Source organism: Podarcis muralis, chromosome 8 (genome assembly GCF_964188315.1).
Source record: "Podarcis muralis chromosome 8, rPodMur119.hap1.1, whole genome shotgun sequence".
Classification (NCBI taxonomy): domain Eukaryota; kingdom Metazoa; phylum Chordata; class Lepidosauria; order Squamata; family Lacertidae; genus Podarcis; species Podarcis muralis.
Genome location: NC_135662.1, coordinates 62,006,263 through 62,128,158, shown reverse-complemented (window position 1 = coordinate 62,128,158; position 121,896 = coordinate 62,006,263). Strand labels below are relative to the sequence as shown.

Genomic DNA, 121,896 nt, shown 5'->3' with positions numbered 1-121,896 from the left:
CCATTGGCATTCTGAACAAGTACCCCCGAGGCTACATAAGAACCACAGCAATTTAGCAACTATTATCAGTTTGCAAATGCAAGTGAATGACAGACACATAAAACTTGTCCAGTTTTGAGGAACTACAGATTTACCATTAAACAGAGGTATGACACAAGAGAGTCTTGTCTCTGAGGACATGATATTTTTACCACCCACCCATCCTGTATTGCTAATTGCTTGTTTCTTATAAGAGAAACAATTCATACCACTCACAAGACAGCAATTAAGGCTGCTGTCCTGTTGTCCTGTGCATGCTCATTTCAAAGAATGAGATCATTCTTTGAAAGGCCTCCTGAGCATCCTTTTGTCAGGTCAACAAGATGCCTATGAGAAACCAGCAAACAGGGCTTGAGCACAACTGTACTCTCCCCTTCTGTGTTTTGCAGTACAGTGGTACCTCGGGTTACAAACACTTCGGGTTACAGACTCCGCTAACCTGGAAGCAGTACCTCGGGTTAAGAACTTTACCTTAGGATAAGAACAGAGATTGCGCAGCGGCGGCAGCGGGAGGCCCCATGAGCTAAAGTGGTCCCTAAGGTTAAGAACAGTTTCAGGTTAAGAACGGACCTCCAGAACGAATTAAGTTCTTAACCAGAGGTATCTTGTATTTAGAGGCACACTCCCTCTGACAGTGGAGCCACAATGTAGTCAATCATGGATAGTAACCACAGAATGTCTTATCCTCCTTGAATTAGTCTAATAATCTTATTTTAATGCCATTCCAAGTTGTGGCCATCACTACCTCTGGTCGGAGTGAATTTCATAGCTTGGCAAAGAGAAATGAGTTTTGCTTCCAAAGAAATGTGCAGGACTTCAGTGTAAGAGGGCATCGTTTATTTAGTAGCAACCTATGCCAAGACATAATTAGGCTACAATAAAATACAATATACACTATAGCCCCCAAGAGGCAAAAACAATAGTTCATGGATATCCTGAAAAACCCAGGCCACATATACACCATAAAACTGACGAATGCTTTTGTTAAGGTGCTTACTTAATGAACTTTATGGAATGTTGCAACATATACATACATGCAGAGTATCACTTTATATTTATATATGTATACTGTATTTAAAATGATAAAAGAAACAGGCTGAGATTGCCGAAACCCTTTATAATTTCTAATCCATAAAATGAATTTAAAATATTTAGTATAAAACTTCTAGAAAAAAATAAAATTAAATGATCAAGTTTCATTTTTGTACATAATATAGAAAACATTTCCAGTTCTTTTATTTTTTTAGGCATTATTCTGCATTGGATTCTGTCCATTTTGTGTGCCTCAGTAAGATGCCATATGTACCAAAGAGCGTTTGAATGACTGCGCATAATGGGAGAGTTCTGTCACACGGTCCACCATGTCTTGCAAGGATGCTGTGCTGGGATAATTCAGGGCAGCCACCTTGGTGGACATGACGATGCTTTTAAGCAATTCGCAAAGCTGGTTGCTAGAGTTCATTATACTGTTGCGTATTTCCTGAGTGGTCAGCTGCCTAGTGAGGGTGTCCCCAATGAACACCAGCTTGTGAGCACTTAAGATGACGAACTTGCTATGCGCAACAAATATCCTGGGCGGCTGCGCAGCACTAATGCAGCTGAAGAATGCATCGATGGCGTTTAAAAGGGAGATGAAGTGAGTCTCACACTGGTCCGCATAAAACAAAAGCAGCTGCCTTTCCTGAGAGGCCATGGGGCTGTTCACAGGGTGAAGGCCTTGAGGCGGCTTCCATTTCGAGATGTCGTTTTCCACGGGCTTCGTGATTTCTTGTTCCAGCCACTGGAACTGATTCAGCTGAAAAGCAAACAGCAGAGTCAATGCCACGTTATTTCAAAGTGCCATTCCCTCTAATAGCAAGCTCTTTAAGTGCCAACAGGATGAAGGACAAAACAGGGTAACAAGAAAACAAGAGTAGCAGCAAGCTTGGGCGAAACCGGAGGAGTGCACAAACACATTTTTTTAAAAAAACGTTTTGTGCTTTGTCTATTAAGCCCGTGGGAAGAGATGCCATGCTTTTAATGTGCTTTCAGGAGCTTAGTACATTTTGCATGCTCAATAAAATAATAAAGAAATGTGTGTTCTACAAAGAGGACAGCTTCTCCTGCCCCTGCCAGCTGGCCACGTGGTTTAAAGAGAGAGTAAATTCTCCATTCAGTGGCATTTTGTGACTTTTCCTCTTTTGCTGTTTTTGACGCTTCCACAAACTCTTACCTGGTGATGCTCCAGCTGCATCTTGTTCTGCTTGATGATATTTTCCTTCTCGAGAAGCTCTTTCTGTTGCCTTTCAAACTCCTCCTTCCCCTGATTGGATAACATTTAAGAAACAAAACAAAGAAAGCCATGTCACGCATGTGCATCTCTTGAGATGACAACCAAGCCAGGAGCGTAGCTGTTGCACAGCAGGTATTTCATTATGTTCTCGCTCCAGTTCTTATCATTGAAGAGAAGGAAGGGATACAAGAACAGAGAGAGCTCACCATGTGAAATAATCCCAATAAGAGCAACAGCACTCTTCCCCCCCATGCTATTCCTACCAACCGGCATTCAGAGGCAGAACACAGCCACTGTGACTAGTAGCCAAGGGTAGGAGATGGGGCAAACAGCCTGCTACTGAGACAGCATACCCTGGGGTGAGCTGCTGTCCAGAAAATGGGTGCCAGTGTGAGGGATTTCCACCTTCCGCTGCAGCACTTGAAGGCAGAACCAGAAGAGGCCCAAAGAGGGAGGAGCAAAGACTAGCACAGCGATGGAGTCTCAGATTGCTTGGAAAGGACCCGGGGGGGGGGGGGGAGACTTAAGACGACAGTGGGAAGGTGGGGACCTTCAGGCTCCACAACTGCCTTGTAGGGGCAAGATCTACTGCAGGGGTCAGCAACCTAAGGCCCATGGGCCACAAGCGGTCCACAGGGGTTGTTTAACCAGCCTACGAGCTGCCAACTTGACGAGTCCCTGCACGCTGCGCTAAACCAGCACAGCATGGCATGGGGACCCGCTTCCGCGGTGCCTGAAATCACACAAACACACGATCCACCCCATGGAGAGATCTCCGCTGGAGTGAACCGGCCCAGGCGAGGTAAACCTTACTGACCCCTGATCTACCACGACGAGCTGCTTTGCTCATCAGGCCTGGCCTTCTGGGCCAACCGTGTTTCCTTGAATAAAGAGTTAACTTCACTGATGCCATGTGACTCATTGCTCTCCTGACCTATGATGATGGCCACTAAACAGCCTCGGCCCAGTATAACTGAAGGGAGCATCTCCACCCCCTGTTGTTCAGCCCGGACAATGAAGTCCTTCTGGTGGTTCCCTCACTGTGAGAAGTGAGGTTACAGGGAACCAGGCAGAGGGCCTTCTCAGTAGTGGTGCCCGCCCTGTGGAACGCCCTCCCATCAGATGTCAAGGAAATAAACAATTACCTGACTTTTAGAAAACATCTGAAGGCAGCCCTGTTTAGGGAAGTTTTAAACGGTTGATGTTTTATCGTATTTTTAATATTCTGTTGGGAAACCCAGCCAGATGGACGGGGTATAAATAATAAATTATTATTATTGCTGGCTTTAAAGGGAAATTTAAATGGATTCATGGAAAATGGGCCAATAGATATCCATTATTGCTAATATTCACTCTAGTTCAAAGGAACATCCATGTTTCATGACAGTATAGCTCTGAACAGCAGTTCCTGGGAGACAAAGCCCAGAGGTGGGCTGTTGCCTTCCTGCCCTGCTTGTCAGCCACTTCCCAAAAGCATTTGCCCCTACTGAAAGCAGGATGCTGAGCCCAGGAACCTGCTGTCAGACCACTGTATACTGACTGGCAGCAGCCCACCAGGATCTCAGCATCTACTAACCCTACCAGGAGATGCTGGAACCTGGGACCTTTGGCATGCCAAACAGGTTCTCTTCCGCTGAGCTACAGCCTTTCCCCAAACCTGGCTTAATCCAACGAAGCAGTACTAACCTGCAAGTGCACATAGTCATAGTCATCCATCCAGCTCTTCTCCGAGCCATCACTGCTGCTGCTGCACTGGCAATGCTGGTCTTTGGAAAGGAGGGGTGACAAAGAAGCACAATGGCCCTGGCTCTTGTCTCCAGGGTGCAGCGTCTGGGCCTGAGGGCTGTCATATACGTAATCTGCAATCTCCGACGCATTCTTCAAATAAGAGCCACTCGGCCCTTGCTTGAAGAGCACCTCGGCATTGAGGCTGATGCTGGTGGTGAGCTGCTTAGCATCGTCCGGGATCGTCCTCGCCACCATCACAAAGCGGTCCAGATCGTCGCATTTGTTCTGGACCTTGTTGACAGCCAGGACATTCAAGGACCAGCTGCAGCTGCTGAGGTCGTGGCTAGTCTGGGTTAAAATCTGGTGCGAATCTTCCAGCCTCTGCAGCTCCCTCCTCAGCTTGCTGTAGAGGCTGAGCTCAGAGAGGAAGGACGCGTTGGCCGCAGCTCCTTTAGCAAAATGAAGGTAGTCAACCAGGGACTGCTCCACCTTCTCGACGGCTGCGTGGATCTTGTTGATGTGCTTCTCCATGTACTCGTAAGACCGCCAGTCGGAGTTGACAAAGGCCATTAAGCTGGAGACAGTGGTCTCTATTGTGCTCTGATGCCTGTAGAGTCTCTCTATGGCTGCGTCGGGATCCAGCGCTAATCTCTTGTCCTTCTCTGGGGTGGCTGAAAAGGACGATTCTTTTGACGTTGTGGAAGATGTGGACATGTTGCTCCTGGTGCTCCCTGTACTAGAAAAGGACAGCCTGTTCATCCCATCCGTCATGTCCTGCAGCCTTTTAGTGTCCTGTGTCACCTGCGGAGGCACATCGTACACACCCTCTTTGGTTTCACCATCCCCAAATCCCAAGAGCTGTCCGGGGAACGGGACTCCTCTGGGGGTGTCATAGACGTCCATCTGGGGAGCTATCTGCTGCCCAGCAAAGGGGGTTTGGTGGCTCACTGGGACATCGTACAGGCCTTGCTGGTGTGGGGGGAGGTCAGAAGGGGCAGGCGGGCTGCAAACGCATTTCTGCCCGGTTTCCTTTGCAGCTCCTTTGGCCATGGGAGGCGGGACGTCGTACACACCTTCTGGCCTCACCTCATGCTTCACGCAAGTGGCTGAGTCGGGCGAGCGCTCCCTGGGATCTGCGGCATCTCTGCACCCCAAAGGTGGGACTGAGTAGATCTGGAACACAAAAGTGGGAAAAAGCCATGAGCTGCAAAAAGGCATCGCCTCCATACCGTGAGGCCTGCGATTAATTCGTGAAGACATCTAAGACATTGAGGCAGGTCAACATAAATGCTTGCACTAGCTTCCAGAGAATGTGAATGCATGCTCAGCTACGGTGTTGTGATCTCTGGATCAGCATGGTCACAGCTCAGTAACACCAGGTTGGGCCAGACACATGATGCAATTGCTCCTCAGTGCCCAGGGAAGGTTGGTGCCGCCATGGAAAGTAACCCACCTTACCCAGATGGCTTATCTGTAGCTGTGTTAAGCACTATATTGTGTTTTTAGCTGATGTTTGCACTCCCCAAAGTGGCAGCACCAACAGGAAGGAAGTTCAGGAATGGCCAAGAGACCCACCATGTCTCCAAAAAAAGGAACAAGGTAGCTTGGGATGACTCTCCTTCCTTGGAGGTTTTTAGGCAGGGGTTGGATGGCCATCTGTCAAGGATGCTTTAGCTGAGATCCTTGCATTGCCGGGGGTTGGACTAGATAACCCTTGAGGTCCCTTCCAACTCTACAATTCTATGATTCCATGACCCAGCATCAACACCCTCTCCATCCCCTGTTCACACCATACAGACATGGCACCTGCCTTACTTGGGATGGGAAAAGTCTCTCCCTTATAACCCTGGAGAGCCACTGCCAGTCAATGCATTACTGAGGAAAGATGGACTCACAGTCTGACTCATAGAACTGTAGAGTTGGAAGGGACCACAGGGGTCATCTAGCCCTACCCCCTGTCATGCAGGAAACCTTTGACCAGTGTGGGGCTCAAACCCATGACCCTGAGATTAAGAGTCTCACGCTCTACTGACAGAGCTATCTCAGCTTTCACAATGTAAGTCAGATTCCAGGACTCCTATGACTGTGGCAAAGCCTGCTATGCGGCGTCTTGCAGAAGGGAAGACCGCATAAGCAGGTTGTGTGTGAATGTATGCCTTGATGGGAAACTTCCACGGGGACGGGCGCACCAGGCAGTCGGAGCCCCAGAGAAACCAATGAAGCAACACGGATGAACTCCTCTCAGGTGAAGCAGAAAGATCCAAATCAGCCCGCTGCACGAGTGTCGATTTTTCAAAACTCTAATTACAAGAATGCCTTACGTAAAGCTAGTAATTACACCCTGAAGTTTATCTTTATCACAATTTTAAATAAATAAGCGAGCTGCAAGCTTGAGGGGAATGTTGAAAGGGCTAGAGAGTTCAAAGTGCTCCCTGCTTCTTCTGTAAAATGCAAAATGTACTTTTTTTGTTCAAACATGCCTTCGACACGGCATGAAATTACACGTTTGCTTTCAATGGAGGAGGAATAGACTTACGCCTTTTGCAGGAGGCACATCGTAGACCCCTTGAGGTTCCATGTTCCCCATCTGGGCGGTGTGTGCGGGACCTTTAAATGATGCAGGGGGGACGTCGTAAATCTTAGGAGAGAAGAGTCGCGTTAACACAGAGGAAAGCGCCATAGGGACCCACAGCCATTTCAAATCCATCCAACCCCACTCTACCCCTTTGCTTGGGAATTACTTCTGTAACAAACAGGATGAGGTTTGGGGTTTTACTTGCTGTTGCTTCGGGTTTAAAGAACAACAAACAACAACGACATGCCAAGACATCTCCAGACCACTTTCATGCTTTTCTAAAGGACCGGTTTTCCCGTTTTGGAAAAGAACAAACGTATTTTGGAAATATATTTCTGAAGGACTGGGGTCATATTTATTTATTCATTGCATCTGTATCCCAACTTTTCTCCAGGAGCTCATGGTGGCTTATGTGGTCTCTTCACTCTTCACAACAACCTGGTGAGGTAGGATCAAGTTAATAAGTAACAAGTGGTCCAGGGTTACCCATTGAGTGGCTGGATTAACTCCCAAGTCAGACCATTGAGTCCAACTAACTTATCACGATTACTATCAAATGTGGTTTTAGTAGAATTTGGAATTGTTTTGACAGATTCCAGATCAGTAGAAGAGAACATGGACATAAGATGAGCCCCCACTGATCAACCCTCACCGTCTAGGGTAGGATCCTGATTTCAAAAGGATTTGGAAACTTGGGATTAGTTGCCCTTCGGTGAGGCCCCCCAAACAAGACATGATGGCAATTGCCCTGAACTCGCTGCCCAACTACTGCTATTCAGTGGCATACAGCTCCTGAACACCAAGTTCCATTTAGGCTGATATCCTGTGTCAACTTACACTGAACCAATGGGACTTACTTCTGAGTAGACATGTACAGGATTACACTGTTGGGTCTATCAATGGCCATTAAAACTACCCTCCATGAATTTTCCTACGCCCCTTGTAAAGCCAGCAAAGGCTTACATAACGAGTCGTTAATTGTTCAGCTTCCCTTTGGATTCCCCTCCCCCCTTTTTAATTGAGGTTACCTTGGCTACTTTCCAGTCCTTCAGGAAGGAGGCCCACTTTCATGACAAGCTGTGTATTTTGTTAGAAGTCCCGCAATTTAACATTTGAGCTCCAGTGGCTTGTTAAATTTTAATTTGTACATTAGCAGGGCTGGCCTTAACTGTTAGGCGGGTTGCCTTGGGCAGCTGATTTTGGGTGGTGATGAAAGGGCCATAAATGGTTAGCGATTTAATTTATTAGTATATATTTTACTGCCAGGGAGAGACACTTGGGATATATATATATATATATATATATATATATATATATATATATGGCCTTTTTTCTGGCCCCCAAATAACTTGACCCACCTTGGTACTATGCAGCTTGATTTGGGTGGCTAAGAAGATGGAGTAGCCCCATGTAGGGAACATTCCAGCAGTCCAGTTGCAGGTTATTAAGAGCATAAATCACTGCAGCCAGCTTATCTAAGTCCAGAAACAGCTGTAGCTGGTGAATGAGGCATAGGTACCCTGCACTGCTGAGGCCACCTGGGATTCAGCTGACAACCTGGCATTGAGCAGCAGTCTCAGACTATATACCCGTACCCTGTGATATCTACCCCTTCCTGGGAAACACCTTGTGTCCAAATTCCAACATCAACTTCCATCCTCTGTAGCACAGCAGTGAAAATGCCTGACAATAACCTGGAAGACCAAGGTTCCAATCAACCAGTCATCTTTGAAGCTCGCTGGGAGACCTTGGGCCAGTCACTGCTTCTCACCCTGGCCTACCTCACAGGGTTGTAGTAAGGGTCAAATGGGGAGTGGGGAGGAACTACATATGCCACCTTGATCACCTTGGAAGAAAGATGGGATATAAGTGTGATAATAATCATCAGGGCTTTTTTTCAGCCGGAACTTGCCGGAACCCTCTGGTGGGTGCCATTGCCATTCTAAGAGAACATGGGAGGAGTTCATGGTGAGTTCCGGCACCTCTTTTTCTACAAAAATAGCACTAATAATAATAATAAATAATATTCTAACATCGTGCTTGTATACTATTATTACTGTAGTCTGCTTGCTTTTTGCTTTAAGCATATGTGCATTTGTGGAAAATGTGCTGTAGAAATAAATTGACTATGACCGTAGGAAAGAGATCTACAGGAAAAGGCTTCTGACACAGAGCTCGATCCTCCTGCAGCTTTGACACTTGTGATTTATCTCAGAGCGGCCGCCCTGCTCCTTCTCCACTGAAGTATGAACGCAGCTGCTGATGGTAATTGATGCCTAATCCCTAACAATTTTCATGAGGTGTGAATTAACTCTCCCGCCCCACTATCCCTCCCTGCTCTGTTCCACTGAGATCAGCACATATGTGTGCCATTTACAGTCCCCCTGGACCTTAAGATGTGGAGCAGGAAGGGCTGGGTTGGGTATTTCTCCCTCTCTCTTGGGTACTTGCTCTTTGCAAAGATTGCTCCACCAATGTCATGGGGAAGGCCCATGTTGCTGAACTCCTAGCCAGTGAGGAACTTCTGCATGCAGGACAGAAACGAAAAATTCCTCGCCCAGATATTTTGCACTCGCGCGGGTCCCCCTAACACATGACAGCCATGCTTTCATTCTTTGCCAGTCCCAATATAACATGGCACGAAGCAAAGGAGATCAGCAAGACTTTCTGAAATGTCTAAGCAGGACATCAACCAGACATGCAGTAGAAAGGCTGGGCTCCATCATACAACAAGTAGGCTGCTGCCTGCAGCACAAATCAATTTCAAGGGGTACTTGTTACACTGGAAACAATACACAAGTCCCTGTGCAAAATGGGAGGGGATCCTGAGGATCATCTCGTCCAACCCCCTGAAATTTCAGGAATATGCGGCTGTCCCGTGTGGGGATCAAACCTGCGACCTTGGCATCATCAGCACCATGTTCTAACCTACTGAGCTATTCAGAACCCACTGAGATGCCCCAGGGCATGCTGGGAGACACAGTCTTTGTGGCCAGGATAACCTCAGAGTAAAAACAAGCTAACAAACCCTGAACCTACACAGGCAAGTATGCTCTATTTTCTTATAGTATGCAAGTCCAGCTAAGCTATTTGTACTTCTATTCAAGGAACCAATATTTCTTATATGGAGGGGGGGAAACATTTGAACTGAGAAACAGCATTTGGGAAAAAAACACACAACAGACTGCTTTCTGCTTTCAGGTATTCTGTGTGACCACTTGAATAGATTATTCCCTTAGAAAACAGATGCATATTTTCTATTTTTGAGCCACATGCAGTGCATTCATTAAACTCTGTGGCCATCTAGAGAGTGGGAAAGGCAATCTGGTCAGAGATTATTATTTTTTTTAAAAATCTGGAATGAGTAAACCTGATCCACACTTAGGAAATAGATAAAATGCCAAGACCTCAGATGCAGATTAATTTCAACAGCCATTGACAGCTTTATTGGTACTTACCCCTTGGAGAGGACGAATCGGTGGGATGTCATAGGTATCCTTCTGGTATTTGGTAGGGAACTCATAAACATAACCTTGTCCTGACCTGACTGGAGTTACTACCTATGGGTTCAAAGAGAAAGACAGGAAAACATAAATACTGAGGCACTTGGCCAGACACAGGTCAACCATGTTAAGAGTCTCTACACAAACATTCATTTCACTGGTTGATGGCAGTTTTACCAGGGGGAAAACCCAAACCATCGTTATTTTGAGAGTAAAAAAAAAGTATACCTAAGATAGCTCATAACAGGTTTAATCGTGTGTGTGTGTGTGTGTGTGTGTGTGTGTGTGTGTGTGTATGTATGCATGGATGTATCATCTATCATCTATCTATCTATCTATCTATATCTAATCTATCATCTATCTATCTATCATGCAGTGCTTTTTTCTAAAAAAGTTTAGGGGTACTCTCATTTTCCTACTCATATTGAAATACTGCCCCTCAATGAGGCCAAACTTAAATTCACAAAATGTTTAGGGGTATGCATCCCCCCAGAAAAAAAGCACACTGTCTGTCTGTCTGTCTAGCTAGCTAGCTAGCCAGCTAGCAGCCTAATGTGTGAGCTCTCTCTCTCTCTCTCTCTCTCTCTCTCTCTCTCTCTCTCTCTCTGTGTGTGTGTGTGTGTGTGTGTGTGTGTGTGTGTGAGAGAGAGAGAGAGAGAGAGAGAGAGAGAGAGATGCTTTATTTATCTGCTACTAATCAATCTGGGAAGGAAGGAAGCCCATCTGGGAGAATGAAAACTCTTATTCTAAACCTCCACAGCCTTGTGGGATATCTTTGGGAGAATACAGAGCTAAGGAGTAAACCCTGCACAAATCCGAAGTGAAGTCCCTAAGATGGCTGGATGCTGCCTTGTACGCCTCCTTCCGGCACCTCCTGCAGCCAAGCTGGTGCCAAACATATAGCTCAGCTTTCCTTTGGACCACGTCAGTGAGGCCGATAGCAGAGTCTTGTCGCCTGGGAAGCCCAGGACGTCCACACACACTGCCCAGGCTTATGCCCCGGGGAGATCACTTTGGTGCTGCTGACGCCATGATTTGACTTCACACAGCCTTGGAGGAGCACTCCATTGTTTCTTGTGACAGGCGGGTGCCAGCAATACGGTCGATCTGTATGCCCACATGGAGATTAGCTGTGGATCAGATGTACCCAACCAGCATATCTGGCACATAGACCACATTCACCCATGGATTTTACGCTGCAATGATAGCTTGAAGTGACATTGATGAGACTGAGGACTGCATTTAAACTCAGTCAGTGTTTGGAGAGAGGGTGTCCAGTGATTGTATACCTATGATTATGAGATGCTTCATGTATTACCTATTTCAAGTACACACCAAAAAATCAATGCATGAATGAGAAACACGGGCGACGGATTTCAGAGCGTGTCATATAGGTGCACTCAGCAGACAGCCATGGTTGGTTGTAGCTTCCTATGCAAGCTACAGTCTGTGGGAATCTGTGGTGCTTGTGACAGAAGCTTTCCTCAATCCAAGACAATATTTAGAATGTCCTGGGTCTATCACAGGCTAATCCATTCCAGGACTTGGGGAGTCAAGGGGAGCTCAAGAAGGAAGAGTCTTGTGTATGGCTATATGCCAGCAAGGAACATGAACTAAACTCTACACCTGTTAAGCTTATTCTGCATCCAGCTGCTGATCTTTAAGAATTCCAGGTGTTCTTACATAGACTGATCCATCCTGGAGGGGGTAAGTTGGAGTTTTGTTTTTGCATTTCCCCTCTCTTTTTTTGGTAATTGCTGTTGTATATTGGAAATCTATATTTATTTTAAAAATAATAATTCCAGGTGTTCTGATCACATCACTAATTTTTCTTTCACCTGCTATAAAGGAGCTCCTCATCTGAATTTACAAACCTGCTTCAGATTAAACTGGGTTAACAAATAAATGCTTTACATCTGGAATGAACATCTGACTCTCCCCGGCAAATATGCAGTTAAGTACAACTTTTAAAAACTAACACCAAAGCCATCAACAAACTTTATAGAGGAAACTGATACTGCCAAAATAATAAATGTTATTTAGCTGCACATTTTTTTTATTAACGCCCAGACACAGAACCAAAAAAGATGCCTGAGAATGTGTTGTTAGGAAGCAGTGCTGCTTAATTTAAAAGAAGGCAAATCGAGATGAAATTTACTTTTAATTTCCCTGGTAAAATGCCAGCAAACCCCAGTATGTAGCTACAGTTCTGGGCAAGACATTTATTTGCAAACAGCATTGTTTTAATGCATGGTCAAATTATGTGACAACTTTTCCAAATCTCTTCTTGTTGTCATGACTGAAATCTCATGGCTACCCTCACAAGAAATCTAATTCAATTATGCAGAATGGTTTCGCTGTATATTGATGTACTAAAGAAGGGTTTAACAAAGATATATTTGGGACACAAGAAGATGCTAGGCCAGGCTATTTGTCCAGCATCATCTGCACTGACTCTGGCTCTCCAGGATCTCAGGAAAACTTATTTCCTGTTATGTGTTCCTTCTAGGTGGCGATGACAGGGATCATACCTGGAACCTTGTGCATGCAAAACACATTATCCACCAATGAATTGTGTTTCATTTAAATCTGTTAAGCACCATCATTTTCACTCTGGCCTTTTGCTAGGTGCAAAGGATGTCACAAGTAGTGCAGCTAACATGGCTGTAAGATTTATTTATTTAATAAATTCCTACACCGCCCTTCATACCAGATCAGAGCTACCTTCACTTGTCACTTATGCAGGATCATCAGGTATGCCCATGGTCCAACTTCAGAAGTGAAAACAGCAAGGCAGACCTCCCCAAATCGGTATATCATGCATTTGTGTACCGTGTGTGTGTGTGTGTGTGTGTGTGTGTGTGTTCTCTTTTTAATCTGTTGGGAGCTGCCTAGAGTGGTTGGGGAAACCCAGCCTGATGGGTGGGGTATAAATATAGTATCATCACCACCACCACCATCATCATTATCATTACAGTTATACCTTGAGTTCAATGTGCTTCGGGTTGAGCGTGTTCGAGTTGCGCTCTGCGGCAACCCGGAAGTAACGGAGCGCGTTACTTCCGGGTTTCACCGCTCGCACATGTGCACTCAAAATGACGTCGCGCGCATGCGCGGAAGCAGCGAAACACGACACGCACACGCGCAGACACGCCGTCACATCTTGCATTCCGTTTGGGATGCGAACAGGGCTCCGGAACGGATCCCGTTCGCATCCCGAATTACCACTGTATTAGACTTGCCATCGCAATTGCAAATGTTCACACACATACAGCCAAGGAGTGCCAAAAGCAGCTTCAGCCTTCTTTTCTCCCTTAAGCCCCCAAACAGTTTTAAAAGCAATGTTTTCCCTAGGATTGACAAATGTGCAAAATATCTACTCCAGATCTCTCAGTGACAAGTTTATTATTAGACTGCCTACTAATTCTGAATGCTAAGCATACTTGTGGCAGAAATGCTTTGCAACAAAAAGACTTTTTTCAAAGAAAATAAAAGGCGGGGGGAGCTCATTTTATGACTTGTCCTCCAGGGGCTCTTTAAGTTGCAGAGATTCTGTTTAACATAAATAACAAGTCCCCGTGGTGTTGCAAACCTTTCCTTTAGGAGAACAGATACGGCAAATGAGAAACAAAAGTCTCTTCCCCAGGCAGCCTTAAATTTTAATCCTTTCTTTTAATGCAAAAACTTTGGCGTCAGGCTGCTTATACGAGCTATGGAGAAAATGCTCAAACTTAGCAATGCTGAAATGTGCTGCTCTTGGAACCTGGCCAAATGATCACATACATACGCAAGTAATCACATACATACACAGGGCTTCATGTTAAATTCCTGAAAATCTAGTTTTGGATTTTTCCCTCTGCAACTGATGGTTTGTGTACTGCAACATGGGAGGAGGAAGGCAACAATGCAGCCCCTATTTTACATGGGTGCCCCCCCCCCAACTGCCTGTGTGGACCCTTGTATTTGCAGATGACTTCTGCAGCAAGTCTGTAAGGCTTGTCATTCACATGGGCCTGTCCACCTGGGGATAGTTCCATTTGCCCAAAGCTAGCTGCATAAAAATCTGCTGGCGGTGGCAACTTGCCAACTGGTTGACTGCATGCAGAGCTATAGCCCTATGGAAAGTTTTGAGCCAGCGTGGTGTAGCGGTTAGAGTTTTGGACTAGAACCTGGGAGGACCAGGGTTCGAATCCTCACTCAACCATGAAGTTCACTGGGTGACCGTGGGCCAGTCACCGTCTCTCAGCCTCACCTACCCTGCAGGGGTGTTGTGAGGATAAAATGGGGAGGGGAAAACCATGTACACCCCCTTGAGTTCCGTAGAGGAAAAGGTGGGATAGAAATGCAAAAAAATAAATAAAATAAAAATTGAAACTTGTTCATATTGCCCCAACCCAACAAGGGAGCTACCTAAGTGGAAACTTGCTTCCTCATGCAATTTCCTTGCCAGATCAGATAGATGGTGCAGAGATGCTTTTGGACACAAGGAAATCCCCATTCACACTTCAGGGATGCAGTTAAATATATTGCACTTCTGATAGCAATATACGCATTGCTACCCAGGCTCTTGGGCCACTCAAGGACACAATTTTGCATCCCAGCCCAGGACTTTTTCCTTTATTTTTTATTTTGAGAGGTGCAAGGAATTTTCTTGAAATCAACAGGAGTTGCGAGCACAGAGTATAGTTGTAAATCAAGAGTATGAAAGCCAGATTAAATTTGATAGTGGTTGCTTTCCATGCCCACAATGCGGGATGCACAGACGCTAGTACAATTTCCATCCCTCAAGGGCATGCAGTTTGTTTCTAATCCCTATGTTTGGAGAATTGGTTTGTTTTCCCTCCACATTTTCTCATCTCATATTTCTGAAATTACTTCTAATGATGAAGAATCACTCTAATGACTCTTTGTCCTGCAATGTACGGATTAAGAAACAGACTGACTTTTGTCCGGGTGCCTCCAAAGCCACACTCCACATGAGGGAGAAGAATCGTAAACATCTAAAGAAATCTTACTGCACTCACCCTGTTAAAAACATTGGCACTTGTTTCTTAGGAAGAACTAACTTGTCGTCCTCCCTATGGACACACTTCTCCTGAGCTAAAATGGACTACTGGTTTGACCCAGTCTAAGGCAACTTACTATGTCCTAGTCCAAATTGACAGAGAATCTGGGGTGGTTTGAGCCATTAACTTCAGGGTCCTAAGGCTGAGACTTAGCCTGGTCAACTTATCCTGGAAGGTGTGTACTGAGCTCTCTTTAGAGGCAAAAGGGAACCAGGATGTGCACCATTAATACCTGGGATTGGCAGTCAGTGTGAAGTCTCTGGAGTGATGAACTTGGTACAGGTGCTAGGAGCCTGCACTTGTGCCCTTTCCAGGACTACTGTTCGTCATAGAATTGGAAGGGACCCTGAGGTTCAGCAGATTCCAGCCAGTATGTCAGCTTCAGCCCCAACTCCAGATGTTTATTTCAGGGACCTGGAGCTAAAGAACACACCCTCCAGGGACTCAGCTACATTAGTAAAGGAACAGCAATTTGAATGTGCTATGAAGATGCAACACCAGATGGCACCAGAGAGCAGGAAATTTTAAAATGCGGTTTTCCATAGAATTTTTTTCTTTTGTTATAACGATCTAATTTCTGACTTATTAATAGCGGGTTTTTTCCTGTTTCTGGTTCCACCCAGGGCCAAAATTTGGATATAGGCTTGACATTTATATGCGTACAACTCTTACACATCTCCTAAAGCAAGGATGGAAAACCTGGGTTTTTCATATCCATATGTTGTTGGACTACAACTCCCATCATCATCCCTGACCAATGCTGGCAAGGGCTGATGGGTGTTGGAGTCCAACAGCATTTTGAAAGGAGCAGGTTCAGCAGCCCTGCATTAAGATAAAGATAAAGCACCTTAATGGTTCTACCATCCATGCAACTATTTCATACAATAAGGTCACATTCAGGCAGCTTTTTTTGGGGGGGGGGGGTACCTCAGCTAAAAAAGCCTGCTTGCTTTGTGGAGATTAACCATGTCAGATCCATGATTTACAGGGACTGGATCACAGTACTCCAGGAATAATACCGGTATATTTGTTTGTTCCTGTAAAAATCCTTATAACTGATTCCAGGGCAGTGCACAATATATTCTATTGAATAAAGTGCTGCAACAAGAAGAAATCATGCAACGTAAGGCAAATGTAAATGCAGCAGCAGGACAACTTCATCCAAGTGGTTAAGAGAGTTGTTTTAAAAAGCCTTATAGGAAGAAGTTGTGTGGGTTGGGCAAGCGTCCTGGTTCCTTCCCATGCCAGTGTTACTCCTCCCTGGGGGTTGGTGTGGGAAAGAGTCACATTATTCACCCAACCCACACAATTCCTTCCTACCAGACATGGCCAGAACAGTGCGGCTTCCAGCCACGTGGAAGCAGCTCTGGTGAACATATGACATTGACATGGAGTTAAAAGCTGAAGGTTCAGATACACTTCACATTCTCTTTGGATTTGTCTGGTGGCTGGGATAAGCTGAGCTGGATAGCCAATATGGGGTTTTTGTATCTGTTCCGTTTTGGTCTAGTTTCAAGCAATTACCGTATTTTTTTCTCTATAAGACTCACTTTTTCCCTCCTAAAAAGTAAGGGGGAATGTGTGTGCGTCTTATGGAGCGAATGCAGGCTGCGCAGCTATCCCAGAAGCCAGAACAGCAAGAGGGGTCGCTGCTTTCACTGCGCAGCGATCCCTCTTGCTGTTCTGGCTTCTGAGATTCAGAATATTTTTTTTCTTGTTTTCCTCCTCCAAAAACTAGGTGTGTCTTGTGTTCTGGTGCATCTTATAGAGCGAAAAACACGGTGCTTTGCCCTCCCTACACCTTCAGAGCATCTATACATTTAAATAAAACAAACCTCAAAAGCACATTTTCTTGCAGTTGAGTATAATGAGCCTCCAAAGGAAGGGGACCGTAAGAGGGGGGGAGAGATGCTTTCCCCCTTCACAGCCCCTTCTTTGCCCTCACTTCCTTCGAGTTTCTGGTATGCAGGAATGCGCTTCCTGAGAAATGTCAATGAACTGCAGGCTGTCATTTCCACACATACCCCATCCTTTCTCTTACTTAGAAGAATGCCTGTGGTCATCTGGTTCTTGAAAACCCTACATCTCAAATCAGAATTTTTTACTTGTTTACGCATTAACAGAACCAGATGGTGCACCCACAGTCTCTCCCTCCCTCCCTGACACACTCACCGATAACTGCCAAAAACACTGACCATTTCAGCTACGCAGAACAACGAAGCATGGGTAAGCGGTTAAAAAAAGTAAAGAACGTACGTTAAACCTGCACTATGAAAGAGATGCATTTAATAATAATAATAATAACCATTATCAAAAGAACAAAGCAGAAAGTCTGTCAGAGTCCTTAGTCCTGCCATAGTGGTAACTTGGGTCTTTTCTGTGCCAGTTCTGTGTTCTTTTACCAAGAAAAACGCTGAGTGTGCATGTCCCCTGTCAAGCAGCCAGCTCTGCGGTTCATTAAATCCCTTTTCCTTACACAAAAGGGGCAGGGGGAGAGAGAGAAATCCTTCCTATTCATTACCTAACAGAGAAAGGGGAGGAAACAACAACCAGGAGAGCATTTAAGAACATATGAAGAACTGCCTTCCTGGATCAGACCAACAAACCATCTAGACTAACAGTCTTTCAGCAGTAACTGACAAGCCGTTTTCATCGTTACTGTAGCTAGAAATGAAATCTGAAGAAACGTCTGGCCCCACTGTTATGTCAGGTATATTAGGTTGTCCCCCTACACCCACAATGGACTCCCAATGAGGAATCATGGCTGTGGATCTCATACCACCACCACCAGCAGCACACCAGACCAGAATCTGACACATCTGTGCACTGTCGGAAAGTGGCAGAACTGCCAAGGACCTCATAATGTTTAACACAGTGGGGAAGCATTGCTACTTGACATTATGCCGATGTTCAGTGCATACCTGTCATGTAGAGCATGACATAGAAACAGTTGACACAATTAAGAGAGGAGTTTGGAAGAGAGTCCTATGGCACAGTTGCACCGGCTTACACCTGCTCTCCCGGAGCACAGATGTGCTACGCAAAGGACTTTTGGGGAGTGGGGGCAGGACAGAGCTGTGACTACTGACAGGGCCTTGTTCTCTGATCTTAGTCAAACCAACAATGCATGTTTGCTAGATAGGACATGATAGGAGCTGAAGCTCACAGCGTTTTCCTGTTAAGTTTGCTAGAGAGAACTCAATGAGAGTCACTCTCACTCACTGTGCCCTGACAGGGGCAGGAAAGAGCCATATATAATCTTCTCACCTGGCTGAGCACTTCTCTGTTGCTCTTTTGCTTCTCTCTTCACTCTTCAATCTCATCACCAAGCCAGAAATGTGAGAGTAGCGGCGTGTTTGGTACCTTTTCCTACCTTGGTTTGTAGAAAGGGCACACTTACCTGCAGTAATCCTCACTGAACTGATTGGCGCTGAATTATGTGTAAAGATGCAAGAAGGGTTCACTGCATGTTCTATTTCTCATTCTTGTCCTCAGTTTGACACTATTATAAGTCGCTTGGGTTGAGAGATGGTGACATGCCAGTGAGCATCATAGGCAACTAGGGTCATAGACCTGTCTCTCTTCAGTGCCCCAACACAACTTCATTTACCACATTCACAGTGATTTCTGATCCTGGAGAAGTACCGGTATTTTATTTATTTATGGTTACATTACAGCCCTCCGGGGAGTTCAAGGTGGCATACATGTTGTTTCCCCTCCCTATTTTATCGTTACAACAACAACCCAGTAAGGTATGTTAGGCTAAAGAGGCTGTGACCGTCCTAAGGTCACTCATTGAGCTTCATGGCTGAGTAGTGATTTGAACCCTGACCTCTCAGGTCCCTGTCCAAGACTCCAACCACTGCACCACACTGCCTTACCCTTTCCAAAAATGGTTCAACAGCTACTTGGACCCATTTACTCCAGGAGTTTTTGTTAAACAACTTGATAAAGCGATTCTTTTGAAATATTGCGTTTCCCTACATTTCCTTATGGCCATCTAAAGATCAAAGGTGTGTGGGTGTGCGATGACTTAACAAGAGGGGTCAGATCAGAGAACAAACAAGGGTGCCCTCGACCCCTGCCACCGTATCCTTCGAGTCAGATCGGCAGAGGCAGGTGCATCAGATTAAAGACTTTGAGACGAGAGCTTTGCCTCTTATATTTCCAGCCATTACCAAAGTCTGCTCCTGTTGAGTAGCAGTTTCCAAAGAGAATAAACTTGCAAACGGAATCTAATTAAAACTGATTGTCCTTAACAAAAGAACCCACTGTTCTCCCCAGCTTTTCAGGAATGCTCCCACACGGAAACATGTTGCAAGTGAAGCTGCTTACGAAATCTCAGCAAGGAATCTACGGATGCTAAAAGTGCAGAAACCTAGGTTCTGTTTTGGTTTGGGAGCCTTTATTACCTTTCCTTTGCTTTCTTGGTAGTTGGTGCTAGATAGGCCAACTCCTAAAGAACTATACACACTGTTCAGTGAATGTGCAATGCCAGTGCATACAAAAATCAAGCTTTTAGATTTTCATATACAAGCATGTTGGTTAAAACAGAAAAGTTATGAAGCATCCTTAGGTCACATCCACACCGTTAAAGCACACGACTTCCCTCCAAGAGTCCTGGAAACTGTGGTTTAACCCTCACAGCACTACAACCCCCAGCACCCTTAACAAACTACAGTTCCCAGGATTCTCTGTGCTATAAATGGATGGTGTAGATGTGACCTTCTGCTGTACTGAATCAGACAATTGGTCTTGTACTGTCTAATCCAGTACTTGTGTCTCTAGCTTTTGTTGGACTACAACTCCAATCATCCCTAGCTAGCAGGACCAGTGGTCAGGGATGATGGGCTTTGTAGTCCAATAACAGCTGGAGACACAGGTTTGAGAAACACTGCTCTAAACTGACCGGCAGTTGCTCTCTAATGTCTCAGGCATTTTCTAGCACTGCTTCCCAATATCCCTTTTTGCACAGGGGAGGCTAACCTACAGCCCTCCAGATGTTCCTGAACTACAATTCCTGCTTTCCCTGACCATTGGTCATGCTGGCCAGGTCTTATGGGAACTGTAGATCAGCAACAGCGGATTAGCCATTCATGTTTCAGCAGGGCATGTCACAGATTGTGCTTTCCTTGAAGAAGGTCCCGGGTTCAAAGTCCTCCATCGAGATGGGGCCTCAACTCAGCAATTTCATTGCACAGAACACCAAGGACTGTTTCATACATTACACAGAACAAACCAAAGAGGCTTGCTGCTACCTCAACAGGAAGTGGCAGCCAAGCCCACCACCCAAGCATGCCTCTATGTTTTCAAACAGCTGTGTAACTTTCTCACATATGACTTTTTTTTTAGATGTACGCCTAATTTAAAAAACAGACATGGATAGCTAAAAGTGTGATGCAGTCCTACTTTTGATTTGGAGAGCCCTCTATTATTTTATAACTAATCAGCACCACCTGGGCTTGTCTACTATATATTTCAGACAGAAAAATAGGAACACGTTTTAAATAAAGGTGATAACATTGCAGAGAAACAATGCTCTAACTTGCATTAAAAGCCAGAAAAAATGTTGACAAAAGACAGCTGTAAGTCACTAGGCTAGATAAGACACAGTAATTATCTTTTTCAATCCGTGATACTCTGCCTCTCACTTTGGTGTTAAAAAAGCAATTGCCTTAACCAGTCTCAACCAGCCTGTGGTGCTGTATTTCAACATCAGACACAAACAAAGGTTGATTCACTGTGTATCTGTGAACAAACAATACCCCTGTTAGCTTTCCCCGACTCTATGCATTCTTTGAATCAACACATTAGTAACATGCCTGAAGTTATATGCATTTGCTCTGCATTTGCACCGTCGCTAGTATGAAAATATGAAGCCCTTTTATGACCGGCAATATAAAATCAAGTGTTCTAAATGGGAATAAAAATATAAACTGGGCTGACAGTGAATCAAAGTATCCCCTCCCTGTGTTAGCTAGTTAGATACAGATATCAATGCTGTTCTTTGAGCAGAGTAACATGAGCACAGATGGGGAACCAGAATGACCCGCAAGTCGCTTGTTTTAATGAAAGAATCCAAAGTTCAGAGAGAGAGAGAATACTGTATGTTGCTTCGGAGGTAGATGGTGCAATCCCCACCAAATCTTCAGTTAAAAAGATCTTGAAGTGGAGCATAGAAGGATCTCTGCCTTTCGAGACCTTGGGGAGCTGCTGTAGTTGCTGGCCTTTGTCTGTCTCAAGAAACAACGGAGGAGAAGAAGAAGAAGAAGAGGAGTTTGGATTTGATATCCTGCTTTATCACTACCCTAAGGAGTCTCAAAGCGGCTAACAATCTCCTTTCCCTTCCTCCCCCACAACAAACACTCTGTGAGGTGAGTGGGGCTGAGAGACTTCAGAGAAGTGTGACTGGCCCAAGGTCACCCAGCAGCTGCATGTGGAGGAGCGGAGACGCGAACCCGGTTCACCAGATTATGATACTACCGCTCTTAACCACTACACCACACTGGCTCTCTCCCCTGGAGTGCAGCTCCAGGGGTGAAATCAAACCGCTGCGTTAGCAGCAGCACAGTGACTTCCCTGGGGCGCAAGCCTGGGCGGTGTGTATGGCAGTCCTGGGCTGCCCAGATAACAAGCCCCCTCCCCCGGCCTTGCTGATGTGGTCCAAAGGAAGGCAGAGCAATACTTGGACTTCCAGGCAGCGCTGTCCTACCCCACTTAAAACAAAATACAGTGGTACCTCGGGTTACATACACTTCAGGTTACCAGACTCCGCCAACCCAGAAATAGTACCTCGGGTTAAGAACTTTGCTTCAGGATGAGAACAGAAATCGCATGGCAGCAGCGGGAGGCCCCATTACCTAAAGTGGTGCTTCAGGTTAAGAACAGTTTCAGGTTAAGAATGGACCTCCGGAATGAATTAAGTTCTTAACCCGAGGTACCACTGTAACTTAAACACTTAAGTAATGTAAAAGGGTAAACTAAAAATACAAATACAAGTTATAACACTTTAAAACACCTCCAAGTTTAAACCCCATCCCCATTAAATTAATAACTTGGCACAGGGGGGCTGGTCCATGCCCTCACCCCACCCCTGAAATGCCAACCCCCGAAGGGAGGACTCCCTTTGGTGTGGCCCCTCAGGGCGGCCCCTCTCCCAGGGTGAGCTGCCTAGCTGGGGCAGCAGCTCTTCCCAATGCTGCCTGCCTGCCCAGGGCCCTGATCTTTGCAGGGCTCTCTGCAGTCCTCTTGAATGAGGAGAGCTGGATTAGAAACCTGCCTCTAAAGGCCCATGCTCTTTGCAGTGAGTCACTTTCAGGGAAAGAGGTGATGTGGGTAGGGGAAGCCCCTCTTATGTGACTCACTGAATTACCTCTCCTGATAAACGCTTTCTCAGCTCATCCGACATATATTTCATTGTAAGTTGATACACTTTGAAAGCAAAATAAAAACTATTGTTTCCATAAATTATCGCCTATGAGCGTAATGTACCCCCAAGTAAGACTACGCGAGATAGAAACTCACCACAACATGTTTTTCACACATCATGAAACTTGTCAAAAATTGGTCAAAACTATGGGTGGATGCAGATTACCGTGCTGTGGGGTTGTCGGTGAAATCCAGGGAGGGCAGAAGGGGGAAAGAGCTCACAGTGTGTAGCACCCTTCTCTAAGCTGGTGCCTTCCAGATGGACTACAACTCCCATCAGTTCCAGCTTGCATGACCAATGCTCAAGGATGGTGGTCGTAGCAGTCCAGAGCACACGGATGCCACAAGGTTGAAATCCAACCATGTGTCGAAGTACATTTCAGGATGACTTCCCAACCAACTAACCAACCTATTTCAAACTTGTTTTACAGTTGCAATATAGGCATTCCACCAATCAATTGTGTGCTATTTGCCCCTAGGTTAAAAAAAGAAAAAGAAATAGTACTGATTGCTTTTAAGTTAAGTATCTCCTTAATATGTATTTTGGAACTTTTCTTGTGGGGCCAGCACAGTAACCCCCCCCCCATTTTGATTACTGATGTATAGTCATATTAACTCCTGAAATCCAAATATTTTCCTTTGCCACAGAGAGTCTTTGCTGTTGTGGGAGGGAAGTTTTTTTAACAGCGTCACCATTTAATTCTCCTTTAAAATGGATCCCTACTGCCACCGAGATCAAAAACCAATTAATGCTCAGCTGAGAGCTTGGGTGTAAAAATGAAAGCATTCAGTTACTCCTACAGAGACATCTTATAAAAACTCTGGGATTTTCCTTAGAATAATCATCAGTCACACATCAGTGAATCATTTCTTACTACTGCATATTCAAGGTAGAAGGACTCTTCAATTAGTGGTTTTCTGAGAAAGCCTGAAAGCTGATGAATAACCACAGATATAAATGCAAATGGCTGAGATACATGACTGTTCTCAACCATTATGTGTGGTAAGTAACAGATGACGACTTTTCTGCTGCAATAGAACCAGGACTGCAAAAACAAGGGTTCACTCCTCTTACGCTTTCCCTCCAGGAGAAATCCTTTGGCCAGGTAATAAAATGGATAATTTTAACACTCACACATACATTGCAGTTATCAAGTGATGACTTGGATGTGTGAATGAAACACCTCAAACACAACAAATAGAAACAAAACAAAAAAATCCTTCCAGTAGCACCTTAGAGACCACATAAGTTATTGGTTACTAAGCTATTGTTATTGGTATGAGCTTTCGTGTGCATGCAAACTTCTTCAGATACACTGAAACAGTGTGCATGCACACGAAAGCTCATACCAATAACAAACTTAGTTAGTCTCTAAGGTGCAACAGGAAGGAATTTTTCATTATTATTTTGTTTCGACTATGGCAGACCAACACAGCTACCTACCTGTAACTACAACAAATAGAAGTTCAGGTAACTGTAGGGCAGCTGAGGGGGAGGCAGCGGGCAGACACAAGCCCCATGCTGAGGTTTTGGGCAACGCGGAGTGTGCAGGTGCCCAAGCCACTGTCTCACGCCCAGGAGAGATGTGTGGCTCGGGCGCACTGCAAGCCCCACAGTAAGTGCCACCCCCTGGGTGAGTGGTGCCCAGTGCACACACACCCCGCCCCCTAGCTACGTCTCTGCATCCGCTCACCTTCCAGGCCTCACATGGCCATTAAAGTCCAGAGGTTGCTTAGTGCCACTCTCAGTAGCAAAGTGAAACATTTACCTCCTCCATAGTAAAGACTAAGGCTAGCACCAGAGAGCAGTGAGACCACCAGCACTGGCAGCCGGAACCTCTGGGACACTGAGAAAAAGGCCTTACCTCTTGATTTTGTCCTAAATTGAAACATTTGTAATTATTTCTTTTACTTTCTTGTAGCTACTGGCTGCAGTCCTAAATGTAGAAAGCCCTAGCAAGCTCATTAGGACTTACTTCCAAGTAGATGTGGATAGGATTGAGCCAGATATAATTACGCTGAGTTATATCCAGTGTTAAGTCACGCTCAGAATAGGCCCATGGAAATAGACTGGTCTTCTAATTTAAATGGGTCTATTTTGAGTAGAACTTCGTTGATTTGCTAATCTAGAAAATTTTGAAAATGTGGATATATGGACCAGGGTATTCTTTCATGCATCTGCAACCCCTGAACCATTAAAAAAGCAAACACATAAAATAAGGGCATATCCCACAACTGAGGGTGTATTCACCTTCTGTTAAAAGAGGTAAGAGAAATTTCGAATATGAAGACTGAACCAGAGTACCCTCCACACTAGAGACACAGCCAGTTTTGCATCCTCTGTATAGTTAAAATGAAACTGCAAGTTGTTCTTCAGAGGCCTGCTTTTCTAAAATAAACTTTGGTTTGAAAAGCATGCTGCAAGAAACTGGGGCATTATGCGACCGAGGGTGAAATGAGGGCGCTTTAAAAAAAAAAAGTGGTGTTCAAATGGGGGGGGGGGGAATATGGTTCACAACCAAACTTCAAATAGTGCAGATGTTTTTCTCCCTTTGATGTTAACATGCCTTGTGCATATAGAACAAACAAGCCTAAGCTGCTTTCACCATAACCAAAACCTTTGACTTTTCAGCAGCATGTGAACCACAGCATAAAAACAATAATGAGCCAGAGGGAGAATATTTCTGGAATACATCTTGCTTGCTGTTATTGTTTTCCTTCTCAATGGAGACTGGGACTGCAGCTTAATTGGAAGGAAGGACATGTGAACATGAACGACCTGGTGAATAGACTCATTACTGTGAGAGTTATTTGCCAACTCTGGATGAAGAAGGGGAGGGGGGTTGTTTCTGCTTACCAAAGGCTGAAAGGCATGGACTATGATGGAGGTTTCATGTAAACGACAACTGTTAATTGCTTGCCTGAATTTTTCCCATGTTTTCTGTGTTTATGTGATCTGAGCATTTTATGGCACCATGGTTCAGTTTGCTTTTCAGATTGCTGGGCAGCGCTTTGAGTACTTGGTAGGGCAGCATTTTGCAAAAGCACATTTCAAATGATAAAATAAGAAGTGTTGGATTTAGGAGACTGATTTGTACTAGGTTTGACCAGGACTTAACTATGAGCCACGGCTTAATGAGCCCACAAAAGTTACTAAGCTTGAAATATTATAAGTTAAACAAAAGTCCCTCCGTGTGGAATTAAAAACAACACCACTAATGTGCTAGTAAGGGAGGGACAGAGAACACCACATTCCACTGGCACCTACTTGGTTTCTATGCTGGGTACAGAGAAGGGATGGAGTGCCTCATTTCCCTCCCACCAGTCCATTAACTCACTGGCATGGATTTCAGTGCACGGGTCTGAATGCAATTCATTACCATTGGTGACAAGGTGAGTGCTTAAATACAAGGCTGGCTTAGTCTCAGAATCTGTTTTCGATGTCACGTCTTGGCCCTAAAATGTGCATCATCATCTGCATCATCATCATCATCATCATCAAGAAGACAGTGCCTCTGGGGAGAATTTACTTCCTCCACTGAATTATGTCAGCTAAATCCACCCATTGACTTGGCATAGCAGGGATTCTAAGTTAGTACCCTTTTTAAAATGTGTGTGCATGCACGCACATGCCTGTAAACTTGCTATTTCATCCTGCAGAGCCTAGGAACAAAGAACTATCCTAACAGCTGTTTGTCTAGAAACAGCTGTTAGGATAATCTTTTGTTTCTAGCAGTTAGCATCAAAGGTTTATGAAGCAATAGTGGAAGACTACAGGGGCAGCTCATCCAGGGGGATGGAGCCACAGCAACAGCCTCCAGGCAGCAGTGCCACTTACCAGGAAGGGCAGGCTGCAGAGTGGTTAGGGCTGTGCAGAGTGGGTGTGGTGCCACTCACCACAGCAGCACCGCTGCCAGGAGGCTATTGGCGTGGCTCTGTGCCTCCTGCCAAGCCAAGCCACTCCTGGAAGACTATGTCAGAAAGTCAGCAATGTTACTTTACACTTCATTCTAGAGCAACCATTACCAAGTACCAAACAATGCCGTATGAAACAGTGATATATATCTATGCCAAAGAGTCAACAACATTGCATTTCCTGCGTCACGTTCACTAAAGATTAAAGTTGTTGTGGTTCAGGCCAAGACTGATTTGAGAAACACAACATCTCTGGTGCTGATTTGCAGAAGTGCTTTTTCTGCCCCAGGTAATATTATTTATTCTATAATTTATAGATCACGACCGAACATTATTAAACATTCATGGCTTCTCCCAAAGAATCTTGGGTACTGTAGTCTGTTAAGGGTGCTGAGAGACCCCCTATTCCCCTCATAGGACTTCAATCCAGAGAGCGGTTTAACCGTCAATCCTTCTTCCCAAGGAATTGTAGATCTGTGAGGTGAATAAGGTTCTCCCAACGACTCCCAGCACCCTTCAAAAACTACAGTTGCTTTGAATGTCTAGAGCAGATTAGACCTATGAAAAACTGACTGTTTGAATCAGCCCCTTAGGTAATTTTTGCACAGTGAACATCCATGACTGAAAACCTTGCTTCTAATGAGAGATTCAGTCAAAGGATCATTTCCAGCGAGGGATTCAAACAAAGGCTTATTCAAGCCATCCATTATTTTTTGTCAGTCAATTTGAGACCATTTCTTTTCAGAGTGGTGTTTCAGTTCCTGAAGAGAAGTGGATACAGCAATGGCCTTAGCATTCCCCAGTCATGACATCACTCTAATCACCTGCCTTGAGACGTCTCTTTGACCTGCCTTACCATGTCTGCCAGCAGTAACTGCTGCGTTAGCATGGGGTTTATGGTGCTCAGTGCTTATTTAATGGAAACTGCGCGGCAGCAAAACACACCGTATTTGCACAGAGGGAATTAGCTGCTTGCAAACAGCTTGATGAGCGCTCACTTTGTAGGCACCTCTTTCAAAAGGTTCTTGGAACCACAAACCCCCGCATAGATATCGGCTGCTTTGGGGAGAAGGCACAAACTGATTTTGTGAAACAACTCCCATGTTCCTCTCTCTGCAGATTAGCTGACTTCCAACTATGTCGCTTAATCTGGAGAGAAGGTTGTAGAAGTCACTTAGCAAATGAGAACATTTTAGAATCAAGTTCAAAACAGTGAACAAGTAACCAGGTTCCCTCCTGCCTTTGGAAAAATAGGAGATGATTTGTCAACTGGAAATATCCTGGCAGGAACTGGGATGCAAGAGAGGAGGGAAAGAGAGGGAAGTGTGTATGAAAGAGAAGATTTTCAACAGTCCAAGGCCCAAGAGCTGCACTTCTTTTCCCCAACCAAAATGAAACCGAAGTGGACTGTATTATTTCTGACTACTGGAAGGGTCACCAGTCTGAATGCCACCCCACATATAAAAGTATTCCCTTCTAGTTAAAAAAACAAAAAACAAAAACCCACATAGCTGAAAGAACGGTTCTAGTCTGGTTCTGGCACCCTGCAGTGCTAATTGTGTCCTTCCGGCAACTTTTTAAGAATTGTGAACCCCCCACCTGCATCCTGAAGTGGTACAATCCATTCTGCCACTTCAGAATTCTACTGTTTCATTCACACATCAGTACTCACACCTATGCATCCTTTTTTTAACCTTGCCCTCCTCCTCTCGTTGCCTCCCACTGTTTCCTTCCCCATCAAAACTTTGGCTAGTTGCCATTTTGGGGAAAGACAACTCTAAAGTCTTATTTTTCAAACAACGTACTGACTGGGGTTGATTCTCAGTTAAACGTCTGGCTAGTTCAGATGACAACCTTGAGCTAGCTTGAGAACTTTGAGAGGAAAAGTCACTTGAAATTCATTCCGATTGTGCAGATAAAATATAACTGATGGAATTCTACAGGATGTGGTATTAGTGTGTGAAAACAGTCCAGATCCAATGATCCCCAGGCATGCACCTCCAGATGGTGGAGATGTCAGGCGCCCAGGCATCTTCGCTTGGTCAAAAGTGGTGCAAAGCGCACCTGGCGCTTGGCTAATTTCGAACACTGTCCTGGAGGGGCCTGTGACATTTAGGCATCTACATTTCCACATGGCAATGCTACATAGGACAAGGACTGTGCTTTCTTACGTACAAATTATAACACACGCAGTGCTGGGGAAATGAGACAAGCGCCACACTCTTGAAGAAAACGATCTGTAGTGCGTGCAACAGATCAATAAACAAACAAACACTACGAGCTGATTGTATGGAAAAATCCTGCGAGAAGGCTGGACTTGCCCATTTGCAGGGCAGCCACAAGCCTTGTAGATATTTTGACCCTCTGCTATTAATACGGGTCTTTGAGATCATGCTAGATGGAATATTTTTAACTCCCAAGCCTTGCCAAGACACACAGAACACTTGTAAGCATGGGCTGTATTAGGGAGAGAAGGCACAGCGGTTCACTTAATCTGCTGGGGACAGGTGCCGCCAGTTGAAGGAAAGATATTCATCACATTAGACGTCAAGGAAACCTAGAGCTCAACTGTTCACTAGGCCAAGCTCCCTTAAATACTTAAAAGATTGTTTTACTGATCTCCTGAGGATGAGGATCTAAGATGAGAGGCTGCCTTGTTTAGATGAGGAGGGAAGGCACAACAGATTTTTTAAAAATCCTTTTTTAATTAGGTTTTTTTTTTAAGAAAAACATGAAAGCATTGAAGATTACCCTTTTAAAAAACTGCCCAACATAATTGGTTTGAAGATGGTTTCCCTTCCTTTCTTGTTTTCAGAGCTTTTCCTAACTACTCTAGAGTTACAACAAACTTTCCCCTTAAGTGTAATCATATTGGCCTTGCCAATAGCCTGTTAAAAAGAAATTTCAAGGTTTGGCATTGTTCCATGACTGCTGTAGACTCTACCTCTATGAGGCCTGAGCAGCAAAACCACCACAACAAGCAGCCCTTTGGTTTCCTTTGTACCTGGAATCCCCTCCTAACCTATCTGGAAAATGTACATTTAAAGCCATGTCATACCATGTTAAACAATCATGGGTTACCCCAAAGAATCCTAGGAACTGTAGTTGGCTAAAAGTGTTGAGAGTTGCTGGGAGATCCCCTGTTCCCACAGAGCTGCAAGTCCCAGCATTCCCTGTGATTGACTGTTTAAACCACTCAATGTTAGTTTCCCTACAGCACCTCCTATGCTGTTGCAGAGAATTATTCAACCCAGGCTTTCAATGTTTGCTAAAGACCCATATGTTCACTCAGGCATTTGAGGGCTGTTAATACAGAGCTGAGTTAGTCTACTGTGGACTGTGATGTATTTTGATGTGTTTATTTTATCAGTATTGTAACGTATTGTTGCGAACTGCCCAGGTATTACCGCTGAAGGTACATAAATACATTAAAATAAACAAACGTAACAGCAATAACCTTTTGTGATTGCTCATGAAGCAAAGGCAAAGATACACAATGCAAAAGCATGAAGTCGAAGGATGTTGCTAGTGAGCTATCCAAGTTTGTCTCAATGCCAAAAGCCCTAGAGTGGGTATTTCCAGTTCTCCAGGCATGGAAAATGGTGGTATAGGCAACAGAACAACACCCAAGATAACCACTGTGATAAAGATCCTAATTTATCTACACCATTTCTAATCAAGCAATCTGCAACTCACTAAACTGGACACATTTCAGCAGCCACATATAGCAGTGCACAAAGGGCTTTGAACCATTCACAGTGTGTGAGATCAGTGCTTGGACTCATCTTGCCTATGTCCTCCAGGCGTTGTTGGACCACAGCTCCCACCACCAATGACCATTGGCCATGTGGACTGGGACTGGTGGAAGTTGGAGTCCAGCAACATCTGGAAGGTCACAGGCTCTTCATTTCAGCCTACAAGGATCTGTCACGTGGCAGCCATCATTGCATATCAAACAGTATCCCTTCATTCATGGGATCTTGCTCCACAAAGTTTGCAACTGTTGTCTCTTGGTCCATCTCTTGGCCTTCTTTGAGTCCATCTCTGCTTTTGAGTCCCATCAAGGAAGCAAGCAAGCTCCAAGTTCACTGTTAGGTACCTCCTGTGAGATGGAAGAAGAGACATCTGGAGGCACTAGTCTTCTCTGTGAAGACTATCTATTTCTCTCCCTTTGACCTATCTGGGCAATCTTCTGATATGTGCCACTTGCCCTGGCTGGGCAACAGCAACCATGCTCTGCTGCTCCTCTGGCCCCTTCACATGAAGCTTGCTGGATCAAATCCCACTTCAGGTCAGCCCATAACCTGGTCTGACTGTGGCATACAGGTGCTACAGGCAGCAGCTGAGTTAAGAAAGCTGAATGGCAGAGTGGAATTGTTGGCATCTGTCTGCCTTGGGAGATGATGGAACAGTGCACCTTTGGAGGTGAAAAACTGCTGGAAGGTTACAGCGCCTGCTGTGGCTGTAGAGACCAATATGCGAGAGACATGTTTTGTTGCAGTTGGGGCAGATGAAGGCATTTGGTTGTGGAGTGGCGTCCAGAGTGGAGTGAGACATGAATATGGCGTTTGCTTCAGGATCCGATCAAGCACCTGACAGAGAGCTTACACATTGTGCAGGTCTGATGGAACTAATCTCAGTAGCATGTTCAGTGGTATCTCATCTGCTTGCATAATCCCACCCATCCAAAACTACTTTTCTTTCAAGGAGGATTCAAACCAGTAACAAAGCACATCCCTTTAGACTAAGCTTGTAAACAGTCACGTATCTAGCCTCCAACTTAACTGGGCAGGGAAGCTTTCCAAAAGCTAATGCTGTATATAAGACAGTTACAAATCTTGGTGGGCAGCTGGACTAATAGCTTTTGCAATTCTGCTTTTGAGTAATATGTGAATGAATTCATTTAGAACTCCTTCTCTGCCATTAGAAAACCTGATCTTTATGAAGGGATGGGGAACACACCAAAACTAGTAATCGGAATACCAGGGAAATGTTCCTAAAGAGTCCCAATGGAAAATAAGAGTCCACACAAGCTAGTTCGAGGAACCTAAAAGTGGGGATGCTGAACAATTTTGTTTGGCTTTTTAAAAAAGTCAACTGTCCTGTTTCACACTTCCCAAGCTAATGCATGGATCAGAAAGCAGTTAGCTTTCCATTTTTACACTGCTCTGAATTTTGCAGTCTTGGGTTTTTTTAAAAAAGCACCAAAATGCATATATAGAAATGCGTGTTTTAATGCATAAAGCAGGTTAAAATGCATACACAAATGCATATTTTTGGAGAAAACATATATGAAAATAGGTCTTTTGTGGGAAATGCATTCAAAGATAATGCAGATCCCCATGTTTTTTAAAAGAAAATTGTAGATGGATGCAAAAAGTCTTATGAATGAACTCATGCAAAACTGACACAGGCTGGAAATAGTCTTATCTGCCTGTCATTACCTTAAAGTGAATGGGGCGTGAATCGAGGACAAGCTAGAAGGATTGCAGCTTTAGTTTTAAAAGGAAAGAGCCAGAATTCCTGCCAACATCAACTGCAATGAAAGATTAAACCATGGCACCTTCCAGACATGCACTTCCTGCTCAAGTATCCCTGTCTGCTGTACATCACCGAGACACATTTATAAGGGCTCAGCAACGAGCTCTAAATATTACAGAGGATTTACTGATAGCCCTGCCTTCCAGCTGCTCCATATCAGATGAAATCCAAAGGATTTTTTTTATAGAGCTGGCCTTCCACTAACTTTCAAGAAGCAATTGCCTTGACTCATGCAATGGGCACGTAACCCTGCAGAGAGATGTCAAGTGTCACTTTTATTTGCTCTAGGTTTAATATTTGAGTCACCCTTTCAAATCAAAGATTACCTAGATTTCCTGTTTCTCCTTGTCGGGCACTGTTGTCACATCTGGCGCCATTTCTTAAAATACACCCTGTAAACTCATTAAACAAAAAGCTGCCTTTACATAATGTTGGCACTTGCGTGGTTTTAATAATAGGCAAAGCTGCCTAACAGAATAGAGGTCTATTGGTGACCGCATGAGAAATACTGAGTACAGTGGTACCTTAGGTTAAGTACTTAATTCGTTCCGGAGGTCCGTTCTTAACCTGAAACTGTTCTTAACCTGAAGCACCACTTTAGCTAATGGGGCCTCCCACTGCCGCTGCGCCACGGGAGCACGACTTCTGTTCTCATCCTGAAGCAAAGTTCTTAACCTGAGGTAATACTTATGGGTTAGCAGAGTCTGTAACCTGAAATGTATGTAACCTGAAGCGTATGTAACCCGAGGTACCACTGTACCACATTTTGTAGCCCCCGTGCACAAGAATTTAGGCTGCTTAAAGCTTTTACACTTTCACCAGAGACCACCAATTAATGAACTCTAATTTTAGTTGGTTAGCCAAATAAATAAGCCAAATAAAACCTGCAAGTTTACTAGCAACTAATCAGGGATTCTTCATTCACCATTTTCTCAGAATCCATCACTGCTCGATTCTTCTTGTATCACAGTATGGAAAAGAAGGAACTTCTCCTAGTATGCGGTGTCAGGGACTATATGGGACCACTTCAATGAGGGACAAATATCCAGGCTGACCAAAAGTTGGCTCAGCTACTGGTCCTAAGCAAGACAGAAGATTGAGTCCTACAGACTCAACTTGTTCTATTATCCCCTTTAGATAATAGACAATCTATACATAATTTTAAAAGATGTTTAGGTTTACATTTCCAAAAAAGGAGAACTTTATATTAGGTATAACAAAGGGTGACATCCCCAAGAAGGTACTCTGCCTATTTCTATGCGACCACAGCGGCTAGAATAATCTTTGCACAACAACGGAAGGACAAAGAAATCCCAAAATCAGTGGCAAAATCAGATAATAGAGTATGTGGGGTTAGTTACTATGACAGCAAACATAAGAAATCGAGATGAGACACCGATAAGGGAGGAGTGGGAACATTTTGGAGGGTATCTAAAGAGGTACAATAGTCAAATAAACCTCCAAGTAGGGTTTGATTTGTGAACAGCAGTTAATAACAACTAGGAATAGTATAGAATGAAACTGGACGGAATAAAAGGATATGTAGCACAACTAGTAGGATCAAATAAGATGCCATGGAGGGGTGGACTGGGAAGTCTTGAGATATGAGTTGATCAAAGGCAATTGTAAGATGTGTGTGTATGTATGTGTGTGTGTGTGTGTGTGTGTGTGTGTGTGTGTGTATATATATATATATATATATATATATATATATATATATATATAATGTTGGAAAATGTATAAATAATTTTTAAAAAGATGATCTCATTATCACTGGTGGTAGAAAAAAAACCCAGACTAACTGAGGCTTTATCTATTTTTTGAGGGTCAAAGTCTACCACGTTCAGCTACTTTCCCTATCCCAAAACTAAACAGCCAAAGGAAACTGTTTTGAAACAGATGCCTCAAGATAATTTGGACCCACCTTGTTGCTTATAGGGGAGGTATCCATTCCACCAAAACTCCTTTGCCCAGATGGAGGCACTTGGTAGACATCTTGGCCCTGAAAACCATGGCCGGTGGGTACCTGGTAGATCCCCTGGCTGTGGTAAGGAGGAGGCACTTGGTAGACCGGATCCCGAGGAGAAGCATGAGCACTAGGCACTTGGTAGATCTTTGGCTGGTTAAAGGGTTGGTGTACAGATCCCGAATTGGCCATGTCTTGGTTAGAGGGACTCTCCTGCACAGGGCCGATGAGAAGTTTCACACGGTTGCCCGGGACAATGCCTTGCCGCCCGTGTAAGGAGCAAAGCCACCATCCTTCCAGCCCTTCCGTGTTCTGTTCTATCACGGTCAAAATGTCTCCTTTGCGGAAAGCCAGCTCCTCTGCACATTCTGGAACATTATCGTAGAGAGCTCTTGCCATAAGATTCTGCGGAGAAAACAGAGGAGAGAACTTCAGCACAATATATTCCACACTCAGGTTCTTTAAAGAGGTAAGAATGCTCGGTGCGAGTAAGGGGGGATCATTGCACAAATGTGACATTAAAAACACAATGACAGCAGCCACAGACATTGTCACACCTGAAGCCAAAAGTCAAAATGGCAGCCTTCACCCCCCCCATCACTTTCAATTGCCTCATATCCTTAAAAAACAGAGAGAAAGAGGTTGGGGTACAATAAGAGTATAGGCTTCTTTATGGCAGGCTGGGGAACCTTCCAGACCTCATTAGACTACAACTCCTATCATTCCCGATTATGATGGCTGGGGCTGATGGGAATTGGAGTCCAGCAATATCTGGAGAGACATGGATTTAGGGTGTAAGATCCCTGCTTTATGGTAAAAGTCAATTTGTCTAAATATACATACATAATCTTTTATATCCTGTGTGGGGGAGTGATGGGGCCCTGGAAGTTAGGAGTTAGGATTCCGGTCCTGAAATACCAGTTCAAATGCATGCCAAAAAATCTCTGTTCTACATTTATAACCAAGGATCTCATCATGTGTATAGGTAAAGGTAAAGGGATCCCTGTTAGGTCCAGTCGCAGACGACTCTGGGGTTGTGGCGCTCATCTCACTTTACTGGCAGAGAGAGCCGGCGTACAGCTTCCAGGTCATGTGACTAGCATGACTAAGCCACTTCTGGCAAACCAGAGCAGTGCATTGAAACACCGTTTACCTTCCTGCCAGAGCAGTGCCGATTTCATCCTGAAGCAGTTCTTAACCCGAGGTACTATTTCTGGGTTAGCAGAATCTGTAACCTGAAGCGTCTGTAACCCGAGGTACCAGTGTATCTCGAAAGACAATGGAGTGCGCCTCCGGGGATGAAGTCAAACCACTGCATTAGCAGCACCAAAGTGACTTCCCTGGGGCACAAGCCTGCGCAGGGTGCATGGAGGTCCTGGTCTGCCTAGACAACAAGATGCCCTCCTGGCCTTGATGATGTGGTTCGAAGTAAAGCAGAGCAATATGTCTGGCACAGATTGGCTGCAGAGTTGCTGAAAAGGGGCATACAAGATTTGTATTCCTGAGCCTTTTCTTCTTCCAAAGATGTCTCGCAAGGCAGTGGAGGTTTAGGATCAGAGCTTTCCTTCTCCTAGATGGGCTACCTTCCCAGGTTGAAAGGCCCCCAGCGACATTATCTTGATAGCCATGCAGCCCCACTGCTTCCTGAGCCACCATGGGATTAAGAGACACCCCTAGATCCTACAGAAAGGGCCATGTCAGCCTCATGTTTCAGGAGCTTGGGTTAACCCTGCCATGGGGAGGAGCTTTAGACCAGGTTCTCCCTGCATGGTCAGGCTTCTCAGGAAGGAGCTGTGCACCACTCAAGGTTCCCATCCCACCAGAGTAATGCAAGCACTGGGCCTAGCTCTGCATCCACCATTACAGAGCAGCACCCCGGCTCTGCATATGGCTCTGCAACTTCATAACATGAGCCAACCCATACCTCTTTTTAAAAATATGCCGTTTCCATTCACAGACAAAACATGCTTTGCCTGTCTCTCGCTCTCTTTCTTTCTGTATACATGGCTGTCTGGCACATTCGGTACTGAAGCTGTCAGCCAAACTAGGCAGTCAGTGGGAAGCAGACAAGCTGTATAGGCTGTCATTCTTGGATGCCTTCACAAAGGCCCAGAACGCTTTACTTCTTGGCTCACGTGGCCCTAAGCAAAGCACGCTGGCAGCCATTAGACTGCCCAGTCCTCTGTACTCCAGAGGAGCCAGATAGCTGTAGATGAATTGCAAGAGTTCTCTTCTCTCTGAGGAAAATGTATACGTAGTGCAAAAAACACATAGACATAGCAACGAATGGTTACAGCCCATCCTAAACAAGCTGATGGTTGGTGGCTTCTGGAAAGTCATTTTAACAGCAGACAGTTTATACGAAGGAGAAAGCAGTTTTCCTTTTCGGAAAAAGCCAAACTTTGACAGCAGAGGATGAAGCTCCAGTCTCTCCCCGCCTCAAACACAAATCAGTACTAGTTTCTAACAGTACTAGAAGGATTTATTATTTACTCATTCAAACAAGGGCAGGGAGTGGATTTGCGAAGTAATTTTTTTAAAGTTCAATGTATCTTAAAATAAGGTACTACATGGTTGATTACCATGCTGAAAATGAATAAAGTCAAGTCAATCTGGAATGACTGTATGAGCCTCAAACATAGATTTATTTATTTATTTATTTATTTTTAAAAAACCAACAACCTGCATTCCTGTTGCCTTTAATTAATAAGTATTCTTATTTGAAGGTGAAATTATGCTGATTTGATGAGCCAGGGGAGAGAAAGCTTGAGAGAGCACCACAAATAACAGAATACTGTTATGTTCTAAGTAGGGCTGTCAGCTAATTAAGAGATTTTAATCAGACTTTTCACTAATAACATAGCTACATTTAAATAAATTTGCATATTACCAAAATATCAACACAGCTGTCTTCTTGAGAAGGGTAAGAGGCTATGTTCAAGATTAAATGCTTTATTCACTATTGCAAGAACCAGAACCAAAGATAGTATAGAACAACTAAGTTGGTTTATCTTTACACTCATACTACTACGGATTAAAATATGTTCTCTCAACAAATGAAAACTGGACCCCTTGGACTACTCAACAAAAGCTCAACTAATATGGTCAATTGAAGCTTGCCAGCCAAAAAGTCCCAATTCTTTGTTATTAGGTTTATCAGTAGGATACAAGGCAAAATGAATACAGAAGAATGAATCAACACAAATTAACAAGGATCATATCCAGCTTTGAGACAAACACATATGACCAAATAAAGATGCTATCATGTGAGTTAAACAGGACTGTATAAGCAGATAAAAATGTATTTAGCCAAATCTGTCTTTCCAAAAAGACTGGCGGACTGGGAAGAGATGAGCCACGATTAATATGTGATAAAGGAACACCCCGTTGCATAGAAGGTATCAGGTGAGAGCATAGCCTGGCAAGTCTGATTCTCTAGGAGGGCTAGCTATCACAGATGAGGGACCCCTGACAATCTGCCATGCTGGCTAGAACAGATGGGAATTTCAGTCCAACAACATTTGGAAGGCAACTGCTTCCCCACCCCTGTGCTAGGGGGTATCTATTTACACCTGTGTAGCAACCAAATTCACACCCAAAGCATAGATCTGCTCTATGATAATTGTTACTTGAAAACCTACTCAACTGTTGAAATCTTTCTCTTTTTCAAAGTTCTACCCTCGGCCAGATGTATATATAGCACACCACTTTCTCCTGCCTGCATCTTATGAGGAGGTGCTACAGCCAGTTAAAGCACCAAGCCTAACTACCTTTGGCTTATCCAAAACCTAACATGCCAGGTCTCTGATTTACAGCTGGGTGAACAGGAAGCAAACATTTAGTTTGAGTAGTCAAGCAGAACCATTCAGGTTCCCAGCTTTTAATTAGAACAAATGCACCGAAGACAGAAGGGGGGGGGGATAAGACAAAACGTCAGTAATAATTTTGGGTGCCAGGAAAAAAGACCCACAAATGCCAATAAACAGGAATCAATAAGAGTCTTCCCTCTTTTCCTTTGACCAGGACTTGGCCATTGAGCTAAAATGGCCTCAGTTTGCTGGACTGGTTTACCAGGCACCACAATCTGAGAGCCACTGTTCCCATGAAATGTTAAAGATGCTCAAAATGAATGCAAACATATATACTGGAACCTGAGTTTACCTTTTTCCTCCTCCCTCCCCACCGCTTTTTTCTTGCCTGTCATACATTTTAGATTATAAACCTGAGGGCAGGGACTGTCTTACACAGATCCAGGAGCCTTTTATCCTGCTAAAGAATGGGGTAAATAAAGAAAGTTACAAAAGTTTTTTTAAGTAAGCCCACAAGTTACTGGACTGCAGATGTTATTAGCTTGCTAGGAGGCGAGTCGTCTGTGCTGTACAGTTCTGTGTTGGACATGGAGTGTGTAGGGGAGAGCCCCCTCCTCTGCAGCAAGAATGGAAATGCAGAGTGCTAGTCCTTTTAACAGGCTACAAAGTGGACCAATGGAGGTGGGTGGGAAGGGGTCTCCCTCCCTGCCTCGCTGCCACCTTGCTGCAGCTTCTCACTAGCTGTGAATAAAGAAAGACTTCACTGTATCTGCAGCTCGCATAGAAACTAAGAGAACTAGTCAGGGATGGGGGATCCTGCCCGCTCACTCACCTGCATGGAATTCCTGGGTACCTGTGGCAAACAAGTGAGTTAAATACAAGAGGGACCGTTATTGGAAAAAACCACTTTCCCTCCATTTCCTCAGAACTGGTAGCACTGATCACTCACATGGCCAGTTATTTTGCATCATTCTGTGTGGGGCTCCCATCCTTTGAAGACTCTGTTTCTTTTAATGTTTAGGTTGCTACAATATACAATACAGGAAGATGCCTTATACAGTGGTACCTCGGGTTAAGAACTTAATTCATTCCGGAGGTCTGTTCTTAACCTGAAACTGTTCTTAACCTGAAGCACCACTTTAGCTAATGGGGCCTCCCGCTGCCGCCGGGCCGCCAGAGCATGATTTCTGTTCTCATCCTGAAGCAAAGTTCTTAACCTGGAGCACTATTTCTGGGTTAGCGGAGTCTGTAACCTGAAGCGTATGTAACCTGAAGCATCTGTAACCCGAGGTACCACTGTACTGAGTCAGGGCATTGTTCAAGCTAGATCAGTGCTGTTGACACTGGCCGGCAGCAGCTCCTCCCAGCCTTACCTGGCGAGGCCAAGGATTGAATTGGGGACCACAAAGCAGATGCTCTAACCACTGAGCTGCAGCTCTCTTCCAACCTTCATGCTAATCTCAGCATACTCCTCCATGAAACGACACCATGATGTGGGTTGTTAGCCCACAAAAGTAGCTATATAAAAACAGGAGCCTGCTATTTTTTAAAAAATTACTCATTAAAATAAAAATCAGGGCAAGGAGATGAAAGAAACATTCAAGAGGGATATGAAGTGACAGCTTTAAAATGCCAAAGGGAAAGAGGCCAGGCAGAGGCAGGGGTGGGAACACAGGGAGTATTCCATCCGGCCTCATAAAGTAAACAGGGCGAATGACGTCCATTGCAAGACAGTGGTAGGTGGGTGGGTGCGCAGCCATGGAGCAAACAGAGAGATGATAACTAATGCAGCACCATGAGATTGTGTACAATGGCTTCTTTAAAGGCTAACAAAACTGGCCACAAAAAAACCCAAAAAACTAGCACCCTTCATCTGCCTCTCCCCCAGACAACAATTATTCATCAGAAAACAACTTAAGCATCCATTCTTTCACCAGAATCTTTTTGTCATAGCAGGAGGCGGGGGAAAGGATCCCAGGCACGTACACTTGTGTACACTGAGCTATCATATACCAGAATGATTAACTTTTCTTTCTCTGCCCCCGCCTCCCCAACTACTGCCACCTACGTACACAGAGAGTTTATTATTATAGCTACCAAGGAAACGATCACCTCTGAGTAAAGGAGAAATGCCTGCTCGTTTCTATTAGGAGCCGTTTCTAAACTACCCTAAACGGGTCATCCAATTATCTCACTCATGTTTAGACAGTAACAGGAAAAAGGAGGGAGGAGCAGTAAGAGCTCAAACAAAAAAAGGATGATGTAATCCTCTCAAGCAGAAGCTTAAGCAAGTGACTAATTTCCCAAGATTATTATTAATAATAATAATTTAAAGGCAGAAAGAATGGTCTGTGTGTAATACCGTTTGCCTCCCTTTCTCCATATGCATGGCTTTAAGTCCAAAGGAATTGGCAGTCTGAGGGCCGCAGTCCTTTCATGAGTAACCTGCTAGGGGCCAGTGATGATAGCAGCAGATACGACTCTTTGCATTGTAAAATGGTGACATTCCAGCCACACAAAACCCAGTTGTTGTTGTTGTTGTTTTCTAAACACACACACACTGCCCAAGTTCCTCAGAGTGCTGTACAGTGATACCTCAGGTCACATATGCTTCAGGTTACATACACTTCAGATTACAGACTCTGCTAACCCAGAAATAGTACCTTTGCTTCAGGATGAGAACAGAAATTGTGCTCCGGCAGCGCGGCAGCAGCAGGAGGCCCCATTAGCTAAAGTGGTGCTTCAGGTTAAGAACAGTTTCAGGTTAAGAACAGACCTCCAGAACGAATTAAGTTCTTAACCCGAGGTACCACTGTATGTAGTTTTCTCTCCTCATTTCATCCTCACAACCACCCTGTGAGGTAGGCTAGGCATAGAGAGAATGAGTGGCATAGTATCCCCTAATGAACTTGATTGAAGAACTGAGGTCTGATTCTCAACACAGCAAATAAGAACAACCTCATGGTGAGCCAGCAAGGAAGCTTTAATAAGTTACGAGAGTTCCTCCCACCAGTGCACCACCGGCCCATTAAACCTTGTGAGCTAGTAACTTGCGTGGACTTGACACAGACAGGAGGAGGCGAAAACGCCCCAAGTCATAAAGCAGGGACAGGGTATCAGCAGAAAGAAGCACATGCTGTGTTGTGGAGGCTGACAATGGACATCTCTAGTTGGGAATCTGGCAGACAGTTCTGTGTCGGTTCTTTTTTATCTTCCGCTTCCCTCATCCCCCATCCCTGGAATAAAGTGCCTATTGTATTGTACTGTCAAGGAGGAAAACTACTGAAGCATTGTGTGTCACAAATCTGTGGAAAGCAGGAGATTCTGTGAGAACCAGAGCTGGGCAGATCCCGCCACAGATAGAAACATTATGGCTTTAGAATCTTTTGATTTTTGTTTGTTTGCTTAAAGGATGCAGACGATTGTTCTGTTCTGGTGCTCTCTGGCAGCTTTAAAAACTCATGCAAGCATCATGGCAGCAGCTTAAGAGCACTGGACTGGGAGATCAGGGTTCAAATCCCTGCTGAACCACAAAGCTCACTGGGTGACCTTAGGCCAGTCACTGTCTCTTAACCTAACCCACCTCCCCTTCTGTCGACAGACAGGAAGTCCACAGGATCCTGTGACCCCCTTCAGCTGCCATTTGTGGGAGCTGAGGATTGTTCCTTGAGCTGCCTTAGTCACAGAAATATTAAACAGGGTGGTTATTATACAAGAGGGTTATGGGATGGGCTTCCAACCTGATGATTTTTTTTATATATTTAAAGAAAATGAAACAGCTTCTAGAAAGTGGTTTGCCACAACAGTATTGAGATTAAGCTCACTTCCCCATCGAAGCTTACTGTGAATTTAGTGCTACTCAAACATGAAAGTTTTTCACATTGTCCGCACAATATCGCACACATCAAAACGTCCCTCGATTTCCCACCCCCTCCCTTTAAGCCAGATTTCTCAGTTCCACATTTTTAATTTTACTTAAGTGGATTTTCCATGGAAATGGTAAATCCAGATTGAATTTGCAGATTGGGATGGCATTTTGATGAAGACAGTATTTGTGGACAGGACAAAACAAACACCTTGTTTGAGCAGTGCCCTAAATCTCAATGTTGTTGCAGGATGGCATTTTGATCACGTAAATGCTGAGCTAAAATTGACTGCAGGAGCTGCACCAAGATCAAGCTTTGCTGATGTGTCTTTACTTAGAGCTATGAGACACTTGCAAAGTACAAACCTAAGAAGCCAGTGTGTTCGTCATTACTCTTGTAACCCTCAGGCAAAACACAACCATTATCACAGAAGGCCAAACGTTCATATCAAGTACAAACCGTTCTCAAAGAGTTTCGTGAGGGGAGATGGGAGGGATCTCTTTGCAGAACACTTTGACCAACAATAATTCCACCAGTGTGCTTTATTTGGCAGTCAGATATTCCACCCCCCACCAAAAAACTGGATGATGTGTTTTTAATGCAAATAAAGAGTGATGGCTTCCCAGCCTTGGCAGGAGCCATGAGAAGGTGCTGAGTTCTGAATGCCCGGCCACTTCATTCCTGTGCATCTCCAGGGCAGAGGCTGCCAGTCACTGAGCCCACTAGACCTGCCAAGTTGTCTGGAAGCAGCAGAGTGTGGAAAAATGTTGGCCCGGGCAGGAGAAAAGCAAGTCTCTCAATTCACTCTTCCAGCGAGCTGCCTGCCTTTGTTTCACTCTACATTACAAAGCGGGAGGATCTGAATATGCAGTGGTGAAGTTTATCAGCCTCAAACAATAGAAGTTTTTAAAAATGCACTCTTAACCATAATGCTCCCCCCCCCCTTTTAAAAAAAAGATTATTAAGGTCTTTTGCTTTAGGCGGGAAAATCATGCCAGTTGCATTTTCTCTTTTGGCACGACAACTCAGATTCACTTCCAAGATGAACCAGGCAATGCCAGTCTAATTTTAAAGGTGTGGCAGGCATATAGCCAATAGGTTTATAAGGTTCCAGATGTTTCACTCACTCTTCAAGACTGTGAGGCAGTCCAGGGATGACTGAGGCTTCATGAATGATCCTGCGAAAGCACGCCAACCCTTTTCTCTTACTCTAATTTATACTCTCTTTGCAGCAAAAAGATGGGGATCAGTTAGGAAACAGACAGATATTCTGGTTTCAGATATTCTGTATCTTTACTGCAGAAGGAACTGGTGACAAGACCTGCTGCTGCAGATCCTGTAAGACTCCAGACTTAATATTCTTACAGCTGGTCACCTCACAGAATCACAGAATTTTAGAAGGTATCACAGGGGTCATCAACCCCCTGCAATGCAGGAATCTTTTGCCCAATGCAGGGCTCGCATCCATGACCCTGATATTAACAGATTCATTTACATTAGATGGCATTACTTCACTTGCTTCAAAATGTGGCAATCCCTGTAGCAGCACATTTATTCCATCACATGGGATGGAGAAAACATGCAAGTCTGCCTTGGCCTCTTTCAAATATGGAGCTTACCACACTTGGGAATGCAATTTCATGGATGCACCTGTGGCAAGCCATTCCTGTGGAATATCCCTCCTTCTCCACTCCCCCAAAGAGAGGCCACACTGGGAAGGTTGACCTTGCCACAGCAGCACAAGAGAAGCACTGCATAGAAGCAGCTTGTCGCATGGAGCCCACACAAAGAAGTGCCACCACCCTGCAAGAATCAGGATGTTATTTGTGCAAACACTCAGGGCCAGATTTAACTAAGCCAGCATGCTGGTGGATGTCAATACAAGGGGTTCTACTAGAGCAATGGGGCTTCCCCTCCTCTCCTCCCCCTGTTTGCCCCCCATGCCAACTCACTCAGATTGCCTCTGGAGGGTGAGGAGAACTCCCAGAACAGCACATGGCAAGAGGAGAGGGGCTTCATTCCACCTGGCAAGCAGAAATGTTTGCCCTGATGGGAAGAGCGGAAGAGTGCATTGTTGAATTCCTCCCTTGGAATTTTATGGCTGTCCCTTCCAGCAGACCAGATGAATGCTCACCAAGGATCTTCGTTCTGAACAATGTCCATTAATTAACAACACATGCTAAGTGGTGCTAGTCTGGGTGAAGGTTGGGCTCTTGGCTTGTTTGTTTGCCTACAGGATTGTTATTCATTTAAAAGGCCTGTGAACAAGCTTTACAAAACCCAAAACAGATTTCAGGGTGGAGTTGGATTTCATTTTTGCTGCTTGCTTTCTCACACTGCTCTCTCTCTCTCTCTCTCTCTCTCTCACACACACACACACACACACACATACACACCAGCACATTCTACCCTGATCCTCACGCACATCTGAATGTACACATACTCAGAAATCCCAGGTCTCTATCAGAATATGCCCAAAGGTTGTGGCACAAGAGAAACAGTATTGTAATATCTAAAACACTATGCTTTTACCTGGGCTACCAAGTGCTGATAGGAGATGTCTGCTCCGATGCTTTGCTTTTGGCACACTATCCTCTGGCTTAGGTAGGTTAGGGTGCCAAAGGGCCGATGATCCTGCTGCAGACTTGAGGAATTTATGAGATCACCAGCCGACTGATTCTATGCAGCCTTGCTGTGAAGGAGGTGTCAGCTCATAAAGGCACATGACGGACAGCGCCCAGCGAGCAACACACGTTAGTACAACTCCAGATGAAGCAGTTATCGCAAGCAGGAGAGGCGCAACCAAGCTACCATATCACATTTCCAGAACTCCATGGGGCGCTCATTTCTTTTCCAGTGGAACATTAGCAGTGACGTGCCCTTACATATCCTTTGAAAGAGACAGACCCCACCCTCTGCCTCCCAGCTCAGACGAGCCAAGTGTTTGGAAACTCTACAAAGTCAAAGGATTTTGGTCATATATATATATATATATATATATATATATATAACCCCCCTCCCTCACCCTTTTCCTATAGAACTATCTATTTTAAAATAATTCTTAAACTGGAAGGGGTCTTGCTTTTAAAGACCACACCATCATTTCTGTACATGAAGGAAAACTACAAAACCAAAGGGATGGTAGCAGAAGGCAGAGAACCAAGCAAAGCAAGGATTATCTCACTAGGATTTAAATACTACCATGCCAAAAACCCAGAAGTGTGTGGTGGAAAAGCTAACTTCATTCCCTTGGGCAAACCAGGAAATTCCTTGTGAAAGGAGACTGGCTGTTGGGTGCTAGAAGGCAAAAAGCTGAGTGGGGGGGGGGGGATGTGGGCATGAGAGAAACAAAAGAGGTAAGAACCCACTGCTGTGGGTTGAAACTGCCCACACTGTCTTTTTCCCATATAAGCAATCTAGAATAAAATTCCCATAACATATTGGGGGTGGGAGAACCAGCAGCTACTCCATAATAGTACTCAATAGCTTGACTCAAGTTGCCAGGGTCAAGGTTTTTGTATTAATTCCAACTTGGGTCCATGATATCTCAGGGGCTGCTTGATCTCTTATATCCCTGCCTGATCACTGAAATCTTCAGGAGAGCTACTGTTAGTGGTTACCTGGCTCAGATGCATGACTTCTATCTACCAGGAGTCATATCCATTAATTTCAATGGATCTACTCCAAGTATGACTAATGATGGATCCAATACATTGCTTTAAAACAGTGGTGTCCAAACTTTTTTCAAAGAGGGCCAGATTTGATGACGTGAAGGGCCATGAAGGCCGACCAAAGTTATTGACCTTTTTTTAGGGTTGAAGTTGTTGGGGGTTTTGTAGGATTTTACCCCAGGAAATAAACTGCCACAGGGGCCAGATTAAACCAACCGGTGGACTGGATTAGCCCCCCCCCCCCAAACAGACTTTGGACAGTGCAATAGAGATGGGAGGCATAATTTGGACCTTAACTTTTAACATGTAAATATGTTATCCGGCATCGTAGTACTCAATGCTATAAAAAAGACTGATCAGACCAAAGCCGAACAAAACAAAGGGAAGCCCATTCTCATCCCCATTATGCCTGTGAAACGTAATTACTTAAGATCGGACTACTTTAAATGGAAGGAGCTTCCACACAACTTTTAAACTAGAATGGAAAACCTCCAGCTACTAGAGCTGGGTTGAGAGTAGGATCCCTTCAGTATAGTCTTGTTAAGAGTAGCAATATGTGAAAACTCCACAGTCATTTTAACTCTATAAAGAATTAGCTGGTGAAAAGACTGAAGGCACAAACCCAGACTCTACTATTACAAATTACAATGCCAAAGACTTTTTCTACGTACACAGTTTGTTTGAACCTGTAGATTAAACATCAATTCTCCATGGTTCTTAAAAAAATAATAATGAAGTGAGCTAGATGGCATTCAGTGGGAAACAAGACTTTATTCCCACGATTTGTAAGCATTCCTCAAAGGCTATTGTCTCTGTACATGTCACAGGGTTTCCCGCTGAAATTTCAACTTCCTAGTCAATGGGGCACATCTTAAGAAGGGCCTCTTAATATGCCAACTACATTCATGCAGACTAAATCCATTCTTAGTTCTCCCCTTCTTTTGGAGCATACTAATCCAGCCTGGTTGTATGAATGAATGGATGAATGAATGGGTGTAAAAACACAAACTTCAAACAGCAGGAGTTGGCCTTGTCCCCTTTGAGACTAAAAAGTTGGGTCATTTTCACCAACTGTACAGAAACTATGTTTCTCAACGGAAATGTTTCTTCTCATTTTTAATTATTTTCTTTAGGGCAAGGAATAAACACTTAAAAATGGACAAGAATTTCCACTATTATTCAGAATAAAGAAGCAGAAAGAAAATAGTTGTTTTAAAAGAACAGTATGAGCTGTCAGAGACAAACTGGCCCAAGATAAATGGCATCACATTTTGGCTTAGAGGATGCATAAATCTAGATTTTTGTAACTGGCAGAAATTGTTCTGTATGATACACATAATGTTCTCACTGCTGATTGGTAGATTACCTGTGCTGTAACATACCGTAAATCTCTCCTTATTACCAGAACAATTCATTGATGCATTTAAATACTTCACTTTGTAAGTCTGATCTTTATGCTGTGGGGCTTACCAAAACTTTAATATCTATATCCTCCCATCCCTGCTGTCTTGCTCTGATCCAACTAAGGAGATCCACATGAATCTCGCTGAAAGCAATGCAAAACAGATATGTGGCCCCTGAACACAGATGCATATATTAAAGAGCATCTGCGCAACTGAACCAGCAAGTGATGCAAACACATATTTTTGAACAGTGGTCTCCTTACTTGGGTCAGGGAACCTGGCTGCATGGAGTCAGCTCCACCGACAGCCACTGAAGCCTCCCTGCTCGAGCCATGAAATACAGTGGTGCCCCGCAAGACGAATGCCTCGCAAGACGAAAAACTCGCTAGACGAAAGGGTTTTCCGTTTTTTGAGTCATTCCGCAAGACGAATTTCCCTATGGGCTTGCTTCGCAAGACGTTTCGTCTTGCGAGTTCTTGCGAGTTTGTTTCCTTTTTCTTAAAGCCGCTAAGCCGTTAATAGCCGCTAAGCCGCTAAGCTGCTAATAGCCATGCTTCGCAAGACGAAAAAACCGCAAGACGAAGAGACTCGCGGAACAGATTAATTTCGTCTTGCGAGGCACCACTGTATCTTGTTTGAATCCTGTATGAGAATTTGGCTCAGAGGTGCAAATACCTAACCATCCCTCCCTTTATGAGGAAACCCAAGTGACTGTGTAGGGCTTTCTCCTGCCAACATTCAGCGACATCAGCAATTCTGCACACAAGTACAGCTCTTGGTCCTTACCAGTTTTTCGAGAACTTGGGGTATTTTCCTCTCCAAGATGCCCAGATTTTCTTGCATATCTCAGGGGTCTCCTAGGTATGCAGAAACTCACTCCAATTCTCTCACTGAGCGTGTTTAGCTATACATGGGACATCTAGTGCAGTGTTTCCCAACCTTGTGCCTCCAGCTGTTTTTGGCCTACAATTCCCATCATCCCTTGCCACTGGTCTTGCTAGTCAGGGATGATGGGAGTTGTAGGCCAAAAACATCTGGAGGCACAAGGTTGGGAAACACTGATCTAGTGGACTAACAGAAGGAGCAATACATATTGCTGAATTCTAGCTAATCTGTGATTCAGAAGCAGATTCCCACTCCCGCTGGATTCAAAATGACTGGATTCAAAAATGACTCAGAACAAAGAATTATGAGACTCTGGTTCTGCTTAGTTCTTAAAAGTTCCCACACATACAGTGCATACAGTGTATCCAGTTTTATGGACAGATAAATGTGGTCACTGGGCAGCTAGCTGATGGCACGCTTAGTTAGCATCACTGTCTTAAGATGGCAACCAACACAATTCTCTGCAAAACACCATTGCCTCTGTTGCCACCAACACTGTCCTTCTGGGTAGCAAATTCTACCCAGTTCTAGGTCAGTTTATATGTAACACCCAACGCTTATTACAAGATTACACAAGGTGGTGTGGGTTTGCAAAGCCTGAATCATGCAGAAAGTCATGCTAGATAAGGGGAGGAGAACCTGTGTGGACCTCCAGACTCCAACCCCCATCAGCCCCAGCCAGATGGTCAATGGTCAGGGATGGTGAGAATTCTAGCCAAGAAACATCTCAAGGGCTATATAGATGATGCCAACTGTTGCCTTCTGCCTGAAACACTCATTAATGCAGATAACTTTAGAGTGTCCAGCTTGGGTGTGAGAGAACAAAGTTCAGATCTCTGCTCTGAAATGAGGCTCTCAGAAGACAAGGCAAATCCCTATCACTTTCTTACCCAATTTGCCTCATGTGATTGCTTTATTGTGAGGCTAAAGTACAGCTGCTCTCTGAGATCCTTGGGACTGAAGTGAATCAAACAGATCTGTTTAAATAGCAAAACTCTCACTAGAAAAGGCAGTTTCCACTATAACGCCAGCTGATAATCCAAAAGGAGGGAAGCAACGAACATTTTCAAAACGTGCAGCCAAAATCCACAGAACTATAGTTGCTATGGAGTGGTAATTTCTGGTTCAGGCAGTGCACTTCTAGACATGCCTACGCAGAAGGAAGTCCTACTGAGTTCAGTGAGACTTACTCCTAAGTAAGTATGTACACGATTGCAGCCTTACAGTAAAATTAAAATGAATGTCTCAAACAAAAACAATTCATTAATAGTGTAGTTGAAAGTGCAGACAGTTCCTCGTGTAACCTTCATGAAAATAATAGCTCCTTTTTTAGACAAAGCTCCCTTCATTGTTCTCCAGGGCATCCAGATAAATGAGGATGTCCTGAAATTCTAATTTAAAATGTCCCACAGAATCTCTTTCGTTTGCATTTGTTCTCTTCACTCATGCTAAAATAGACTTCCCATAACATGCAGTGCATTCATCTTGCATCCACTTCATCAGGATGCAAGACTGTAACAGGAGACGGATAGCGTGCTGTATTTACAACAGACTACAAACAGTGACCAAGAGTGTCATTAATTATCTTTCCTCTCTTTGAGTCAACGCTGATGCAAAATAATATGTAGAGCCTTTAAAGTATCGGGTGACTATAGCTGCCCAAAGGCTGCTAGTTACCCATGCCTTGTGAAGTCAGAGGAATCTCTTTTATTAGTATTAAGATTTTACTGATCTCATTTACCACACTTTGTGCCGTGACATTCAGAGGGGAATGTCAGGAATAAACACAACCGCGGGGTTTGGGTCAGCAAAGTACATGCCACCACCCCTTTTTTTAACATAGCTTAATGCTCCAGGTCTTTCATTGCCTTGGTTACAGACAGCAAGCACTTATGGTTAGAAATACAGTAATCCTTCCCAGAGATACTGTTGTGTTTGCCTTGGCATGCCGACATTGTATTTACGACTCTGCTGCAGCCCAAATCGAAGGCCTCCCAGACCAATTTGCTCAGCTTTCTCCCTTTCCTACCAAGTACCTAAAAATAGATGATCAATACCTCAAGCTTTCTGCAGCAGCAACACATGCCCAACCCCTGCCTTGCATATTGTGAACAACCCGCCATTTCCCTAGGTTTGCTTCGGATGATCAGATAGCTAGCAAACCCCAGTGAACTCTAGGTAGGCGGGCCAAGTTCACTTGTACAGAGCTGTAAAAAGGTAGGCAGGATCATCAGTGGATCCATGCACATTTCAGCTTCCATATGTTCCTGTCCATGTAAAAACTGGAGGACAGAGTGACACTAAGCTACTTTTACCCTGCAACTGATAAATCAAGAAGAGATAGCTCAAGTGACATCATCATCGTTGTTGTTGTTGTTGTTGTTGTTGTTGTTGGGAGTGCTGAAAATTGAGGGTCTTTAGGTTGAAAGGTTGGAGTATAGCAACAGAGCTTGTACCGCACACGCAGAAAGTATAGATCCCCAGGTTCACTCCTTGACACCTCCAGCTAAGCAGAGATGGGAGGGCTAGGAAAAGGCTTCTTAAACAGTAGGCTGGTTTCTACACACATTCACACACCCCTCTCTGTCCTCCATTCAAGCCAGCAGGAGGTGTTATCAGAATCCAGGGATACTGGAGAAGAAGACAAATTAGGTCTGGTAGAGTTTTGAAGACCAGCAGAGAGGCCTGGCATTTGGCCCCCAGGCATTTGGCTCCTCACTCTTGGTCTACACTGACCAGCACTGACTCTCCAGAGCTTCACAGAGCAGGATTTCCTAGCAATACCAGCGACTGCGAATAAAAGTTGTCCCTTTCTCTCTTGGAAGATGCTGCAGGTCCACAGTTTGTCCTATGGCTGTCCATCATGGTCAAGCAGGAAGCACCTTCAGCACTATCCTGGGTTTGGATGACATGCTAAGCCAAACTGTGGATTAGCTGTTCGCCCTGCATAAACCTAAAAAACTCCAGCAGGGAAACAGTGAGTGCCACTTCCACCTTGGAAGAACCATGTTTGCAAGATCACTGTGGACCACACCCTGGATCAGCATAACACGCGGACCAGACCTTAGAGAGGCTTGGTAGGGCACAGTTTCAGAACTCCTCCTTGAAGCAAATACCCTGCACTTCCTAAAAATCACAGCGGTCAGGTCCTTGGTTGAAAAGCCATTCATTCTATAAAGTCCTCTTCTGCTTTGACCTTAAGGTCTGTTCACAGTACACTAGCAATGAACAGGGGTGGGGAGAGGGCTTGTAACAGGCGGGTGTTAATTACAGCAACAGGGCTATTTAAAACACTGATGATTTGAAGTCTTTTCAAAATCCCAATTTGTTATCTACAAATCACCTTTTAAACAAATGCTAATCCCTCCCTCTTCTCTAATGGGGCATTTTAAAAAAGAGACTCATTTACCTATTTCTTAACTGAAAGATGTACAGTGATATATTATTTCGTTTTTTTAAAAAAATATACCTGCAATTACTCGCTGCTATTAGTCATTTATTTCCAATTTCATGCCTACAGCTTGGTTGACTGAAATCTGTTTCAATACGATCATGGAATTTTAGAGTTGGAAAGAACCTTACAGGCCATCTAGCCCAGTCCCCCTGCTCCATACAAGAATCTGCAACCACAACAAGGGAGAAGAAATCATTTCCAGTCCAACGTCCTCATTCTGTTCCAGGCAACCAGTTGAACCATGTGCTAGTGGTGGACGGAGCCAGAGGCAAAGGCAGGTGGAGCAACACATGTAAATTTTACCTTTGAACAGTAGGCTAGTCTCTAAGAGACCTTATCAGAGTTCAAGGATGTGTTCCAGGTAGACAAAAAAACCTTGGGGTTTGAAGCAGTGCCAGTGAGGGGAGTAGCCTGGGGAGAGGGGGATGCCCTGGAAAACATTCCAAGGGCCAGAAAGAGATGTCTCAGGGGCCACATTTGCCTCCCTGGCATGAGGCTCCCCACCCCTGAATTAGAGCATCCCTGAGAGGCAGCCATCCTCTAGTGAAGGAGAGCTCACCACCTCACAAGGCCATTTGTCCCACTTCTGAGCAACTCTTACTGTCAGTTTCTCCTAATATTTAGCTGAAATCCGCTTCCTTGCCATCGCACACCCGCTGGATTCAGTCCTGCCCTCTGCCGCAAGCGAAAGCAAGCCTGCTTCATCTTCTGCATGATAGCCCTTCAGATATCATGTCTCTCCTTAACCTTCTCTTCTCCAGATTGCAATCTACCCAGCTTCTCCAACTCTTCCTCACAAGATGGACCACATCCCTCCAGCCTCTCTGGATGCAAGATTATATGTGCTCTCTGATTACTTTGCCATAGGCTATGCTATGAGCGTGGCCAAGGGGGGGAAGGGAAGGGCAGCTGTCCCCCAAGTCAATAAAAATACATGGCTAACTGAGGTTCTTCCCCCCCCCAACAAAAATCCTGGCTACACCCATGGGTTACGCGCCACTGCCAGTAGAGCTGTGCCAGCATCTCTAAGGCAACAGAAGAGTTGTTCTATTGTGGCATCCTTCTAAAGTGGCATATAGACACCCGTGGGAAATTTGTCGATCAGGCCATTTTGTTTAAGCTGAGAAGCAGCTGTGGTCAGGGATGTGGGGGTCCACACCCATAAACTGGCCCTCTGAGGCATTTCTCCTCAGCCAGTTTGCCATTTAAAGGAATTTGTGTGCAGGCCATTGAAGCTCGGGCTCTGCTGCCTTTCATTTGTTTCCTCTTCTGGCCAGACACTTTCTGGCAACTGCCCGTCCTGGTGGCTGCCTCTGTTTCTCGGAATGCAGAGCTCAGAGCCGCTTCCCAAGTTACAATTTTCTGCCTTGGGCCTCCGCCCACAAGTCACTCCCATCAGAAAAAATTATAGGGCAGGGAGGACTTATTTGCCAAGGTCTATGCACATCAGACTTTGGCACACAAAGGGGCATGGGGGAAAGGCTTGGGGAAATGAACAGATCTATTTCCAATGCTTCTGACAACTTGGGTCTTAACCAATGTGATGGCCTCTGAGGTGCTACAGCAAAGACCCTTTGTTGCCGCCGTGACAGAAGGAAGACGGCTAGCTCTCGTTATTTCAATGGGATGGAATGCTCTTGGGAATGAAGCTCAAACGTGGAAGGCGGTTCTCAACAGTGCAAACCTGGAAGTTAATTCTCCAGTGGTGCGACTAGGAAAATTGCTCCTGGGGAAGCTCAGCTGTGGTACCCAACTCTTATTATGCCTTACAGCAGGCACATCCAGGTAGATCGTGATCTATCGGTAGATCACTGGATGTCTGTGATAGATCACTGGCTCCCCCCAAAGAAGCCAAACGACTTTGGCTCCCAACAACTTTGACCTGAACCCCCAAAAATGGGGTAGATCACTGCCAGTTTTTAACTGTGAGTAGATCGCAGTCTCTTGGGAGTTGGCCACCCCTGCCTTACAGGATGGGTGGAGACTCTCAGGTGAACTGCATCCTTCCAGGCCTCTCTACCTGGCCCTAGAATACTCTCCAAATTTGCTTGGATTGAGTCCTAGAACTCTGATCATGCCTCCTCCTTGTCTGGATGGAGAATACAGAGGTAGAGGTAGGTGTGGGTGGGTGTACACACTGGGCTCCTTTGGGAAGAAAGGCAGGGTGTATAATTAATTAAGCTTTAATTAATTAATTAATTAATTAATTGAAGCTACCCTACTGCACAGAGGTAAAATTCACACTTGCTCTTCCATCCACTTTTGCCTCTGGCAACACCCACCATCGGCCCCTGGAAAGCTGTCCAGAAGAGAATGTGGCCCTTTGGCTGAAAAGGGTTCCCTACCCCCACATTACAAGTATTCAAACGTCTACTAGATTATACACGAAGTACAATGTATGGGAGTGGGGAGATTAATTCTGCTGCGTATCAAAGATGTTTCAAGATTTTGTTGGAAAGCATAATATACTCAGCTTATTGCTCAGCAGGTGAATCTTTGTAACATGCTCAGGCCAACTATCCATCTTATCAAGTTTCTATTTTTAAGTAGCAGCCAAATCAAAGCTTTGTTATTAGGAAAACAACAGTTGTTTATTGAAATAGTCGGCATTTATGTCACACAACAGTGGAAACTCTAGGATTACAATTCCAGGACATCAAAAAAGATGTAGGGAAATTGTTGGAACATGTGTATTCTTGCAAGCTGTAAAATGTATGCTTCAGAGAAGTGTCCAGATTTTGCCATTCAGAATGAATTTGAGGAAAGTGATTGGTAGCATGACTTGGATGACCAGCAATTTGATCCAGACCAACCTAATGAGCTCTATACCTGAGCAAGACTTTGAAGTCTTGCAGCCAAACCAATTCTCTATCCATTAAACCACAAGGGGTATTCATTTTGTTATGCAAACAAAAGCAAAAATAATAATAAATGACAGGACATAAAATAAGCAATATATTAGATGCTGGCTGTTTGCCTTGCTTTTAAGAAAGCCAATAGAAGTAGTTTTTCAAGTTACATCTACTTTGATAAACGGTTTTAAGTTTGTAGTAGTATTAGTGAAATCTATAGAATTACTCCAGGGTGAATGATTTGTGGACTTCAGCTTAAGAATGTTAGCCTTGGGTAAACTGTTTAAATAAATACTTCAGACTCCCTAAGAAATGTAAACAAACTAGTTTACCAGGAAGGTTTTATAGAGGCAAAAATCTTCTGGTTTTATGGTTTGCCTGCTTGCTGGCACAAAAGAGGTCTGCCCTGCTCCATCTAAGAGCATTACATAGTATTCAGTCAGTCAGTCAGTCATCTGAATTAAATTACTCAGTTCACATGCACTCAGTGTTTTGAAGGAGACTGCATCTATATATGAAACAGGATCGTCGCTTTTGGCAGTGCGGGAAGGATAAAAAAGGGATAACCAGAAATGTCAAGGTGATTTTATAATCCCAAAGGGATTACGGTGCAATTAAGGCAGAGTATCCCATACCCAGTTGAAGCCAACAGCAAAATGTTCCTTGATCTCAATAGCTGGGCAGGTACATGGGCCTCACATTTCCTTTCAAAACACTGTTTATAAGTGGGTGTATTTCTGAACTGAGGCTGGTTGAGATCCTGACAGCTTTCAAAGAGTAGCACTACGTCAGAGATCCTTCCTCCTTGCTCCCTGTATCTTCCATCCGTGCAATGGGAACTGAGGAAACGGCAGGATTGTTGGCAGCCACTAGGAATAGCCAATATATTTCTTCCAAAATTACTTGGAAGCCAATATTTGTAAGCCCCTTCCTTTTCTCCCAGAGTTGATACTACCTACTACCTGCCAGGTTCATACCTCAACAGAGGTTCTACTGCTGACCACCAGAACCTGCTACCTACTCATTTGCCCACTCACAATTCCACCTGCTCACTTTCCTGGGTGTTGATCCAGGACTGATCTGGGTTTCAGGGGCCTCTGGCAGACCCACTCCTCCATTTGTGAACCTTGGAAAGCTTTCCTAGCAGTGCCAGGCAGCGCTTCAAGCAGAGCTAGGCCTAAACACCCTTTAAATTTATCATCCTAGGTCTGGGGCATTGTGGGAAATGAAAATGGTAGCCAGATTCAACCATGTGACACTGCTCAGAGTGGCGGGCCATTTTGAAAAAATAATAATAGTGAAGGGAGGGAAACAAGGTAGATGCTGTCAGCTGCCCACCTATGCCAGGTGCTGCCACCAGCCCTGGATCTGGTTGCAAAGAAAGAGAGAATGAGCAAATCCTGGAGCTAGCACTGTGAGACATCTCTCAGGAAAAGAACTGCTGTCAGCACAGCCCTAAATTCAAGAAAGCTTTTAGTTGCCTTTCAAGATCTTCTGTCACAGCCTATCACTGTTTAACCCAAATCTTCTATAGCAATCCTAAACTTGGGCCCATCATTCATGAGATCTGGTTCTAAATTCCCCTACAGCATGTGGGAAATTCTGAGGAGGTTCATGTATACTATTACAGTTAAGGATTAGTGTACCTCCAGGCATGAATTATCATTATGACTATTTGCTACTCTATTTATTTTTGCATTCTAGAGGCTATAATCATAGGCTAGGACTAGCATGGAGCTTTGCATTGTACAGCCATATAGTAAGATCACCACTTGTGGCCAAATTAACTCACAACATTATAAATAGTTACAAACTTCGACTTGGAAGGTAAAGAACTTCCTTCACTCTTTTGGTTTCATGTTGACCTTGACAGGTTTCCTTTTTCTTGGCAGAGGAACAACCTTTCCTTCCCTCCCCCTCCCTTCTGAGTCCAACAAAACAAGATTGCAGTAGATGCTATTTGCTGATCTGATGCCCCAGGGTATTCTTGTACCAAGCACACATATTTTTAATCAGTATAGAGCTGTGACTGACTGCAAGGAGCCAATCACGAAAGCTCTGAAACAGAATTCCTTTAGAAAGAGCTCTGCAAAGTTCAATCTCTTTCCTAGTTTAACTTGAAAGAGTTTTCCTAGACCCCTGGGAGACGAAGGAATACAGGGGTCACTGCTACCAAATACTTGTCCAGATTGTTGCTCAGAGCTACCTAAAGAATTGTGCACAATGCACACATTCCCAAGTAAAGTCTTACTGATTTCGGTTGTCTTTACTCCCTTGTAAGCATGCACACAGGATCACAGCCCGAATGTGTGTTTCTAAGACGACTAGAATGAACTCTAGAAACTAAGCAAACTGGAAAGAGGGGAAAATGCAAGACAACAATTCATTCCAAGTGACTGAAATGTGCAGGATTCTGGCTACACATTTTTGTATTAATGGGCAACATCTCTGCAGCAGGAATCACATTAAATCAACATGTGAGCCCTCTTGCTAACAGTACAGATCTAGAATTTTATATTTCATCAAACTCTGTTTGCCCCATTTTGTAAAGCACTCATCCTTCAAAGTGTCCAAACTGGTGAACAACATGGGGACGGTCTCTTCTTATCCTCACAACTAGGCAGACATACAGGGACTGACCCACAGGCAGCCAGTGTGGTGATTGGTTAAGTAGAAGGAACTTGAACGCAGATCTCATTGGTCTACTGCACTAAGTTTTTAAAACTGGTTCTTTAACAGGAACTGAGATGCTTTCTACTTTATCAAAGCAATTCCATTACGTGATGGAAGGAAATCTTTTCAGATCTTCTGCATAGATTTGCATGCAAAATGGGGAGAAATCCAAGCCCAAGTCAACAGCTAAGCCTTATGCCGACATCTAAATATTTTCTATCCAGCCAACATAATCCCGATCTCATCCTGATTTCTGAAGGAAAGAAGAACAGGCTATCTTGCTTTGGTCACTCAGAGAAACTCTTTGATACACCTTTTCTGAAAACTATTTTTATCACTGACTGTAAACGACATCCTCTTCTCAGTTATCTATTATTCAATGCTGTCTCTGCTGGCAAAGGTTTAAATTGCTCCACAACAGTTTTCTTTTAACCCATTGCTTCACACACACACCCCAAAGGTACCCACACATATTTTTATCTCAAAAAGGATTTGAAGAGCTTCAAAAGGAGGTAATAAAATCTCAAGTGTCTCATTTACTTTGAAACATTAACTTTGAGGCTGCAGTCCTATACTCACCTGGGAGAAGGCCCACTGAACTCAATGGGTCTTACTTCCGAGTAGACATATGTATAGGGCTGCGCGGCTGTTTCGGTCTTTCTCCCTGAAAGGGCAGCCTTACTCTGGAGTAAGCGAGCGAGGCTGCTCTACAGTAAGGAGCTAGAGGAAGAGACAGCGTTAACTGTCTTGAAGATCAGCAGCGGATGAGAAAATACCGAGCTTGTCAGAGGCATAGTTGAGGCTGGTTAGAAGTTTTCAAACCGCAACAAAACTCTCCCCTCCAAAATACAAAATAAAAACTGGCTGCTAGCAAGGACTAAACGCAGTCACTCACTCGACTTTTTGTTTTTGCTTTTAAATTCAAGAGACCCACTGAACACAACTGAGACACCGCTGGAGAAGTTTGGAAAAGTTTCCCGACAGATCCTTAACTTTGGCTCGACCCTGAATCCAAGCACCGAGGCGGGTCAGGCTCGCGTCATTCCCCGCTCTGCCAATACATCTTCCCGAGCAGGAAAAGTACATGCACAACTTTTGCCCGTCCCACGCGCGTTTCCTGCCCCACGCACGAAAAAATGGTGGGCGAGCAAAGTTTTTCAAAGCAACCCATCTTCTTACCTTGTACTTCATTCTCGCAGGCCTGGGGCAGGGAGTGGAAGAGGCGCTCCCTTTTGGACAAGTCAGTCCCACCACCTTGAGCCCGGGCGGGTTTTATACTCCATTGACCGCCGCTTGCAATCGAAAACGAAATCAGCAGCCTGCCAGCTCCGGCCGCGGCGACGCTACTGCAGAGCTGCGTTTCGCCAGCGACTCTGAGCTCGCTGCTTTGCTCGCTCGCAGGCTAACCGCGGCGCTCATTTGCATAGTTTCCCGCTATTGGCTAGAGAGCCAGAAGCCCTGCGGAGGAGGGCAACGCCCCCTACGCGCCGCCTTCTGAATGAAATCTTCATGTAACACGTGTTGCTCCCGCCCGGAGTAAAACGTGGGAAAGGCGCTGAACGTTCTTCTTGTAAAATAGTCTCGCATCCTGGGCGTAGCTAAGGGGGGGGGGGCAGCTGCGGCAGCTGTTCTTCCCTCCCTTAATCAAGTGAAACAATTTTTGTTGTTGTTTAATCGTTTAGTCGTGTCCGACTCTTCGTGACCACATGGACCAGAGCACGCCAGGCACCTCTGTCCTCCACTACCTCCCGCAGTTTGGTCAAACTCATGCTGGTAACCTCGAAAACACTATCCAACCATCTCGTCCTCTGTCGCCCCCTTCTCCTTGTGCCCTCCATCTTTCCCAGCATCAGTGTCTTCTCCAGGGAGTCTTCTCTTCTCATGAGGTGGCCAAAGTACTGGAGCCTCAGCTTCACGATCTGTCCTTCCAGTGAGCACTCAGGGCTGATTTCCTTAAGAATGGATGCGTTTGATCTTGCAGTCCATGGGACTCTCAAGAGTCTTCTCCAGCACCATAATTCAAAAGCAATACACATACTTAACTGACCAATCAGGTCGGTTCTGCCCCCCAAAAGTCCTGCCCTCCAAAAGTCCTGACTACACCCATGTCTCAAATATAAGAGATGGGAGACCAAGTGAGGTCCGACACCGGATTCACTAAGAAACTTCTCACGACCCCCCATAGGCCCTGCGTGAAATCGGCATTTAGGACGAAAAGGGGTTCTTCTGTTATCTGCTGCTTCTGTTGTTCCCTATGAGATTTTGTCTCTTTATTTGCAACTTTTGTGGTGTTTGTCTGAATGTAACTGAAGGTAAAGGGACCCCTGACCATTAGGTCCAGTCGTGGCCGACTCTGGGGTTGCGGCGCTCATCTCGCTTTATTGGCCGAGGGAGCCGGCGTACAGCTTCCGGGTCATGTGGCCAGCATGACTAAGCCGCTTCTGGCGAACCAGAGCAGCGCACGGAAACGCCGTTTACCTTCCTGCCGGAGCGGTACCTATTTATCTACTTGCACTTTGACGTGCTTTCAAACTGCTAGGTTGGCAGGAGCAGGGACCGAGCAACGGGAGCTCACCCCGTCACGGGTATTCAAACCGCCGACCTTCTGATCGGCAAGTCCTAGGCTCTGTGGTTTAACCCACAGCGCCACCCGTGTCCCTTATTCCTGTATCTACAACACAGTAAAACATGTAAATTGGAAGAATCATAGCTGTCTTGTTGGACTACAATTCCCTGGCTGGGGGTGATGGGAGTTGAAGTCCAGCAACATATGGATTCTTCAAGTCACACTCACTCTCTTACACACTTTCTCTGCTTCGGTGGAGTCCACCACCACAAACTGGGATAAGTAGTCTGGTCTGCCAACCAGGGTTGATGTAAAGGCAGTGCTCCCACCAAACCTCTGAAATTTAAAATACAAGATAGCTTTGACATTCTTCTGAGAAGCCCATCCCATGTTCCCTGTGTAAATCACTCTCCTGACCCTGCATCCTTCCCCCCCCCCTTTCTTCATTATGTAATAATTTTTATTAAATTTTCTGTTTTACAATTTCAAATAAACATTTTACAAACCTTAAAATAACCAGTGACTTCCCTTCTCATCTTACCATGGTTCATTTTACATATCATGTGCATCCCTGCATATTTTACTACAACCATTCAAATCAATTTTCCACTTTTACATCCATCAAAAATTATTTACTCTGCTGCATTTATCTTAATACTGCCAGCGTTTTCAACTGTATACAGTTATTTTCCAGATATTCAATAAATGCTTTCCAATCTTCTTGCTCTCTTATTTTATATGTTAAATCTGCAAGTTGTGCATATTCTGTCAACTTAATTTGCCAATCCTCTTTAGTTGGGACCTCCTTCACTTTCCATTTTGGGGCTAACAAAACATGGGTCGCAGTTGTTATGTATTTGCATACATAAATAACCTTTTCTGACACCTGGGAATTTTAGTTTGGGTTCTCCCCAACAAAAGAACTCTGGGGTTTTTTTTTTGGGGGGGGGGTGTAATTTTAAACGTTTTTTTTTTCATTTATTATAAATCATTTCCCAATACCCTTCTACCTTTTTACATGCCCTCCTGACCCTGCATCCTGATTGGAAGAGAGAAAAAGGCCAGCCTCTTGCAGGAGTGACAGAGCTCAGCTCTGCAATCACTTGGACAGGTCCCATGGCATGAAAGACTATCCTCTTTGCCCACATAAAAATTCCAGCCTGACCAGGAAGCCTTCTTTATCTGTTTATTAAAAAAAATAAAAATACCCTGCTCTTCAGATGTGAAGCTTCCAGGGCAGCTTTCAATTAGCAATACATTATTATACAATGGTCTCTGCCCTCAAGCTTACAATCTAAAAGTTATGACACAAAAGGAACTGGGATTGGGATGAGGAGGGGGTGGGGGAAGGAAACCTAGGCACTAGTTCTTTGCCACTAAGTGTCAGCAGTAAACCAACCAGTGGTAAATCCCTTGGTGGTTCCCCAGCTAGTGCCCTCCGCCATTCCTCTGCATCCAACCAGTCCATGACACCAAGTTATTTTAATATAATAATAATAATTTATTATTTATACCCCGCACATCTGGTTGGGCCTCCCCAGCCACTCTGGGCGGCCCCCAACAAAATATCAACACACAGTAATGCATCGAACATTAAAAGCTTCCCTAAACAGGGCTGCCTTCAGATGTCTTCTAAAAGTCTGGTAGTTGTTCTCTTTGACCTCTGGTGGGAGGGCGTTCCACAGGGCGGGTGCCACTACCGAGAAGGCCCTCTGCCTGGTTCCCTCTGCCCAGTTTCCTATTTCTGCTTCTACTATGGTCAGTAGAAGGGGGTGGGTTGCTCTGCCTTTGCCACACAATTCTTCCTTGGAAGCAGGGCGTGTGACCTCCATCTCACCCTTGGGTCCCTGGGTGATGCATGTTGCCCTTCACATCTGCAGACCAGGTGGGTGGAGTCATTCTAATAGGCAGGACCTCTTCTCCTCTGGAACCTGTGGCCCTCCTGATGTTGCTGTAGACGACAGCTCCCATCATCCCTGATCATTGGCCTTGGTGGCTGAGGCTGGTGGGAACTGGGGTTCAGCCACTTTGGAAGGGGGGCACTGCGTTGAATACCTCTGTGTTTCTGGCTCAGGAATTATCATTTGTGCAAACAGCAGAACTGCCTCTCCCAGTGGAGGCTGATCAGAAGACTGCAAGGCCAGACAGTAAATCACACAGCAGGCAGCACCTCTACAGATGGGATGTGCTGGACTCACAGGGGCCCAGAGCTGCCATCCATCTTTTTAATGAATTCACTTCTCACTGCAGACTAGCAGGTCTCTTGCGGCATTAGTGTCCTTCAGCACACAACTTAGAAATTACTGTTGCAATGATTGCGGAGATAATGGACGTGGAGGGCTTTGAGCATTCAGAAAGTGTTGCCATCCATGAGGATAGCCAAGGGGGGCAGGGGGGCAGTTGCCCCCTCCAGATCCACAAAAATTATTGAAAAGCATTGGAAATACTCATTTATCAGAGGTTCTGTCATTCACTTCCAGCAGAAGCCTGCCCCCTACAATGTCCTATTTACAGGATATTTTTACCCATGATTTCCCAAGAAAACCTCAACAACTTTGGCTGCCCCCCCCCAACCATAGCTGTCAACTTACAGATTTGAAAATAAGGGACTAGCAGCCTTGAAAATAAGAGACCAGCAGCCAAAATAAGGGACCTGCAGCCTCACCTGTTCCAGGCACTCCAGTCTTCCTGTCCTCCTGGAGTCTGGCAAACTCATGCTGGTAGCTTCGAGAATACTGTCCAACCAACTTTGTAACCAGAGGTTCAATTGAATAGAAACTGAATCACTTGCACCACAAGGCCTATGCAGCCTCAGCTTAAGGTGGCTCCCCGGCCCGGCTTTGCACTGCGAAGTTTGCAGCAGCACGTGCAACAAAATGGCGTCCAGCATTCAAAAACCCCCTCAGCTTGCATTAACTAGCCACACACAAGGCATGCAAGCTCCACCCCCAGTCGTTCTTAGACTTCTTATTGGGTGAGCAACACAGTTGGAGCCTCCCTCCTCCCTGGCCAGCAGGGAGAGGAGCTGCTTCCTTTGAAATTTAAGGGACATCATTTAAGGGACATTTAAGGGACATCCATCAATAAGGAACAGCAGCGGGACATGGCGCTGGAATAAGGGACTGTCCCTTCAAATAAGGGACACTTGACAGCTATGCCCCCAACCAAAATCCTGGCTACGCCCATGCTTGTACCTGCAAGGGAAACTTTTTCTTTTTAATAGTGCTCTATTGTGTGAATGCAAAACAGATGTTTTAATCGTAAAAATAAAAATACCATAAATGTGCCATCAGCAGCTGGTGGTGGGAAAAGGCAGGCTACAATCTTTCCTTTGGTCTGACGGAAACAAAATGGAACTCGGGATCATGGAGGGAGGCATCACCCAGCAAAACAATACCACAAGTAGGGCTTTCCCCCCCACAGAAACTCAGTTCCAGCACATCTCAGGTGGGCACCATTGCCATACTAAGAGAACAAGGGTGATTTTCGGCACATCTTTTCCCCAGTAAGCTTTGACCTTATTGCAAGGTTACTGTAAAAGGCACCTTCCTTCTCGTTACATTTCCAACATTTAATTGATTTTGATTTATACATTTTTGCCAATCTGCTGGTATTAGGCACCAGCTATACAACATCTTCATATGATTTTATCTTCTTTCATAGCATGCTGTAAATCTTACATCCATATTCCACAGTTGTCCCAATGCCTCCATTTCTATATTGTGACCAATATCTATTAACCAACATATCATGGAAGATTTCGTCTTTTGTCGGCCAGGACGGCTTTCCTGCTATACCGTCTGAGATTGACGAGGCATGCGACTCCCACCTGTCTTGAGTCTACTCCAGCTGAGAAATCAGACAACTCCTCCCCAAGCTAGTGAGCCCCACCTGGGCTGTAGGTCCTTGCCTGCCTTTCATCATGAGGTCAGCGGTGGTAAGTCTCATTTCACCACTTGAGGCAAAACAGGAAGTGCACCATACTCAGCCACACTACCATACCACCACCACCCATGGGGCACTCACTTACAAATGTTAACTTAAAGATCTTTTTCAGTTCATTATATATCATTTCCCAATAAGCTGTAACCTTATTACAAGGCCACCACATATGGGGAAAGGTGCCTTCTTTCTCTTTACATTTCCAACACATATTTTTTTTATTTATATATACATTTCTGACAATCTACTAGGTGTTAGAGAAGTTGCCACTGTGCTCTGCCACACTGCCCCACCACCACCACCCATGCTGTACCATACCCTCCAACATTTCTCCGATTGAAATTGGGATGTCCCATTCCATATAATTTTACTTTTTATGTACTTAGTATGTAGAGTTGAAAGGGTCCACAAAGGGTCATCAAGTCCAACCCCCTGCAATGCAGAAATCTTTTGCCCAGTGTGGGGTTTGAACCCATAACCCTGAGATTAAAAGTCTCATGCTGTTCCAGGATCCAGTGGCAGATGATGTGAAAGACCCTTTCCCTGGAGTGCTGCTTCCACTCAGAGTAGACAAGGCTGGGTTTGCTGGACAAATAGGCTAACCCCGTATGAAGTAGCCTCCTGTGTGTCCCCCCAAAAAAGCTTTTTTTAAAGCAGTAAATGTGTATTTTGCACCAGCAAGGTGCTGCTATAGTATGTGGTGTATAACATGCACGTTCTCTTCATGGAAGGCTTTCAGCTATGGGTGTAGCCTATTAATGTTAAAGACAATATATCTAAAGTGTTTCACTGAAACAGCAAAAGCAGAGGGCACTGCAGAGATATAGGAATATTCATTAGAACCCTGTACCATTTAAATACCCTGAAAGTGTTGCCCATTACATTGTGTGGGCTGGTGAGAGCCTGAAATAAAGGTGGAGTATTTATTTTAAAAACCAGACAAACTTTGACTAAAAGGGGGGGGGGGGCTTTATAATTTTGCGGGACAGAAGTGTATCTTGCGGGACAGAAGTGTATCTTGCTACTGTTCAGTAGCAAGATCTCTTCTCCCATTAACACCTTAATTGTTCCCCCTTTTTTTCTTAGAAGACGTTCCCATAACACCCACTCATTGTCTCCTCAGTCCAAAAATAAAAAGGCCAAAGGTTTGTTTTGCGTGGGGAAAATGTCTTATTTACATGCTGCTTAGGTGTTGGAAGGCAAACTGGTTTAAAGTGAGCCCAATGGCTGGTGCTATAAAACTATGGCCAAATCGGAAAAGCCCGCTAGGTTCACATGGGGGCAGGACGGAGATGAGTCAAAAGTGAAACGCTGTTGCCGTTCTTTTTAACTGGGCCTCTTTATTAGGTTTAGATGATTCCTGGCCAGACATTCACTATCTTGACTGGAGGAACTCCAGCCAGACAAAATGATTTGGACTGAAAAGCCTCCAGTCTGAGTCTCAAAGCATTCCTCTGGTGAGAGAGCTCCACGTTTATTTCTTTTATTCTGACCAACTTGGACCTGCACCAGTATTTCTAAGTGCTGCAGATGGACTGGGATTGCTTCCAGTGATATAAAAACGAACAGTAAGCTGTATTGTGTTACCCGATTACTATGCACCAGGGATGGGGGACCAGTGGCCCTTCAGTGGCTATTCAGCCAGCAGGGACACAGTTTCCCCATCCCTGCTATACAAGTATTTCAGCAGACATGGCTGGGCCTTCAGAGCAGGCTTTGCTAACCTCATGACCGCCAAATGCTTTGCACCACAGCTGGGTGCTGCGGCTGAAAGGAATTGTAGTCCAAAACTTTGGGAGGGCATCAGGTTGGCAAAGGCAGCTCCAGAGGCTCTAGAGAAGACCAGCTATTTATCTTGATCTAGGCGTGCTCTGTCCTTTTCCATGCCCTCCAACATTTCTCCGATGAAAATAGGGACGACCTAAGGAAAAGCAGGGCATTCTAGGATCAAATCAGAAACCAGGACGGCTTATGTAAATCTGGGATTGTCACTGGAAAATAGGGAAAGTTGGAGGGTCTGCTTTCCTTTGGACACCATATTACAGACTTGTTTGGCCAAGCATTTTATGTGGAGATATCAGATAAATAGGTACCATATCAATGTATTCACAAACCAGAATTAAACCATTCTGCACTTTGGACACTGTGATTCCTACTTCCTTCCAGAGCTTTTCTTCAAGGGAGAATTACCATTCATGTTAAAATCTCCTTCTCATATACTTCTCTTGGTCTAGGATAAATCTGGAATAGACAGCCTTTCCAAGTTACAGAATATAGACTGTGTGATGTGGTTGTGTGGATACTGTCCTTATATGGTTCAGTGACTAGTTGGCAATGGACTTAGGTTATTATAGAAGTTTCCTATGACTGCTCTCATACCCTCCAACATTTCTCAGATGAAAATAGGAACATTCTATTCTGCATCAGGAAAATACTCCCATGCTTGATCTTGCTGCACGCATATGCATCTCATATATATATATGTGTGTGTGTGTGTGTGTGTGTGTGTGTGTGTGTGTGTGTGTGTTACTTGAGACAATTGCAACCTCTCTGCTGAACCCACCTCACAAGACTGTTGTAAAGATAAAATGTGCAAATGAAAGGATAATGTAGAACACCTTCCACAGATAAATGGAATGAAATAACATTTTAGCTGTAAGCTGCCTTGTGTCTCTTGTCAGGGAAAAAGGCGGGAAACAACAACAACAGAAACTGTGAGAATGATCAGGAACATACCTGATAATAAATCCTATTGAATTCAGTGGAATTTACTTCCGAATAATAATAAATAAAAAAACTTAGGATTGCAGTGTAAGGCTGCACAGTCCTTACCCAGTCACCTGGGAGTAAGCTCCATTGAATGCAGTGGGGCTTACTTATGAGTAGACAGTGTAAGGCTCCATTTACAATAAAGGAATAAACACTCCAGGCATTTCCTTTTAAAGAAGGCTGGCTGCTGAAGCATTGCAATTAAAGAATTTAAAGTGGATTGGTTACATTTTCCTTCAAAACTTTAGGAAGGGCTTCGTATGCCAGCTTCAGTTTCCTTCATTTGGTGCAGATATTTTATATTCAGTATAAAGAGGTATCCGTTTTTGCACCTTCACACACACAGATAGAGCAAACACTTGTTTCAAAAATGAGGAGGGGAGGAAAAGTAAAACCAGAATATTCCAGGATCAAATCAGAAACCAGGATGGTTTCTGTAATTCCAGGACTGTCCCAGGAAAATTGGGACACTTGGAGGGTATACTGCTCTGTCCTTCTTTAAGGAAGAGAGCAAAATTCTCACTCACAGAGACCAGCAAAGCTGGGCAAGACTGGGCAGGGGGACATATTTATTCCATCCAAGCCCCCTCCAGCACAATAGATCAGGGCATTTGGAATGCTCTGCCATTTATATATTTAGATTCATATCCTGTATTATTCCAAGCTTTTCTAAGGCTGTCACAGCAGACCTGCAGCTATGCATTTAGCAACAAAACACGTAAGTAATTTGAATAATAAGTAGAGTGTTTAAAATGTGGGACTTCACAGTATTTAAAGCTCAACATACAACAATGTCAAATACAACAATGCTGAAAATATCAAATTGCTCTCGGGGGTTGCTTTGGAATTATTTTTGTTTTCCTCTGGGCTAAAGGACTCCAGCTTAACACAGTCATTTTGATCTACAGTGTTTCCTGAGACTTTAAAAATGTCAGAAACTGGATACAGTTTGAAAGGGACATTAGAGAATGTGAAACTGCTAGCCTTGCACATTAATGACAAAATAAAACAAACCTCTATAAAGGGCATATTTGTGGCTAATACAACTACTTAGGTTTTCGTAACAACCTTGTAGATGTTAATGGGTTTACAGCCCAATATTATGTTACAGGTCCCTTTTGGAAAATTTAGACTCTCTGATTTAGTAAAACTATATATAGAAAAGGATACATGGAAGGGGAAAGTGCTGGAAAGTGTGTAGCTAAGAGGCCTGGTTTGTGTGGGGGGTTTTTAAGGGGGAGAGCTTAAGCATACTGATTACAGTTTTCAGAGGTCAGGTCAATGAAGTGAAATGCCCACTAATCTCTGCTTTAACAAATAGTGAGATCTGAGATTTTTCCAGTCCTTTATTTATTTATTCAGAGTTCTTACATGCTGACTTCTATCCCAAGGTGACTTACAAAATATAATTAAAGCCACAGAGATATCTTTTAAAAAACAAATATAGCAGAAACAATTAGGTAAGAAACAAATAAAACAATTACAGAAAGAAAAAAGAAGTAATTTAAAACCCAGCTCACCATATTTTTCATAGAATGTAGATGGCAATAAACGTGATTTTAAGGTCGATCTTTAACCAAGATGGGGACCATATTGGCTTTCTTCTGAGTGGTAAAAGTGTGTTGACACTGCAATCCTAAAGTCATTTACTAGGGAATAAATCTCATTAAACACCATCGGGTTTTAAGATCCAGAAAACAAACCGTTTGAATATGACAGTTCATGGTGGAATCTACACACATATAAAAAAACGCTGCGAAAATACTTTTTAAAAAACTGTTTTGAAAAATACATTGAATTTTGCATAGCTCACTGTCACCATCTAATATCATATTTGTATATTGCACTTTACAACACATTTAAAACATTTTATTTGCAGCTGTGTAGCTGAGTCCCAAGACACAGGTGGCACTGTGGGTTAAACCACAAAGCCTAGGACTTGCTGATCAGAAGGTCGGCAGTTCAAATCCCTGCGACGGGGTGAGCTCCCATTGCTCGGTCCCTGCTCCTGCCAACCTAGCAGTTTGAAATCACCTCTAAGTGAAAGTAGATAAATAGGTACCGCTCTGGTGGGAAGGTAAGCAGTGTTTCCATGCACTGCTCTGGTTCACCAGAAGTGGCTTAGTCATGGAGGCCACATGACCCGGAAGCTGTACGCCGGCTCCCTCGGCCAATAAAGCGAGATGAGCGCCGCAACCCCAGAGTCGGTCATGACTGGACCTAATGGTCAGGGGTCCCTTTACCTTTAGCTGAGTCCCATATCTGTTTTAATGCTATGATCATACACACTTTTCTCTCCCCCCCCCCATTGACTCTGTGCCAAAAGAGAAAGTGGCAGTGGGAGAGAGAAGCAGAGGAGAGAGTGTGACCCTCCCCACTCAGAACAATTTAAATAGATGTCCCAAATGACCATCAGCTCTAGTGGAAGAAACCCAGTTTCCTATTTTGTGCTGTTGTGCGACACATAGTTCCCTGCTCTAATTCTAGATGGCTAAATAAGCAAATTCCTAACATCCAACAACAATAAGAAATATGGGTGATCATGTTACATACAGTGGTTTCCAGGCAACATTGTTGAAGGTACATTTTCTCCTGCGCCTCTTTCTTCCAGATCATTGTATGAGTTGAACCGTCAGAACCAAGAAGATAGACATCTCCTAAACTGTGGGTCCAGTGTCTCTGCTGGGCCCACTCGGGCACAAGCCATTGTTGTTGGGAGTCAAGGAGGAATCTGAGCTATGTGGGGAAGAGAGCAGGAAGAATGGAATGGGAGGATGTGGTGTGCTGGAGCTTATTGCTTCTAATGACACTTTAAAAGATTCTTTCATTTCTGAAACAAAGCCAACTTGCCTTCGACTTCTGCGCTGAATGCTTCTTCCTTGTAGATGTGCTCCAGCAGTCAAACTGAGAATGCCAAACCTCCCACTTGTGCCAGAGGAAAAGAAAGAGTGATATTTGTGCCCGAAACAGAAGCGGAGCAATAGTCTCAAAAACATGTGGCATTTTTTAGTGTCTCTTTAGCCGCATGTACCTTTGATGCAGCCCCCAATGTATTATTTCCCTTGCCCCTCCCTCAGGCTTCACTCTCTCCCCCTTCCCCACGCTGGGGAGAGCGTCCTAATTTCCTCCATCACCATCCAAATCATTGGGAAATCTGACTTCTAAAAGGGCAGAACAATGGGGCTACTGTGATACAGTCCTTGTGGAACAATGCATGAAAAGACTCAATTCATGCTCTGTTTCACTACTTTTGGATGGAGGCGTTTTTTTGAAACACCCACGGTTAAAAAAGAAGAAGTAGAAATGGTGAACGCCCACAACCAGGAATGAATTAGAATTGGAATAGAAGACCTGCCTTGTGGGAGACAGTCAAAGTCCACATTCAAGCTTCCAATATCTGCCAGCCAGGTCCCTCTGGAAGTTTATGGGGAGAGGATAACGGTGATGGCCATCCCTGTGGTTGCCTCCAGCACCTGGTACTCAGAGGTGCTCTACCTGAGAACAAGGAAGTCTCATGGCTAATACCATTTGATAGAATTGTCCTTCAATGCTCACCGTAGCTCACCGGGAAGGACAATTGCTCAGTGGCAGAGGACAAGGCCTTGCGTGCCAAAGGTCCTAGTTTCAATTCCTGAGATCTCTAGATAGAACTGTGGGAAGGATTCCAGAAGAGAGAGGCAGTTGGTCTCAGAAACTAGTTGGAAGCAGAGGGATGTTGGGAGGAACATCAGGAACAAGGGAGGAATAAAGATCTAGATTGGGATCTGCTGCCCTTGTGGATTCTGCTGCCTGAGATTGGTCACCTCACCTTGCTTCATAGGTGGGCTCTGGTGTGTTGGAAAGGAAATGGATGATTGTTTTGTTTCTTCCGGGAACCAATTAGGTCTGCACTTTGTGCTGTTGCTTCCAGGAAAATGGAGGTGAAAGGGAGACAGCAGTGTCACTCCACAGAGTCAAGTTCAAAAGCTTCAAATTGAAACTTCCAGATGGACTGTACTTCAGTAGCAGTGATCCATCTCCCACTGTTGAAAACCACAGAACACCAGTCAATTTTTCGACAGGAACTTTATTTTGTTTTCTTCGAGAAAAAGATGGGCAATGTATGCATTATTTGCTTATAAAACGATTTAACGTAAGTTTGAACAATTTGATCTTTGTGTTGGTGCCTGTTAGCTGGTGGGCCAAAGAAATCCTAGAAGATTCTCCTTAATGATCAAATAGCATTCAGATAGTTTCCAAAATATTTTAGTGAAAGTAAAATTTGATTAATTCTAAGCACACACATTCTCTCTCTCTCTCTCTCTCTCTCTCTCTCTCTCTCACACACACACACACACACACACACACAAATATATAAAAATGTATCTCGGTGAAAAGTTATGTAAGTTTCTATTTTAAACTCATCTGGTCCTAATTTTCTAAATTTACTGCCTCAGAGCTAATGCCAAAGTGCTACATTTGATTTATGGAAAGACTTGAGCACATTTTTCCATAGTGATATTGTAGAAATGCATTTACAGCTCTTTTTGTTATTGTTAGGAAATATTACAGACTAAAACAAAAATATTTTAAAGAATACTTTATTATAAAATACCATAAGACATACGGTTAACAAGGAATCTAGTAAACAATGCAATGTATTTTAAGAGCATTCCACACAGTTTACTAACTTTTTCTGTTGCATTGAACAAGTTGATCCATCTGGTAAATGGATATTGAGAAATGTCTGCTTGGTGCCAAACCACTTTTTCAAGCACAGGCCACATTTTTGCAGGCAAATATTTAAGGGGCAGCCTTGCTATTATGTATCACTGATTGTAACACAGAGAAACACACACACACACACTGAAAATCCGACATCACAAAGGGGAAGAAGCACAGAAACAATTCCATTAAAAGTCGCTAAAATCAGAATCCCAAAGAGGTAGGGGTGTGTGTGTGTGTGTGTGTGTGTGTGTGTGTGTGTGTTTTAAATGGATCTGGAAATAAAGCATCTGCTGGAGCCAGGCTCTAGCTTTCCATCCCAGAAAGGATTTAAGCATTTTGTAAAATGACAGCATGAAAAAGTGGAGGAGTTCAGACTTTGGGAAAAAGGCACAAAAGAAACCCCAAAGAGTTTCTGAAACCCAAAATAGAATCAGAAACTGGAAAAAAAAAGTTTTCTGAGAAACATTTGTATGTGTAATGACTGTGGATTAATTGGAATATGCCTTTCTGAGAAGATTGTGGGTTGTTTCCATCTGCTGTTTGTTTGTTTTTTTAATGCCTCAGGTCAAAGTTGCAGCTTCAGTATCACTGAAACATTTCCAACCATCTAGATTCACTGGAGATGGTGCATAAAAAGGCATTACTGCATTGGCAACAGCAGAAACGTAGCTTACTCTTAAAGATGTCACCATCTGTCTCTCACTCATTCACATCTCACTTACTAAAAGTCACAGACAAATTTTTTTATTATTATTATTATTTAATTCCATGCTTTCCCCATGCTGGGGGCCCTCCAAGTGTTGTTGGACTCCAACTCCCATCTGCCCCTGTTACTATGGCCAATGGCTGGGGGTGATGGGAGCTAATTGTCCTTGGAGCTCTGTCTGCTTTCTGCATATTTCCTTTAGGATAAAATCACTGAAAACCACAAGGTATAGATCTATACCACAGGTTCACTTTGGCCACAGGGAGTCCTGGGAACTGTAGTTCTTCAGGAGGTGCTAGGGAACTCTTCTTGGAGGGTGGTCCATTAGAGCGAACAGGGCACTGCCCCACCAACCTTGGTCTGCCCTCAGCCAACCTGCCCACTATCTTTCTTACAACCAGACAAGGGGCAACACCGTCTGCTAGTGTCCTCTTCCTTAGTCTTGATGTTGCCCTTGTAGAACTCAGCAGGCAGGAGGATGGTGACAAAAGCAGAATTAGTTGGCTCTGCCTGTTATTGGCTCTGGTTCCATCTACTGTTTCAGCTCCCTGCATTCCCCCCTACCAGTCTCACTGGACTCCAGCCACCACTGGGCCAGTTCAAGACATTTTGTTGCCTGAGGCAAAGGACAAGGTGGCACTTCTTCACATTCCATGCACAAATGCTGACCAGACTAGCAACTGAGTCTTATTTCAACACTGACAATGGAGTTGTGTCCTCCACTGCACCTGAGGGCAGCAGGCTAGCTTAGGGAGTGCAGAGACGGGCTGGTCATATAGCACACAGAGCCTTGTCTACTCCACATCCCTCAGTATCTGCTACTTGAAGTGGTCATCTCTCTGGAAGGCCTGGCTCTGGTTTGAATAGAGAATCCTCAGGTCCAAACTACATGTTACGTTAATCACACTTTTAAAAGAGTGGTAAGTATCACTATCACTATTATTTTGAAGAAAAAGCAGCCACAAGGCCCTGACCTAGCGCTGTTCTCCTGATCCAGATTACGTTATTACGCCTAATGTAAGCCTTACACTGTAAGGAGATTGACTGAGAAAATATCCACTGCAAATAATCACTGTACAGTAATCCCTCATCTTAAGCACATTTTACTTGCATCATTCCAACCATATGCAGTTTAAGGTGAGCTGAAATTGCTCAAGTCAAATCCCAAGCAAGGTGGAGAGGAGAGCTTAAAAGCTCTTTTTGTGAAGAGTCCTCTTGGGGTTACTCAGTGTGAAAAGAACTTTCAAGATCTCCCACTTGCTTGCCGGGCAAGCCCCAGCTCCGGAAGGCTCTGGGATACTCTTGTGAGATCTCATAATGGAACAATCCAAGTTCCTGTGAGATCCTGTGCAATCACCCCTAGCCTTCCAGAGCCGATGCAGCGAGCAAGCCTTGCCCAGAAGGCAAGCCAAGTGGATCCAGCATGAAAAGAGCTTTTAAGCCAGGCATGGACAAACCTGGCCCTCCAGATGTTATGGGACTACAACTCCCATCATCCCTAGCTAACAGGCCCAGTGGTCAAGGATGATGGGAATTGCAGTCTCAAAACATCTCGAGGGCCGAGTTTGCCTATACCTGTTTTAAGCTTTTGGCACTCTCTCCTTCACCTGCTACCTGTGGGACAGCTCCAAGGCTCTGACTGTGTATATGCATAACCCTTGGAGCTACCACCCCCGGTAAAATGAGGGATTACTATACAGTGGTACCTCGGGTTACATACGCTTCAGGTTACATATGCTTCAGGTTACAGACTCCGCTAACCCAGAAATAGTACCTCGGGTTAAGAACTTTGCTTCAGGATGAGAACAGAAATCGTGCTCCAGCAGCAGCAGGAGACCCCATTAGCTAAAGTGGCGCTTCAGGTTAAGTACAGTTTCAGGTTAAGAACGGACCTCTGGAATGAATTAAGTACTTAACCCGAGGTATCACTGTACCTGAGAATACCACTTGCAAACTGTATCCCAAATTTCTTCAACCAAGAATACATGCAAGCTGAAGATTTAGTAAATAAGCAGAGAGAAAAGGAAAGAAGTCACAAAGGTTGAAAAAGTGCAGTTAACTCTCATATGAGTATTTGATTGCTACTTCTGCCTTTGGGTCAGAATCACAGAAATGTTATAAACATTTATTTTTGTTAGAATCATAGAATTGTAGAGTTGCAGGAATATTTTGCCCAATGGAAGGCAGATAAAGGTGTGTCATATGTGAAGGTTCAAGAGCTGCAAATTTAACTTAATATGGTATGACAATAACACAGTTCTGTGCTAGCAGATAGAGACCACTCAGGGATGTCACCTCCTATTACCGGTATTTCCATGTGATAGGTGGCCACCAGTACCGGTCCACTTTCACAGCAACAGCAATGTCCTTTAGGACATCTTTCCGATTCCAAAACTCCCTGAGGGGAAGGTGCATCTGGGGCCAGTCCTACCATGAGGCAGGGTGAAGCAGCTGTCTCAGGCAGCAGATACTGAGGTGCAAGGAGCTGACCGAGTTGTGTGTGCCATGCACCTGGCCTGTGCCTCCTAAGCTGGGCGGAGGATATAATCGCATTGTCAGTGTCAAAGCAAAATTCAACTGTACCCTGTAGGCTTTTGTACATGAGAAGTGTGGGGGGGGGGGGAGGCACCATCTTTTTATTCACTTCAGGCAGCAAGATGTCTTGGACCAGCCCTGAGTAAATCTTTGCTTTACTCTCCATTTGGTAGAGAAGAGATACTTATAAGCACTTTTGTTTTGTGTTTGTGTTTAATGACTTTGGAGTTACAATGGTGTATGACCTTTTTCTCCTTTGGTGACCATGCTTTTCTGTGTGTATGGCTGCTTCGGGGTCTGACAGAAAGGTCAGGCTTGTCTTTTTCTCTCTGCTTGCCATTCATATGGTTAGTGATGATCACTCACCCTCCAAAAGATCCCTGTTGCTGCTTCCTTGGCTGACCTCATTTAGCTTTCTGGTTTGACAATGCCACCATTGCAGGCTTTTCATTCTCATTCTCTAATGGCAGAGCCCCTTGGGAACTGCCCCAATGGAAGGCAATCATGGAATCTAATGCTACTATTTATCGGAGCAGCTTCGCTGAAGTGTTTCAGTAAATCAGAAGTTTTCAACTTTTTTGAGTCCATGGCTCCCTTGACCAACTACAGTGGTACCTCGGGTTAAGTTCTTAATTCGTTCTGGAGGTCCGTTCGTAACCTGAAACTGTCCTTAACCTGAAGCACCACTTTAGCTATTGGGGCCTCCTGCTGCCGCCGCGCCACCAGAGCATGATTTTTGTTCTCATCCTGAAGCAAAGTTCTTAACCTGAAGCACTATTTCTGGGTTAGTGGAGTCTGTAACCTGAAGTGTATGTAACCTGAAGCGTATGTAACCTGAGGTACCACTGTACATTCTTTCTGCAGCATCCCTGTGGGGCTCAGGAGCCCAGTTATGTCACCCCTTGCCTGCAGAGCTGGCAGCCTCTCACCCTTTTTCGAACACCCTGGTCTCTGAGCTGCCCCCCCCCTTGCCCCAAAGAGAGGTGCCTCCTCACATTGCCCCACAGGGGCCTGGCAAGCACCCCGTATCCAGCCCCAGAGGCAGAATTTGCCTGGGGAGCCTGTACCCAGGGCTGTTGCAACAAACAGCTGTGCAAGCTTTTGGGAGGCAGAGATGCAAGAGGGCATCAGAGGAGACAGGTAAGGAAGGAGGGACAGAGGCCAGTGTGGCCCCCCTGACCATCATTCAAGGCACCCCAGGGTGCCACGGCACACTGGTTGAAAACAACTGAGTAAATGAGAAGGGGATCAAAATGGCTGAACCTTGCAGCTCTTTTCATGGCACAAGAACACGGCTCACGGCATCGAGGCAATTATTTTCCTAGCAACTTTTGGACTTTAAAAAAATTATTATTCTGCAATTTTTTGCATGAATTGTGTGTGTGTGTGTGTGTGTGTGTGTGTGGAGAGAGAGAGAGAGAGAGAGAGAGGGAGAGAGGGAGGGAGGGAGGGAGAGAGAGACAATGTCATTATTACAATGAAATTCTCTTACTCCCATTTAAGTAAAAAAAAAGTTGATCAGTATGAGATGAAAGTTATAAAAGGAGTAATAGTAGTGTTAGCTGTAGGTTGTTTAATTACATATTATTTTTATTACATTTATATCCCACCTTTTCTCTACTGTGTTACTGTAATGGAGAAAAAAATACTATTATGCATCACCTTTCCCCCCCTCCAAATATATGGCAACTTTTGTTTGTTAAATGGGTTATCTTATACAGTATTCTCAAAAATGGCCCCAACATTAAGGTAGGGAGATAAAATTACCGTGATAACTATCCAGGCTGCCTTTCTATGATTTTTTAAAAAATAATAATAATCATTTTTTTTCAAAATTACATTAATAGGTAATGTGCATAATGATAAAGTGCATACTTATGTTCAACAAAACATAATTGTGGAGTTATTAATATTTACATGACAGCATTTATTACCACACCAAATTCATCCATGATAAATCAACATCAATAAGAAAATATAAAGAACAATATTATGAATATATAGTAAGCCATTATATAAAACAAAATATGTTGCTGAGCAGCATCTTGTACTTCCAAGTTCCACAAATTCTTATATAAAAGCATACATAGTAAAAGCACAGATCTTACTCTCTATGTGGCAGCACCTACCTTGTGGTACAGTCCCCTCCTGGAAATCCAGTAGGTGCTGACAGAACTGATATGTCATCAATTTTTAAAAACGTACCTGCTTACTCAGGCCTTCCTTCTTTTTTTTTTAATCATCTTTATTGGTTTTATTGGTTTAACAGATTTTACAAATCTCACCATCATAATACATAATACATACCTTATTCCTTTTAACCTTAATACTTTAACTCTAAACAAGTTTGTACTTCCCTCCCTCCCTCTTCTGGTTTCTCTATGTTGTTGTTGTTTAGTCGTTTAGTCGTGTCCGACTCTTCGTGACCCCATGGACCAGAGCACGCCAGGCACCTCTGTCCACCACTACCTCCCGCAGTTTGGTCAAACTCATGCTGGTAACCTCGAAAACACTATCCAACCATCTCGTCCTCTGTCGCCCCCTTCTCCTTGTGCCCTCCATCTTTCCCAGCATCAGTGTCTTCTCCAGGGAGTCTTCTCTTCTCATGAGGTGGCCAAAGTACTGGAGCCTCAGCTTCACGATCTGTCCTTCCAGTGAGCACTCAGGTCTGATTTCCTTAAGAATGGATGCATTTGATCTTCTTGCCGTCCATGGGACTCTCAAGAGTCTTCTCCAGCACCATAATTCAAAAGCATCAATTCTTCGGCGATCAGCCTTCTTTATGGTCCAGCTCTCACTTCCATACATCACTACTGGGAAGACCATGGCTTTAACTATACGGACCTTTGTTGGCAAGGTGACATCTCTACTTCTCAAGATCCTGTCTAGGCCTGTCATTGCCCTTCTCCCAAGAAGCAGGCGTCTTTTAATTTCGTGGCTGCTGTCACCATCTGCAGTGATCATGGAGCCCAAGAAAGTAAAATCTCTCACTGCCTCCATTTCTTCCCCTTCTATTTGCCAGGAGGTGATGGGACCAGTGGCCATGATCTTCGTTTTTTGATGTTGAGCTTCAGACCATATTTTGCACTCTCCTCTTTCACCCTCATTAAAAGGTTCTTTAATTCCTCCTCACTTTCTGCCATCAAGGTTGTGTCATCTGCATATCTGAGGTTGTTGATATTTCTTCCGGCAATCTTAATTCCAGTTTGGGATTCATCCAGCCCAGCCTTTCGCATGATGTATTCTGCATATAAATTAAATAAGCAGGGAGACAATATACAGCCTTGTCGTACTTCTTTCCCAATTTTGAACCAATCAGTTGTTCCATATGCAGTTCTAACTGTAGCTTCTTGTCCCACATAGAGATTTCTCAGGAGACAGATGAGGTGATCAGGCACTCCCATTTCTTTAAGAACTTGCCATAGTTTGCTGTGGTCGACACAGTCAAAGGCTTTTGCATAGTCAATGAAGCAGAAGTAGATGTCTTTCTGGAACTCTCTAGCTTTCTCCAAAATCCAGCGCATGTTTGCAATTTGGTCTCTGGTTCCTCTGCCTCTTCTAAATCCAGCTTGCACTTCTGGGAGTTCTCGGTCCACATACTGCTTAAGCCTTCCTTGTAGAATTTTAAGCATAACCTTGCTAGCGTGTGAAATGAGTGCAATTGTGCGGTAGTTGGAGCATTCTTTGGCACTGCCCTTCTTTGGGATTGGGATGTAGACTGATCTTCTCCAATCTTCTGGCCACTGCTGAGTTTTCCAAATTTGCTGGCATATTGAGTGTAGCACCTTAACAGCATCATCTTTTAAAATTTTAAATAGTTCAGCTGGAATACCATCACTTCCACTGGCCTTGTTATTTGCAGTGCTTTCTAAGGCCCATTTGACTTCACTTTCCAGGATGTCTGGCTCAAGGTCAGCAACCACACTACCTGGGGTGTACGAGGCATCCATTTCTTTCTGGTATAGTTCCTCTGTGTATTCTTGCCACCTCTTCTTGATGTCTTCTGCTTCTGTTAGGTCCTTTCCACTTTTGTCTTTTATTATGGTAATCTTTGTACGAAATGTTTCTTTCATATCTCCAATTTTCTTGAACAGATCTCTGGTTCTTCCCATTCTGTTGTTTTCCTCTATTTGTTTGCATTGCTCATTTAAGAAGGCCTTCTTGTCTCTCCTTGCTATTCTTTGGAAATCTGCATTCAATTTCCTGTATCTTTCACTATCTCCCTCACATTTTGCTTGCCTTCTCTCCTCCGCTATTTGTAAGGCCTCGTTGGACAGCCACTTTGCTTTCTTGCATTTCCTTTTCATTGGGATGGTTTTCGTTGCTGCCTCCTGTACAATGTTACGAGCCTCCATCCATAGTTCTTCAGGCACTCTGTCCACCAAATCTAAATCCTTAAACCTGTTCGTCACTTCCACTGTGTATTCATAAGGGATTTGACTTAGATTGTATCTTACCGGCCCAGTGGTTTTTCCTACTTTCTTCAGTTTAAGCTTGAATTTTGCTATAAGAAGCTGATGATCTGAGCCACAGTCAGCTCCAGGTCTTGTTTTTGCTGACTGTATAGAGCTTCTCCATCTTTGGCTGCAGAGAATATAATCAATCTGATTTCGATGCTGCCCATCTGGTGATGTCCATGTGTAGAGTCGTCTCTTGTGTTGTTGGAAAAGCGTGTTTGTGATGACCAGCTTGTTCTCTTGACAGAACTCTATTAGCCTTTGCCCTGCTTCGTTTTGATCTCCAAGGCCAAACTTGCCAGTTGTTCCTTTTATCTCTTGATTCCCTACTTTAGCATTCCAGTCCCCTATAATGAGAAGAACATCCTTCTTTGGTGTCACTTCTATAAGGTGTTGTAAGTCTTCATAGAATTGGTCAATTTCAGTTTCTTCAGCACCAGTAGTTGGGGCATAAACTTGGATTACTGTGATGTTAAAAGGTCTGCCTTGGATTCGTATCGAGATCATTCTATCATTTTTGAGATTGCATCCCAGTACAGCTTTCGCCACTCTTTTGTTGACTATGAGGGCCACTCCATTTCTTTTACGGGTTTCTTGCCCACAGTAGTAGATGTGATGGTCATCCGAACTGAATTCGCCCATTCCCGTCCATTTTAGTTCACTGATGCCCAGGATGTCAATATTTATTCTTGCCATCTCATTTTTGACCACCTCCAACTTACCCAGGTTCATGGTTCTTACATTCCAGGTTCCTATGCAATATTTTTCTTTACAGCATTGGACTTTCCTTTCGCTTCCAGGCATATCCGCAACTGAGCGTCCTTTCGGCTTTGGCCCAGCCGCTTCATCAGCTCTGGATCTACTTGTACTTGCCCTCCGCTCTTCCCCAGTAGCATGTTGGACGCCTTCCGACCTGAGGGGCTCATCTTCCAGCGTCATAACTTTTATATGCCTGTTGTCTTTGTCCATGGAGTTTTCTTGGCAAGGATACTGGAGTGGCTTGCCGGTTCCTCCTCCAGGTGGATCACGTTTGGTCAAAACTCTCCACTATGACCTGTTCATCTTGTGTGCCCTGCTCGGCATAGTTCATAGCTTCTCTGAGTTTCTTCAAGCCCCTTCGCCACGGCAAGGCAGTGATCCATGAAGGGGTGGTTTCTCTATATTTTCTTTATATTTACACATTTGTCATGTTTGCATTCTGTGTGTACTTAATACTATGGAGTAATACTATTCAAAATTTCATTAAATATACACCCTCCAATTGTTGTAATATATTTTTTCAATGTTCTTAAATCCAAAACGAATGATTATGAGGTCTATTTCAGTCCCGCGAGTGTCTTTATTTGTGTACAGTTCTTTTCTAGGTGTGTTGTAAATTTCTACTCAGGCCTTCCTTAGCCTCATTAGATGTGGTAGGTGATAACTTTTTTTAAAATGGTGCTTAGTGTGTTTTAGTGGATTTTTTTAAGTTCTAAATAAACAGTGCAATCCTATCCCTGTTCACTTCAAAAGGTAGTCGCACAGAATGCAATGGAACTTGCTCCCCATTGAGTGTGTATAAAATTGCAGCTTCAGTCTAAACCTTCTGACCTTCCTAGCCTGCTTATAAATATGTCCTCAATACATTCTGCAATATTTAAGCTCCAGAAATCTCTACACCCTAAAATCTCTGTAACCTGCTCCATCCTATTCCCACTTTCTTATCTTCCATGTAGACAGTTTCCTGTCTCTCCCTTCAGCAAAAGGCAGCGACATACGGCAAAAAGTGATTCAGTGCAAATAAGCATTTCAACCCCTGAAGTATCTGCTGACCTTTTCCCAGGGCTTCTGAAATGCACATTCATTTTATGAAGCAGACACATAGTTCAAAGTTAACAATGCAGGAAACAGATCCCTTCCTCTCTCTTTTTTTTAAATTTAGGGCTTTTCTACCTTGCTACTTTCTGCTATATTCAAAAAGCACACAAAGAGAAAAAGAGGGAGGAAGAGGTGGGAATATACAACAGGATAATAAACATTTTCCTCCACATTCACAATCATATTGTACTGTGAAAGGAAGTGACCGATGCTATGAAAGCATGACCTTTCTGGTGCTCAAACACGGTCACACCATTCTGACTCTCTGCTGAGGCTTGGCTGCTTAGTTCTGATATTCTTGCTTCAAATACCATAGAAAAGAATATTGATCTAGGATTCTGCAAAAGAATATAGGAAACCCGCTAGGGATTTTAGAATGCCCCTCCTTATATTACAGAGCAGAAAAGTGAACCTATGCAGACCCTGAGATCATCCCCTGAAGCCCTTTCTCATGTGCCTTCTCCATGAGAGGTCTGGAGGGTGGCAACAAAGAATACAGACCCTCCAAGCATCCCTATTTTTCAGGGACATCCCTAATTTAGAGAAGCCATCCCAGTTTCTGATTTGATCCCAGAATGTCCCGCATTTCCTTGTTGTTGTTGTTTAGTCGTTTAGTCGTGTCCGACTCTTCGTGACCCCATGGACCAGAGCATGCCAGGCACTTCTGTCTTCCACTGCCTCCCGCAGTTTGGTCAAACTCATGCTGGTAGCTTCGAGAACTCTGTCCAACCATCTCGTCCTCTGTCGTCCACTTCTCCTTGTGCCCTCCATCTTTCCCAACATCAGGGTCTTTCCCAGGGAGTCTAAACAACAAATAAGATGTGTAGGGTATAAATAGTAAAATTATCATTATGGAATGGGACGTCCCTATTTTCATCGGTGAAATGTTAGAGGGTATGAGAGCAGGCCTTTTCTGCAGTGCCCCCCCCCTTTGTGGAATGCTTTCCCCAGGGAGGTTCACCTGGCACCTTTAGGTGCCAGACAAAAATGTTCCTCTTCAGCTAGACCTTTGGCTGATTATCATCGGATACCCTTTTAAATGTGTTGTGGGAGGGGGGATTATTGGTTTGTTGTTCTTAATGGTACTATGCATTTTGTGGGTTTTATATAGTAATTTTATGTTGTGAACCACCCTAAGACCTGTGGATGAAGGGTGGTATACAAATTTAATAAATAATAGTAATAGTAATAATAAAGTTCTTTTATCTGTTTGTAATGTTGATGATGCTTATGGCGAAGTTTACAGTCACCACCCACTCTATAGGGTATATTTGTGGGAGAAACCACAGGGGCTCAGAAGAATTGCATAGGAGGGGGTGAGCAACCATCCCCCCCCCCCCCGGAGGGTCACATGCAGTAATGGAAGGGCAGGCAGGAGTCACATGTCAGTGGGCGTGGCTAGAGCCAGCAGTGGGTGGGGCATACATGCATACATGCACCCTCAATTCATTCCCCATCACAGTCTCCCATGCCATAGGAGATGCTTCCATTGCAGCATTTCCAAGGCCATCATAGCAGTTGGAGCAAATATTTTCAGGGGATTAAAAGACTCCCTCTTGAATATATTTGCTGTCACATAGGCCTGGAACGCTGTCCCATAATGGTGGATTCAAGTAAGGCCGAAATCACATGGTTTTAATTCAAGAGTTCAATCTCTCTCTATATTTGTCTTTCTCTCCATTTTATTCACAGGAAAGTCCTCCACATCCATCATTGTTTTCCCCTCATCGCTTGACAATAAAACCTACAGACGTGAGAAATAAGAGAAGTTGCTTTCCTCCACCTATTTATAGTAATACCCTCCACCCATTCGAGAATGGAAATACGGTAGTGGTGAATTATTTTATGGGTTCCCCACCCACAGACATAGGGGCTATTGCACCACACAGCTTCCTGGAACGATAGAGTTGAAAATAAATCAACAGAAAGGCAGGGAAAGCATGTGATATTGCAGTCATAAATTTAGTTCCTACAACTTTATTTTACATACAGTGATTGTGCTATGTGACTACACCGAGAAAAAGCTGGTCCTAAAACAGATGGGCGGGGTGTAGAAATAACAACAACAACAATTATTATTATTATTATTATTATTATTATTAGCAACCCTATGCATTTCTAATATGGGGAAATGGCTTCTGGGGCAGAGGCCATGTGTTTCAAGAACACTTGAATCAGGCACCACTTTTAAAATGAGATGTCCACTGGAGAACCATTGGAAATCTGCAACACATTCACATTCATTCATTCATTCATTCATTCATAAATACTACAGCAGGTGTGGGCAACCTTGGGACTTCCAGACACTGCTGAACTACAACTTCTGTCATCCCTAGCCATTGGCCATGCTGGCTGGGGCTGGTGGGCGCTGTAGTTCAGTAACACTTGATGGGACAAAGCTTTCACTTTGAAGGTGACCCGGAAACTGCAATTAATCCGGAATGCTGCAGCTAGACAGGTGACTGGGAGTGGCTGCCAGGACCACATAACACTGGTCCTGAGAGATCTGCTTTGGCTCCCAGTACGTTTCCGAGCACAATTCAAAATGTTGGTGCTGACCTTTACGCGGGTGGCGCTGTGGGTTAAAGCCTCAATGCCTAGGACTTGCCGATCAAAAGGTCGGCAGTTCGAATCCCCGCGGCAGGGTGCGCTCCCGTCGTTCGGTCCCAGCGCCTGCCAACCTAGCAGTTCGAAAGCACCCCTAAGTGCAAGTAGATAAATAGGGACCGCTTACCAGCGGGAAGGTAAACGGCGTTTCCGTGTGCTGCGCTGGCCCGCCAGATGCAGCTTTGTCACGCTAGCCACGTGACCCGGAAGTGTCTGCGGACAGCGCTGGCTCCCGGCCTATAGAGTGAGATGAGCGCACAACCCTAGAGTCTGGCAAGACTGGCCCTTACGGGCAGGGGTACCTTTACCTTTACCTTTACGTTTCCGAGCACAATTCAAAATGTTGGTGCTGACCTTTAAAGCCCTAAATGACCTCGGTCCTGTATACCTGAAGGAGTGTCTCCACCCCCATCTTTCAGCCCGGACACAGAGATCCAGTGTCAAGGGCCTTCTGGCAGTTCCCTCATTGCAAGAAATGAGGTTACAGGGAACCAGGCAGAGGGCCTTCTCAGTAGTGGCGCCTGCCCTTCAGATGTGAAGGAAATAAGCACCTATCCTATCTTTAAAAGACATCTGAAGGCAGCCCTGTTTAGGGAAGTTTTTAATATTTAATGCTGAATTGTTTTTAACACTCGATTGAGAGCCGCCCAGAGTGGCTGGGGAAACTCAGCCAGATGGGCGGGGTATAAATAAATTATTATTATTATTATTATTATTATTATTATTATTATTATTATTATTATTTCACACACCTGTACTCCAGGGATGGGCCACTTCTTCCAGAACAGAGCTGAAATCACATTTTGCAGAATGGTGGAATGTGAAATATACTGGCTCAGCATTGTGAATTCAGCTGCTACAAGTAATTGGAAATTAGGAATTCAAACACTTTAGGCTTATTAGCATCTCTTGCATATCTAAATTTTGACAGGTGGTAATAAACAGAAATTCAAAGAGGCTGTCAACAGCCAAATATGAAATGCTATTTCATGTCAGCACTGGCGGAGGAACAGAGGGGCGGGGGGAACGCACCGCCCCCTGCACCATCGGGGAGGGGGGGACCATCGTGGCCGCCCCTGGACACGCGACACGCACCCCCTCCACCGTGTGCCACACCCCTGCGGGTGGCATGCCACACCTCCGGGTGCATGCCACGCCCCCGTGGATGGCGTGCCATGCCCCCAGGATGCGCGCCAGCCACGCCCCCGCCTGCTCTCTGCCCCCAGTGCCGGAGCATGCAGCTTCACCACTGCATGTCAGCTGTCAGCTGTCAGCTGTAGCTGGATTACTCTTCGAATTTGGGCAAAGAGAGGAAGGGAGGGAAGGGAGAGGGAGGGAGGGCGGAAGGGAAAGAGAGAGAGATAAGGAAAGGAGTTTAATTGGCCTGGAAGCCAGAGATTTGTGGGAGTCCACACCATTGATTCGGGGATCTGACTCAGGCTCAGTGTTTTTTGCTGCCTGCTGCAGAAGATCACTTTGTTCTGCTTATATGCTCATAAAATAGATATTTAAAAGATATGGCATCTCCATTGCGCTCCCATCCTAAGGAAGTGAAAAACTGTAGCAATGCCCCTAGACATTTAATTTCTTGGGGAAGTGGAGAACGCTGAGCAATATGACACCGGAAACACATGGAAACCACCTTTTAGGGGCTCCCATAGCATTTGGAGAAAGGAGCCACATAGACTGGGTGAAATAATCATTAAGATTATTATTTGTATTGTTTTTAACGGTGTTTGATCATTGATCACACCCTGATATTTTATCAGATGGCAGCATATAGTATTAAATAAGTAATAGGTAAAGGTAAAGGTAAAAGATCTCTGGACAGTTAACTCTGGTCAAAGGTAACTATGGGGTGCGGAGCTCATCTCGCCTTTCAGGCTGAGGAAGCCAGCGTTTGTCCACAGATAGCTTTCCGGGGTATGTGGCCAGCATGACTAAATCGCTTCTGGTGCAACAGAACCCTGTGACGGAAGCCAGAGTGCACGGAAACGCTGTTTACCTTCCTGCCACAGTGGTATCTATTTATCTACTTGCACTGGTGTGCTTTCGAACTGCCAGGTTGGCAGAAGCTGGAACAGAGCAACGGGAGCTCACCCCATCGTGCAGATTCGAACCGCCAACCTTCCAATCAGCAAGCCCAAGAGGCTCAGTGGTTTAGACCACAGCGCCACCCACTCCCTTAAATAAGTGATGTCATGCTTTGATCTCAGTGTTGCCAGGCCTTAAGAGGAATGACATGTTTGGATTGAGCAGCATTCAAATCAGTTGCTAATTGACACCATTCATTCCTAAAGACATTACCAAACTGAACTGAGTGCCATCCAGCCATGCCAGAGCAGAAATGGGTGCTACATCATCCCAGTAACACACAACTTGTCCCAAAGAAGGATTTGAAGGAAGTGAGAAACATTACTAGAGGAAGAGGTTGAGAGGGAGGAAGGCTGGCCGAAAGCAGGTGGGAGGCTGTCCATTCGTATTGCATGCTTTCCTCTTTCTTTTTTAATGCTAGTAGGCAGATGGAGCAAAAGAACTTCCCTGTGCCAGGAGACAGCCCAACATTGTGGTGGTCTCTTTGGAGCTGTTTAGGCAGTGTGCATGAAACAACTCAAAGTAGATGCTCCCTTGGGTCACAAAACAGCAAGCTGTCATTAGCAGCTTTTATGAGAAACCATAATTATTATCCGACACTAAGTATGAGAGCATATTTTGTCTGCGCTAGGGATTTAGATCTATTTTAACTTGGTCCCAATTAGAAAACATCATGATAATCTGTAGCCTCAGGCTTTTCCTACCCACCCATGAATGGATGCTTAACTTAGCCACTCAAAACAAACTTGAAGGGCTGAACAGAATCTGCACATTCCCATACAGAGGCTCAGCGCACAATTGTGCCCTTTGTATCCAGCCAACATCAGGGGAAGAAGGTATACACTTGTGTAGGCTGGTGCTGCTAACTATTCCAATATCTACAGTATGCCCAACTTCTGCACTGTTGCCCCAATCTAGAATGTAAGGACATGAGGGAAGCCTACATGGCCCATTGGGCAGACCCTCTCACCAGACTCACTAGAGTATGGGCTACTGAGGCCAGTCTATCCCATTCCAGGGGTGGTCATGGCTGGCAAAACAGCCTAAGCTGGGCATAAACATTTCTAGCCACAGAAGCCACTTGGGACTCCAGGGTAGCACAACTTCTCCCAGAGCAGGTAATCCACCTACTTTCCAGATACAACACCACACACTTACAGTGCCTCCTCCATCTTTTTGGTCTCAGTTTGTTGACTGCTTCCATCCAGTCCAACATCTTCACGGCCTCTCATGATTCAGATGGAATGGAGAGATAGAGCTGTGTGTCATCAATATACTGATGGCATTGTGCTCTACATCCCCAGATGACAGCTCCCAGTAGTTTCATATAGAAGTTGAATAGCTTGGGAGACAGAACAGACCCCTTCAGGACTTCACAGCCCCAAAGCCATGGGGCTTAGCAACCATTCCCTAGTGCTACTTTGTGGTAGCCATCCCGCAGGTGGAAGTGGAACCACTGCAATACAGTTTCTCTAACTCTCAGTTGTTCCAGAAAGACGCCATGGTCAATGGTATCAAAAGCAGCTGAGACATTCAGGAGAACCAACAGTGTCACATTCCTCCTGTTTCTCTCCCAATAAAGGTGACCAATCAGGGCGGCGAAGGCTCTAGGGTTAAAACTGTTCCAGGGCCTGAAACCAGAAACAGGATCTAGATAATCTGCTTCCTCCAGGCACATCTGCAGTGGACCAGCCACTACTGCCTGAAAGCCAAATATCGCCTAAAGCCAAATCACGATTCCATGACTCTCTTAATCATATAGTTACATATATAGAGAAAGGCATGCCTTGCTTCTGAGTGCCAGAATGGGATGCAAGCAGGAGGTTTCCATGTTCTGATTACTGATTGATTTGAAGTTGAGATATTTTGAAGAGAGTGTGTGTGTGTGGTCCTGGTATTCTAATGGATGTTTTTAACGCAAAAAATGTAGCCTTCTTTCCCCTACTTCATCCAAAAAAGACCTTGCACCATTCTGATTCATTAAGCAGGCGGGGTCATCCTATTCATGCTGATGCTATACAATGCAGACATCCTATTTTTAAAAACACATGAATAAGCAGCAAAGAAGCATATTTTCTCCTTTGAACTTTATTCTGTCTGTTTCTTGCATCAGAATGCTGTCAATTCCCAAAACCTATTAGGTGGCCTGATCTCAGCTGAGAAGTATCAGAGAGTGGAAAATCCATAAAACACACATACAAGAGAATGTTTCAGAGCACCAGATCTTACATTCTTTTGAAGTACTACTGACAAGAAGAGAAAAGAGGGAGGGAGAAAAGAAAAATGAAGAGGCCTGTTGCTAACATTTATATTTTATTTCAACTTATAAACTTGTTCCAACACTTTACAAAATAAAAACAATGCTCATGATATGAAACAGAGCAAACCAGCCCCATTCTTTCTGCACTGATAGCTGGGGAATTGTTAGGTGTTGGCTTATGGGGCCTGAGCCCTTGGTCTTCTGAAGCAGACCTGCTCTTTCCTCCATTTAATTCTTCTGGACTTTGCTTATTGGACAGATGGGCACGGTGAGACCTCAGCATCCGCCGGCAAAATTTCCCAGAGTCATTGATACATAGATAATAGCATACAGAGATTTTACACCAGTGTGTGTGAACTGTGTCCTGTGTCCTTTAAGACAGTGTTTCCCAACCTTTTTTGGGCAAAGGCACACTTGTTTGATGAAAAAAATCTCGAGGCACACCACCATTACAGCCCCGTGACGTCAGCGCGCAGCGTCACGCTGGGAGGGACGCACGAAAGTGTAACTTTCAATTTTTTTCCCTCCCCCTTGCCGGGGAACCTCCAAGCTTTGGGGGTGGGGGGGGGGAGGAGGCAGCAAAGCGAGGGACTGAGGGACTCCTCCAACGACAAGGGTTGGGGAAGAAGAGAAAGGGCTATTCCGCTCCAGTCACGGGAGGGGAATATGTACTGGCCCAACTGGTGTGCGGTCTTCGGAAAGCGGGGTGCGAGAAGGAAGCCTAGGCTCGGGGTCCACCGACCTCGGCGGAGAAAGGCAACAACCGGAGCCGATGACGAGCCGGCGCGTGCGTGCAGCGGCTGGCCTCCAGCTCGGGAAGCTGCGCGCGGCGATGTTGATGCGGGGCGCGCGAGAGCTTGGGGGCGGGGCGGGAGAGAGAGAGAAAGAGTTGGCAGCACCAGGCGCTGTTACTTATTGCGCTGCGGATGCTGCCAGCAACTGCGGTGGTTGTGCGGCGGCCGCCGCCGCAGAACGTCCTCGTCAGTCAGCTGAGCTGCCTGGCGCGTAGGGAGCCGAGGGGCGGGGCTTCCTTTCTGAAGGAGCTGAGGGTGGGGGTCCTCCGGCGCCTTTGGCGAAACGGCGCCGGCCCAGAGTGCTTCTAGGAGGCTGCCTTTGTGCGCGACGTAAAGCCCTCTTTCCCTCCCTCCAGCCCCGTGTCACATGTGGAAAAGGGGGCTGGATCCAGTGACGCAACTCGGAAAACTGTTAGGGAAGCCAGAGCAGGAAAGTGAGTGGGAGGCGGCGTCGCCGCTTTAACCCACGTTTCCTTTTTGAAAGAGAAACCAGTGTTTCCCAACCTTTTTTGGACTCGCTCGCGGCACACCAGGCAACATCTCGCGGCACACTAGTGTGCCGCGGAACACCGGTTGGGAAACACTGCTTTAAGAACCTAGCAATGTACCTGGTCAGTAGAAATCCCATTGAAATGAACGGAGTGAGGGTCACCAACCTTTTAAAGTTTGTGGGACCATTTGGATTTTTTGAGCAGCTGCTTTGGATGCCGTACCTCTGGCCCAGATGCTACATACAGTAGTATTCCTCCACCCCACAGCCAGGGCTTCCTGATGGAGCCTGTTTCTCCCTGGCTCCCTCCGCAGCTGTACAAATTGCAAGAGGAAACAAACACCCAGCAAAGGCTGCCTGGTGAGTTTGCATCCCCGTTAGATCAAGCACCTGGGCCCCAGCCATTGTTTGTTCAAACAGTTCATTAAAAGGCTTCAGCGGTTCTTTTCTTCTACAGAGCATTTGTTTGGGGAGAAACAGGTTGCAAAAATGATAATTGCCATTGTGTTTTATTGCCTATTGGGTTTGTTTCCTGGCATTTAGGCCAAAGTGCAGAAGAAAGAGTTTGGGGGAGCTGCTAGCAACTACTCAGGGACCAGGCGAGCAAGGTGTGGTCCTGCTAAATGTTTGTATGATTTTATCAAGACTCACACAATTACATACAGAGCCGTGTAAACAAAGAAGTGCCGAACAAAGGAGCACAAAAACAAAATTGTTTGGCTGACCCTCTCTTGTTTCCTTTAAATGCATTATTTTAAAGAACAGCTGAGATCACTACTGACTGGAGGCGGGCAAATGCTGTCCCCATCTTTAAAAAAGGGGGGAAAGGAAGACTCAGGTAACTACCAACCGATGAACTTGACATCAATACCAGGGAAGGTCCTGGTATTCAACAGTCGGTCTGTGAGCATTTAGAAAAGGATGCTGTGATTACTAAGACCCAGCATGGGTTTCTCAAAAATAAGTCATGCCAGACCAATCTGATTATTTTTTTAATGGAATTGCAAACTTGGTGGATCATGGAAATGCTGTGGACATAGTGTATCTTGATTTTAGTAAGGCTATAAAGGGTATAAGGTAAGTGGAATAAATAATAAAATTACCACCATCAGCATTAAATAGGACGTCCCTATTTTCATTGGAGAAATGCTGGAGAGTATGTGATCTGTGCAAAAGAGGTTCATATTGCAAACAATGAAACTAAAAGCTGGTGAAACTTTGCCTAAAGTTGGATTCAGATGGAATGCTTATTATTCAAGAGATTGTACAGTAATGGAGGGCAGTTGCTCTGAAAACCCTCTAGCCCTCAGCTGCTACTGAAACTAAGCCTAAATATATACTGAACTGAGGACATCTTATTCCCACCTCTTCCCTGTTCTAAGCCAAATCCCAGGAAACCATAGTTTGGCTTACTAAGTCATGCAAACCAGATCAGTGAGTATATCTGGGAACCAAGGAGGGGGGGGAGGGATATTCCAATAGTATTGTTACAGAGTTTAGGAGTGTGAGGGCATAACTGCTGGACATAGTGAATATTAGAAATTAGTAAAGGGGTAGAATTTAGCTGGTATCTGGAGTATTGAAGGGAAGATGCCAGGCCAGGGCCTCACCTGGGATAGGTAAAGGTAAAGATAAAGGACCCCTGGATGCTTATGTCCAGTCAAAGGTGACTATAGGGTGCAACGCTCATCTTGCTTTCAGGCTGAGGGAGCCGGCATTTGTCCACAGACAGCTTTCCACTTCATGTGGCCAGCATGACTAAACCGCTTCTGGTGCAACAGCACACCACTTACCTTCCTGCTGCAGCGGTACTAAAAATGACAGAAGGTGCTGAAAGCAAGTCATTAGCACAGTAGTTCTCAGAGGGTGTGGCAGGAGAGGATGGCAAGTGTGCCAGGAAGATTCAAGGACAATCAATATTCTATTTTGGGAATGACTCGTGTTCCTATGTAGCTGCATTGTTTGATACTTTCTAGATGTCCCATGATTTTATTACAAAGTAGTTGTGTAATGTGTCATAAATCAAGCACTGCTAGGAGCTGTTTCTTCTTGTTTTCCAACGTATTTCTTATCAATTAAAAATTAGGTGTGAGCAAATTTTTACTCTGAAAAACCACTGTTTTACTCTGAGAACCACTGCATTAACACATTAGTGAAAACCATCATCAGGGCAAGAGATTCTCTGCCAGTGAGGGGGAGGATACAAGAGGCATGATGTCACCCAGGAAAAATGGGCCCTTTTGAAAAAACAGTGGTCTGGATAAGGGGTGCCAGCAGACAGAGGGGGGAAAGTTGTTTTCTGCAAAGGTTCTTGGGAAGGAGAAGGGTGGAGCCAAGGCTCCATGTATGGGCTGAGGGTCAGAGGTCAGCCTGAAGGGACAGAGGTACAGAGATGTGTTGGAATCTGATGCTGCACAGCTGTGGAGAACAAGCCCCTCTTGAGATGTGAATGTAAATGCTGTAAACTCTGCATTCCCTAAACCGAAAACTTCCAGTGTTAATATGTGTTAATAAACGATATTTCTTAAAGACCCAGCAGTCTTCGCCACACCTTGATTCCCAATGGAAACAAGACCCTGAGTAAGTATTTGGAACCTCCTGGAAGTTTGCTACCACTCGGCAGAGATCGAGGGTGGCGTGCAACCTTCGTAACTGTATTTTTTTGAAAAAATATATCAAAGTTTCTTGGATTCTGGAAAGAAGACGCCAAGGGTTGTTAAACCCTCTCATATGTTTAGAGGTCATTTGCTGCATTACATCTCCTGTTTATTTTCTGTACATATTTGACAGTACTCCTCTTTGACAGTACAACACTCTGTGGTGTCACTGAGCTAAAAACACCCACCCACCCAACATCCTTAATCAAACACAGAACACTTTATGCATTCATAAGCAAAATGCTGGTGCTATTTTCCTCATTTCAAACGAGAAGGTTAACTCTCAGTCTAGACAAACCTCCTGGTAGACCTTCTCTTGTGAATCTCAAAGGCCTGCAGGACGCATCATCTCTGAACATGTTTCTTATTTTCCAGACAAGCCCAGGGGATCTGCATCTTTCAATAAAATTCCTGGCTCCATTAAATTGCCTCTTACTGCATTTTTTTTTTTTTTTTTTGCTTTACATCAATAAAATATATTTTCTTTAAAAAAACACACAAAAACCAATAACATCAGAATAGTAGGTTTTCATCATGTAAATGACATGACTTAAGGCAAGCCGTGTTTGAGCTATACTTTATATTACATTTTTCAGCTTTTCAGATCAGGCTTTCAGGCTCTAAATGTGTGTGCAGAGGCCTCTCTTTTTTTCTTTGGAAAGAGATGACAAAATCTCTTGGATAGTATCCAATACTAGGCTCCCTTATCATGTAAAGTGATCCAGAAACCAGATCATTTCACTCACAAGGTAAGAGTTGGACTCTGCTGCTTTCTTCTAGCTCCACTGCTTCTCCAGCAAGTGGCTCCAAATTCACTAGTTGAACCAAATGTCATATGAGGAATCTACAACTTTCTCATTTCCTAGAACTGCAGTGGAACCCTATTGTGATGGGATGATGAGCTGCTTGTGCGTAAAATCCAAGTCCCTCAGAGTTTGATCAGGTTTTCAAACCTCTGCCTGTGACGGAGCCCCTCCGGCATGGCTGCGTCAGTCGCTAGCAGAATCCGAAAGTGGTCGCTTTCGGAATCGTTTCCAACATAAAAGCTCCTTAACGGAAACACGTCTTCTGGACTCTCGGCGTGACAGTTTCCGGCGAGGAGTGGGTGTCCCTATAGGAGGTCCTGAGACCTCCCCACTGTTTTCGCTGGAAGCGTCTCTGAGCCATCCCTCCGACTCACTTTCCCTTGGAGTTCCTCCTTTCCCCCTACTGGTTCCCTCTTCAGCTGCTATGTCTCTCTCCACCTCAGTGAGCCTTTGCACCTCCTGTCCTTCCGATGGCAGTTCCCTGACATCCACCTCCCCTCCAGGGCCCCCTTCACCCCCTCCCGTCTCCTCCCCTACGGGCGGTGAGGAGGTAAAACCCCTGAAAAAACCTCCCTCATCTTCCGAAGTCTCGAACACTTCCCTCCACTTGTTGCTGTCCCTGGTCACTCGGTACTCCTCGTCATCGGAGTCCATTCCCTCTTCCAACTCCGAATCCGCGAATCCTTCCAGTTCCTCTTCCTCATCGGTGGTGCCGAAATACTCCCTCCTAAACCTTGCTACAGGCTGAGGTTTCCTCGGGAATCTTTGGTGGAACGTTTCTATTAAAACCTCGTCATTGACCTCCCCTGCAGTCACCCAGGTGTTTTCTGACTCCGGTTCCCCTTCCCACGCCACCAAATACTCCACCTGATTTCCCTTCCACCTGGAATCGAGGATTTCCGCTACATGGTTGCTGTTTTCCCTTTCTTCCAAGGCGGGTTCCCTGGCGTGCTCCCCTTCACGTCCCCCCCTGTACGGTGACAGTAACGACCTGTGGAACACTGGGTGCAATTTCATGTGGTTGGGCAACCGGAGTTTGAAAGCCACTGGGTTGATCTGCTGAATGACCTCAAAGGGTCCCAATCTTTTGGGTCTCAATTTCTTACAACCCCCTTTGAACAGCAACCCTTGGGTTGACAGCCACACCTGATCCCCCACCCTTATGGTTTCACCTTCCCTTCTGTTCTTGTCTGCCTGCTTCTTATATTGTGCCTTGGCCCTTTCTAAGTTGAGCTGGAGCTGATGATGGATCGCTTCCATCTCTTCTACAAAATGTTCGGTCGCTGGGACGCTCCATCTCTCCCCTCCATCCCCTGGAAACGCCCTGGGGTGACACCCGTAATTAGCCAAAAAGGGGCTCATCCCTGTGGACACATTCTCCGCATTATTGTAGGCAAATTCTGCCAGCGCCAACTTTTCGACCCAGTCGTTCTCTCTGTCATTGACATAACACCTCAGATATTGTTGGAGGATGCCATTTGCTCTTTCCGCCTGCCCGTTGGTTTCAGGGTGCCGGGCAGTCGAAAAATTGACTTCCACGTGCAGCAAGCTCATGAGCTTCCTCCAGAACCTGGAAGTAAATTGTTTGCCCCTGTCTGAGATCACCCTCAAGGGGGCGCCATGCAACCTAAAGATGTGTTCTACAAACAACTTCGCGGTTTCTTCCGCTGTGACTGCATGTGAGCATGCTACAAAGTGGCACATCTTAGTTAACAGGTCTACTACTACCATGATGGCTGTTTTCCCCTTGGACTTCGGCAGATCCGTCATAAAGTCTATCGATACCGCTTCCCAGGGCCGTTCTGGCGTGGGTAATGGTTCTAATAACCCTGCCGGCGCCCTTCTTTCCCCTTTGGCTCGCTGACATTGGTCACACCCTCTTACATACTCCCTTACATCTTCCCTCACCTTGGGCCACCAAAATTCCCTGGTAACCAACCACATGGTCTTGTGTTGCCCAAAATGTCCCGCCGTGGGGCTATCGTGCAACTGCTTGAGTACTCTCCCCCTCAATTCACCTTCGGGTATATACAGTGCCCCTTTGTAATACAATGCCCCATTTCTTTCCTCAAAACCTCCGGGGCTCTCGCCCTCCCCCCTGAGACCTCTGAGCTTATCCTGGGCATATTCATCATTTTCCGTTTCCTCTACCAGTTCTCGTTGCCCCACCAGCGCCGCCCCACACACCCAGCGTTCCTCAGGGATGACATGTCTCTCTTCGATTGCCCCCTCCCCCTCCAAATACTCTGGTTTGCGTGAGAGAGCGTCCGCCCTGACGTTCTCTGGGCCTGGCACATAACAAATTTCAAAATGGAATTTGGAGAATTCCTGTGCCCATCTCACTTGTCGTTGGTTGAGCACTCGAGCCGTTCTCCAATACTCTAAATTCTTGTGGTCGGTGCACACTTGCACCTTGTGTTGTGCCCCAATTAATAAATGTCTCCACCTCCGGAACGCTTCGTGAATGGCGAGTAGTTCCCTGTCATACACCGTGTAGTTCCTCTCGGATTTATTCAGCTTCCGTGAGAAGAAGGCACACGGTCTCCACTCCGACGTACTCCTCCCCGGTTGAAGAAGCACCGCCCCTACCGCCCGGTCGGACGCATCGGTTTCCACTCTCATTGGTTTTCGTAAATCCACATGCAGAAGTTGTTCTTCCGAGGCGAAAGCCCTTTTCAGTTCTTCAAATGCTCGCTCCGCCTCCGCCGTCCAAACAAATTTCTTCTTGCTGCTGAGGCAGTCGGTGATGGGCGCCGTCAAGTGGGCAAAGTTCTTGATGAACTTCCGATAGAAGTTCCCAAACCCCAGGAATCTTTGCACATCCTTCTTGGTCTTCGGTGTCTTCCATTCCAGTACCGCTTGGACCTTGCCTGGATCCATTGCCAATCCCTTGTCTGACAAGCGGTACCCCAGGAATTCCACCTCCTTGGTATGAAACTGACACTTCTCCAGTTTCACCCACAGCTGGTTGGCTTGCAGCCTGCCCAACACTTCTCGAACGTCCCTCACATGCTGCTCCTCATCCTCCGAATATACCAACACGTCGTCTAAAAAGGCCACACAATTCTTGTAGAGCAAAGGTCCCAGGACGTGGTTCATAAAGGCTTGAAAGCACGCCGAGCCTGCTTGTAGACCGAAGGGCATCACGAGGTATTCAAAGGCTCCCAAAGGGGTGAACATGGTGGTCTTCCATTCATCCCCCTTCCTTATGCGTATCAGGTTGTACGCCCCCCGCAGGTCCAGTTTTGTAAAAATCTTTCCCTTCCTCACCCTGGTCAAAATGTCATCAATTCGGGGCATAGGGAAAGCCAGGGGTTCCAACACTGCATTCAGGGCCCTAAAGTCCACTACAAGCCTCGGCTTATCTGTGTTTTTTTTTGTCCACAAAAAACACTGGGCTGCCCCCCACCGCTCGGGACTCTCTGATGAAACCTCGTTTCAGGTTTTTGTCAATGAACTCCCTCAACTCCTGCATCTCCCTGTCTGACATGGCGTACAGCTTGCCCACTGGGAGTTGGGCCCCCGGGAGTAGATTGATTTGACAGTCAAAGGGTCTGTGCGGCGGCAGTTTGTCTGCTTCCCTTTCGCTGAATACGTTGCTCAGATCTGCGTATTGCGGGGGCACCTTCCCTTTATCCGTTACTTCCATCCCGGCTAGGGTGACTCTGGCTCCTCCCGGAACCTTCCCCTCTTTGCAGTGTTCTAGGCAATGCGCTGACCCAAAGGAGACCACCCTCTGATGCCAGCCCACTAGCGGATCGTGTAGCGCCAGCCAGCTCATCCCCAAAATGATGGGAGCTCCTCCCAAGGTGGCCACGTTAAACGCTATCCGTTCGGTGTGCCTTGCCACCCTCATTATCATCGGGACAGTCTGTTGGCTAACTTCTCCTCCCAACAGCTCTCTGCCGTCAATCGTGGTCACCTGCAAGGGGTTACTTAAAGGGATGGTCTGTATCTGGTGCTCAGCTGCAAACTCCTTACTCATGAAATTACAGGAGCTGCCTGAATCCAAAAGCGCCTTGATCTTTAGTGGGTGTCCGTTTGGCAGCTCTAGTAACACCTCTATCACTAAAGTAGGTCTTGGAGGTTCCGGCGTGGGCACTTTCACTGCTCTTTGGGCTGGCTGCTGTGCCCCGACGGTGGCAGCCAGGCGTTGGCTTTTACTTGCTCCTTGCCTTCCTCCTCTTTTTCCCCAACAGCTCCTGCCATCCCTTGCCATTCCTTTCTTTGTGGGCAGACTCTGGCAAAGTGCCGTGGCTGTTGGCAGAGATAACATTTCTTGGCGCTCTTTCCCTCCTTCTTCCGCCCTTCACTGGGATTTGAAACTGCGCGCGCCCGCGCTGTTCCAACTTCCATCGGCTCTGCCGGCGGGAAAGGTGGCTCTGGAATGTCTGGAATGCGGAACTCCCTCCAACGTTCCCCTTTCCCTTCCCGCTTTTCCAAAGCCCTTGCCTCCTGGCGTGCTCCTATGGCCAGCGCGGATTTGGTCAGCTGGTCCATAGACTCCTCCCTGGGCCCCCGGGAAAGTTCATCTTTCACGGCCGAAGAAAGCCCCTCTTCGAAAAGCATCTGGATGGGTTCCGCCGATAGATCCCACCCCAATTTATGGATCAGCATGGTAAACTCAGTCCAGTACTCACGGACAGATCGGCTCCCCTGTTTGCAAGCCATTAGCTGCCTTCGCACCACTCCCTGCTCAATGTCGCTGGAAAACATCAGGTCCATGGCACGAAAAAACTTCCTCGTGTCCTTTAGGATCTCATTATTCACTGCCATCAGGGGTCTAACCCAGTCCTTCGCTCCCGATTCGAGATGGCCAATCACAAAAGCCACTCGCGATTCCTCGTCGGGGAAGTCATCAAACTGCAGGTTGAGAGCATATTGCATCTCTGTTCTAAAGGCATGATAGTTCCTGGGATCCCCCCCCAAACTTCTGCACCAATCCTGGCACCTTTCTGGCGAGCGGGGTGGTTTTCTCCTTTCCCTTTTCTGCATCCTGAGCCCTCCTCTCCTCGAGCCTCGCCGTTTGCAGCGCAAGCTGGATCTCCAACGCCCTGTACCTTTCTTCCAGGCTTGGACCCCCTCCAGCTGCTCCTGCTCCTCCGGTTCCGGCTGGGTCGCTCATGATGCCTCTCCCTGCACAAGCTGGCTTTCGAGGACTTTCGGATTGCTGTGATGGGATGATGAGCTGCTTGTGCGTAAAATGCAAGTCCCTCAGAGTTTGATCAGGTTTTCAAACCTCTGCCTGTGACGGAGCCCCTCCAGCATGGCTGCGTCAGTCGCTAGCAGAATCCGAAAGTGGTCGCTTTCGGAATCGTTTCCAACATAAAAGCTCCTTAACGGAAACACGTCTTCTGGACTCTCGGCGTGACAGTTTCCGGCGAGGAGTGGGTGTCCCTATAGGAGGTCCTGAGACCTCCCCACTGTTTTCGCTGGAAGCGTCTCTGAGCCATCCCTCCGACTCACTTTCCCTTGGAGTTCCTCCTCTCCCCCTACTGGTTCCCTCTTCAGCTGCTATGTCTCTCTCCACCTCAGTGAGCCTTTGCACCTCCTGTCCTTCCGATGGCAGTTCCCTGACACCTATCATGAGTCCATGTCCAGAAAACAATTTCTGATCCCTTTCAGCTCTACAATTCTGATTCTATGAATGTTATGAAGTATAACAAAGCCTTCTCTTTCCATTCCTGTTCCAGCATAATGAAGAGGTTGCCAATGGCCACATCCAAGTGTTCAATATTACAAATTGGTCAGATTAGTTAAATTATTTTTTGATTATTCAAATTATACTGAATGCAATTTATTTTGCTTTTGCTTTTATTTTCTTCAGGCAGACTCCCATTTGGTTTTTAAAACTCTCCCGCTCATAACCATTGATTTTATCTTTATTGTGCTGTGTAATTTGTTATTATAAAATAATAATAGCAGCAGCAGCAGCAGCAGCAATATAAATGTTTCTCAAGTTGAAAAAAGGCCACAGATTATATAATTCACACCTCAGCTTTTTTATATAGGCAGTCTCTTAAAATGTTTGTTCCAAATTATGATAGTTCAGTCAGTACAGCATGAGACTCTTAATCTCAGGGTCATGGGTCTGAGGCCTACGTCGGGCAAGAAATTCCTGCATTTCAGGGGGTTGGACTAGATGATCCTCAGGGTCCCTTCCAACTCTACAGTTCTATGATTCTATGAATCTTGTAGGTCAGACATGCACTCTGAATTGCTTCCATAAGAAGACAGATATATGGTTAGTATTTGCTAACTTTGTCCACATCACCAAAAATCTTAGGGATGCATCAATGCAACACATCTGCCTATCTATCTATCTATCTATCATCTATCTATCTATCTATCTATCTATCTATCTATCTATCTATCTATCATCTATCTATCTATCTATCTAATCTATCTATCTATGCCACTGCATTTTATTCCTCTCTCTTTCCCTCCCAAACATCTTTGAAAGGGACCAGTTGTACCTGACTCTCATCTGAAGGTTGGCTGAGCAAAAAAGTTTAGCTGAGACATTCCCCAGTGATGTCCTAATTGGTCAAATGATCTCATTTGGGCAAATGTTATGCAATACTGATGATATATAATTATGAGGCTTAGAAATGCTCACGTACGCCAGTCGTATTCACACAAAATCCCACAGCTAAGTCAAGGGGGTTTGCGCTGGAGCCAGGAATGCAGCTCTGTCAATGCTTTTTTGGTCAGTAACTATTTCCAAGCATTGAAACAGCAGCAATGCTTAAATAAGAATAAGGAGGCCTCAGGATAATTACTGGTAGAAACCTTTCTATGGAGAAGGCCCAGGCAATTATAATAGCATTATTCTTTGGCCCACTTTCAAGCAACCTAACCAGTTAGCTATTGGGCTGGATTTTGAGAAAAAGAAGATGAAAAAGGTGATCAATCTTTAAAACAGACAATATTGTTTCTTTTGGGCTGTATGGGGTGTTAGGGGAGGGGTAGTACCTGGGGTGGGGGACGACACATTGTGCTTCTTTTGGGGTAGTTTGTTCACCTTTGGTCCCCACCTTGCACCCAGCTCTTACCTGTGGCTCCTAGAAGCTGTCGGCATGTGACAGCAGTCATACCCCAGGAATGAATTTCACTGGCTGGCTAAACCAGGTGAGGGTAGCCGATGGGTCTCAAATGCTCAGTGAGTTTGGGACTTCCCCTGTATGTGAAGACAGGCTCCGGAAGATTGAGCAGACAAGACCAACAGTGGGTCCAACCAGTGCTATTTTTCTAGAAAATGAGGTGCCGGAACTCACCATGAACACCTCCCTTGCTCTCTTATAATGGCATCGGAGCCCAAATAATCATGAATGTACAGTACGAATCATGTGTTCCTGCAGTGGCTAAACTATGAGTAAGAAATGGCTCAGTATTGGCAGCCTTTGCCTGCTTCATTGCTGTTTCACTATTTTATTCAGAACCATAAGCAGAATCCCTGATTAGGTTAACTGGCATTTCAACTTGTTTTGCATGTAATTTGGGGACAGAATATTTCCTTGCTGGGATTAATTAAAATTAAACAAAATATAGTTCAACCAGCTCTCTGAAAGCGTGGTGTCCTACTTACAATTGGTCAATATGCAGTAAGCACTGCAGCTTTGTATCTTCTTGACAATTATCAGTCATGATAGTAAATCCAGTTTAGACTTCTTGGCAGATTTTTCTGCTCTTTCCTATGGTGACATTTAGTTTCCTATCCAGGATTTCCTTCTTCTAAATATTCCTTTGGCCTCTGAAACAAAAGGTTGAGAGGAACACAGTTGTTAACTCAGAGAAGGAAAAGCTTCTTCTTGCCACATGGCCAATTAAGCATTCAAAACTCAGATTAAATTCTCTAAACATTCTTGCAGAGATGCAGGGAGGATCTTAAAAGAAGGGCTTCTCCCTTCAGCTAGGGTGGCTGCCAATTCAAGGGAATGTTACCCCTACATATTGTGACAATGTGTGACTTACGGTGAGCCTAGAAACAAACCATTGTCACACTCATTTTTTGTTTGCCATCCGTCAGTACAGGAATGAGAGTGTTGAAAAGAAGACAGCACTCTGCTCTATGAGCTCAAAGACTGAAATGTCCATAAAAATTATGGACAACCTCTGGCTTATGGCCCTACTTGACCTGGCAGGGTCCTAATTTTTTCTGTGAGGATATGTCCGGTCTTCTGTAGGTGTAAAGCTGGAAAATGTTGCTGTTTCTTTCATTTCAAAACTAGCCCAAATCCTACCCACGCTGTGTATCAGAGATGCTGAGTTCTACCTGAAATTGAGGGGGCTCGTCATGCAATTTGGGAGGAGGCCGTGAGGCCTGCAGTGGTAGTGGGGTGGCCTGGTGAGACCTGGCCCCTCAATACTGGGGAGGCTCAGCCCCATACCCACAAACTTGGGGGTGCTGAGGTGTCCTCAGCCTCATGGAGTTGATGCCTATGCTGTGTATTATTGTCAATTAGCCTAATTAAACTTTCTTTAAGATGGCAGGATTTGAGTAATGCTTGAAATATATGAAGAACGATGGTAAAATAGATCATTTGTTTTAAAAAATATAGAAAATAAGGGAGGCAGTTGAAAAAAAGATTGATAATGGTAACCATGGAAGAGCGGAGGAGAGTCAAGGGGTTCAGGGAATCCTGAATGATGATGTTGATGTACAATGTTTGAATTCAAACTGGTTATATAAAACTCAATAAAAAAATTTAAAAACTTTCTTTAAGAAGAAGAAAGTAAAACCACATAAATTGGTTTGTGGAGACCTGAAATCATATTCAGTAGCTTTTGAAAGAGAGGCTTAAACTTTCCCAGTACCTAATATTTCTGGATACAGAATCCTCAGACAGCTGTCTCATTTCTGCATGGGATCATGCTAGCTCTTCTTGCTGGTCAGTCCAATATGATTTCCCACGGGTGGGTTCCTTGGCTCAGATATCACAGAAGTAGAATTCTTTATGTCTTTTCATCTTCTTGTAGCCTGAGACCTTGGGATGGCTGATGGACACCTTTTGCTCTGCCTTTGTTGCTCTGTTGCTCTTGCCACAGCTAACGGCCAACTTCACTGCTGAACTTATCTGCCAGTTGCAAGTCATCTCAGTCACCAACTTGTGTTGAATCTATAGGGGGGAGCTTCCTTATTCCCACCTTCAAATGATATCCTAGCTCAAACCTTAAGGTAAAGGTAAAGGGACCCCTGACCATTAGGTCCAGTCGTGGCCGACTCTGGGGTTGCGGCGCTCATCTCACTTTATTGGCCAAGGGAGCCGGTGTACAGCTTCCGGGTCATGTGGCCAGCATGACTAAGCCGCTTCTGGTGAACCAGAGCAGTGCACGGAAACGCCGTTTACCTTCCCACTGGAGTGGTACCTATTTATTTACTTGCACTTTGACGTGCTTTCGAACTGCTAGGTTGACAGGAACAAGGACCGAGCAACGGGAGCTCACCCCGCCGCGGGGATTCGAACCACCGACCTTCTGATCGGCAAGTCCTAGGCTCTGTGGTTTAACCCACAGCGCCACTGGCGTCCCAGCTCAAACCTGACTAACATCTTAAAGCCTGCCAAATTATGGGCCAAATAGCCATTTAATGTCTCAATGGGGAAGCTGACCAGCACATCAAGTAGTTTATAATGACCAGAGAATAATCGTGTTCATAAAGAATTATAGAGCTGGAAGGAAACTTCAGAGTCATCTAGTCTAACCATGACAATGCAGGAAACTCACTACTACAGCTCCCTGATAGGATGGAGAATTGAGCCCAAACTAAGGTGGGGGGGATTCAAAGTTGATAATGTCAAGTTCTGCATTTAGGTAGGAAGAATCAGGCCATAAAATAAACATAAACCAGCAGATTGAAAAGTCAATGCAATTCTAATTTGCATCAATAGTGGTACAGTGCCCAGAATGCAAGAAGTAATATAGTTACCTAAGTTTATTTATTATGTGTGGAACTGGAGAAAAGCTCACCAGTGGTCACTACTGCTCATTATTAGTTTGTCTAGTAATTTCCATTTTTTCTTAATGGGAATGACTAATAGAAGAACACAGTAGATGTCTATAAAACAGCTTAGCTTTTAGAAGTGAGGTCTACCTTTCCCTTCCCCCGTCCCCCAAATACTACTGTTATTCTTGGATATCATAATTCATAAAATTATGCATGGCATGGAGAATGTGGATAGAGAAAAGTTTTCTTCCCTCTTTCATAACACAAGACCTCGTGGACCTCCAATGAAGCTGAATGTTGGAAGATTCAGGACAGATAATAGAGAGCACTTCTTCATGCAGTGCAGAGTTAAACTATGGAACTCATTTCCACAGGAGGCAGTGATGGCCACCAACCTAGATGAATTTAAAAGAGGATCCAACAAATTCATGAAGGAATTTGGCTATCAATGGCTACTAGCCATTATTGCTATGCTATGCTTTCACAGTTGGCGCCAGTAATTCTTTTGAATATCAGTTCCTGGAAAACACAGGAAGGGAGAGTGCTCTTGCACTCGGATCCTTTTTGTGGGTTTCCCACAGACATTTGATTTGCCACTGATGAGACATTGGCCTGATCCTGCAGGCTCTTCTTATGTCCTTATGTTGATCGCCTGCAGAAGTCGTTCCCACCACCACCATCAAAGGAAGATGTTGTTGGTTGCCTTTTGATCCAACACATAATTTACCCACATAAAATGCTCAGTGCATTAATCTAACCAATTAATGAATTAAACATTGTAGACCTAACAATGAGGAATTAAAAACGAGACATAGAGAACATGAAAACAATTGTTCTAGGATTGCTACATTTGAAGCAAATGAAATTCGGGGTTGTTGTTTTTTGTCAGCCTACATACAAACATGAATCATTTCCAAGTTTGTCCATTTCTTTGCATCTATAGTTGATGCTGTTAAATGCATTGGGACATTTGTAGATTCTTTTATAGATAGTAAAACTCATACAGACACACACAAAAGTGTCTGATTTTCTTGTTCCCAGCAAATGAGGAAAACTGTTTGCTTGGCAAAGGTTTTGCCCATCTGTTTGGATGCAAAAGACTAAATCTGCACTTCCCATGAGAGATAAATGGACTGGTATTTGGAGGAAGGAGCCAACTACCTCCTTTATTTTTATCTGACTTCCAAAAACTGAGGGAAAAATGTAGCTGCTTGAACAAAATTTCCTATCTCCATTCCAAACTTAAATATTTACACATTTAGATGCCATTTACTACGACTACTACACACACATGCACCCACAAATTTGTAGATTACTGGGAATCACTGATTTTGAAACTTGGAAATTCTCCTACTGAAGGTAAAGGAACATCTGTCGGTTTTGGCTGAAACCTAGATTCTCCCCCCACCCCCACTCAAGAAACCATTCAAATCCACATAGTGCATCTCTCTACAAATGCAGGAATCAGTCTTTTCAAAGGCTGTTGTAGAATCACAGCTCATGGCAGTGGATCTGGATTTAAGCCTGTTCGGAATGTCTAAACAAAACTCTGGTTTAAAGTGAATGCACACTTCCTATCTCCATTGGGAATGGTGGAGCTGGAACCAGTGAGAGATAGGGCCAACTAATGCTGGCTTTGTCCTCATCCTCCTCCCTTCTTAGTTGAACAGAGGCAATGCTGAGACTAAGGAAGATGAAGCTGACAAGCCACGCCCACCCCTAGACTGGTTGTTAGCAGGAAGATGTCAGGCATGGGTGTCAGGGGCAGGCCAGCAATAACTCAAATGACATCTATGAAATTAACTCAATTCAAACGAACAAGACAGGAGGCTAGGTCTAGTAACCACAGCAACTTGTCCCAGTAGCTCTTGCCCATATGAGCTCTTCCCACAGTTCCTTAAGTCACTTCCTCCACTATCTGGGCTCTTCCCAAGCAATCTGAGACTCTGTTGCCTTATCTGTCTCTGTTCTGCCCTCTTCATACCTTTTCGGGTCCTGGGAGACCAGGGGGAAAGGGAGCTAGTCACAGCAGAGAGGGGAGATGCCCTTGTTTCTTTACTAGCTGGACTCACCTCTGCCTCTTGGACCCCCTTCTCTCCAGCCTCCGCTTCTGCCTCTGATTCTGGACTGCTATCTGCCACAGACTCTTCCTGCTCACTAAACCCTGTTACCTCTTCAGCTTCTGTCACCTCCTCCTCCCAGTCTGCTCCCTCTTCTCCCTCTGACCATTCATCTTCGTTCCACCACCAATCCCCTGGCTCTGAGCATTCTTCCCTTGGGGGTTCCCCAGCTGGTACCTCCCACCACTTCTCTGCATCCAGCCAGTCCATGATATCATACAGGCAGGTGAAGGTTAGCTGAAGGAAGACTGAGGTTGGTGGGGCACTGCCCCATTTGCTCTAATGGATAGCCCTCCATTGTGTTTCCCCTGTAAATTAAAGGACACCTTCTGTTTGCAGGTGGCTAGTCAGGATCCAAGCCACTGATGTATAGTAGGCTGAGGTACAATCTCTCCCAGTAAACTTCATTGGAGAATGCAGATTGGATTGCTGATTTCCACCAATCTAACTATTATACCACTCTGCCACGGCACCTATCTGACTTGGGAGGTCTTTTTCTGTCCTCTCTAAAGTGTTCTGTCTCCACTGAAGGAACTGGATCAGGGGAGAAAACTCTGTGACCAATAAACGTCTCTGCAACAGGAGGTGGTGAGCTGAGAGGAAAGCTTTGTGTGCACTGTAGGCTAAGGTTAGCTGCAAGCAAGTTTGCTCAAATTCACTTGAAAGGAAGTTCAGAAAGATGAACATGTTCGGAAATGGCAGAGTAGTGGAAACCGCTTGCTTGATTTCCTGAGCTACGTAAGCAGACTCATTCATGAACGTGTGCCCACAATACAAGGGAATGGATTAGCAATTTTTCCATTACGTCTATTGCAATGACAAGGGGAGGATAACTGGTGTAATGAATTTATACAGGGATCACTCATTCTTGAAAAATCTCAGCCTGTATTTTATCTGAAAACTGAGATCCAATGATACCCAAAAATTCAGTTTCATGGCCTGGGGATTTCATTTGTTACATCCTGACAAGCAGGGGTGGGGGGTCATTTCAAATCAAGGGCCACATTCAGACCAAGTCAACCTTCTGGGGACCACATGCTGCTGGTGAGTGGGGCCAGATACAAAAATGGGTGGAGCAATGGGTGGAACATTACCTTTGTTCAATAGGCTGGTTTCCATGCACACTCACACACAACACACCCCTCTCTGCCCATCATACATGGAAGCAAGAGGCATCATCAGAGTTCAGTAATACATTCCAGTCAGGCAAAAATACTTAAATGGAGGTTTGAACCAGGCCAGTTGAGAATACGGTGGTGGAGGGAGTGTGGCTTAGGGACTGTCCCAAGGGCCAGATAGTGAGGCTTGGGGGAGAAAATGCATTTGGCTCCTGGATATTATGTTCCACACCCCTGGTCTAAGGAATTCAATGGGATTTTCTTCATTTTATCTTCCTAGAAACCATGTAGGATACGTTAGAAAGAAAGCTAGCAACCTGCCAATGTTAGATGCCTCCTAACCAAATGAGACCACCTGATTTTATGTTCACAGTGATGCTATCACTACCACCGCAAATCCTGACCTCCCATGATTCAAACGAGGAGCAAGGTCCTTGATGTTGGCCAGAGTGTCAGAGGTATTCAGAAGCCTAAAGCAGGGGTCAGCAAACTTTTTCAGACCATGTGGGGGGCTGGACCCACCCTCTCCCGAAAGGACCCCCCGCTGCCTCATCTTTGGCAGCATCGTCATCGTCCTTTGCCTCGGTCAGGGGTCCGCAGGGCACAGAGCCCAGGCCACTGGCCTGGGCGGTGAAGGCAGTCTCCCCGCTGCCGCCGCTTCCTCCCTCTTGGCTCTTGGCCATACGTGGCCGCCTCAGCGGGAAGGAAGGGGTGACGCCCAGAGGAATCTGTGGCTTCAGATTGGCTGCAGGAGCTTCCTGCGGCCAATCTAAAGCCGCACCAGCAGCGCCACCCGCCCAGCCTCCTTGTCCTTTTCCCTGTGAATAGTACAAACTGTATGATGGACCATCCTTGCTCCTTACATTTTCCTGACACTGCTCAGAGGTTCCCAGGACATTTTGTTTCCTGAGACAGAATGGTGAATGCCACACACATACAAACCCCAAATCAAGTTGCATAGCACCCAAGGCTGGCCAAGTTATTTTGGCACCCAAGCAGAAAAGCCCACATGCTTCTCTCCTCCTCACTGTCTGTTATTACTAAAATAACAGGACAGTCCAAACTGTGCAAATAAACAATATATAATCAAGACAGCACAGTTTCTGCTGTGTCTCATTTCCAAAGGTAACACAAACCCTGGGTAAACGCCTGGTCCTCTGTAATCTCACACCACTAAGAGATTGGGGTGGTGTGTAAGAATAAAATCAATAACAACAATACTGTCACATATACTGACATCTCCACCCAGTCCAAAGCCCCTTCAGCCTGGCACAAGGGCAGTTTGGATTGCAGCCTAAGTAAATCAATCAAGTAACTAACTATTTGCTATCCATTAATAACTCTCAAAATCAGCTGCTTGTGGCAGCCACCTAAGTCTACCTAACGGCAGGGCTGGCGCTCAAATAAACTGTATCTACATTTTTCTTTCCAGGAAGTTATTCCTTAAACACTATACAGTACTGTCTGTTGGCCTTGTGCCAATTTAACTTAACAACAAAACCATATTAAGCATAAAGGCCTTCAGCTTTTCCCATTAAATCAGTAGGCAGATTTTTTTTGGCTATTATTTCTTTGTGATCTGGTTTTAACTTAGTATAATTTAAACCTAATATGGGAGGGGCGCTAAATGCAGGTGCTCATAATACAGTATGAGAGTTATTTTTAACATCCTTTTGGTAAATCTTGGCTTGCTTGCGATCTCGTTTCACCTATCTCCTGAGAGTTTATTCCTTCTCTCCAAATGAGTTATATCCAAAATGATGAATTGGATCCACTTTGGGCCAGACAAAAGGTTAGACAAAATACATTACATTCAGGATGCTTGAACGATGTATCAGTTACCTTCCCGTGGCACAGGAGCAATAATTCAGTTTCTTAAAATACTCCGTCTGGATTTAAAGGGGTCACTTGAGTTCATTTTGCTTCCATTTAGCAAGGAATTAGTCTAATACAGGCACTCGGTACAGAGAAGGGAAGCCATCAAATAAGTAGATTAAAGAGGGAATACCATAACTCGTTTGAGCATGATTTTCGCAGAACCAATTGGAGGATGCCATTGTTGAGTCACTGCCTTTCCACCATTCTCAAAATAGAGGGTTTAAATGTACTGAAACGAGTGTTGCTCAACGAAGCAAAGCAAAAACCCTTGTACAAATCTGACTTTCTTGCCAAAAGAGCACTCAGCTTTCCCTCGCTATTGCCTTTCATGGCCACGTTTTCGTTCCAAATCTCCCCTTGGATGTTTCCCCAGTTAAATAATAGCAATGGCTACTGTGTGTAGAAATGAGTGTCTCCTCCCAAACCTGCCTTATGAAAGAGATGTGAGTCTAACTGGGAGAGTAGTTAAGGCAATTTAGGAGTATTTAGGGATTTAGAAGTATGATTCTCGGTGACCTTGGTTTGGCCATCCTCACATAGAGTGCATTTGTTCCCCTTGTAGAAGTCAGGGTCAAAACAGACATGAAGAAGAAGACCTACAGTGGGTTCCTCTGGCTTCCTCCGTGGTGCAAAATTTGAATGGCAGGTTAGATACTACCAGTGAATCATATGCTGGTTTAGCCATCTGTCCAGCCTTAACCTCCATATTTCAGACTCCCTGCCTACCTTAAAACAACAAAAGCTTTACCAAGTACAGTGGTACCTCGGGTTACAGATGCTTCAAGTTACAGACGCTTCAGGTTACAGACTCTGCTAACCCAGAAATAGTACCTCGGGTTAAGAACTTTGCTTCAGGATGAGAACAGAAATAGCACAGCGGCAGCAGGAGGCCCCACTAGCTAAAGTGGTACCTCAGGTTAAGAACAGTTTCAGGTTCAGAACGGACCTCTGGAACAAATTAAGTTCTTAACCTGAGGTACCACTGTACATTGATCAGCTTTCCCATTCAGGCGTCAACTTGTGTTTCTCCTATGTATCTGCTGCTCTGATATAGCAAGTATACCAGTTGTGATTGTTAAGTTGTGGGTGAACATATCAGACGACACAGCGATTCTCCAAACAGTTCTTGTTTATTCACAGGTCAGAACAGAACTGAACTGAAGGGTTCAGCCAGCCTGCTTATATAGAGCTCCAGTACAACGTAACTGTAATAACTTTCTGTAACTATCCAATCACTGAACGTCACTTTCGATCCCTTATTTGCATATGTGGACCTGAACTATCTACAGTATCTCCCTGCTGGCCCAGGGTGAGAACTTCAGTGCATAACAGTGATGAGTAGGAAGCAGAGGCTAGGAAATAAAAAAATCTACCAACAAGGTAGGAAATGTATCTGTGGTTGTCACATGCAGAAATAGACCACTTGTGGCCACCTCATATGGAAGCAGCCTGGGGTATATTTTAACAGAGCCTCTGGTTCGTCATAGGAAATTGGCCTTTCTAAAAAATCTCTCAACATGTTTCCCTCCCCTTATATTCATAATGGCTCCTTCATTTTCCAAGGAAGAATCTGCTGAGTGTATTCTCAGCAGATGCAATTTCCACAAAGACACACACGCACAAATATAGGCCTATATGATTAATGACTTGATATAAATATTAGCAGCATACATCAGCATTCTAAGTAAAATCGTCCTATATTATTCTCTCAGAACTGCAGCTCACTGGCTTTCTCTCTGTCAACAATACACTGGTTCGCATGTGGTCACTCAGCCATGAGATCTGTTTAAGAAATAGGTTCTTAAATTGTTATGTAACAGTTAGAAAGCCATATAACCACAGTAAGGCTGGCTCCTTCGGACTTTGCCTCAGAATGTCCTGCCAGCTGCTTGAATATATTGAAACTACCCTCTTCAGGAGCTTAATAATAGCCCTTTTTATTTTTTTTATTTTTTTACAGTCTCTGGTTTTTGTGTGAGAGAAAAGCTGGGACATGTGTCCAAAACTATAATCTTTTCCAAAGCTACACATGCTACTCAGAAATGTATGTTAGCCTTTGCCCAGAATGTATAAGAGAAAATGGGTGGGTGGGCTTTTAGAGCAGCCTGTTTAGGGGAAGTCAACAGGAAGCTTTCACCACAAAGTGCAGAGTCCGAGAGAAGACATTTTCTCACGTGATGCCAGTGCTTTGAGTTATTTTTTTTTTTTAGGGGGGCAGAGGAGAACTTTTAATGGTAGCCACAAACCCCATCTCAAACTCCCCACAATTTTAGCAAATTCATGCCTTCTAAAAGCAGTAGCTAATGAAAGTTTCATGAAAGGAATGGGGACAGGGCCTCTCTAGTTGTCCTGTAACTCAAGTACTGCATAGCTTAACTTCAACCACTATAACCACCTTCTGTGAATAATGCTACAAGAGCAGGCCAAGGATTGCTTCAGTTCCTAAGACACTTTTGAGTGGCCCAAGGCTCTTCTTCTCAGTTTTATTTTTAAACAGTTACAGTGGTGCCCCGCAAGACGAATGCCTTGCAAGACGAAAAACCTGCAAGACGAAAGGGTTTTCCGTCGCGGAGGCGCTTCGCAAGATGAAGTTCCCTATGGGCTTGCTTCGCAAGACGAAAACGTCTTGCGAGTCTCGCCATTTTTCTCTCGCTTCCCCCCCCCCTTTTTCAAAGCCGCTAAGCTGTTAATAGCCTTTTAACAGCTTAGCCACTAAGCCCGCTAAGCCGCTAATAGCGCTAAATCGCTAATAGTGCTAATCCGCTTAGCCGCCAATGGGGTTGCTTCGCAAGACGAAAAAACCGCTAGAAGAAAAGAATCGCGGAACGGATTCTTTTCGTCTTGCGAGGCACCACTGTACTGGAGAAATAAGTTAGAAACTTGTTTCTAACTTCAATATGCATCGAAGGGGAAGTCAGGATGCAATGGTGTCTCTGACATCACGAAACTCCCTAGTCATCACAATCATCATCAGGTTTATTTGTATGTTACCATGCCATGAGAAATTGCTGAAAGTCACTAGCAATGAGAACAACAACATATATAATTAAAAATAGCAATGGCATTTCATAATAAAAATAACTGAAAGTGAATAACCCTCAACTTATGCCACAGTAATGTTTCATTTCAATTTGATCTAGAGAGTTGCACAATTCACTGGGGGATAGAAACCAATAACTACCAAAAATAAAGTGTGATGGGGGGATGACAACCTAGCCACATGTTCTAGTTTTTGAAAAACTAGCCACACATTCTATGTACTGCTATCAAAAAGAATAACAACAATTCACCATTAATGAGTTTTTCTTAGGTAACAGCAAATACAAAACAAATCATATTTTGAAAAATCATTGGAATTGTAAATACATCTTTGAGACTTCTGAGTTTTCTTCATAATGCTCTGCTGAATGTATATTGTTAGAACAATAAAGCACGGGGAATATTGTATAAACGATTTATACTCTTCCTGCTGTCAATGATTCTATGCATTCCATTTATGTGAGCTGCACATTTATCATAATCGGCTATATGTTTAGTTGCAGGGAACAAAACATAACATTGATTTAGTTTTGTGGACTAAAGAAGACCAACCCCCCACCTTATTAACTGTTATGATTTGCATTCCCTTCCATTGTGATCATCCCACATCAAGGCAACAGTTCAGATGTTGGCAGCCGTGGACAATGTGCCTGCAAATGTTATTATGTAGTTTAATCTCTGTCTCTTCCTGCACTCTGCTGCCCTGCACCCCAATCTTACAAAGGATAGCAGCAGTACAAGTAATTTATGTACTGTTGTGACATGAACAAGGGGAAGGGGTTGATGGTGCACCCCAAAGGTCAAATGCAGCCTTTCCTAACCTGGTGCTCATGCAGATGTTTTGGGCTACAATTTCATCACCCCTGAGCATTGGCTCTGTTGGCTGAGACTGATGGGAGCTGGAGTTCAAAACATCTGGAGGGCATTTGGTTGTGGAAGAAGTGGATGACATTTTACCAGCCTGGAGAAAATAATTACAGAGTCTTAAACTTAACCCTGGCTTGTTTTACTTTTTCAGATTTTCTTCCACTAAACTGTCTATCTATGCATTTTCATAACAACGTAATTATTTTTTTAAAATTCCTGGGGCCCTGATCTAGCTATAACCATGAGCAACTAGTCATAACTCTTGGCCCTGAATGTAGAGGCACATCCAAATTGTTATCAATCAACAATGTATGCAGACAGTTAAACAAAAATCAGCATCCCTATGGAGAATTGCCAGTGACCATTACATTCTGCTCATATGCACTGATCTTGGTTGCAGGATCAGGGCAATAGCCGGTGTGAGAGAGGGGAGGGGGGAGAGAGATTGTTCCCAATGTCATTGTACATGCAGATCAGCAAGGAGAGGAAACGAAAGCTCTCACAAACCTCACTATTGCACCATTAACCAACAAAACAGATAAGACTCCCCTTATGCTGGGGTTAATTGTTCCCCATTTAATTTCTTTCCTTCCTAGCCATGTGCTCACTTTGGCTGCTTTAAGACACCAGTTCACAAACTCTACAGCGGTGGGGAAACTTTGCCTGCTAACCTGATTAGATGTCATAGACTGGCTGGATGGAGAGGAGTGGTGGGAGGCATCAGCTGGGGAACCCCTCAAGGGAAAAAGCCTCAGAGCCAGGTGGTGGGATGACAGCAAGTGGTCAGAGGGAGAAGAAGGAGCTGACTGAGAGAAGGAGGTGTCGCAAGCTGAAGAGGCAACAGGGTTTAATGAGCAGAAAGAGGCTGTAGCAGAGCGCAGTTCTGATTCAGAGGCCGAAGCAGGGGGAGGGCAAGAGGCTAAGTGGAGGCAGGCTGCTGAAGGGAATCTCCCCTTCATGTCGCAATCAGCTCCCACCTCCCCCAGACTCCCAGAACATGCAAAGAAATGAAAAGAGCAGAGAAGAGATTGGCTGCATGCAGATGCAAGCGGGGACCTTCAGTCGTCACAACTGCCTCCGTGGGGCAAGTCCTACTGGGAAGTGTTGCTGGGATCACTTGGCCTGCGCTGTTTGGGTTTCTATGAAGAGTTAACTTCACTGACATCATGTTTGTTTATTGCTGACCTACACCGGACTCCAGTTCCTGATATTAGACTTGCCAACCCTCCCCATCTGGCCTGCTAGGCCATCTTCGCCAAGCCATATGTGATGTCAGGTGTGTCGGTATTTCTTGCAATTTCCAATTTTTGGCTAATAAAAGTCTTGCTGCTGTAGTGGGCTACAAAAACAGTTTTACATCCTTCGTGGGCAATTCCAGTCCTGTTATTCCAAGTAGAAAGGCTTCTGGTTTCTTAATAAATGTATTTTTCAACATTCTTTTTAATTTGTTATCAATCTTTTCCCAGAAGTCTTTCACCTTGGGACACGTCCACCACATATGATAAAAAGTGCCTTCTTTCTCTTTACATTTCCAACATAGATTATCATTAGTGTGGTAGATTTTTGCTAGTTTCACCGGGGTTAATTGCCATCTATACATCATCTTCATAATATTTCTTTTAATAGAGTACATGCCATGAACTTAACCCCCTTCTTCAATAACCTCTCCCAATCTTCCATCATTATATTGTGACCCACATCTCTTGCCCAATCAATCATAACAGATTTAACTTGTTCATCCTTTGTTCTGTGAGTGGTTCTTTACAAGCCCCAACCAAAAACTGATCCTCAGGGCTTGCACAGAGACTATAAGGGTAGTAGTGGAAGCAGAGAGAGATCTAGCCTTTCAATCTACCAAAGTTTACACTTCATTTTCAGAGGCCAATGGATTGTTACATTTATTTTTTAAAAAATGTAAAAGGGAAACCACAGACATTTTATTTCCTCCTGCTTTTAGATGTTGAGATGATGTTCCGCTACTTGCATTTCCTGTCACAGTCATGAAAGTTGCAGGTAGTTGTGCTGATTGTCAGCGGGCAGGTGGAAATCAAAAACAACAACAACAGTGGCTAATTTCACTGACTGTGCTTGCACATTAAGCAACTAGTTTGGATTTGCTATGCTTCATTCATTCACTTCTTATGGGGCACCTACATGGGTCACTTGCAGAGGGCCAGTTTATTGACCATTCCCCTGATTTGTTTGCACAAAGTTTTCAGGGGGCTTAGATGGCCTCGGCTATTCAGTGGGCATTCATTCTGATTTGTTTGTAGGGATGTTTTATATGGTGCAATTGTTATCCCATACTTTCCATTGCATTTCCCCATAATTTTTCCATTATAGCAAAAAAGTACCCTTTCGAGGAAAGCAGATTTACTGCCCCAGAGCATCAAATCAACTTTACTTGTGCCACCTGAATTTGCTACTATGGGAATTAATCCATCCTGAAAATAGCAATACCCTGAGGAGTGGGTGCCCTGTCAATCGACTGCCACCTTCCTGTGCTTTCCCTGTGTTTCCTCCATATTTTTTCAGCCTGTAGAAAATCTGGCTTTTTTGTTTGTTTGAAAAAGCAAAGTGATGAAATCACCACAGGTGTAGCTGTCCTTAGTGCTACACTTCCGCTTTTTTTGAAGAAGTGCAGTCTTTTATTTATTATATTGATTTGTAGTATTTATTACCCATCCTATGAAGGTGATTCTGTTAGAACTCACTCCCTCCCCCCCACTCTTTGTGTGTGTTACTTTATGATGCCCAGTATCCAGCCTACAATTCCATGGTTTCACCCAAACATTTCTGTGCCATATTCCACAAAATTGCTTTGCTTCTAAACCAGGGACATTGCCAACCTTTTGGGGGGCCAGTGAGCATATTTGTAAAATGGGCAGCACACAGACACCCTGCAGCCAAGCACACGCCACAACCTGTTCCATTGCCTACAACAGAATGTTTTGGTGGTGGTGGAGGGGCCATGTGGGTTCCAAGGAAGGCTTCTGTGAGTACCTGTGTCCCCACATGCACCACGTTGGAGACCCCTGTTCTAAACAGCAAGAGAGGAACTCTTCAAAGCAAATAGGAAGGGTCTTAACAGTTGAAGGTATGTGCATATAAACATTCCTGTTAACTCCAAAACTCCACTGAGTGTACATTTTCCTTGGTAATCCTTTAAATGCACCCCTCCCCCATCAAATAACCAGCCACCTGGAATCTAGCAGCTTTCCATGAATTCATCGTGTGCTTGAGACCTGATTGCCTTCAAACGATCGCTTAGCCTTTAATAGCCCAGAGGGATTAACCGATGTGCAACTGCATCCATAGATAAAGTATTATATTCACTGTAAAGCTGGGAAGCCCGTAATTTCTTCTGTTGTACGCTGAAGCCGTTCTTTCAAAGGCCAAATCCATCCTACAAAGATCAGTTACTGACCCTACTGTCATTTGATCCTAGCAGCCAGTGGCAAACACTTTAATTGTACTGCCCAGAAAATACCAGATGGAACGCAAGTCCTCTGATGGCTCCACTAGGGCTCTACCATCAGTGGACTTAAATGTGGCTGGTGGGCAGGGGTGATGGAGAGAGATCTTCTACCATGGACAACTTAAGTTTAAGGAGATGTTTCTACCCAGGGAGGCCAAATCAATAGTTACTTCTAGTCAGGCTAGACTTCTGAGTGAGGCCATAGTTGCTAGCTGACCACCTAGGAGAGCTGGAAGGGGAGATGGATTGACCCACACATTGAGTTTGAGACCACATAGAATTACAGTGGTACCTTGGTTTTCGAACATAATCAGTTCCAGAAGACTGTTTCGAGTTCTGAAATGTTCAAAAACTCAAAACTCAAAACAGAAATCTCAATATGGAAAACTCAATATGGAAGCCACATTTCCAGTTCGACTTCAGAGGCGCATTTGAAAACCGAAGCATTTACTTCTGGGTTTATAGCGTTTGAGTTCTGAAATATTCATCAACGGAGACATTTGAAAACCGAGGTACCACTGTGTACCAATGGATTATGGTGGTGCTCTCAGGGCTTTGGGTCATCAGAATGAGCAACAAGCTGGGGCAGGGGCGGCAGGGCACAGCAAGCATGGCTTGCCACATTTTGAAGCAGGCAAAATAATGCATGTGGTATCTAGAGAGGGAGCCTGCAGTAAAACCATCAAATGTGGACACCTAAGTACCCCACTGATGACTATCTCTCAGATCCTACCTCTAATGTGAGGTGGAGTATCTCAGTGGCCAGGTGCATCCCTCAAGGGATTTCTATCTGGCCCTTAGGACTCTCCCCAAGCCTCATCCTTGACCAGCTCTGCTCTGCGCCCTCCTCAAGACATTTTGCCTAACAGGAAATTGTCCTTGAGCTGTGAGCCTCTTGCTTTCTTGGCTGGAAGACGGAGAAGTGTGTGGGCGGGTGTTAAAATCTATTTGTATGCTGTTTGCCCTTGGTGAACCGTACTCAAAGGAGCTTGCAACATCAAGCAAGATTATGTAAGAGAATTGACTAACAATTACTGGACAGGGGGGTCTTTGTTTAGGAAGAAATGTGATACTTTTTATGGAATGATTTTAAGAAAGTACCTTCTGAAGCTGTCTAGTGAATAGAAAAAGCTTATTATTCCATGAATGCTGCTATATTGAAAAACCTAAAAAATAACATAGGCAGGTAAGTAGGTAAACAGATAGTCAGTGTGGTGTTGTGGTCAGAGTGTTGGACTAGAACCCGGGAGACCAGAGTTGAAATCCCCAGCCAGCCATTAAGTTTACTGGGCAAGTCACTCACTCTCATCCTAACCTACCTCACAGAGTTGTTGTAGAGATTAAATGAAGAGCGGGGAGAACCACAGTCACTACTATGAGCTCCTTGGAGAAAAGGGTGGTATATGAATGCATTAAACAAATAATTAAGAAGTACTACTACTACTACTACTACTACTATAATTTCTATTGTATTTATTATTTAATCATTTCTGTTTACCCAGGCATTTATTGGCTGAAGAATACTGTTCCTGGCAACCTCCAGATAGTTGGGTGGAAGTATGTTTCTAATGGTAACTGCGTTAAAATATTTTTAATTGTCATTGTTTTTAGAAAGTTTTAATCTGTTTTAGAATGTTTCTGTTTTGTTTCTGTTTTTAAAGTGTCTATCTGTTTGCTGCCCCAGGCTCTGTGGGGAGGAATTCAATAAAAAATTAAAATAAATATTACTGTAGTCTTCTTATAAGATGCTAGTACATTTTACATGTGCATAAGCTACATGCTCTGGTTTTTATAGATGATATATAATAAATTAATGTTGCAAGCTTTATGACACCACAAGACTCCTTTGTTGCTTTTGCTGCAAGATGCTAACCATGCCTCTGTCACCCCTTCTGGGCAATATTATTATTACAGTGGTACCTCTGGTTACCTACTTAATTCGTTCCGGAGGTCGTTCTTAACCTGAAACTGTTCTTAACCTGAAGCACCACTTTAGCTAATGGGGCCTCCCGCTGCTGCCACGCCACCGGAGCATGATTTCTGTTCTCATCCTGAAGCAAAGTTCTTAACCTGAGGTAATATTTCTGGGTAAGCAGAGTCTGTAACCTGAAGCGTATGTAACCTGAAGCGTATGTAACCCGATATACCACTGTATTTGCATTTTTATCCTACTTTTTGCTCTAAGGAGCTCACCGTGGCATACGTGGTTCTTCCTCTCCTCATTTAATGTACACAACAATCCTGTAAATTAGGTTAGGCTTAGAGGCAGTGACTGGCTCAGGGTCACCCAGTGAGCTTCATGGCTGAGTGTGGATTTGAACCTTGGCCTCCCACATCAAACCCCAACACTACACCACACTGGATTGCTTAATAAGGTCGCTTCATGCAAACATTTAACCTAAATGGCACTCTTCAATGACAAAAGTGATAAACTGCTAGAGAGCCCATATTTTAATTCAAAGCACTCAATATGCAGGATTAGTTGTCACAAACAATTTAGGACTGCTATGCTTGTCATTTTTTAAGAAACAACAACCAACCATCCCTCTGAAGCATGTAGATTTGGGGAAGCAATTTGTACATTTAATACCACCAATTCAAATGTCATGGGTATGTGATTCTAAATCAAACCACCAAGCATAAAAACAAATCCTAAAAATATAACCGCTACCATGTTGAGATTTGAAATAAAACAAAACCAGAAGATGGATACCTTGGTGAACATGAGAACGGGGGATCATTTGTCATTAGCTTACAAGAGGGTAGCTACTGAACAATTACTGTCTTCTAGGTCCAAGTATGTTTAGGAACAGTGCAGTCCACTTCCAGCAATGCCACATATACCACACTGCCACATGACTGAGGATTTGTCATTATTCAAGATTCCAGGATAATGATAGATCCTCAGTCATGTGGCAGTGTGGTATATCTGGGGCCGCTGGCAATGGGCTGCAATGCCCCTAAACATACTTTGACAATCAACAATAATAAAACTGAATAAGTTAAGCTTTCCCCTGCTTGAGTAATTCCCCACCCTCCTCAAAGTCCCATTTGTCTGCATTTGGAGTGACAGGAGGCCAAACTGTTCCAGCAGTTTTAAAAGATTCTGAAGAGGTAAAGGCATAAAGAAAATTGTGTCATGAAGGTCTTTAAGGCTGATAAAATAAAATGGATGCCCATCCTGTTGGTGTTAAAACACTCAGCAGAAGTTGAACTTAATACAGTGGTACCTCGGGTTACAGACGCTTCAGGTTACAGACTCCGCTAAGCTGGAAGTAGTACCTTGGGTTAAGAACTTTGCTTCAGGATAAGAACAGAAATCATGCGGCGGCGGTGGGAAGCCCCATTAGCTAAAGTGGTACCTCAGGTTAAAAACAGTTTCAGGTTAAGAATGGACCTCCAGAACGAATTACCAGTAAGTTCTTAACCCGAGGTACGACTGTATTGAATTCATGTTGGAGGAGCACATTTTACCCTGGATATAATCACAGAGAGACTCTGAATTTGGGGGGTGGGGAGAGAGAAAATTATGATTAGTACAGGAAATGCAAGTTGGATAGGAAAGATCCCCCGTTCTTTCAAACGGCAGGGATGTCTTGAACCATCTCAGTAGGAGAGACCCAAAGACGTCTCCTCTCCTGAGGTGAGGATGAAGGAGGAAATAGGAAATGAGGTCAGCAACCCTAAGTGTATCTAGCAACTGAGGAAAGGTGAGTTAGCACATTTTAGGTCAGAAAGAGATTCTAGGAAACCTGAAGGTACCTGTCTCTACTCTTTCCCATGCAGACAAATCAGCCTCCAGTGCAACACTTCCAATAGATTCTCTATGGCTGAGGTTGGGGAACCTTGTTCAAGTCAAGGGCTAGATTCCCACAAATCTTCTACGGGCCCCAAACTGATTGGCCAAAACAAAAGTAGGCATGGCCAAATGGGGTTTCTTCCCAGCCCCATGCTCTGCAACAACCTCTGAAAGACAGCCTCCTATGCTGTGTCTAAGCTTTTAGAAAATACTATTGGATCTAATAGGGATTTCCCCACCCAAGCCTAATTGCATTGTGGGTGTGTTGTGGAGAAGGGTTAATGCTGCCTTCCTCCGCTGTGCCCCCAAATGTCTCCCCAGTACCAAAGTCCAGCACTCTAACCCCTCCCTAGGGATGCTGCTGGTACCCAGTGATCCCTGCAATAAAATGAATTAAAAAATAAATGAGAAGGTGCTATTTAAAATTCAGGAAGCTGGTTTTAAACCATGGACAACCTACCTGCTTGGAATCACTATTTACTATCCCAACTATCTTCCAAATGTATCCGCAAATGGCACGCTGTCCCAGCAGCACAGCAACGTAACCTCCACAGTTTAACCTTTGACTAGGGCATCTAATTATTTCCAGATCAGATCGCAGTTCCCACAATGAGTGGCTTGTCGGAAATCTGCCAGGGTCTCCTTCTTAGAACTTTCACCTTCCATCATAGGGGAACTACACTAACGTTGTATGATTGCCCAACAGTATCAATGCCCCTCCGTTGTCTCCCCGTGGGAAGAAAAGGGGAAAAAACCAGGACAGTCAAAGGGGAAGCCGGATGGCGCCAAAGTCCTCAGCAGGATCTTGTGCTTTGACATTTGTTCACTCATTCCAAACCCTAGTCGCTAAATCAGTCCATCATGTTTCTTAGCCAAAGCAGCAGCATTCGTGCCCAAGCAGGGAGCCACATTACCAAGTTTGGGGTAAACTCAAAGCTTGAGTTTGTGGAAGCACATAATAATTAAGGGATAGCACACCCTAAAAGCGGGTGGGGTGGACCCATAGCAACCTTAGTGGCCTCTGTTAAGAACTTATTCATGGAAGACAATCTTACTCGGCTACAAGTGATCGCTAAAGCAAGCAAGCAAGCAAGTGGCCACAGACCACAGAGTGTTGCAGGGAAAAGGGAGCAGAAGCCCCAGCAGAAAGGGAGAATGGCATGGAGTATCCTGGAAAAGTGTGTGGCTAGCTAGCTGGAACCCTGAACAGGAGCACTTCACATTCATTGCAGGCTAGGCTGCTTCCAAAAGTCCCACCTAGAGTGGGCAGGTAAAAAGGATGGCTGTAACAGCTTTAACAGGGACGCGGGTGGCGCTGTGGGTTAAACCACAGAGCCTAGGTCTTGCCGATCAGAAGGCCGGTGGTTTGAATCCCTGCAACGGGGTGAGCTCCCGTTGCTCAGTCCCTGCTCCTGCCAACCTAGCAGTTCAAAAGTATGTCAAAGTGCAAGTAGATAAATAGGTACCACTCCAGCGAGAAAGGTAAACGGCGTTTCCGTGCGCTGTTCTGGTTCGCCAGAAGCGGCTTAGTCATGCTGGCCATATGACCCGGAAGCTGTACACCGGCTCCCTTGGCCAATAAAGCGAGATGAGCGCCGCAACCCCAGAGTCGGCCATGGCTGGACCTAATGGTCAGGGGTCCCTTTACCTTTACCTAACAGCTTTAACAGTCATGTGCAAGAGGGGATTTCAGAAGGTTTGGCTTGCACGAGAAGGTACAAACCTACGGAAGTCCCCTCTTCTACACAGCTCTTGAAGCCCTGCCCTCTTTTTCACCAGCTCACCTGAGATCTAAGCTAGATGCTTGCAAGCAGATCATGAAGACCTGCACAAGCAGGTCCTGAACATGTTGCCCTTTTGCCTCTCTCCAGCATCTGATATTCAGAAGTACATTGGTTCTGTTGATGGAAGTTCTGTTTTGTTATCCTGGCTAACATGAAACAGGAGTGGAGAATATTGGTGGGAAAGGCCCAAGTTCAGGAGCACCCGCAGAACATCACACAAGGCGAGGAGTGGGGTCTTCCCATCTGGCATGCAGAAATGCTTGCACAGATGGAAGGATCATAGACTTGTAAAGTTGGAAGAGACCATGAGGATCATCTAGTCCAATCCCCTGCAATGAAGGAATCTTTTTGTCCAACATGACCCTGGGATTAAGAATCTCATGCTCTACCAATTGAGCTATCTTCTCAATATGTTTGGGTGTTTCTGTTCTGTTTGTTTGCTGTTGTTGTGGCAAATGTTTAAATATAAATTTGAATTCAAAAGTCTTATTTCTGTTTTTAGATTTCAGGGAATGGGTGGCACCAGAGGGAGGGGCAGGGGGGCAAACAAGGATCCCCTCTCTGCCCGCCCCCCATTGCTGGACCCCTGTCATTATCATATACTATATTTTTTCAGATATTTTAACATGTGGGGCACAATTCACTAGAAATACACCTTGCACCTTAGGTGCCACCCGCAAAACATTTCTGTTGCTGCAACTGTTTCAGGGCAGTCCTGTAATGAACATGTGTGTGCATATGCACATTTATGCATGAATGTGGTTTTTGCATGTTGCTTCTTTGTTTCCAGGCTGTAGTCAACATGCAAGATACTGTATTGTGTTCTTTCCATTTTTTTAAAGTCAGTGAATAATGCTTTCTGTTGCAATGCTTATTCTTGATCCAGGATTATAGAATTATATTTCATCTTCAGTGATTCCTGCCCCCACCAAAAAAAAAAAAGACATCTGCCAGAATATAGAATAAACTAGCACTGAGCAAATCCACCATCAAGCATCTTGAGGGGCACACACATTCATAAACAATTAAGCTAGCCATAGTGCTCAGGGAGTTCAGGAATCTATCTGGCAGCCTTAGCATTTGCCTGAATTTCAACATTCCAAACAGACCATAGCTTTAAAAAAATCCCTCTCTGTACTAGAAAGGATCCAAGTTCATAGCATAGTAATCTACAACATCCTGTTTGGCTGGTATTGAATACCCATCTTTATTTTCTCCATCATCCAAAAAAGAAAAAGAAATTCTCACCTAGTTATCCCAGCAAAATGGGGATTTGGGCTGCAGACAGTACTTCTAGGAGTATTTGTTTTTTCTACGTAGTGCACACACAATATTTCTGCATATTTTTGCCCCTGAAAAAAAACTTATTGAGAAACTGGATCCATTCCAGAAATAATCAATGCAGGTCGATTCTGCATTACCCTGCAGGGTGTCTATTTGAAAGCACATGTAGTTGGTCCTGGCCATAAGGGCTACATTCACACCTGCCCAGTGATGTGGGGGGGTGTATACCAAGATCAGTCACCACTTCCTTCTTCATTCACCTGCACAGAGAGGAAAAGGCATGGATAACCTAACCAACAGGTTGGTTTTCAAATGCATGCCAAATAACCACACCATAACCTTGTGGATGGCTGGATCTAGAACAGGGGTGGGCAACCTAATGATGCGGCCCAATCGCCTTCTCAATCCAGCAAGCGTGTTTTTACATGAGTAGAATGTGTGCTTTTATTTAAAATGTGTCTCTGGGTTATTTCTGGGGCATAGGAATTCGTTCAATCCCTCCCCCCCAAAAAAAATATAGTCCCCCCCCCCAACAAGGTCTGAGGAATGGTGGACCGGCCCACAGCTGAAAAAGCTTGCTGACCCCTGATCTAGAACACTTAGGATGAACAATTCCAAACTGAGAAAAACCATGAATGTGCTACAAATCGGTTAGAAGGAAGGGAAGGAAGAGGTGGGAACTCGGAATGG

The 121,896-nt window shown here is 44.7% G+C and overlaps 1 protein-coding gene across 1 annotated transcript; it reads right to left on the bottom strand.

Annotated features, from left to right (window-relative positions):
• Window positions 1–854: 854 nt before the first annotated feature.
• On the bottom strand, window positions 855–58,032 carry NEDD9 (neural precursor cell expressed, developmentally down-regulated 9). The gene is made up of 7 exons (XM_028737734.2): window positions 57,826–58,032; window positions 33,992–34,438; window positions 10,073–10,174; window positions 6,576–6,677; window positions 3,998–5,212; window positions 2,252–2,341; window positions 855–1,834 (listed from the first exon to the last, which is right to left on the bottom strand). Exons 1-7 carry the CDS (start codon window positions 57,835–57,837, stop codon window positions 1,325–1,327), a joined length of 2,478 nt encoding a protein of 825 aa, XP_028593567.2. The 5' UTR covers window positions 57,838–58,032; the 3' UTR covers window positions 855–1,324.
• Window positions 58,033–121,896: the final 63,864 nt, after the last annotated feature.

What these genes read in the sequence shown, in the direction of transcription:
- NEDD9 (XM_028737734.2), bottom strand. An exon ending in ATGTGCCTCCTGCAAAAGGC is followed by an intron (nt 5,213 to 6,575) that starts GTAAGTCTATTC and finishes TTTGTGTTCCAG; the next exon opens with ATCTACTCAGTCCCACCTTT. An exon ending in TGCAGCTGGAGCATCACCAG is followed by an intron (nt 1,835 to 2,251) that starts GTAAGAGTTTGT and finishes TTTGCTTTTCAG; the next exon opens with CTGAATCAGTTCCAGTGGCT.